We start from the raw sequence: 143,574 nt of genomic DNA on the forward strand, positions 1-143,574 counted from the left end.
ATGCACGCACGCAGGCCCAGCTCGACATGAGTGGCCGCGCGCGCTCACCAAGTCAGTATAACTATACTAAAGCGGCTCTGTCAGTAGCTTCAGAAGCTAGTTTCATAAGCACAGGAGACGAGCAAGCTGTGTGAGGCCGTGGAGCTCACGCGTGCCGAGCTACGCAGGCCTAAGGCCAAGTAAGCGTAGTAGCGAACGTTTGCGACAGCTGCTTAGACTTCAGAAACTAGTCCCGTAGCGTAGCGTAGGCAAACAACATTGAGAACTATACCCGTAAACCGATAGCAGAAAGCTAGGAAAAAGCTTTGACTTTAAATACGCTTTGCCAAAGTTACACCTGCTCACTAACGTCTAACGCGATAGTTAGTATGCGACGTGACTGCAACGGTACACTTAGATATTCGCGTTTATGACGTTGTCCCGTTTATTTGATTAGTCGCAAAATCGCAGTCGTCACGTTGGCTGTGTCGTGTCAACTTTGTCGTAACGTAGAAAGCGCGTAATTGTAACAACACACGCCAAAGACATACTTATAAGAATATTAGCACACACCTAAAATACACAAGAATGCTTTAAAAAAGTGTAACGACTCACCAAATGACCCTGGCTCCCTTGCAGGATGCTGTGCGCGGCTCGATCATGGCTGCGGCACCCGCTGTCGCTGCCCGAAGCGCTGCTGTGGGCGCTGGTGCCGGCGCGTCATGGCTGCTGAGTGCTGACTACACACCACGTCACATTCTGCACAACTGTCCTGCCAATAATTTTGCTTAACTTGCAACTCACCCCGTCACGTTCTGCACAACAGTCTTGGCAATAGTTTTTTGTTTTTTCGTAAGTTGGCTTGCGTGAGCCTGCCAGTGTTAAAATCACTTGCAAAACGCCGAAAATTTGTCTTCCACAGATCTTTATCCCCACTAAGTTCGCGGTAACAGATTATCGGCCGAAACTTTACCGATCACATATTGCAAAATCCATACACGCCGAATAACTGAAATACTTTGACAGTTACTTGTATTTAAATGACAACTACTACCCGCGATAATTATTCTTAGTGATATGCGTTTCGTTTCACGTAATTCAATGTTTTCACCTTTTATTATGAAAGTTGTGCTGTGCAGATGAATTTTTGGAGTTGCAAAAATTGATCATTTGACAATAGTGGGTCATCTTTATTGTTTATCTCACTCAACATTATTTTTTGTCGTAATAGAAAGAAAGTAATGTTTGGTGAGTTTCTATTAGTACTTTTTGAGGAGTTTGGTAAGTATTTTAATTACATTTTTACTTAGTTATTGTAGTTTTATAGATAAACATTACTTTTGTAAGGTAAGTCGTTTTAATTGTAAGTTGTTATTCTAATGTTATGTACACTTGTAATGAGAAAAATATATTTAATGTTATAAAATCTAATTCTTTTAATTTCCAAGACACAACCCATTTGTAAAAAAAAAAGTAGGTACCTATTTACATTTTAAACTCTTCCCACGAAAATATTTTGTCAAAATTCAGCTAACGGAAATTATGTTAAAAAGAAACGCCAAAATTGTATCGTATAATTTATTTCAGTCTTACATTTCTAATCAACGATTTAGCTACAAAATATAATCTACGTTTGGAATGTTCACTATAAAATGTAAAAAGAGAGAGTGGTGAACACTGAGTGAAGTGCAGAGCCGACGCGGCGCAAGCGGCGCTACACTATGAAACTATGAACTTGTATAACAATACTTAAGAAACCTCTTTATCACGATATACGACTAGTATGAATATTGCTCGATAAAAATATGTTCACATCCATTCTTAAGGTAACGATGTAACACATTACAGACAGTAATACCAAAAGAATAAAACTAATAAAATATTAATTATGAGATAGGCAGTAGGTAGGTAACATCGATAAAAAAGTGTTTCATTTCTATACAGATAAAATAAATAAATTAAAATAAAAAATATTTATGCAAAAAAATTAAGCTCAGCCAATTCTATCTTAATTTCCAGTGGTAAAAAAATTTAAGCTATAAAATACATAGTTGATTATACTAGTTAGAATTAATGGGCGTGTTGTTATTATGTTTTAAACGATGGCCTCACCATATTTCTACGAACATGTCGCGCCACCTTAGGTTTCCCCACGCTATCAGAAAACATAAAAACCATTGAAAATTGTAACCAATCTTTGTAAAACCCGATTCGAGGTCTTCAAGCAGTGCTGCTGAGAGGACCTCTATCGATTCTGTCAAACTTAGGCACGTGTCAAAAATACCTAAATGTTGACTAAACTGAATTCATTGAACTTGGATGATGATTCTTAAAAATCAAGATTGAATTCGGTGAAGTACCGAATATTTTGAGGAAATATTAGTCAACTATATTATTTATATACCGTTGTCTAATCTTACGAGGATGGCACGTGCCTTTTCCTCCCAAAACTACAAACGTCGTATTAATTTTTCATCAGATACATTAATTGGTCATCAAATAGTCCGATTGTTACATAATTATGGCGCGAACTGGTTTTGAAGGGAAATCGCAGGAATCCCCGAGTAGGCTACATCACCACTACATCAAGAATGCATATTTATTAATTAACATAATAATACGGATAGTACGGCTTTGTGAAACACGAGATGCTTTATTTGGTCTAAAAAGGGCGTAATCGCTAAAGAGAATGAAATAAATAGATACCTACTACTAAAGTCCAACAGTCTCCAGCCCTAAAATAAATCCTTTGACATTAGGCCAACATGGGTCAGGCGACCATTGACAAGCTAGTGACATATAGAGCAAGATCAAGTTGGCTATGTTAATAATGTTCTCTACACATTCAATATTTCTCATTGTATTACATAAATAAATAAATTAATTCAGACATTATGTCACTATTATGGTTGAAATGGTTCAACATATAATTTATAACGTAGCATTATCACTATTTACATACACAATCATAGAAATATCTGAACAATAATGTAGCTTTCCTTTTATCTAATACATAAACTATGCTTATACATATCTCACAAGAAAATATTTATAGGCTTTAAACTTACGATAGTTTTTATACATAAGTATAAATAAAATGTCATTTAAAAATAATTAATCTACAACTAAATACATAAATAAATACCTTTTTGCAATATGTCAACTTTAATCACTAATATAAAATATTCTAAAATAAATAATACTAACTCAAAAGTATTTTATGAAGTCTCTCATCTTGCTTGCGCTCTCACAACACACAAACACATGCATACATTTTATAGATGTCACACATCTAATACATTACAATTCCGACACTTGCTGACAGCGATTTATAATAGTAAATACAGAGAATATGCAAAAATAATATTATTCAAGAATCATAAATCTTGATTTCAATCTTGTCCCTCATTTCCATACTGAAAGGAAGGCAAAATCCTCGAAATCAGTGGCTAGTTTAGAAAAGTAAAAGTGACAGAAGACCTTTCTCTAGTAGGATTGTTTTGCCTACTGCGAAATTGCGTTAAAACTTAGGCCAAGTAGAGAGAAGAATCTGGGAGGGACGGTGCTCATTGAAGGCTTTGTCAAGATTCCCATAGTTTTCCCCACTAAAGCGAGTGACGAAGCACCTGGGTTATTTTAGTGGATATGCCTCAGCCTACCGATGAGGGGAGAGGTGGGGGGGGGCACACATTGGCCTTGTCCCCGGACTTCAATACGTAATTTCCCCGACAAAAAAAGAGAAGACAAAGATTTTTACACTTAACTCGATACAAATAAAAGGGCTCATGAAAGTCAGCAAATGTCAGAAGCGCACGCGCACCGGGCACGAGATTATTGTCGATGGTTCAATTCCGCGACTGACCGGCAGCTGGCAGGATCCTTTGTTACAACTACGAACACTACGCCCCGGCTTCAATAAAACAACTAAATTGGTTCATGCATGACATAAACCGTATTAACTGGTACTACGTCTGGCAATGGGTTCAATTTGATGATCAGAACTTTATCTTAAGATAAAGTTTTGGTAGTTAGTGTAAATCAATGATATTCCAATGATTATGACATGCATGTGCCTTTTTCGGAAGAGCTTGTATCATTAGTTAACTAACAAAAGTTGACCGAACAAATTCGGTTATAAAATACGAAAGAAAGTTACGCTTATGACTAGCAAGAGATCGATTTAATACTATCTAATAAATAAATAATTTAATCTTAAAGGCCGTTTCTAATAAATAAATATCGCCCTCACTTCGGCGGGGACATCTCTGACTAGAAGTCAAGTTTACATTAACTTTAGGCCTTGTTCAACATTTCTATTAAAATATTTAATTGAAAAATAATATTATACTAGTAATACACAGTGATCCCGTTTTCCGTTTGAACATTCACCACACAAGTAACGAGATGTTACCACGCACGCACATAACACAATCTCACACAACATGTCAACATAAAAACTAATAATGTCCAATATGTAATAGAATATAAATGCAAAACGAGCATAATTATTGTATATCGGTCGTAGAGTATTCTTTAGGCAATTTCTTCATTGGTCAACACTGCCTGGAGTTTTAAAATATTAGACCTTGTGCGAATTTCAAAGAAGTTTTAAGTTTAAGTGATAATAACCAAATTCACATTGTTCTTACGCCAAATAGAGTTTGGAGAATGACGTCCGCTTTTTTCAATTATTATTTTTATAAATAGGGAATATGCATGACTATATTTTTTAAGTACGTAATATATTCAATAATCTTGGTTAGTGCTTGAATATTAAAGCTTCACAATACAAAGATTAAATTCAGAAGTCTGGACAGAAATGCGACGAAAGACTTCGTGTCCGTCATAAAAAAGCTATTAGAGAGGGACGGAAATATTTTACTAACAATGTTGGATTACGTACCTTTTTCTTACATTTATATTCTGTTTAACCCGTTGTCAATTTTATTTAAGGGCATCATCATCATGCATATTCCCTATTAGTTCTTAGGCGGGTTTTAGAATCGCGCTGACCGCTCGCTGATCGTCGGCGCTGACAGATCAATATGTATGTAATTGAAGGGAACGTTCCTGAGTGAGGCTGATCGCTCGGCGCCGACGGTTCATACATTTCGGCTGTCAGCGCTGACGGTCAGGGTGCGTCAGCGTGACTCTAAAACCAGCCTTAGAGTCGTGGTAAAACATTGTATGTGTATACAAGTTAGATCATCCCGAACCCCTCGCCGCCCTCGTTGATCGCCCACAACAGCGCCTTGAAGAAGAAAAAACGTTTTACAAGCATTTGAGCAGATAATGTTCGCTTTGTGTAGTTGTTTTACCGATAAGAAGCGATTTTATATCAAACTAGCTGACCCTGCGAACTTTGTTCCGCCTTAATGGCAATAAATAAGCAGACTTTTTTTTTAATTTCGAACGGGATAAAAAGTATCCTATGTCCTTCTCCTGGCTCTAAACTACCTCCCTGACAATTTTCAGCTAAATCGGTTCAGCCGTTCTTGAGTTATAAGTGGAGTAACTAACACGACTTTCTTTTATATATAGGTATAGATATTCTCTCGTATGAGAAACGTAACGTAATGTCAAGTTGTTAAGATTGTCACGCATGCCAATAGGCCTAAGATGCGCGCCGCGATAAGCGGTTATCACGCCATTTTATCGATTTTGCCCATACATTTTGATGTCGATAAAAGTTATCACGGCGCGCATCTTAGGCCTACAAGTTCCGATACTTTGTCGGTAAGCGAGTGTGCGAGTGTAACGGGCGAGTATAACGACAGCTGTATATTTTCTTGGGCAATCGTTATTAAAATTTCTTAGCGATTAGAGTCGCTTCAAAGTCGTGGGTGCCATTCCCGCCTTAGGCAGTTCGATTTTTTCAAGTCGTTTATTGAGAATTTTATTGGCCAGTTTGGGGCCGTCCATATATTACGTCATTCTAAATTAGGGGGGGGGGGTTGGTCTGCGGATGACGGTAAATGATAGATAGGGGGGGGGGGGTGTTCCGAAATTGACGTCATTCTTATTTATTTATTTAGTTTATTGTTCACGTACAAAAAGATTATTTCTAAAAATAAATTTCTTCCAGCACACTGCAAATGTGAGGGGCGGCTAAGGCGCGTACAATACTAAAATAACTCATAATAAACATACATAATGCAACATAGATGTACACAAATACCACAGATATGGATTAGAGTAGATACAGCAAGTTGATCGTCAAAGCGTGCCATTCCGATATGTCCAAATGGACATACATGGTCGAGTGATGTTCAGTAATCCGATTACAACAATCGGTTACGATGATTTTACGAGGACAGTAGTACGAACACGGTAGAAAGAAGAAATTATTTACGGATTGAGAATTGTAATTAACAGCACAAGTAACATTAGTTAATTAGAATTAAGTAGCAGTAGAAGAAGTATAAAATAGCATTGTTTTTAATACATATCCTGCGATGTACTCTTAAGAGTTAAAACCATGGTCCCTGTATGTGGTGCACTCATACCGATCCCAAGGAACCGTACTTACTCATAACAATAAGACACACACTGATCCATGTATTCATGCACTTGACAAATTTTTGTCTTGAAACGCTGGTAGGGTAAAAAAAAATAACGAGATTTAACGATTTGTAAGAATTAATTTATTTGTGGCGACATCTACGATACGCCACTACAAACTAGTGACCAACAGATGGCGCTGTTACGACTACACTATGGCACACTCCGCCGCTCATACAAACCTGCATCGCGGTGACGGAGTTTTATATCCTGCCAAGTATATATAGACAAACCAAGATGGTGTAAATTGGACCTTGGTCCCCGAGCATAACACCCGCTCGGAAGGAAGCACTAACATCTAGCTTCCTTATTGTGGTTGAGCATCATATCCCACATTGGTGACCCCGACGTGATTGGAACGTGACCTTCCATCACCACCATCTTCGGCATCAGCCTCCGTCATCCTCACCCTCTCCGCCACTTCGTCATCAGCTCCAGTCTTCAACAAGCCAGCATCCTCCAGCCTTTAGGGACCATCGCAGATCGCAACCGACCTTCCTGGTTCCTCGGCAGCAAGCAACCGTCAATTCACTGGTTCATTGTGGTTGAGCATCATATCCCACATATTTAAAAAGGTAAATAAAGATGTTTTTGGTTTTGTATTTAACAAATTATCAGTTTTATCGGAATTAATTAATTTTCGAATCGAGTCACACGATATCTTTCGATGACTGCGAATGCAGTACGATGATACGATTATTTTTACGTTGCGGCAATCACTAAAATTCGCTAAAATGACACTAATGACGTTTAAAAAGTGACACGCTCCGCTTCATACAAATTTTTTCACATGCTGCATCTATCCATATCTGTGACAAATACAGTAATAACTACAGATAAAATACTCTAACAATAATATCTTTCGATGACTGCGAATGCAGTACGATGATACGATTATTTTTACGTTGCGGCAATCACTAAAATTCGCTAAAATGACACTAATGACGTTTAAAAAGTGACACGCTCCGCTTCATACAAATTTTTTCACATGCTGCATCTATCCATATCTGTGACAAATACAGTAATAACTACAGATAAAATACTCTAACAATAATATTACATATAATACTAGCTGCCCGCCCCGGCTTCGCCCGTGGTACTTACATGTATTATACATATAAACCTTCCTTAAGAATCACTCTATCTATTAAAAAAAAATGGTGATTCTATAACCAAGTGTTTTAATTTTGCCAAACTGGTAATGACGTCAATTTTGGGAGAAGGGGGGGAGGGGGGGGGGGGGTCATTAAGAAATGACGATAGGATGATTGTAGGGGGGGGGGTCTAAAATCTGAAAAAATCGATGACGTAATTTATGGACGGCCCCTTTTCAGACCGTAAATCGTCTAGCACTCAGCGAGTATCTAAGTGCCTGAGACCCGGTTTCCACCAAGACGGAGTGGAGTGGAGAAAATCAGCTCAACTCAGTTCTCTGTTGCTCTATTCCGCTAGGTATACCACAGAATAATAATAAGTACTACGTACAGAAGTTTTACTTCGCAAAGGTATTTAAAAAAATGTATGCTCAATGTCATTAACAATATGGTGTAATTTAGCCTGTCTCAAGAGTCAAGCACCATTTTGTTGACAAACGTCAGTGATCGGCACTGCGCCGAAGCTATAGGGCTGACTTCGGTAAAATGATGTGACGTGAGGTGCCAAACTGCGGAAAATGGCGGAGGAAATACATGATTTAGCATGAATTATCACGAATAATATTAACTACTTATTTACCTCTCAGTGTCTTGAGGCAACTTAAAAAAGTACATTCTGTGTTTTTATTATTATTTAGGCAGTTAAATACTGCACAGTATTTAGTACACCATTTTCTTTATTTTCTTCCATCATACACAAGAATACGCGTGCGTAAGTCAATGTTTGCTCGTATGTGAGGCCTTGTCGAATAGTATCCTGTAGGTGGGCCATCGTGCGTGTTTTGTTTTCGATGTAAACTCGCGGAGATGAACAGGCCTGGGTATACCTACTAACTTTATGGCTCCACCTTGGTGGAGGCCGGTCCTAAAGCCCAGCACAACGGCAGAAGAAGTACTCGTGGGTATGTTACCTTGACGAGCTGCTCGTAGCTGTCGTAGTCGGGCAGGCAGAGCTGGTTGAAGCACGTGTGCGCCGTGGGCAGCGCGCCGAAGTTGGGCGCCGGCGTGATCTGGAAGCGCGGGTTCAGCTCCTGGCCCAGACAATGGGGAATTAGTGGGCAGTCCGAAAATAAGCGGGCGGCAATGAGAGTGACAGTATCTACCTTAAGGCCTATTCAGACCTAAGCGGTATTCGCTACCGTCTGCGGCAGAGAAAACCCAGTGGGTATGCGGTGATAATACTGTTCAGACCTAAGCGGTATTCGCTAGTTTCGCTACCGTCTATGCGTACCGTATATACCTATGTACCTCTACCCACAGCGGCAGCGAATATCGCTCAGGTCGCTCTAGCCGCAATACTTGATACTAAACACCTGAGCGAAACCCGCGCGGTATGTACCTCTACCCACAGCGGCAGCGAATGTCGCTCAGGTTTGAATAGGCTTTTACTCAACAGTTGCGCCAACTGGTGAGGGCAAATAAATACGATAGTCCTCATTGATTAATATGAGGTTCGATGCGTCTCAGGCTCATCTACCTCCTTTTCTAATTTTGGTATAACTTGCAACCTCTATTGTCGGTAGCCGTGTGTTTCCAGCTGAATAAAATGTCACTCCTCTTCCCGTGGATGTCGTAAAAAGCGACTATAGGACAAAATATGCGTATATCAGGTCTCCTCATCCCGTTTAGCCAGCGTGGGGAGTGTAGGATTGAGAATGTGGGATGGTTGCAGCCACAGAACCAGGCGAGCACGCTCTCAGCTGGCAGGCACGCACCTGGAAGCCGCCGGGCGGCAGCTGGCTGCAGCCGGTGCTGAAGTGCAGCAGGCGGGCGCGCTCCCAGCTGGCAGGCACGCACCTGGAAGCCGCCGGGCGGCAGCTGGCTGCAGCCGGTGCTGAAGTGCAGCAGGCGGGCGCGCTCCCAGCTGGCAGGCACGCACCTGGAAGCCGCCGGGCGGCAGCTGGCTGCAGCCGGTGCTGAAGTGCAGCAGGCGGGCGCGCTCCCAGCTGGCAGGCACGCACCTGGAAGCCGCCGGGCGGCAGCTGGCTGCAGCCGGTGCTGAAGTGCAGCAGGCGGGCGCGCTCCCAGCTGGCAGGCACGCACCTGGAAGCCGCCGGGCGGCAGCTGGCTGCAGCCGGTGCTGAAGTGCAGCAGGCGGGCGCGCTCCCAGCTGGCAGGCACGCACCTGGAAGCCGCCGGGCGGCAGCTGGCTGCAGCCGGTGCTGAAGTGCAGCAGGCGGGCGCGCTCCCAGCTGGCAGGCACGCACCTGGAAGCCGCCGGGCGGCAGCTGGCTGCAGCCGGTGCTGAAGTGCAGCAGGCGGGCGCGCTCCCAGCTGGCAGGCACGCACCTGGAAGCCGCCGGGCGGCAGCTGGCTGCAGCCGGTGCTGAAGTGCAGCAGGCGGGCGCGCTCCCAGCTGGCAGGCACGCACCTGGAAGCCGCCGGGCGGCAGCTGGCTGCAGCCGGTGCTGAAGTGCAGCAGGCGGGCGCGCTCCCAGCTGGCAGGCACGCACCTGGAAGCCGCCGGGCGGCAGCTGGCTGCAGCCGGTGCTGAAGTGCAGCAGGCGGGCGCGCTCCCAGCTGGCAGGCACGCACCTGGAAGCCGCCGGGCGGCAGCTGGCTGCAGCCGGTGCTGAAGTGCAGCAGGCGGGCGCGCTCCCAGCTGGCAGGCACGCACCTGGAAGCCGCCGGGCGGCAGCTGGCTGCAGCCGGTGCTGAAGTGCAGCAGGCGGGCGCGCTCCCAGCTGGCAGGCACGCACCTGGAAGCCGCCGGGCGGCAGCTGGCTGCAGCCGGTGCTGAAGTGCAGCAGGCGGGCGCGCTCCCAGCTGGCAGGCACGCACCTGGAAGCCGCCGGGCGGCAGCTGGCTGCAGCCGGTGCTGAAGTGCAGCAGGCGGGCGCGCTCCCAGCTGGCAGGCACGCACCTGGAAGCCGCCGGGCGGCAGCTGGCTGCAGCCGGTGCTGAAGTGCAGCAGGCGGGCGCGCTCCCAGCTGGCAGGCACGCACCTGGAAGCCGCCGGGCGGCAGCTGGCTGCAGCCGGTGCTGAAGTGCAGCAGGCGGGCGCGCTCCCAGCTGGCAGGCACGCACCTGGAAGCCGCCGGGCGGCAGCTGGCTGCAGCCGGTGCTGAAGTGCAGCAGGCGGGCACGCACCTGGAAGCCGCCGGGCGGCAGCTGGCTGCAGCCGGTGCTGAAGTGCAGCAGGCGGGCGCGCTCCCAGCTGGCAGGCACGCACCTGGAAGCCGCCGGGCGGCAGCTGGCTGCAGCCGGTGCTGAAGTGCAGCAGGCGGGCGCGCTCCCAGCTGGCAGGCACGCACCTGGAAGCCGCCGGGCGGCAGCTGGCTGCAGCCGGTGCTGAAGTGCAGCAGGCGGGCGCGCTCCCAGCTGGCAGGCACGCACCTGGAAGCCGCCGGGCGGCAGCTGGCTGCAGCCGGTGCTGAAGTGCAGCAGGCGGGCGCGCTCCCAGCTGGCAGGCACGCACCTGGAAGCCGCCGGGCGGCAGCTGGCTGCAGCCGGTGCTGAAGTGCAGCAGGCGGGCGCGCTCCCAGCTGGCAGGCACGCACCTGGAAGCCGCCGGGCGGCAGCTGGCTGCAGCCGGTGCTGAAGTGCAGCAGGCGGGCGCGCTCCCAGCTGGCAGGCACGCACCTGGAAGCCGCCGGGCGGCAGCTGGCTGCAGCCGGTGCTGAAGTGCAGCAGGCGGGCGCGCTCCCAGCTGGCAGGCACGCACCTGGAAGCCGCCGGGCGGCAGCTGGCTGCAGCCGGTGCTGAAGTGCAGCAGGCGGGCACGCACCTGGAAGCCGCCGGGCGGCAGCTGGCTGCAGCCGGTGCTGAAGTGCAGCAGGCGGGCGCGCTCGGGCGGCGTGAGCGCGTGCAGGGCGGCCCAGAACCAGGCGAGCACGCGCTCCCAGTCGCGGCCGCCGCCGGCCGCGCGTGCGTGCGCGCGCCAGTCGGCCACGGACAGCTCGCCCGAGCCGCACACCAGCAGCTCCAGCTCCATCTCGTCGAACGCCGCTGCAACAACGCTCGCTTTGAGACGGTGGCAAATGACGATCGGGATCAAACATCAGCGCTCAGTCGCAGAACGTGTCGCGCCACGTCATGTAACGTCATCTTGTGTCGTTATGTCACGTAGCGTCGTATCGCGTTACGTAGTGTCGTGTCGCGTCACGTAGCGTCACATCGCGTCACCGTAGCCTCGTATCGCATCACGTAGCGTCGACGTGGCATATAACGTCATCTTGTGTCGTTATATGCCACGTCGCGTCGAACCGTGTCATGTCGAGCACGTTTCGTCATGTATTGTCTTTCGTGTCACACTGCGAGACGTAACATCATAGCGTCATGAAGGCACAGAGGCACTCACAGCGCCAGGCCGCGCAGGAAGCCGTCGGTCTCCACACTCACCCAGCAGGTTGTCGGGCACCAGCAGCGCCAGGCCGCGCAGGAAGGCGTCGGTCTCCACACTCACCCAGCAGGTTGTCGGGCACCAGCAGCGCCAGGCCGCGCAGGAAGGCGTCGGTCTCCACACTCACCCAGCAGGTTGTCGGGCACCAGCAGCGCCAGGCCGCGCAGGAAGGCGTCGGTCTCCACACTCACCCAGCAGGTTGTCGGGCACCAGCAGCGCCAGGCCGCGCAGGAAGGCGTCGGTCTCCACACTCACCCAGCAGGTTGTCGGGCACCAGCAGCGCCAGGCCGCGCAGGAAGGCGTCGGTCTCCACACTCACCCAGCAGGTTGTCGGGCACCAGCAGCGCCAGGCCGCGCAGGAAGGCGTCGGTCTCCACACTCACCCAGCAGGTTGTCGGGCACCAGCAGCGCCAGGCCGCGCAGGAAGGCGTCGGTCTCCACACTCACCCAGCAGGTTGTCGGGCACCAGCAGCGCCAGGCCGCGCAGGAAGGCGTCGGTCTCCACACTCACCCAGCAGGTTGTCGGGCACCAGCAGCGCCAGGCCGCGCAGGAAGGCGTCGGTCTCCACACTCACCCAGCAGGTTGTCGGGCACCAGCAGCGCCAGGCCGCGCAGGAAGGCGTCGGTCTCCACACTCACCCAGCAGGTTGTCGGGCACCAGCAGCGCCAGGCCGCGCAGGAAGGCGTCGGTCTCCACACTCACCCAGCAGGTTGTCGGGCACCAGCAGCGCCAGGCCGCGCAGGAAGGCGTCGGTCTCCACACTCACCCAGCAGGTTGTCGGGCACCAGCAGCGCCAGGCCGCGCAGGAAGGCGTCGGTCTCCACACTCACCCAGCAGGTTGTCGGGCACCAGCAGCGCCAGGCCGCGCAGGAAGGCGTCGGTCTCGGCGCGGCACCGCACGGCCAGCCGCCACTGCGCCAGCAGGTCCACGTACTGCAGCTTCGTACTGTTCCGAACCTGTTAACAGAGGACGCCCGTCACATCGCTATCACTTTATACAAAAATTCAAAATTCAAAATTTCTTTATTCAGTAAGACACATTTCGACGGTGTACAACAGTCAGTAGTGAAGACAATAAGGCCTCAGCCTCGAACTTAGCGGGCAGCGGGGCGGCGGCGGCGGCGGCGCGGGAGCGGCAGGATCTTATGCGTAAAATCAAATAGACCGGTTCTCGAAAACAGCGGCGCGGCAGCGGCGCCGGAGCGGGCAACGAGCGGGCAGCGCACTCCTTCTTTTGCCCACAATAAATCGAGCGTTAGGAATAAATTTGAATCGAAATAAAATTGTCGCCGTTGTTCAGACATTTCGTTTGCGAATAAAAACAAATATCTCGACAACACAACCCCGAACACAACACTTCGCCGCTAAAGCGCCGCGCGAGCTGCCCGCTTGTTTCGAGGCTGAGGCCTAAAGGACGCGAGGCGTGCAGGAATTCGCCGGCACCCATTCCCCACCCAGTGGGGCACGCATTCTTCTTCTTCCTTGGTCCCTCACTGATAAGGATCGCGACCACATATTATTATGTTCTTCCACAGGCTGCGGTCATAAGCTGTATGGACCCGTGCGGTCCGTATGAACGTATCTGAATACGTCCATGCGTACGGGTTTGAATCCATATCGACTATTTATTTATTTATTTATTTATTTATTTAATTAAAATGCAAGTGAGCTTACAGATTTATATCCAAAGCGCTCACATTGCCAATTTGAAATTACATTTAATGTTAGTAAGTACTTATATCTATTTATGGTTACTAGTTACGTTCTGTTGTGAGTTGTCACGGGTCGCGTGGTCCTCATCTATTTTATGGGCGTAAAGGTTGACCGGCAAAGAGAAGTTATGACGTCACAATCAGGGAAGTTTAAGAATTCACACCCGTTTATTTGCCGGCGGCGTCGTACTCGTCCAGGCCCGTCTTCTGTGACGTCACGCGAGCCTCATCCGTATGTAATGTGGGGACCGGGAGTTGTCAATGAAAGTAGTTTATACTGTACGATGCGAGTATATTGTGTCTCAGTTTACGCAGCAACACCAAATATAAAGCCTTAATTTATGTTAGTGTGAGGGTGGCGCGTACACATACTACACGTATGTTGGCAGCGTCGTGCTCGTCCAGGCCGTCTCCGGCGAGCAGCTGTGACGTCACGCGAGCCTCACCCGTATGTTGGCGCCGTTGGGCAGCAGCTCGCGCGTGGCCCGCAGGCGGCCGGCGGCGTCGTACTCGTCCAGGCCGTCTCCTGTGACGTCACGCGAGCCTCACCCGTATGTTGGCGCCGTTGGGCAGCAGCTCGCGCGTGGCCCGCAGGCGGCCGGCGGCGTCGTACTCGTCCAGGCCGTCTCCTGTGACGTCACGCGAGCCTCACCCGTACGTTGGCGCCGTTGGGCAGCAGCTCGCGCGTGGCCCGCAGGCGGCCGGCGGCGTCGTACTCGTCCAGGCCGTCTCCTGTGACGTCACGCGAGCCTCACCCGTATGTTGGCGCCGTTGGGCAGCAGCTCGCGCGTGGCCCGCAGGCGGCCGGCGGCGTCGTACTCGTCCAGGCCGTCTCCTGTGACGTCACGCGAGCCTCACCCGTATGTTGGCGCCGTTGGGCAGCAGCTCGCGCGTGGCCCGCAGGCGGCCGGCGGCGTCGTACTCGTCCAGGCCGTCTCCTGTGACGTCACGCGAGCCTCACCCGTATGTTGGCGCCGTTGGGCAGCAGCTCGCGCGTGGCCCGCAGGCGGCCGGCGGCGTCGTACTCGTCCAGGCCGTCTCCTGTGACGTCACGCGAGCCTCACCCGTATGTTGGCGCCGTTGGGCAGCAGCTCGCGCGTGGCCCGCAGGCGGCCGGCGGCGTCGTACTCGTCCAGGCCGTCTCCTGTGACGTCACGCGAGCCTCACCCGTACGTTGGCGCCGTTGGGCAGCAGCTCGCGCGTGGCCCGCAGGCGGCCGGCGGCGTCGTACTCGTCCAGGCCGTCTCCTGTGACGTCACGCGAGCCTCACCCGTATGTTGGCGCCGTTGGGCAGCAGCTCGCGCGTGGCCCGCAGGCGGCCGGCGGCGTCGTACTCGTCCAGGCCGTCTCCTGTGACGTCACGCGAGCCTCACCCGTATGTTGGCGCCGTTGGGCAGCAGCTCGCGCGTGGCCCGCAGGCGGCCGGCGGCGTCGTACTCGTCCAGGCCGTCTCCTGTGACGTCACGCGAGCCTCACCCGTACGTTGGCGCCGTTGGGCAGCAGCTCGCGCGTGGCCCGCAGGCGGCCGGCGGCGTCGTACTCGTCCAGGCCGTCTCCTGTGACGTCACGCGAGCCTCACCCGTATGTTGGCGCCGTTGGGCAGCAGCTCGCGCGTGGCCCGCAGGCGGCCGGCGGCGTCGTACTCGTCCAGGCCGTCTCCTGTGACGTCACGCGAGCCTCACCCGTACGTTGGCGCCGTTGGGCAGCAGCTCGCGCGTGGCCCGCAGGCGGCCGGCGGCGTCGTACTCGTCCAGGCCGTCTCCTGTGACGTCACGCGAGCCTCACCCGTATGTTGGCGCCGTTGGGCAGCAGCTCGCGCGTGGCCCGCAGGCGGCCGGCGGCGTCGTACTCGTCGTCAGCGAAGTACAGCTCGGGCACGCCGTCGGCCGCGTCCAGATCCGTCTCCAGAACGTACTTGATCTTCGATAGGTACAGCTCGGGGTCGTCCGACTCGAAGTACTGAAAGAGACAACAAAACAACAATCACCTTTTAATATCTTGACACGGTATCTGTAACCAAGGTGGACCGATGACCTCATAAAGGTAGCAAGAAGGCGCTGGCAGGTCGTTACCAACCGAGCAAAATGTAGATCAAGGATATTATGGATAATAACCGAAACTTTCGGATATCCAAAATAAAAAAATATCTGTAACCATAACCGAAACCGGCATAATATTATTCCTATATCCGTAAACGTATCCATAACCGAAACTACATATCCACAACATCCCTAGGAAATCATTGGGGGAGGCCTATGTTCAGCAGTGGACATCCTGTGAAATGATAATGATAACGTCACTGCCATCCAATCTATCCGCTGTAAAGTACTCACGCGGTAGTGCACGCGCAGGCCGATGATCTGCGCGTGAAATGCAAGCCGCTACCAACAGGGCAAATGAAAATCATTTGGGGAGGCCTATGTTCAGCAGTGGACGTCCTGTGGTTAAAATAAAGATGACGACGTCACTGCCATCCAAGCTAAAGCCCGGTCTGTGAGCACGTAGAATTTTGTCCAATGACCCCAAGCTATCGCTCGCGCGTAATTATATTGCTGTTGCGACTGTGCGACGGGCGCCCGCAGTGAGTGTGCGAGCGCGACAGCAATATAATTACGCGCGAGCGATAAGGATGGGTAGCTTGGGGTCATTGGACAACATTCTACGTGCTCACAGACCAGACTATACCCGCTGTTTAGTACTCACGCGGTAGTGCACGCGCAGGCCGATGATCTGCGCGAGGAAAGAGCGCGTGAGGCGCGCGCGCACGAACTGCCGGTACGAGCCGCCCAGCGCGCACTCGTACAGGCACTTGCCCACCACCTTGCCTGCTAGCTCGAAGTGCTTCAGCTGCAACCAAACACAGGACGCTACTGTAAAATAACGGCCTAATCCCAACTAATATTATAAATGCGAAAGTAACTCTGTCTGTCTGTCTGTCTGTCTGTCTGTCTGTCTGTCTGTTACGCTTTCCCGCTTAAACCTCGCAACCGATTTTGATGAAATTTGGCATAGAGATAGTTTGAGTCCCGGGAAAGAACATAGGATAGTTTTTATCCCGGTTTTTGAAACAGGGACGCGCGCGATAAAGTTTTTCTGTGACAGACAAAATTCCACGCGGGCGAAGCCGCGGGCGGAAAGCTAGTCTACTAAATAAAACCAACTACTTTGACTACTACTACTACGTCGTCGTCGACCCCTCCCCCCCTCCTATAAAAACTAAATTGTTGACTTGAAAATCTGGAAAAATTCGTAATATAACTGATTTTCATGAACTTTCAAGGAAAATTATAACGGTTAAAATACATCAGTTAGTTTAAGGCCCAGAACACTACCAGTTCAAACCGGTTTCAAACTGGTCGCGTCATGTGTGGTCTCTCAACGGACGCTATGGCAGAAACTTAGATGCAACTCAAAAGTAACTAGAAGTTGCAGTTTCATTGCGATTGCGTTTCACTGTGTGTTCTGGCCCTGGGCCTAAGAGTAATAGTCATTTGAATCATGTATTATAAAAGGACAGTGCCAATCCATGTATGGAAGTTGGACCAAGTGCTGCCCAGAATGAAACTATAGTGCATTTTGTTCCTCAGGCCAATACTAATTTGTAAACCGGAGCGCACTGAAATCTGTCCCTGGAGTTAAGAGAAAAAAAGAGTTTTGTTTTGAATTATTTACATACAAAATATCATCGATGTATACCTACTACGCAACCTCTTGCTTCATTTTGGAAATAATGATTTCTGTCAACTAACCAAACTATTGCAACAGCGGTTGATCGCTTATAAAATGTCGAAGTCGTACTAAAGTAAGGTGTACGGATGCAGTATGGTTAAGTTCATCATAGCGAGTGTTATTTAATGCCAAAATCACGAAATCTTATGCGTAGTACGTATATATCGATGATATTTTGTATGTAAATAATTCAAAACAAAACTCTTTTTTTCTCTTAACTCCAGGGATAGATTGCAGTGCGCTTCGGTTTACACATTAGTATTGGCCTGAGGAACAAAATGCACTATGGGTTGATTCTGGGCACTTGGTCCAGACCCTGGCACTATCCTTTCTTAACCAGTAAAAATTCCTTAGCAGAAAATATGAAAAGTGACTTTAGATGAAATAATTGCTTGTTTCTGAAATATATTGTGGTAACGACGGACAACTACGGAACCCTACAATGCGTGTGGCACGACACGCACTTAGCCAATTTTTTACTAAGTATGTGTTACCTTGAGGTGCGGCGGGCGGTTGGGGTTGGGGTGCACGAGCCCGCCGGGCGCGTCGTGGAAGGACACGAACAGCCCGAGCTTGGCGTCGAACAGCTGCCCGCACAGCAGAGAGAACCACTCGCGCCGCACGCCGCCCCAGTCCACGCCTAAGCAAAGGACACTTTTTGTACTGCATAATTTCACAACTGGGTTCAGGGAACGTAGTGTGAGTTTTCATCTGTACGAGCTATCGTACAAACGTATTCACTTTTCATATAGCTAATAAGTTATTGCTAAGTAAGCGTTTGCGCGGTTGACCCAAATTAGCGACGAACGCATTGAATACTTTATAGCAATAAATCAGTGTATTTTTAACAGTCACTCAAACTGGTCGTTTTCATTCCACCTCTCTCCCGACCCTTCAGCATCACTCACATCCTCATAGCATAGCATCCTTACCCTAGCATTCTTTAATGTAGGAGTTACGCCCCACATTAAATGGTCCTTCGATCCTACGGACTGGTTTGATCTCGCGTTTCCGGTACAGTCCAGTATAGTTCGCGTTGTCAACTGACACGTTAACACCACGTCACGGAACGTGTAACCAGTGAACTAGTGCTCTCTAAGTTATTGAAGTGCTATCATCAACGCAAGCCAGGAGGCTTGTACCCACAGCATCAGCATCAAAGTACCAGCCAGGAGGCTTGTACTCACAGCATCAGCATTATAGTACCGGCCAGGAGGCTTGTACTCACAGCATCAGCATCAAAGTACCAGCCAGGAGAGGCTTGTACTCACAGCATCAGCATTACGGTACCAGCCAGGAGGCTTGTACCCACAGCATCAGCATCAAAGTACCAGCCAGGAGGCTTGTACTCACAGCATCAGCATCAAAGTACCAGCCAGGAGAGGCTTGTACTCACAGCATCAGCATTACGGTACCAGCCAGGAGGCTTGTACCCACAGCATCAGCATCAAAGTACCAGCCAGGAGGCTTGTACTCACAGCATCAGCATCAAAGTACCGGCCAGGAGGCTTGTACTCACAGCATCAGCATCAAAGTACCGGCCAGGAGGCTTGTACTCACAGCATCAGCATCAAAGTACCGGCCAGGAGGCTTGTACTCACAGCATCAGCGTTCAGGCGTGGGCCAGGAGGCTCGCCTACACCGCGACAGCACGCAGCAAGGCGTCGCAGCGCAAGTCAGGAGACTTGAAATCACAGCAGCATCCTCAAAGTAAGATCGTTCTTTTTTATTTGCTCTTATTGCACTTTTATTCCTATAAAAATGGAAACCCTACTAAACTACCAGGAGGAAAACATCAAGAAAATACAAAAAATACAAATCAACTTTCACAAGGACTCGGAATCAAGGAAGACATTGGACTATGTCAAAATGAGACTGGACGCGTTGGAAAACCACTGGGCGGACTTTGAAAGGAATCACAAATTACTTCAGGACTATCCCGGTAAATCCGACGTAGTATACTTCACGGATGACATATACTCAAAAGCAACCGATATCTATAAATCAACTCGCAACCTACTATTAGCACAGAGATCCAAGCTACTAAAAATGGAGACACAACCCCGAGAATCCAGGAACACAAACGAGACAGCAACACAATGGACGGAGAAAATAGAGGAGTTAATGTCACAGCAGAAAACCAACTTCAGGGCTTTTAATAGGCTTATAACAGGAATCAACCTTGACAGAATTTCAGAAAAGTGGGAGTTGGAGGATGAACTTCGCAACGTACAATCAAAATGGAATGTTATCGATAATCTTCATCTAAAAATTGACAACTTTCTGCAAGGAGAGGACAGAAGTTACGAGGAACAGCTATCAAGTATGGAATCATCCTACAAAAACATCAAGCGAGCATTGAACAGGAAACTAGCATCTACAGCACATTTACAGCAAAGTACACCACAACTGGAAATACCAATTTTTACTGGGAAGTACACACAATGGCCTACCTTCCATGATTTATTTTGTGAAGCGATCCATAACAGCAACTTACTAACTAAAACACAAAAAATGCAGCATCTCAAAGGGAAAGTCAAAGGAGACGCAGAACGACTAATTCAGCATCTTCATATTACGGCGGAAAATTACGATATAGCATGGGAACTACTTATTCATCGCTATAATAACCCACAAGTGTTATTCTCTAAACAAATTGACATATTTTTGAACCAACCAACAATACAAAAACAAACAGCATTTGAACTCAGGAGATTGTATGACACATCTACAGAATGTATACACGCAATACATAATTTAGGGATCGATACTACAACATGGGACCCGTTGTTAGTTCATCTCATCTCTAAAAAACTGGATATAGAAACTTACAGCTTAATATACTTCAAAATTACGAAATTCACTGTTTCTGTGACGCATCAGAAAAGGCTTACGCCTGTGTTGTTTACATAGTAACAGTGAATCCTAAAGGCGTGCGCACATCGAACATCGTGGCCGCCAAAACAAAACTAGCACCACTGAAAAAGAAAATATCGCTACCGCGCTTAGAGCTGTGCGGAGCGCTGTTAGCATCCCAATTAGTCAGCAAAATTTTACAAGCCATTCCACATCAAAACGCAACTCTATACGCATGGACCGATTCTATGGTTGTTTTGGGTTGGCTTCAGGGAAACATAAACAGATGGAGCACATTTATAGCAAATCGTATACAACAGATAACTAACGTCATTCCAGCATCCCAGTGGCATCATGTAAAGTCAGAAGAAAATGCAGCTGACTGTGCCACCCGAGGTTTGACTAGCAAACAATTAGCATCCGATCCCATGTGGTGGAGAGGGCCACAATGGATGCTAAAAAACCTTAAGGACATCGAACCCATTCAATATCCGGAACCCGATATTGAAGTCAGAAAAACAAAAATTGTAGCAACAACTCAGTTAGGAGACGAACCGATAATAAAACAGCTCTTGTGTGCACACAGCTCAATATCTCGAGTAGCAAAAATCGTAGCATGGATCACGCGATTTATTGCACGGTGTCGTAATCCACAAACTCAGCAAAATGTAAACGTGTCGCATTGCAAGTCATTGACTTCGACAGAAAGAAGCAATGCATACGAATTAATAATAAAATACGATCAATCAATTGAATTCGCAGAGGAAATTCACGACCTTCAAAAAATAGGTCACGTCAAATCAAACAACAAATTAGCAAACTTACACCCTTTCGTGGATGAGAGAGGATTACTTAGAGTAGGAGGACGACTCAAACACTCCAGCATCAATAGCACAACTAAACATCCTTGCATTTTATCGAAACACAGTCGCCTCACTCAACTATTGATAGAACAAGCACACCAAAATTGTTTACATGGAGGAGCAAAATTAACATTGTCTTATTTGAGAGATAAATATTGGATATTAAGCGGAATGAATACCGTTAAAAAACAACTGAGGCGTTGTGTTACGTGTCGGCGCTTCAGCCAGCAAAACCTTGGTCAAGTTATGGCGGACCTGCCCAAACCAAGGGTCACACCTTCGCGGCCGTTCACACACTGTGGAGTCGATTTTACAGGTCACGTGGAGGTAAAAGCGAACAAGGGACGTGGCATAAAAACCTCAAAAGGTTACATTGCCATATTTGTGTGTCTGAGTACAAAGGCCGTACACTTAGAGCTAGTGTCGGACCTCAGCACACCAGCATTTCTAGCAGCTTTCAGGAGGATGTGCGCCAGGAGGGGCACACCGAAAGAAATGTATAGCGACAATGGAACAAACTTTATTGGAGCTTCGAAACTATTGAAAAAGGAATACGAGCAATCAGCACAGCTTATTAACACGGATTTTATCAGCAGCATCAGTGAACTTGGAATAAACTGGCACTTTAACGCACCAGCATGGCCCAGCGCTGGAGGACTCTGGGAAGCAGCGGTCCGTAGCATGAAGTACCACCTACGGCGGGTTCTTGGTACACAGAAATTAACCTACGAGGAGTTTAGCACACTACTAACTCAAATCGAAGCGTGCTTAAATTCGAGACCGTTGTGCTCGCTCAGTGAAAATCCAGAGGACATCAACAGTTTGACACCAGGACATTTCCTTATAGGTGGACCTATTTTGTCAAACTCACACCCAAATTCAAACTCAGAAGGCATCAATCTTCCAATACGATGGCAATTGGTTCAGACGATGACTAAAGGCTTTTGGAAGAAATGGTCACACGAGTACCTACAGTCATTGCAAAAACGTAGCAAGTGGCTAACAGACAAGGAGGACATCAAAGTCAATGACGTTGTCGTTGTCAAGGACGAAAACCTACCACCCACCAGGTGGGGTTTAGGTAGAGTAGTAGAGGTTCATCCAGGAAGTGATGGACACGTTCGTGTTGTCACATTGAAGACGAAATGTGGCATTATCAAACGTCCTATAACCAAATTATGTCTACTTCCAGTTCATGAGCAGGAAAACACGACAGATAACTGTCAAAACAGGAGCGATGTCGATGAAGTCGAACCTTCAAATCACACGTTACCTGATAGCAAAGCAACAAATAAGCGCACCAGGACAAAAACTAATAAATTTTCAGTCTCTACAGTACTATTTACGTTATTTTCTTTGTTGACATTAAGTACTCAACAAGAAGTGACGTCATCAGCAATATGCAACGTCACCTCATTAGAAAACAACAATCAAGGACTTTACTTTGATCAAGTGACAGGATTACAACATATAATAGACGAGTGGAAACTAATAGTCTATTATAACATGTCTACCTATTGGCAAGGATTATCAAACATGGATCAGTACATTTTACACCTAAAGGAATTAGTTGAACCAAATTCGCAGTTCAACAGTATAACTTATCAATTAGAACATGAAATGGAGGAAATTAGACACTATAACCGACTACTTAAAACTCATCATTCATTAAACAGACAGAAACGAGGCCTAGTTAACGGCGTTGGATACATAGCAAACTCATTGTTTGGCGTACTCGACGAGCGATTTGCCGAGCAATACGAAAAGGATATTCAAAAAATTACAAGGAATGAAAATCATCTGAGAAATCTAATACGCAACCAAACTGTTGTCATCGAAGCCGAATACAACATATTAAAACGCAATGAAGTTAATATGAACAAACAATTTTCATTCATCAAGGAAAGGTTAAACAACGTTTCACTGGAAGTAGGTCAAATAGCATTAGATAATAAAAATGGAGTTTATATCACATCGTCAGCGTTGGCAGCAAGCATCATCATATCCAACTTAAGGAGGATACAGCAAAGTCTACTGGACACTGTGACAGATATAAGTCAAGGTCAAATTGATATGCATCTACTATCACCAGAACAATTGGAGGATCAAATCAATCTCATATCAAGTCACTTACAAGGTGGCTTAGCTTTACCTGTTAACAATGACGAAATAAAGGATATTTACAAGTTATTAAAAGTCTCCGGCAGGGTTGTCAATAACTACTTAATAATCGAAATAAAACTACCGCTAGTAAGCACTGACATTTACGAAGTTAATAAAATCATCAGCATTCCACAGAGGAGATCGAATCATCTATCATATCAAATTACATCAAAACTACCTTATATTGCATATAACACCAGGAAGGATACAGTAATACTCCTCTCAGAAGATGAACTCAAATCATGCATAACGGTTTCAGTCAAAAGGATATTATGTTCCTTTGACAAACCTATATATGATTTATCATTGAAGCAATCATTTTGTACAATTAATATATCAAACAGCAACAATGAAAGTGGGTCGCCCTGTTTATCGTCGTTATCCACCTGTCGCGATCAATGGACTAAGCTACATCAGCAAAACGCTTGGCTGTTCTCCTGTTGCAACGAGTGTAATGTTCGTATTTTTTGTCCGTCAACAAATATGATAATGAAAACGCTCAAGAACAATGGCATCATAGATATCGGTCAAGGTTGCTCACTAAAAAGTGATTCATTTTCATTATATGCCCATAACAATTACATCAACTCCATCAACATAAATCAAAAGATGGAGGTTCCGCAAGTCTCAGTATTGAATAAACTACTTAACACGTCTATTCATTATGAGTTTCCACCCATTAAGGATAATGAACAGGAATATAACCAAATAAAAGAGCAAATAAACACACTAAAGCAAAGTCAGTCGGATCCACTGACAGTTCACGATGTACACCACTACACCCTGTCATACAGTCTCGTGGTCGTCATTTTAGTCGTCGGAAGTATCTTTGCGTATACAAAGATAAGAAGCAGACTTATCAACCGGGCCAGGAAGGCCCAGCCACAGCAGCCGGAGCAGCCGCCGCAGCCGCAGCAGCCGGGGCAGACGGGCGCGCCGGCGCCCGCCCCGAGACCTCATCTCAGTGCTAGTGTCAGTGACGTCAGTGCTAGTGTTGTTAGTGAAGTGGCGGACATAGTGCGGTCTCAAAGCTTGTTCAGTGTTAATAAAGGCACCTCGCCGATGGTGTCCCGATCAGTGAAGTTTAACATCCCTAGTGAAAGTGTAGATTTAGATAACGAATATTAAAGACTCTATCGTTAGTCTTTAAAACATTTAGCATAAGCATCTCGTAGCATAAAAATACTAACCCTTTATAATGGAATCACCTTATATCACCTAACAATCTTTTATATCATTTAGCATAAACTTCACAATCATCATTCAAGGAGTAACGATAGGCATCTTTTTCCCCAGCATCCACTAAACATTCTTGTTTCTCATTCTTATTTTATATTATTTTTCTGGTGGGAAAGATGTACGAGCTATCGTACAAACGTATTCACTTTTCATATAGCTAATAAGTTATTGCTAAGTAAGCGTTTGCGCGGTTGACCCAAATTAGCGACGAACGCATTGAATACTTTATAGCAATAAATCAGTGTATTTTTAACAGTCACTCAAACTGGTCGTTTTCATTCCACCTCTCTCCCGACCCTTCAGCATCACTCACATCCTCATAGCATAGCATCCTTACCCTAGCATTCTTTAATGTAGGAGTTACGCCCCACATTATCAAACGCATTCGATATCGAGTGCGTCAAAAAATATATGAAAATTTAAGTTCTTTAAAGTATCCGCTAGGGACGCTTATAAATAAATAAATAAAAAATGTATTTATTGCCTTCGAACCATTAGACAGGTACAGGTAGTTAGACTTACAACTATAATAATATGAAGTACACCGAAGGCAATTGGACCTGGCTCAGTCTACGTTGTAAGGAGAGATCCTTGCAACACTGGTTTTCAGCCATGCCCAATTCTCTAGGATGTTGATCATACGTTTAATGACATTTTTTTACGCAGTCGATAACGAATACGTTTGATGTAAGCTCACACTAAGCCCATAGTAGAATACGCGACCCTTGGCAAAGCCGGAATCGGCAGTCCGTCACCAACATCAATGGTTTGTTGTGGCCTCAAAACTTTGTTGAAGGTCTTCTTCACGTTGCCACTTAATGCGCAACATTCGTATAAGACCAAACTTTTTGTTATTAATAAGACCAAACTAAGGATCTGTGTTTGATGCCTGTTTACATACCAATAAAGATATTAACTATTGAGATGATTCCTGTGCAGGCTGCTGTGTCATACAAATGTTTTGCCAAAAGATGCCACAGCTGGACAAAGGCCTAGAAACTTCACAATGATCGACCCTATACTGGCCGCGACGAGCGCCTGGCCATAAAGTGGCGTAGTTCTGTTGTGGCTTCTATGCATTTGCACGCGAATTTGCGTGATATAGACAGCAAGTTAGTCTAAGCGTTAAAATATGTGGAGGGGCCACATATAGATCGTGCCATCCATGAAGACGCGCCCAACCATTCTTCTGCTAATGTTTGAGTGTTATAGGTACTCGCAAAATTATCCATGGGTACACGCACACTACAATCAATGACGCTCGGATTGCTCGGATCAAACTCCCTTCACCCCGCGCTTCCCTCGACCAAAAAAATGGTGGGGCGCGTCTTCATGGATGAAACGATCTACGACGCGCTATGTCATGTCCTATATCCAATAGAGCAGGGGTGGCCAACTTGATTAGACATAAGATCTACTGTTTCCTAACGAAACCCTGGGTGTTCTACCAATTACATACTTCTTGAAATCTTAAATGAAACAGCATAGTTTAGTACACAATCATGTAGTATTTTTTGCCTTGCCACGATCGACTGGACTAAGGCGGTTATCACACTGCGCCGCGCGTTGTCAGTGTGAAGTGCCGCGCGTGTTTTCTTTACAAACTGAGGTACTTGCATACAATGATTAAATCTGTCGCCCCGCGCTCCGCGGCGGAGCGCGGCGCAGTGTGATAACCGCCTAATAGTCGTGATCGACCGGTTGGCCACCCCTGCAATAGAGGGTGTATTCTCAACTTTTACGTTACCTTGCTCGCCTTGGAAGGTCACGTCGAAACTCTTGCACCAGTCGGCGCGCGTGAAGTGCTTGGTGGCTTTGAGGCTGGAGGCCAGCAGTTGCTCGCGCAGCACGCGCACGGCCAGCTTGTCGTGCGGGTGCCGCGCGTGCAGCTTGCGCAGCTCGCTGTAGAAGTAGTCCTGCTTGTTCTGCAAGGGGCCACTCATGTGAGGGTCTGTTAAGGAAGTGCTCGTGGCCTGAGGCTGGAGGCCAGCTGCTCGCGCAGCACGCGCACGGCCAGCTTGTCGTGCGGGTGCCGCGCGTGCAGCTTGCGCAGCTCGCTGTAGAAGTAGTCCTGCTTGTTCTGCAAGGGGCCACTCATGTGAGGGTCTGTTACGGAAGTGCTCGTGGCTTGGAGGCTGGAGGCCAGCAGAAGTAGTTCTGTACTAAAGCCTGGTCCGTGAGCACGTAGAATTTTGTCCAATGACCCCAAGCTACCCATCCTTATCGCTCGCGCGTAATTATGTTGCTGTCGCGCTCGCACACTCACTGCGGGCGCCCGTCGCACAGTCGCGACAGCAATATAATTACGCGCGAGCGATAAGGATGGGTAGCTTGGGGTCATTGGACAAAATTCTACGTGCTCACGGACCAGGCTTTATACAGAATAGGGTAAGGGAGCTCACAGACGAGCGACGGTATACCGGCGACTAATGTCGACGATAAATGCCGGTGCATCGCAACTCTCGAAGACAGGCAGTCACTAACGTGTAGTCAGAGTGTCAACATGTCATGACAGCGAAAGGCACGAGTCGGAGACTGTTGCAGATAGTCGCTTGAAGTCACTGACCGACGCCTACCACTATCACAAGCAGTCTCTGACATAATGTAGGTAGTCTGTGAGCTCTCTAAGATCTGTGTTCAATTACGGTCGACAACGGAATAAGTATCGACTATTTTTCGGGTGCAATCGCACATATTATTTCGTTTCCGACGCAAGATTTCGGTTGGTGCTGAAAAGAAGTGACGAAAGAAACTCACAAAACCATATCTTCTGCCATAATCCATCTCTGCCATATCTGCCACCTATTACATTTAAATCAGGGTTCGAAATTATCAAGATAATTACGCTTCATGATAATTATCAGCATTATAAGATACATTTGTCATATTGTTTCATAAGAAATTCTGATTGGGAATGTTGCTTGATGTTTTTGTTTGCTGATTGTTGTCAAGTTAACCACCGCTAGTCGCATAAAGCTTGGAAAATAGATAAATATTTTGACGCTAGATAACTGTGATCATTGTAGAGCTAAATAGATAGGTATCTATGTTGACTAAGGCCTCAGCCTCGAACTTAGCGGGTAGCGGGGCGGGAGCGGCGGCGGCGCGGGAGCGGGGCGGGCAACGCAGACCCGTTCTCGAAACAAGCGGGCAGCTCGCGCGGCGCTTTAGCGGCGAAGTGTTGTGTTCGGGGTTGTGTTGTCGAGATATTTGTTTTTATTCGCAAACGAAATGTCTGAACAACGGCGACAATTTTATTTCGATTCAAATTTATTCCTAACGCTCGATTTATTGTGGGCAAAAGAAGGAGTGCGCTGCCCGCTCGTTGCCCGCTCCCTCGCCGCTGCACGCTCGTTGCCCGCTCCGGCGCCGCTGCCGCGCCGCTGTTTTCGAGAACCGGTCTATTTGATTTTACGCATAAGATCCTGCCGCTCCCGCGCCGCCGCCGCCGCCGCCCCGCTGCCCGCTAAGTTCGAGGCTGAGGCCTAACGCCCACCACTAGACGCAAGTGCGGAAATACACGTTCGAAAACTTCGCATACAGTTCATTTTCATGAGCGCATTTTTTTATTATTATCAACTGATAATTATCCATCTGTTATCGTGATAATTATCATTGATAATTATCCTTTCGAACCCTGATTTAAAAAAATCTCACAGAACAGTTTCGCTGTCAATAAGACCGACCTTGAAGGTGTCCTCGCCGCCGCAGTTGGCCAGCAGTAGGTGGGTGAAGGTGGCAGCGAGCAGGTCGCGCTCGGGCGCTATCTTCTGCCATAATCCATATCTGTCCTATCTGCCAACTATAACATTTAAAAAAATCGCACGGAACGGTTTCACTGTCAATAAGACCGACCTTGAAGGTGTCCTCGCCGCCGCAGTTGGCCAGCAGCAGGTGCGTGAAGGTGGCGGCGAGCAGGTCGCGCTCGGGCGCCCACAGCTTCAGCGGCGCCTGCACGCCGTCCTCCACCGAGAACTCGCCGCCCGGGCCCGCGCCCAGCGGCCGCGGCGCCAGGATCAACTGTAACGGGCCCGATTAGGGGGCGTCCATTAATGAGGGCTATCGTTTTAAGGTTCGGCCAAACCAACGCGATCACACGCGATCAGCCGGCGTGCACCGATGGCGATCAATGCATTTTAGTTTGATCGCCATCGCTGCACACCGGCTGATCGCGTGTGATCGCGTTGGTTTGGCCGAACCTTTAGCGCTCACCAGTTAGCGCCACTGTAGAGTAAGGTCCTGTCACTTGCTAGTAGCGAAGACAGTGGCACCAACTGGTGAGCACGAAAGTGGTAGGAAGACTATCGCATTTGCACTCATCGAGATGGCGCCACTGTAGACTAAGGTCCTGTCAATCGCCAGGGGTGCCAACTGTTAAGTATAAAAACGATAGCCCTCATTACGCGAGACAATTTTGGCAATTTTTCAACCCCCCACCCCCCTTGGTAAGATTTGGTGAGATTTTCCCAGACCCCCTCCCCACAATCTCACGTGAGATTTCTTAAAATATATATTTCCAATGTAAATGGGTTATCTATGCTTCGATTAGGATTTAATATTAAAAAAACCATTTCTTCTAATATCTTTATTGTTTAACCAGGCCTTTATTGGTTTACATCGAAAACAAAACACGCACGATGGCCCGCGATGGTTGACTCACGCGTATTCTTGTGTATGATGGAAGAAAATAAAGAAAATGGTGTACTAAATACTGTGCAGTATTTAACTGCCTAAATAATAATAAAAACACAGAATTTACTTTTTTAAGTTGCCTCAAGATACTGAGAGGTAAATAAGTAGGTAGTTAATATTATAATAATAATAATAAATAATAATAAATACTCTTTATTGTACACCACATAAAAGAAATAGAAAGAAAAGGAACACATAAGGTACAATTAGGCGGTCTTATCGCTATGAAGCGATCTCTTCCAGACAACCTAATTCATTTAAATTCATGCTAAATCATGTATTTCCTCCGCCATTTTCTGCAGTTTGGCACCTCACGTCACATCATTTTACCGAAGTCAGCCCTATAGCTTCGGCACAGTGCCGATCACTGACGTTTGTCAACAAAATGGTGCTTGACTCTTGAGACAAGCTAAATTACACCATATTGTTAATGACATTGAGCATACATTTTTTTAAATACCTTCGCGAAGTAAAACTTCTGTACGTAGTACTTATTATTATTCTATGGTACAGTCGCGGAATGAAAAGGTTCGTCAGTTTTCAAATTGATTCCTTCAACGAATCGCGAGCACATATTACCTTTTGAAACTATGTTACAGAATAATCTCGAGTTAGAGAAAATAATCTTTAACTGTTCGTCAGTAAAGTTCAAAATTATTCAAATCAAAGTTGTTTGATGATTTATCTTGTCAAGAAGATTATGATTGATAAACTAAAACCTTCTTGTTGGTTCAACCTGCCATTATTATTTCTATTAAATAAAAAAAAACTATTGTCAATTGATCAATGTCATTATTGCATTGCACTGATGGGATAGAAAAATAAACAAGCAAAACCTTATTCGTTAGCAAACGTCATATTTATTTAAATGTTAGCAGCCCTGTTTCTTGCACTGTTATGTTGGCAGGTTTGACTCTTACAGTAAGTACCTAGTGCAAGCGAAAACCGACACTAAAGTGACGAACCTTTTCATTCCGCGACTGTACAACTCTTACCTTAGTGGACGGGCACAGGCGGAAAGATGTGATGCGCTTAGGGATGAACTTGAGGATGTAGTCCTTGACGATGAGCTGCTTAGGGCTGAGGCAGCACAGCACCCGCCGCGGCTTGGCGCCGGCCAGCCGCGCCTCGTAGCACACGCCGTGCCGCTTGGCGGACATGTTGCGGGAGACCGTGGCTGTGTCGCTCGCTGGAACAACGCCGCGAATTTTGTTAACCCCTAACCAGGCCTAAAAAAAGTCATTGGTTTTCAACCGTATCTTCACAGCATAAAGTTCAAATTGATGTGGACTCTGTGGATACCAAAGACTGGTTAAGCTTGAAACGCGCAATAGGTGCGAAATATACCTTTTTTGAACAGAAAAGTTTATTAATAGTTTTGATTTGATAATGGTTGTCAACTGAAATTGAACCAGACGTGCCTGATAATGTTTTTATCGATGTTACGTATGTAAAATTGGGAATACAGTTTATTACGATACAATAATACGGTATTTCACTGCATGAGTCATGCACCGCCAATTGTGGTCCTTCGAGCCAGATTTGAATCAGTGACCTATAGAATAATGCTTTAAACCAGCGACCTACCCAGAATATGTGCAGAAATTAATGTTATATTTAAACCAGCGACCTATGGACCCAGAATATGTGCAGAAATTAATGTTATGCTGGAATCAGAACTAAGCCACGTTTGTACACGGGGTCGAATCGAGAGTACACAGTCTGAAGTCCTGGAAGAACACGGAATGCCAAGTACGGTATAAACGGGTCATATTTCTACACGGACTCAAGTCGAGAGCACACAGCCTGAAGTCCTGGAAAGTACATGGTAAGTACTGAATAAACCCCGGATACTCTCGGCGCACTTATGGGCCTCTTAGGTATCTAGGTTTAAATAAGACGTCAATATATAGATGACAATTTAATGCTTGACAAAGGTTGTCAATGCTGTCAATGGTTCACAAAGGTTCATTATGTCAAAGCCGTCCAGGTATATAAAGCCGGGGAAAAAAATCTGGACACCGCGGTACAGCTTTACGCGTCTCAAAGAGCAGTGACATCTCTCGGCAAATAACACAAACAAGTTTCATGGAAGGTTTATACAAGTACCGTTCAGTACCTGTGAGCACGATGCAGTGGAACTGGCCGTGCAGCAGCAGCACGCCGGCGCACGACACGCGCGCCAGGTACACGCCGGGCTCTTGGAAGCACAGCGCCATGCTGACAGCTGGTCCAGTACCTGTGAGCACGATGCAGTGGAACTGGCCGTGCAGCAGCAGCACGCCGGCGCACGACACGCGCGCCAGGTACACGCCGGGCTCTTGGAAGCACAGCGCCATGCTGACAGCTGGTCCAGTACCTGTGAGCACGATGCAGTGGAACTGGCCGTGCAGCAGCAGCACGCCGGCGCACGACACGCGCGCCAGGTACACGCCGGGCTCTTGGAAGCACAGCGCCATGCTGACAGCTGGTCCAGTACCTGTGAGCACGATGCAGTGGAACTGGCCGTGCAGCAGCAGCACGCCGGCGCACGACACGCGCGCCAGGTACACGCCGGGCTCTTGGAAGCACAGCGCCATGCTGACAGCTGGTCCAGTACCTGTGAGCACGATGCAGTGGAACTGGCCGTGCAGCAGCAGCACGCCGGCGCACGACACGCGCGCCAGGTACACGCCGGGCTCTTGGAAGCACAGCGCCATGCTGACAGCTGGTCCAGTACCTGTGAGCACGATGCAGTGGAACTGGCCGTGCAGCAGCAGCACGCCGGCGCACGACACGCGCGCCAGGTACACGCCGGGCTCTTGGAAGCATAGCGCCATGCTGACACGCTGGTTCACCGAGTCGTATGCAAACGACACCATGGACGATAGCTTCTCATCTTCTTCTTCACCCAGGAGGTTTATCTTCGCTGTGAAGTCCTGAAAAAAAAAGCACTTTAGGCCCAGAACAGACGGTGAAACGCAACTGCAACGAAACTGCAACTTTGTGATGATTCTGATGAATGAAACTGAAAGTTTCAAACTGATCGCGTCATGTGTGGTCTCTCAACGGACGCTATGACAGAAACTTAGATGCAACTCAAAAGTAACTAGCAGTTGCGGTTTCGTTGCAGTTGCGTTTCACCGTCTTCTGGGCCTTAGAGCAAGGTTTCTCATTCCCAAACTTTATTTCGCCTTTATTCTCCTGGTTAGGAAGTCCTGCTTTATGACAGTCATATTTCTATAGGTTCAGCCGAACCAACGCCTGCAGCCTTCGTGGCTAAAGCCTTAGAGTCAGAAAATTAAGCTATTATTATTAGTGTCTGAGTTTCTTGCGCTGCTTCTTCTCAGCACTGGCCCATTTATTGTCCTGAAGCAGTGGTAGGGTTAATACTGGGACGTGTAAAAGTGCTTTTTTAAAGCCTACTTACAGAAATAAATGAGTTTTACTGAGTTTTCAACCGACTTCAAAAAAGGAGGAGGTTCTTAATTCGACCCGTATGTTTTTTTTTTCTATGTTTGTTACGCGATAACTCCGCCAATTATGAACAGATTTGAACAAATCTTTTTTCGGCGTATAGGTAATACCTCAAGGGTGGTCCCTTAAATTTAATAATAGAAAAAACAACCCCCAAGGGTGGAAAATTGGGGATGAACTTTTTATACGCAATATCTCCGCCGATTATAAATCAATTTGAACGATTATTTTTTTGTTGAATAGGTATTATCAAAAGGGTGATTTCATGCGAATTTGAAGAAAATATTTCACCCCCAAGGGTGGAAAATTGGGGATGAACTTTTTTATATGCAATATTTTTAATTTTTAAATTTTTTTGGTGTGCACGCATTTGAAGTCGGTTTTATTTTTTTAAAAAGCTAATTATTTACTGAGTTTTTATTGTTATCAATGCCCCCGCGCGTCCGATTCGGCCGTACTCACGCTGACGTCAGCGGTGGCTCGCGGCGCGGGGTTGTCGTACTGGTCGCGCGGGTGGATGTGCAGCGTCTTGTCGTGCGTGGCGGTGCACACGAGCGCGGCGTGGCGGCAGGCGCGTCAGTACTCACGCTGACGTCAGCGGTGGCCAGCGGCGCGGGGTTGTCGTACTGGTCGCGCGGGTGGATGTGCAGCGTCTTGTCGTGCGTGGCGGTGCACACGAGCGCGGCGTGGCGGCAGGCGCGTCAGTACTCACGCTGACGTCAGCGGTGGCCAGCGGCGCGGGGTTGTCGTACTGGTCGCGCGGGTGGATGTGCAGCGTCTTGTCGTGCGTGGCGGTGCACACGAGCGCGGCGTGGCGGCAGGCGCGTCAGTACTCACGCTGACGTCAGCGGTGGCCAGCGGCGCGGGGTTGTCGTACTGGTCGCGCGGGTGGATGTGCAGCGTCTTGTCGTGCGTGGCGGTGCACACGAGCGCGGCGTGGCGGCAGGCGCGTCAGTACTCACGCTGACGTCAGCGGTGGCCAGCGGCGCGGGGTTGTCGTACTGGTCGCGCGGGTGGATGTGCAGCGTCTTGTCGTGCGTGGCGGTGCACACGAGCGCGGCGTGGCGGCAGGCGCGTCAGTACTCACGCTGACGTCAGCGGTGGCCAGCGGCGCGGGGTTGTCGTACTGGTCGCGCGGGTGGATGTGCAGCGTCTTGTCGTGCGTGGCGGTGCACACGAGCGCGGCGTGGCGGCAGGCGCGTCAGTACTCACGCTGACGTCAGCGGTGGCCAGCGGCGCGGGGTTGTCGTACTGGTCGCGCGGGTGGATGTGCAGCGTCTTGTCGTGCGTGGCGGTGCACACGAGCGCGGCGTGGCGGCAGGCGCGTCAGTACTCACGCTGACGTCAGCGGTGGCTCGCGGCGCGGGGTTGTCGTACTGGTCGCGCGGGTGGATGTGCAGCGTCTTGTCGTGCGTGGCGGTGCACACGAGCGCGGCGTGGCGGCAGGCGCGTCAGTACTCACGCTGACGTCAGCGGTGGCCAGCGGCGCGGGGTTGTCGTACTGGTCGCGCGGGTGGATGTGCAGCGTCTTGTCGTGCGTGGCGGTGCACACGAGCGCGGCGTGGCGGCAGGCGCGTCAGTACTCACGCTGACGTCAGCGGTGGCCAGCGGCGCGGGGTTGTCGTACTGGTCGCGCGGGTGGATGTGCAGCGTCTTGTCGTGCGTGGCGGTGCACACGAGCGCGGCGTGGCGGCAGGCGCGTCAGTACTCACGCTGACGTCAGCGGTGGCCAGCGGCGCGGGGTTGTCGTACTGGTCGCGCGGGTGGATGTGCAGCGTCTTGTCGTGCGTGGCGGTGCACACGAGCGCGGCGTGGCGGCAGGCGCGTCAGTACTCACGCTGACGTCAGCGGTGGCCAGCGGCGCGGGGTTGTCGTACTGGTCGCGCGGGTGGATGTGCAGCGTCTTGTCGTGCGTGGCGGTGCACACGAGCGCGGCGTGGCGGCAGGCGCGTCAGTACTCACGCTGACGTCAGCGGTGGCCAGCGGCGCGGGGTTGTCGTACTGGTCGCGCGGGTGGATGTGCAGCGTCTTGTCGTGCGTGGCGGTGCACACGAGCGCGGCGTGGCGGCAGGCGCGTCAGTACTCACGCTGACGTCAGCGGTGGCTCGCGGCGCGGGGTTGTCGTACTGGTCGCGCGGGTGGATGTGCAGCGTCTTGTCGTGCGTGGCGGTGCACACGAGCGCGGCGTGGCGGCAGGCGCGTCAGTACTCACGCTGACGTCAGCGGTGGCCAGCGGCGCGGGGTTGTCGTACTGGTCGCGCGGGTGGATGTGCAGCGTCTTGTCGTGCGTGGCGGTGCACACGAGCGCGGCGTGGCGGCAGGCGCGTCAGTACTCACGCTGACGTCAGCGGTGGCCAGCGGCGCGGGGTTGTCGTACTGGTCGCGCGGGTGGATGTGCAGCGTCTTGTCGTGCGTGGCGGTGCACACGAGCGCGGCGTGCGCGCGGCCGACACGCGACAGGCGCGCGCACACCGCGCCCGCCAGGAAGCGCCGCCGGAACGGGCTGCCGCAGACGCCCGCGCCCCCTGCACAGAGAAAAACACGTAATGTGTTTTACTAAACCCGGTCGAGTTTTTAAAGGCAACTGCGCACCTAGCGGTCGTGACGTCACATCGACGCTCTAGCACGAACGGGGAGATAAGCGGGTGAGTGCGAAGGAAAGTTGCATTCCAACGAGGTGCGCATTTAACTCGACCGGGTTGTACCTATTTCCGTATAAGATCGCCAGCGCGTTTGTCGCACGGGAGCAGCGCGACTATGGCGCTGCGGTTGCACTGCTCTGTTTGTCCATATAAATAAAAACACGTAACTGTAGCGCTACATACAAGCTGCGTCAGAGTTCGTCGTGAAACTATGTAGGTACAACACTACAATTCTTGAACCTTGCGGCACTCATTCGCGCGAAACTTTTTAGCAAAACAAGGCGCATTAATAGTTCCGAAACTCTAGACTTTAAACACCAGAGATAGATCAGCAACTGACCGATGGTGACGGAGATGATGTAGAGGCCGGCGATGCGCACGGTGAACTTGACGCGCGCCGTGTATTTATTATATTTGAAATAACTTTGGAGCAAAACAAGGCACATTAACAGTTCCGAAACTAGTCTAAAGCCTGGTCCGTGAGCACGTAGAATCCCGTCCAATGACCCCAAGCTACCCATCCCTATCGCTCGCGCGTAATTATGTTGCTGTCGCGCTCGCACACTCACTGCGGGCGCCCGTCGCACAGTAGCGACAGCAACATAATTACGCGCGAGCGATAGGGATGGGTAGCTTGGGGTCATTGGACGGGATTCTACCAGGCCTGTTCATCTCCGCGAGTTTACATCGAAAACAAAACACGCACGATGGCCCACCTACAGGATACGATTCGACAAGGCCTCACATACGAGCGAACATTGACTCACGCACGCGTATTCTTGTGTATGATGGAAGAAAATGGTGTACTAAATACTGTGCAGTATTTAACTGCCTAAATAATAATAAAAACACAGAATGTACTTTTTTAAGTTGCCTCAAGACACTGAGAGGTAAATAAGTAGTTAATATTATTCATGATAATTCATGCTAAATCATGTATTTTCTCCGCCATTTTCCGCAGTTTGGCACCTCACGTCACATCATTTTACCGAAGTCAGCCCTATAGCTTCGGCGCAGTGCCGATCACTGACGTTTGTCAACAAAATGGTGCTTGACTCTTGAGACAGGCTAAATTACACCATATTGTTAATGACATTGAGCATACATTTTTTTAAATACCTTCGCGAAGTAAAACTTCTGTACGTAGTACTTATTATTATTCTGTGATTCTACGTGCTCACGGACCAGGCTTTAGCAGCGTTTAAAACACTAGAGATTGAGCAGCCACTGACCTATAGTGACGGAGATGATGTAGAGGCCGGCGATGCGCACGGTGAACTTGACGCGCGCCGTGTGCGCCCGCGCCGGGTCGCCCGAGCCCAGCTCCAGCACCGGCGTGATCTGCGAACGATCATGCACGCCCACAACCATATCATTAGGGCGTTTATATTAACGTGATACCTATAACACTTTTGTTAGTGTTTGTAGTACTTCAGGGATCGGCGACTTTTTGAGATGGAAGCGCCAAAAAAGTCAATATAAAAAACTTAAGAGATCGACACCTATAACACTTTTCTTACATCAGGGATCGGCAACTTTTTGAGGTGGAAGTTGCAAAAAAGTTAATTTAAAAGACAACAAACTTTATAGTTAGCCTCGGTTTCAAAAACATTTCCAACAAACGCGATAAATCAAAGATTTGGTTATTACCACATCATCTCTCCGCTCCGCTTTGGGTCGGAAATATGATTGGTTATTCAAATACATTTCTTCTCCGCTGAGGTGGAGAATTAGTCCAGTCATTTAAGCTTAAATTAGGTAAGAATCTCGGAATTCGAGATACCCAGCTGTAAGTCTGTAAATACTTGTATATTGACACCCTAAAAGTTGTCTCAAAACCTACATACGGTAGGGTGTAAGCAACTATTAAATTTTAAGGTCAAAGGTCACAAAAATCGGTTTTTTGCACTTTTTTTGGAAATATCTCATTTCCTATGGGTTTTTTGCTATTTGTATTTATTATCAATATTGTAGAATACTAAATTCTCTACAAATTTTGTTTAAAAATTTTTTTTATACTGTGAACCGTTTTCGAGATAGAGGGCGGAGAGCGCGCGGTCACTGCATCACTTCAGGTCAACTTAAGCGGTTTAGGTTTTTCATACAAAAGGATTTTCCCGCTAATTCCCGTGGGAATTTCGGGATTTCCTTGTTGTAACTAAGCTTTAAGTTTACTAAGGTACCTACATGCCAAATTTCAAGCGTCTAACTTCCGTTAAGCGTTTAGATTTTTCATACAAAAGGATTTTCCCGCTAATTCCTGTTCCCGTGGGAATTCCTAAGTAAACTATAACCTGCCCAGGTGTATGAAGAATAATTGTACCAAGTTTCGTTAAAATCCGTCGAGTAGTTTTTGTTTCTATAAGGAACATACAGACGGACAGACAGACAGACAAAAATTTTACTGATTGCATTTTTGGCATCAGTATCGATCACTAATCACCCCCTGATAGTTATTTTGAAAATATATTTCATGTATAGAATTCTGTCCGTCTGTATGTTCCTTATAGAAACAAAAACTACTCGACGGATTTTAACGAAACATGGTACAATTATTATATATGAAAAATCTAAACGCTTAACGGAAGTTAGACGCTTGAAATTTGGCATGTAGGTACCTAAGTAAACTCAAAGCTTAGTTACAACAAGGAATTCCCGAAATTCCCACAGGTATTAGCGGGAAAATCCTTTTGTATGAAAAATCTAAACCGCTTAAGTAGACCTGAAGTGATGCAGTGACCGCGCGCTCTCCGCCCTCTATCTCGAAAACGGTTCACCGTATAAAAAAAGTTTTTAAACAAAATTTGTAGAGAATTTAGTATTCTACAATATTGATAATAAATACAAATAGCAAAAAACCCTTAGGAAATGAGATATTTCTAAAAAAAGCGCAAAAAAACCGATTTTTGTGACCGTTGACCTTGAAATTTAATAGTTGCTTACACCCTACCATATGTAGGTTTTGAGACAACTTTTAGGGTGTCAATATACACGTATTTACAGACTTACAGCTGGGTATCTCGAATTCCGAGGTGAACTTACTATAATGACTGGACTAAATGGGTCACACTCAGGTCTGATGATTATAAAGTAAGAAATTGAAGAGCCTCTACTTTAAATCAATGATCTTTACAAGATGCTGATCGCTGTCCTAGACGATTTTCTCTGTCACTTCAATTTAGCATTTCAAGAAAATTGGAAAAAATTAAAGTGTCGTTATCCTATTTGATGGGTTGGGTTTTTATGGCGGTCAAGCTGTAGATCCTGGCTACACAGGAGTTGCAGCGGTGGGAACGAGAGGTGGGAATAGTCCCGTATCCTATTTGATAGCTACCTTCCTGGTGCCGTGGGAGACGATGACGGTGAGCTCGTCGGTGTCGCAGATGGGGTAGGGCTGGCCGTTGCGCTGGAAGCACAGCACCGTCAGGCACATGGTCTCGCCCACCACGTGCGGGTCCTGCCAGCCCCACTCCACCTGAAGGGGACCAATGCTGACTTTACCTACACGTCTATAACTACAGGGCTAAACCGAAACGCTGTTTACGTAGTTTCGGGTCTATCTGTTGTTACTGTCGCTCATGCTGGCATTTCACTTTGCGTGAGAGGGATGGCAACATTCGAACTTCTGATAACGTTTTTCGGAGTAAGACTCCGCTAGCCAACAAGTTCATAAGGTTATTGTCGTTAACTGCCTGTGTGCACGTAAAATGATGTCAATGTTATACCAGCACTGTACCTCTCTCTCTAACACACAGCATGAAGTGTGATTTTAGAAAAATAGGCCGGAAGAGTCAAACTTTTGAGGTTTTGAATTTAGATCGACTCCATCTATCATCTAGAGGAGCAACATCGAAATCAAAGAAGAATCACCGAGTATTTTACAAATAACGATATCGTTTTAGTTCTATACCAAGACAACGGGTTTTCGAGAGAGCTTTTCTTCCACAAATCCCCATCCAGACTATGAACAGAATGTGAAAAAAAGTTCACAATGGGGTGAGTCAATGGGAATGTAAGATTTTAATTCCGTTGTGCGTTCCATTTCAATTAAAATAGTAACACACGGGTCTTAACGCGACGTGCGCGACGCGCCAGTCTGCTTGTGATCACGGCTGCAGCATCGCAGCCGAAACGTCAAGCCGTGAGTACATAATGTAACTCATTAATAAACGTCGTGTTAAGACACGTGTCTTACTACACTGGTCATCACAAAAATCGACCCACCTGCGTTTTACAGGAAAACTGGTTTCTACTGACACAATCACGGTGCCCCAACAATATTGGTGTTATTTGAAAGCCCAATAAATATCATTAAAGAAAAACACATTTAATTTCCTAATAAACGATTTTAACATCTCTCTTTGGGACCTCACTTTGGGCTCACCTCTGGGATCAATTAGACCAATTTTTATGGTTATAAAACCAACTAATGATCTCACGTGTCCTCTTTAACAGATGGATAGCGATTAATCCCAACTTAACAGTTTTATAGTCATAAAAGTTGGCTCAAGCGTACCTATTTTTTGAAGAAGTGACTCTGGATTCTTCTACAGACAGATTTTTGGGGTAAAAACCTTTCCTTTAATGAAATGAAGTTTAGAACTAGGCTTTTAAATGGTAATATAGTATAGTAATATTGGTGGGAAGTGGGGATGCATACGTTTGAAAGTGTTTGTCGCGGGTGGGTCGATTTTTATGATGACCAGTGTATTTTAATCAATGGGAATGACTGGAGTAGCCCAAGACAAATGTATGAAGTCCTTACCCTGCAGCTGGGCGGGTGCAGGTACTTGCCGGTGACGTACTGCAGGAGCGAGTGCTTGGCCTCGGGCGCCAGCGACGGCTGCGTCATGGCCGCCAGCGTCACCAGCCCGCACACTGACACCGACACCACCAGCATCCCGCCTGCGACAAGCGCCACTGATACATCCTTACATCTAAATATACATAACTCAAAGGTGACTTCTTCTTCTTTTCGTGTCGACAACAAACCTACACAGTGTCAGCCCAAAACTCCGAGTGGCGTTGTCAGTAGCACTCATCAAATCCTCCTGAGTGCAGTTGCTTGGGCACTCAGGGCATGACATCAGGTGCTTCACCGACTGGGGAACAAAACCGCACCTGCACTCCATGTTTAAGCCATCCAAGAATCCCCACCTGACCAGATTGTCCTTACTACGGCCAACCTGCGTCCGAAGTCTATTTAATGGTGACTGACTGACTGACATAGTGATCTATCAACGCACAGCCCAAACCACTGGACGGATCGGGCTGAAATTTGGCATGCAGGTAGATGTTATGACGTAGGCATCTGCTAAGAAAGGATTTTACGAAACTCCATCCCTAAGGGGGTAAAACGGGATCCACGCGTACGAAGTCGCGGGCGGCCGCTAGTTCATGTATAAGAGGGACAAAGGATGATGGGCATATTGGGCGTTAAACCAACAGAAACAAAAAGTATACTAAATTAAAGCTTAATACTAGTACTTCATTTTATAGTATGACAACGATCCTGAAATACGCGGGGATACGGAGATAGAGGTCGTTGAATATGCAAAGTTTCCATAGTATTTCACATCACATTAGGGTAATAAAAATAGTATTAGGTCAAAAAAAAAGGGGGGAATGGGATTTAAAAGGTTGGCAGCGCACTTGTGACTTCACTGATGTTGCGGGTGTACATGGGCGACGGCAATTGCTTACCATCAGGTGATCCGTCTGCTCGTTTGCCTCCTATCACATAAAAAAAAAAAAAAAAAAAAAAAAAATTAGATTGCCTTTATCGATCATATTGAGAGTATTGTATCATATCTTACTATCGATTCTATCGATTTAGTAAATATGTATACCGAATAAATCATAATCGATTATTCGATTGCAATAATCGATTATATAGGGTCCTTCTGAATCAGCTACGTTCCGTTTAATGGGAGCATGTAGACGTCACACTGAATACGTTCCCAAAGTTTGAGCCAAAAATTCAGGCTAGTTTCCGAGATAATTAAGGAAACAACTTCATTTCTTATCAACCCAATACAACACCCTGTTCAGCTGATTCACTACTACACTGACAAAAATCCGCACGCACACGAGCTTACGTAATGGCCGCCATTGCGCTTGTGCTGCCGTTGGGCCACTGGCCGCGAACACAAGAGTGCCGCCGGACGACGGACCGAGCGCCACACAAGCTATTCTAGGGCTACTACTAGTTATTTAAGGAATTAAATTAAGCAGAAAATTAAAGTTTATTTATTTTTGGTAACATAAAAAAATCTTATGTGGTAAGTACTTATTTAGTGGCCTTAATGGAATGATGTTTATTCAAAAGTTCGTTAAAATACTTTTGCGCTTGTAAAAATCTTTTATTTCAAACGTAGCAACGAAACGAAGCAAAAAAGTTAGTTGCCGAAATCAATGACTTATTTTTATGCCATACACAAATGGGATAGTTACCATGACTATGAAATTTAGAATTACGGTTATTATTACGATAAAGCAGGCACATTTTTCATGTTAATTTTAATCGCTTAATATCCCCTTAGCAAATTAAAAATGTGATTCGTAATTGACTCGATCATAGCAGAAACTAAACGCTATCAAATTATCTACCTGTGATTATCGGCAGTCTTTAGTATTCCGAAGTAAATAAGTAAATAATTGTTCCCAACTATCAATTTTAAACTGAAATAATAATCATTAAAATCATCGTAGAAACAAAAAAAATTTATAAAAGTAAATAATGATAGTTTTATTATTGTTAAGATTAGAAAGAATTTTGGAGTTGACATCCTTATTTATGCGTGGCGGAGTCGGTGGTATCAAAGACAGCCGTCCCTCACAATAGCCGACCGCGCTAGTGTTGTAAGAACCTCGAGTCTTTAAAGTCTTAATTTTGAGACTTGAGTTTATTTTTAAGACTAGGACTCGTTAGTCACATGAATAAGGGAATAATTGAGTCTTCCGAGTCCTTTCGAGTATTTTAAGTTCTTTGAGCTAGACTGAATCATGACATGAACTTGAGTTGGTGTATACTAATAGGCAATAATGAGTGATTTCATATCATCATCCGTATGTTATATCCTAATTGAAAATAAAATAAATCGCACAATACAAATGTAATATCAATAAAATTGCATTAAACGCAAATAATCGAATCAGAAGTATCCATCTAAAGACTGACGATTTTCGTAATCAAAAAGTTAAAACGGTCCAATAAAATAATAAACACACAGTCTTAATTCATAGCTATTTTATTTTCTTCAAACTTTTAATAAGTAAGATTCCAAGACTCGAGTGTCGTATCGTACAACACTAGCCGGCGCGCAGCAAACGAACTTTTAGACACGTGCCGCCGCCTTTAGACACGTGCCGCCGGCCGCCGGCTAGCGCAATGTACACTCACCAAAATAAAATTAAGAAATGCAACAAACTTTTTTTTACTATTCAAATTAAAATTGTGTTTATTGTTAAATCACAGGTACATAAGATAGGTCATAAATAAATACCAAGTTGGAACGGAAATGATTCGGAAATTTTATTTAACTAATTAGGTACCTACCTACCTCATCTACTTTTCTATTGTAATAGAAATGATGACATTAACGATTAATTTAAGAATGGACTTTGATTTAGGATAAATGGAATATCAATACAAACAAATTGAAGAGTTTTATTTGCTTCAATAGTCTAATTTAATGTTTCTAAATAATTGACTAGGCCATTGAATTACCTTCACAAAACAATAAGTTCGATTAATTTTTAATTATTATCTGTTATAGGATATTTTACCATGAAATACTCAACACCATAATTTAGATTCGAATCAATTGAAATCGAAAGCAAGCAGATAAAATAATAAACAAACAAGTTTCTTTTTTGTCGACTGTACGCTTATGCCAACTTTTCGGCTCTTGCTTTGGCGGCGTCGGCGTCTTTGTGTCAACAAAAGGCGTGCGGCTTGTCGGCATTTGTCGGCGCGTGCGCTTTGATTTAATTCAGTTTTTGACTAGCTTTCTTGTGTGAAGGTGCGTTTTGTAGTGCTCGTGAAGTGAACTATGACGCACAGATGCACAAATGCAAATAAATTTACTAAGACGCGCCTTAAAAATCATGGCCTTTGCTGGTTGATTTTTCGATGATATCGTGAGTCCGTTTTACTGTGATTAACATAAGATAATAAGGATAGACAACGATATGAGAGTAGGCCTGCAACATTGAAGTGATAGCTCGCCCAATCAGTCGATCAGCTAAGTAATCGGCTATCAGCTGTGACGACTGCTGTGAGTTGTTATGACGTGAGTGTAAACAACAAAAAAGTGTGCAGTGGTAGTGAGCGTTGTGTGTGTTGTGTCTCGTGTTCCTGTGCAGAATGAATACACTACAGCTTTGTTGTGTGAGTAAAAAATACAGCATGTTCCATTATGTAAGACGAAATGAATTTTTATTTTTGTTAGAAAATGTAACTTTGTAAAATCATTATAAAACACATACTCAAATTTGGTGAACTTGTTCAGTGTACCGTATAGATGCCCCCATTAAAAGGAATGTAGCTAGTTTAGAAGGACCCTGTATTGCTGAAAATAAGGAATTAAATTAACAATCAAATGGTAGTAATGATGGTAATCAATAAAATCGATTAATCGAATTGTTAATCGATAAATCGTTATTTGGCAATATCGATTAATATAATCGATCCGTGATAGTGTTGTCACTACAGCTTAACTGATAGAATTCCCATTGAAACATGACTGTGTTCATGTCACTTCTCTAAATGGTACCTAGGTATGGTCCTACGCTTATAATGTAGAACATGGTTTAAATATACCATTTGTTGGCCCCACTCCTGAACTGTTGGACATAATAATGGATGAATAACTTAATGTATTTAAAATGTAAGTAAATAAGTATATTAATTAATAATATTTTTTGTTTGCGCAATATAGCACCTATTACTATTACACATTATGTCAATTTCCAAGCAAACCCGGGAGTTTTTGGTAGTTATTTATATGAAAATACATTTCTGGTATTAAGTCCTAACAAATAATAGTAGTTACATTTCTGTTGGTTTTACGCCCAAATTCCATAGAAAAGTGCCCATCATCCTTTTAATATCTGTCAAAAGGTAAATGTAAAGTACGAATTCGTGGTTCTTATGCTACGTCCAGTAATTGAGTATGGAGATGTACCTACACATAATAATAAATAATAATAATAATAAGTCGTCGGTCCGCCTTGTGAGTGGACGTCCCACGCTGCGTTTTCCGGTACATGGCCTCCACTCCAGAACCTTGCTGCCCCATCGGCCGTCAGTTCTGCGTACTATGTGCCCTGCCCATTACCACTTCAGCTTGCTAATCCGTCGGGCTATGTCAGTGACTTTAGTTCGTTTACTTGTACCTACACGACCTTACCGAATCAACATCAATAGCGAACATAGAGAAGTAGAGGGAAGTTCTGGAGTGGAGGCCACGTACTGGAAAACGCAGCGGGGACGTCTACCCACAAGGTGGACCGACGACCTGATAAAGGTAGCAGGAAGGCGCTGGATGCAGGCCGCTACCAAACGTGCGATGTGAAAGTCATTGGCCTATGTTCATCAGTGGACGTCCTGTGGCTGAAATGATGATGATGATGAGGAAGTTACCCCACGTCCAAGCATCCTGGTGCTTTCAGTTCTTGACGACGGCGCTCCACAGCTCGCCTTTAAGAGTCTGTAGCGCCTCTTTGCCGGTGGGCAGGCTGTGGCACGCCGCCGACCACGCGCCGAAGTCAGTTCTAGTGATCTAGTAAGATGGAAGCAGTAGCAGTACTGGTGCTTACTATTCTTGACAACAGCTCGCCCTTGAGCGTCTGCAGCGCCTCCTTGCCGGTGGGTATTTTCTGAACGCAACCGACCGCGCGCCGAAATCCTGCGCGTAGTCTAATATAGAAGAAGGAAATAGTATTACCCCACGTCCAAGCGTCCTGGTGCTTGCTGTTCTTGACGACGGCGCTCCACAGCTCGCCTTTAAGAGTCTGTAGCGCCTCTTTGCCGGTGGGCAGGCTGTGGCACGCCGCCGAACACGCGCCGAAGTCAGTTCTAGTGATCTAGTAAGATGGAAGCAGTAGCAGTATTGGTGCTTACTATTCTTGACAACAACTCGCCCTTGAGCGTCTGCAGCGCCTCCTTGCCGGTGGGCATTTTCTGAACGCAACCGACCGCGCGCCGAAATCCTGCGCGTAGTCTAATATAGAAGAAGGAAATAGTATTACCCCACGTCCAAGCGTCCTGGTGCTTGCTGTTCTTGACGACGGCTCGCCCTTGAGCGTCTGCAGCGCCTCCTTGCCGGTGGGCAGGCTCTGGCGCGGCGCCGACCACACGCCGACTTCCTACGGGTAGTCTAATCTAGAAGAAGGAAACAGTATTACCCCACGTCCAAGCGTCTTGGTGCTTGCTGTTCTTGACGACGGCGCTCCACAGCTCGCCTTTAAGAGTCTGTAGCGCCTCTTTGCCGGTGGGCAGGCTGTGGCACGCCGCCGACCACGCGCCGAAGTCAGTTCTAGTGATCTAGTAAGATGGAAGCAGTAGCAGTACTGGTGCTTACTATTCTTGACAACAGCTCGCCCTTGAGCGTCTGCAGCGCCTCCTTGCCGGTGGGTATTTTCTGAACGCAACCGACCGCGCGCCGAAATCCTGCGCGTAGTCTAATATAGAAGAAGGAAATAGTATTACCCCACGTCCAAGCGTCCTGGTGCTTGCTGTTCTTGACGACGGCGCTCCACAGCTCGCCTTTAAGAGTCTGTAGCGCCTCTTTGCCGGTGGGCAGGCTGTGGCACGCCGCCGAACACGCGCCGAAGTCAGTTCTAGTGATCTAGTAAGATGGAAGCAGTAGCAGTATTGGTGCTTACTATTCTTGACAACAACTCGCCCTTGAGCGTCTGCAGCGCCTCCTTGCCGGTGGGCATTTTCTGAACGCAACCGACCGCGCGCCGAAATCCTGCGCGTAGTCTAATATAGAAGAAGGAAATAGTATTACCCCACGTCCAAGCGTCCTGGTGCTTGCTGTTCTTGACGACGGCTCGCCCTTGAGCGTCTGCAGCGCCTCCTTGCCGGTGGGCAGGCTCTGGCGCGGCGCCGACCACACGCCGACTTCCTACGGGTAGTCTAATCTAGAAGAAGGAAACAGTATTACCCCACGTCCAAGCGTCTTGGTGCTTGCTGTTCTTGACGACGGCTCGCCCTTGAGCGTCTACAGCGCCTCCTTGCCGGTGGGCAGGCTCTGGCGCGGCGCCGACCACACGCTGACTTCCTACGGGTAGTCTAATATAGAAGAAGGAAACAGTATTACCCCACGTCCAAGCGTCCTGGTGCTTGCTGTTCTTGACGACGGCGCTCCACAGCTCGCCCTTAAGCGTCTGCAGCGCCTCCTTGCCGGTGGGTAGGCTCTGGCGCGCCGCCGACCACGCGCCGAAGTCCTTGGGGTCAAGCACATGCTGCGCCGTCCGGTCTTCCAGCCAGTACACATCTTCCAGTGATGACACGTCCAGGCTCAGGAGTCTGGAAAAAACGGAACTTGTAAAAGGTCAGGCAGAAGTACCGGTTTTGTCAATATTTCAAGAACTTTTTTTAACTTCAGTCTAAGCCATGTTACCTATTTACGAACGGGGTCTCTACCCTATATCAAGACTGCCTACGCGTCAGCTTCATTGCCTGTGAACGCCACTAGTTTCTCTGAAGACGAGTAGGTAACATCTTCGAAAACTGAATGACCAGACCTTATTAAGCTGAAAGCAGGCTGCATACAGGACTCTCCGCTGAGCAATGACGACTTAATTAACTCAATACGTCATATTTTCTAATTTTATTACACTCTAAGGGATTCATAGAATATTTACCAGCATTATGGACCACGTGTTTCGACGACCAAGATACATTTACCCGGAAATCAACATTCCAAGAATAAAGACTTATTTTCCCTAATCCATTCTGACCCACCGTGTATAAAACGAGGAGGAAAGAAGGACTGCGAAAAGGAAAAGAATTTAACGTACGACGAACATTCCAAGAATCTGAACAAGAGAATTTAACAATCTAATTTGCGTAACCGAGTAATACTGAGGGGCACGATTATCTTCAAAAACAAAAAGGCAAATCTCACACCACGAACTGTAATTAAATTCTCAAGTGACAGATAGACAAATTAAATAATACGCGGGATAATTTGGTGGTTACGTCACTCTTTCAGATTAACTGAAAAACCATTTGGGTTAATCAGATACAAATGCATTGCAAAAAGGGCCCTATTTATGCCAAACTCGTAAAAAACGAAAAATACCATAAAGCTCTCCATAAGATAGATCTTCCTGTGTAAAACGATAGTCCTCCTTCAAGTTACTTAGGCTAACATTTACTTCAATATTGTATTTATTTAGTTCGAAATAAAAAAAACGTTATTTCTTACCCTTGGGGTCTACTTATTATATCTAAAACATATTATGGTAGTAAAAGAAGTTATAACCCAGAACTGTTACTGAAGATGGAAATTACACCCACTAACATTAAGGATTAAGTTGAAACTTCCGTTGCGTGCGGCGTGCAACTAATCATAAGTTTACAAATTACCTGGAACTTAAATTGGTCACGCTTCAGACTGTATTTGGTACCGTTTGCACTTGGATAGGTACAGTCAGCGTCAAATAGTTCATGACACTCAAAGTAGCCAAAGAGTTCGCAACGCGTCTTTGTTACAATTTGAATAAGGTTAATTATGTTGTCAACTTTTTGGGCACTTTCGGTGTCACGAATTATTTGACGCTGACTGTACTTATGCAAAGGCGGATTCGGGATTTCTGATGGCTTTAAATTGAATTGAGATTGAGATTGATATTGATCCCGGGAGGACTAAGTGTCGACCCGTCGTCACCGCAATGTTCGCGATAAGAGCTAATTCCACCTGAACGACTCAATTACAAACTCCGAAGGAACACTGAACTTCAGCGTCTGGTTCGATATGAATTTATAATAAGTAACTATCAAAGTAATACACCCTTATAACGGGTGTTTACCCGGGTCAATAATCTGTATTTAACCAGGGAAAGTTCAGTTGTATACAACTTATACATAAGTTCTATTCATATTTACCTCCGAGTATGTTTATTGGCACATAAATGTAGTACATTTTCACAATGTTGAAAAATATTGGAACATTATTCCTACTATTACCTACTTTCACGGCGCATCGAACGAAAATAAAAACAGATCTACGAAGATATGATCGAAGTAAAAAATCCTAAAGCTCAATCAGTGTAAGCGTCCGCTTGCGTTCCGCGACCCAACTCAACATTTCCTCGGTTTGTCCCGCGCTGCCCGTCAGGCGAAGAACCCTAGCGGGCGTGATAAGTATGCACGTCACGTTACGGAAAGTTATGACGCCATGACGTGATATCTGGTTAAAGGGATTCATGCCGTTCATTTTATGAAACTCGCTCAAAGCTAAGTGCAAGTGCTTTAGATAGCAAATTAGTAGATTCAATTCATGATCGCACTTATTTGGCCCTTTGTAAGTTGTAATTTAACACTTATATTGTTTTGTATTTGTTATGTACGGGTAAAGTGTAGGTAAAGATTTGATTACATTCCATTATGTTAAATAACTTTAACTCCTGTATCATTTACTGACTACAGGAAGTTTAACTAACTGTAAAGAACATCAAGAAATCGATGATTGTCAAGGCCACATTTATTTGGTCAAGTCATCGGAGTTTGGGGAAATTAGTTATCTGACCTTGTCAAATACGAAAATGTGTGTGTGTGATAGGGGTGAAAGATAAATTCAAGAACGAGAGACTTATAATTGGAAATCCGCCAGTGGCTGGTCTAATGTGCACTGAATGCGGTGATTCAGTGCTGGAAGTCGATCGATAGCATGGTCGAGATAACAATGAAAGTCCAAGGTTCTTTCCAACAAACCTTGTTTAAAATTATTTTAAAGGCTAGCTTAACGGCAGTCAATACTTAATTTTATCTATCGCCTTCTTTATACACATACTAGCTGACCCGGCGAACTTCGTACCGCCTTAGCGTAGAGATTTTCTTTATATTTTTTTCCGTAAAAACCTTGTACAGAGTATTAGATAACTACAAAAAAAAAATCAGCCAAATCGGTCAAGCCGTTTTCATGTTATGTCGTGACAACGGAAAACGGGTTTCATTTTTATATATATAGATTAATGATCGTAAAGCTTAGTAAACCGGATCAAATGTATGAAGCTCTACGTTTCATCGTCGCGTCGACTAGTAAAATTTCCTGTCATCTGAGTTCCCTTTTTCATAAAAGCGTTGGGTCTATCGGCTCTCTTAACGATTTACAGATTTTTAGTTCTTCCCATATCTCCCGTTCGACAGATGCCGTCATAAACAATCATCCGATAGAGCCAAAATACGAAAAGCGCTTTGCAGACCCACTGGGTTGGGTTAAGTGCGAGAACCCGCCGCTTGATGGACGGCCGCATCGGGGTAATCGCTTCAGCGCTAATGGCCCGATGTCGAACGCTGATTTTCACTCAGAGAGCTGGTATTTTGACGCCTTAGAATCCCAACTTAGATTCTAAATCGCACAGATCGTATACGAATATAGTACACATTCGTATAAGTACCTATACTACATCTAACATTTTATTTTAAGTGCGATCTTAGTTTCGAAGAGAGTGAAGATTTGATAAAAAATTGACATAAATACTTATAGTCTTAATTAGGGTTCGCTATAATCTAAAAAAAATAAGCGATGAACGGATTACAACTGTACATAGCATATTGCTTCAAAAACAAATAATGTTTGAGCCACAATGCAAGGGCCCTTGCAAACGCATTAAAACCTGACTTGGCACCGTTTTCAGCGTCCGCGCCAAGCTTTCAGTCCGAAACGTTATGCCAAACGACAAAAGCTTCGAATTTTACTACTTTCACAACAGTCAAACCCCCTAAAAAATCTTTTGTTGGAAACCCGTTCACGAAAGTATTTTTGTTGAGTTTACTCTTTGGACTCCGCTTGAAAATTTTCAATTTTTTTGGGCCAAAAATAAATTAAAACTTTTTACGATCCGCCCACCGTGTCACCGCCCGCCCAGCGCAGACAGGAACGTCGGCCAGCTAATTGAGCTGTGTTCCAAAGCCTCACTCAATTTATAACTTTCAGACACACAGCAAAAAAACTCTACTACTTATTCTGTCTGACGAATGACGGGCGAAGGTGGGCGTTGAAGATTTCTAAACTTGGATAGTTAGGAGTTATGAAATTTTACCTCAAACTTTTTTATTATTTTTAAGAAAACTTTTGCTAACTACGACCTCATTTTATTTAATTGAATAAGTTTATTAGTATAAAGCAAACGTTAAACTAAAATCTCCGAAAGATTTTTCTGACATTTAAAGATATACCGGTAAAAATTAAGCGTTTCATGAAATAGGTAGGTACGTATTTCACAATACACACACAACATTTTGGTGTTTTGAATGCAGCACGAGCATAACGACCGGGTGGTGCATTCTCAACCCTTAACGTCACATCAAGACGAACTGCATTCTATCGTCCATTCATTCATACATAATGGAAAAAAATATCATTACTAAGACTAAATGAAAACACCGTTTTTATTGCTATTTAAATGACCCCATTCGGCCTAATGGCGGAGCTGCTTTGTCGTTAGCGAGAATAACCATTTCCATTACAGCCTCGGCCGATTTACTGCCCGCTGGAACAAATATTGGCCGTCCCTTTATGAATTTTATTTTCAGATCTTTATTTATAGTCATTTGAATATCATTATGAAATAAAAGCTACAAATAATTAGGTTTTTAGTTCCGTAACCAAGTTCGCGTCTCAAATAAATCAAGTTATTGAGTGATGAAAACTGTAGTATTTATTATATGTAAATGAATCTCGATTCATTTACTCGTACGTAATAAACATCTAAAGGCGGCCGTTATCACAGCCTTCAACCCTATAAATACCGCATTGAAACTGTTCGTCGACACGAATGCTGGGGGCAGGTAATTTGTGGCGGGCCCGAGCATGCTCCATTAAGTTCGGCAGATTACGGGTACTGCGTGCTTGGCCTGCATAACTCGCAGGAGACGTCACGCTCTCCAGCCTAAGGTGAACGAAGGTTTGCCCTTTCAACTTTAAGGTCCCACATTCTGATTTTGTAACGCTCTACTGTGGTCTCTGTGGTCTAGTGGTTAGACCACCTGCTTCAGATGCAGATGCCCCGGGTTAGATTCCCAGTGGGGGCAGAGTTTTCTGTTCGGTTTAGTTGGTGGTAGGGCTTGTTCCAAATCCGCCTGGCTAGCTACCACCAACTTACCTAAGTCTGTCGCCATAACAACAATGTTAACGGTATTGTTGCGTTCCGACAGTTAGAGGTAAGATAGCCAGTTCATCTGTGGTTGAGGATTCCGGGTGACCTTCGGCCTGATCATCACTTACCATCAGGTGAGATACAGGCCAAGAGCTTCCTCATTGTGGATAAAAAAAAAACGGTGTATTAAAACTGAGAAGAAATACTAATTGCCTAGCTCTACATACAGCTTTATTACAAATTCAATGCAAATGCTATGAAATAAACAAACGTTATATTATATTAAAAAAACAAACGTAACACCTATTAGACACTGTTACAAGGCAGTTAATATGCTGATATCAGATCTCATGAGTATTCATGACATCTGACATAGCGCTGGTGGTTATGGAACCGTGCCAAAGGCAACAAGCGACCACCTCGCGGAACGAAAAGTGATCAAGATAGAGATTGTTTTATAGGCAACGTTTGACAGTTGCTTCCTTCGTGCGTGATATGAATATTAGGTTTGAATAATACAAGAAAAAGCAGACTTCTTTAGAGGCATTTTACTAATCATCCTCTACATAAACTCTATTTCATAGCCTAATGTGCTGATTATTGCACAGATAAATTCTTGTGCTTTTCGAAGCTGAAGTAATGTACAAATAAGTAGTAGAAATGAATCAGGCCTGCGCAATCCATTACCGGCATCATACATCATGTCCGTGACTGCGCTGAACTGTCGTTTCGGGAACGTTTCATATTGCGCCCCAAAGCGGCCGTGACATTGAAGTATTATCACATCCGATGGAATTGTATTGAACACAAACTTTTCATGAACAAATATAACCTCCAATGTGCACTAGGTTTCGTTATTCGCAATTAAAACAATTTAACAAATCAACCAAGTATCTTGCCATTTGAATAAGATATCTTGGTTAACCTGTGGAGCTATCTTCGCATGAAATCTTCAGATACACCCTGGTGATGCTCTACCTCTGGGCTTCGGCTTGACACTACTTTTTGGGACACCCTGTATAACAGCAATCACCAAGAGCAAAGCTACAGATGGATGCCAGATCTAGTCATCGTCCTTAAATGAGCAGCAGCAGGAAAACGATGGCTTCGTGAATAATTTTTGTTAACGGCTTTCAAAGGCCGAGCCTACGGCGCTGTGCACGCTGCGAAGTGCCGGCATTATGCATGCACCGCACTGTGTCGAAACACAGGATAACGATCTCAGTAAAAGTGCCGCAGAGTACCGCAGCGCCATTGTGTATCGACAGGAATTAACATCGTCCTCTAATGACAAACAATGTGCACAAAAAAATTTTGGCACCGTCCAGTTTTGTTTCAAAATTCATCTGTACCTTGTCTGTACAATTCTGATGCTTTGTTTTATTTTGCACACCCCTGGGAACTATGTTTTATCACGATGAACTAATTCGTTCCAACTACGACTCTACGTACATTAGTAAGTGTACAACACTTCAGCGATGTCACCAAAAGAGGGCACGGTCTGATGTACCTAGTGTAAATAAGTACCATCCATATACGGGCTGTAAGCAACTGAGGAACTATGTGTGATAAGCTCAAACAGTGTGGTTTCTAACATTTGTAAACCAAGTGCGAGTGTCGAGTACTCACGGAAGCAAACAAACAGCTTGCTAGCACAGAACTAGCACTCACTTGTGTGTTCTAAGCAAACTTTAATATCAAAGACCAATATTTGAATGTTACAAAACAGCTAAAATATCTTCTTGAGGAATATGCTAGTTCAAACTCTATGATGTAAAACCGTAAAAAATATAGCAACGTGTATTCCTATGCTACATTATTCACCAGAATCGCACGCGAGCATGCAACAGCGAACAATACGTAATCACTGTCAGTGAAAGAAGGATTTGCTTTCATGTCAATCAAGTTGAAATTCGTTCGCGCTGGTGGATTATTGCCGCCCGAGTTACTCCAAATTGAATGCTCAACGCGCGCGAACCTCGCAGCGAACATTTATTACGGCACAACACTAGCGGCGTCTGCATCGACGTTGATAGAAGACAGGCACTACAATTCAGAGTGACAGAAATAATCTCGCAGCGAAAAAGAACTAGGTACTTCTAAGAAATAACACACGATGTAATAAAATTGCTGAAACAAAAACGGGAAAATGCGGTATGTTAGATAGATTAGATAGAAGTACTCGTACATACCATTTTCTCCACCTGGCATTTTGAGGGGACCTATAGTACCTTGAAACTTCGCTGACTCTAAAACTCTAATCTAATTTAGCACAGTTTTAAATAAATACAGTTCCACAATTTTATTGCATTATGGTCCATTTACATGCAACTATGTTGATCTTTATCCTCAGTGAAAGAGCTCAAACGGAACTGTTCAAACAGAGTGAAGCAAACAGCTCTCCAATACGGCGTGTTTGCGGACGGTCGACAATTTGCACAGCGCGATTAGCCCCATGTACTTAAACGGGATTCGGTAAACGCAATCTGCTTTTACCGTTTAAAAATTAAAGCTGGAATCTGATCAAACCAGCAGATTTCAACATTGCCTTTTGATTACTTTCTTGCAAGCATTTCCACCTGACTGAAAAAGTAGAGCAAAACGACGGTGGCGGCCAGCTCGGACTAAAAAGTCAAACTCTGAATCATTATGAAAAAGTAGCCTTTTCAAAAGTACTTACTCGTAAATTATGGACAATCTTTACTTCCAAAATATTCTTACGCAGCAAAAAAATCTGGCTAGTAGATAAGAACTAGAAAAGAGTTTTGCTATGCAGCTCTTGTTAGCAAAATACTTTTCTCTTTCTCTACAAAACGTAATTTTGTATATATCTTCACTCTTTGAAGCTAAGTCGCTACGTTCGGATTACTTGGATTATTGAAATAAAGAGCATAATATTTACTCGTATTATAAGTCAGGAAAACCTCTAAATGCCAAGTTCCATGAGCACTCAAGAGCGCTTTCACTGTGAACAGTTTCTACTTAGTACAAGTTCGAGTGGCTAAACTCATTCTACTATAATGTTGGAGTGCACAAAGCGACGAACTCATGCTGGTCTGGTATCTATAAGACTATGTCGGGGCACTGCACAAGAAACTAAAGCTTCAAATATGCGAAGATTCTTTGAATTGAAGTAGTGGGCACTGGTAGTGGGAACCAAACTGAGACAAACGCTAAGACGATAAGATGTTATGCTACGACGATCCGGTTGAATTTTTGCTGACAAAATTCGAAGAATTCCAACTTCCAAGACTCGCCGGTATCTGCCAAGTACCACACGTATCGACGATAGCATCTGGAGAAGTTTTGAATTTATTCCATGTGTTACAAGTTCCAAACAACAAATATTGAACCCCGACGTCCAGCCAAACTTTCTACACAGCACGCAAACATTATACAACCCTATTTCAAGAAACTTATTGCGAAGCCTGCGAAAAATCTAGAACTACAGAATAAGTAAATCAGGAAAAATAGTAACCAGTGATAAAACATTTTACGGAACCATTTTCCGGTTTATTCATACCAAAAAAGGGAAAATTTTTAGTAGAGAATTAAATTAAAAATTTCATAAATTTCCCGGGACATAACTTTTCGTGCAGTTGCCAATCCAATGAAGCGCGCAGCATTTATGTCTACTAGGGGCGACGTGAAACTGCGCTTTCAGCTCGGAAATCAAACGCTGCCTATCGCGCCGATTATGACAGTTTCATTTATAGGCCATAAATAAAACTGCCATAAACGGCGCAACTGGGACTTAATGTGCTCTGAAAATGCACCTGGATTACAGAACCTGACACTATTTTCAAGTGGACCCGGCATTTATCGGATAGGTTGAGAAATAACTTGAATGATTACGATAGGTATCAGTCGGTGCTTGCTTGCTAAGCTAGTATCTAGCTAGCTAGTACCTACATAATACATCGTGGTGAATAAAATACAATCCTTGCAGGCCCAAACAAAAGTAATACAAGTTATTTCGCTTGATGTAGGAAAGTTAATACATTATTGCAAATGAGAGTAACGGCTATTGATAAGTGACAATAGCGTAGCGCTACTTTTTCCCTAAACAAGGAAAACCCAAAGTACAGTGCAACACAGTGTAAATAAACACAAAGTTGCAATCACATCATCATAAAGTAAGTCATTTAATTCCCGATTTGAAGGTAAGTATCAAACGAACCGCTTTCATTAGCATTTTATCACTAAATTAAAAGCGTTTTATATTATTATTAAGTAGCTGCAGCACGGCATCCCGCAGATAATGACCGAGCGTTTTAATCAAAATAGCATCGAAAGGGGAGCCGCAGCGACCCGATGACCTAGTTGCCGACGTATGGCCAGGTGAGCCGTTATTGATGGAGCCTTTGTTCCTAGCCCGGCAGATAAGTGCTTGTTAGCACCAGAATGTACCTAAAAATAACACAAAGAACCCACCCCCGTATCGGGTCCATAAGATAAAGATTTCAATGCTGCTGTTATGAAGCGGGAGAAGCAATGAATACCAAAACGGTTGAGCTCGTTAAACTGTGAGTGAAACGTGATTGTATTTCTTTCGTAAATTTTTTACTGGCCGGCTGGGTTGGGATTAATATCTGCAAATATTCTTGTAATTTCATTTTGAAAATTCAACCCTCGTTAAGATCGTATGTATATGCTTACAACTGAAAAAACCTAAGAATGGCCATATCAAGCTTCAGTGTGATTGCGTTTTTAGTGTGTTCTTGCGAACTTGTGGTACATATGAACAACTAGATATTGCTCACAAAGTGTAGACTTTATTAAACCTGCCTGATCTAGTTGCAGCTGGCGGTCGGAATATTGAAAGTTCCGCGGTGAAACTGAACGTCATTTCAAAATCAATAACCGAGATTAAATCTGCTTTAAACCACGACCATCAGGATATGGTTTGGCTTATACCTACGGCCGTAAAGTGGTTTAGGTAGACGGATCTCCGGCTCTAAATAGATTCCGACTGTAATCTAGTATGACAGCAATGAACGCTCTCAGACATGATCCGATTCCCAACTGAAATGCCAGCGCTCAGATTCATACATAAGTAATATTTACTGCTACGATCGTGTACTCACGAATAGAAACGACGCCTGACAACACAATAGACATCGATAACAACACCATGTTGGGCGCCATATTTCCAATTCTCGCACATTCGCTTTACTTTTCGGATTGAACGAATAATGTTAAAGTAACGCACACTCGCGGCAGCCGGCGTCAATATTTTCAGATTCATTTGAGGCGAGGGAAACATATTGTAGGTTCCTCAATTTTGGGTGCTCATTTCATCAGAGGTTTTCAGCCCCTCTGTGAATATTTGACACAGATAGGACGAGTGTTGATATGCGTGAGACTTTTATTACTTCAGCTTAAATGCAAATCTGTTAAGCTCCAGTTACTTCAATGTTAGGATTATTCACTTACTAGTATACCATTACTATTACTCCACAGATATTTGATAATACCCAGCTTTAATCCTCCCGTAGTGGGCAATCAAATCCAGTTTAGTTTGGCAACAAATTAGAAAGTAGACTACAACCCTTGATTCGTTTTTCATAGATTGTAATTTATAAAATGATAGAAGCGAGATCTGCCTTTAACAGTAGACGACGAAAGATCGTTATTTTATTATTTGCAGTAGGTAGTCATCAAAACCTGTTAGTTATAGGTCCTCCTAGAAGCCAAAGTCTGATGCGTTAGTCGGACACAGCCTTTGGGTATCCCAGTTATTAGCTTCCATGCCAACGTTCCTGAATCTGTAAATACCTATAAAAACACGAGGCTCTGTCACAGGGCTTTACTGGGGCAGGTTTTCTGTAATATTAAGTACAACTCACTTTGTGTAGGCGTGCTGCAGGCGGTGCGTGGCGAGCCACTGGCGCAGCACGAGGCGCTGCTGCAGCACCAGCGCGGCGCGCTTGAGGCGGCGCTCCTCCGCCGGCGGCAGCTCCGGCAGTCCTTCCAGCTGCTCAGGCGATCCGCAGCCCGACAGCGTCGAGATGCCTGCAACAATGCATATCGTCAGCATTTGGCCATTTTCACCCAACATCCAACTCTTATAAGAGTCATAATAGCGTGAAGAGAAAATAGTTTGAAGCATTAGATTAGACACGCAGCTCAGAAGCGTTCAGATGCCTGCAACAATACATACCGTCAGTATTTGGCCTCTTTCACCCAACACCCAACTGTTTCAAGAGTCAAAATCGCATGAAGATAAAATCCTTCAAAGTGTTAAATTAGACCCGCAGGTCAAAAGCTTTCATATGCCTGCAACAATGCATCACGCACGTCAGCATTCAAACACTTTCATCCAACATCTAATGCTTTCAAGAATCATGATCTTCCAAAAAAAATCGTCTGAAGCATTAGATTAGACCCGCAGGCCGAGAGCGTCGAGGATACCTATAACAAAGCACTTTATCAGCATTTGGCCATTTTCACCTAACACCTAACTCTCTCAAGATTAGATTCCTTAAGATTCCCAATGTATTGATTGCAGGGAGACAAAGCGTTTCCAATGTATGTAATGTTGCCCTGAAAAGGTTTCTGTAAGTAACAAACCTTTCGCTCTTCGTTAAGTCCCAAATAAATAAGATTGTCTCAGGTGACAAATCACATTCTATATACAAAGTTTATATTCAGCATTTCAAATTCAAAATGCTTAACAATTATCACTCAGACGATATTAAGTGAGACTGAAAACATTTAACCACTCCTATAACTGACACGCACAACCTTGAAATGTGTGTAGTTATTTTAAAGGTTGTGGATTGTTTTTAACAATAGAAAAAAATAGTATAATGCCAAAACATTACTCATAGAGTAGGATATTTTGAATCGAAGTTTTCCTAGCGTTATTGTGCGGTAGTTAGCTTCCGATTCGCATTAATTTTCCTTTCAACCAAAAGTCCTTTTGTATTGAAAGTGAAAGAAATACTAAGTTTAAAAACACAATTTGGCGCCCAACGTGGTGTTTGTAACTAAGTGGTGTTAATGGTGTTAGAGGTTTCGTCATGCTTTATTCAGAAAGTTCAGAATATTCACCGTGGGCATGACAGACGGTTTGTTGATTACTTGTCGCCTGGCAACCCTCGACCTTGACCTTGCCAGCTGTAGACTTGTCTAGAATCTTACGTACATACAAGAGGTAAAAAGTTGTTTTAGTTTTTCTGAGATACCTACAATATTAAATTAGATAAAACCGTATAAGTTTTGTCGAGGCTCTCCATACCTTCAACAAACAAAATTAAACAGAAGCTTGTTTAAAATATTCATCGCCTTTAAATCTAACTTCTTAATGATTCTAAGAAATCGACAAAAAGTCTCGTCAAGTCACTTGAAAGTATGAGACACTTTACAATCGATTGTCGTGAACAGTGGGCGTAGAGCTTTCGGCGATTTAAGAAAAACTCTATCTTTGCTCCTATTTATTTCAATTCATTTCTTTGCGGCTCCAATCACAGACAGATCGAATAGTACAGACTCCATGGAGTACGCCGAAGTGGAAAATTTTGAAGCCTTTCAAATCGATTTCAACACACAGTAGCAAATCAAGCAATCTGAACAAAGAAGCTCGTTAAGTCGAAATAAATTACGCCGGGAATATGCCAATCTGAAGCACGCGACGGCTTATAATCTGATGAAGGCACGGTTTGACGCTCATTGGTGGAGAAACACGCGAATTTGCCAGACCATATAACGATATGACGTCACGGACAAGGATATACAGCGAATAAATACTCGTACATCTGTCTGTAAAAATACATTAACTTTGAAATCAGCTAAACTTTGATTCAACTCGGCCCCATAATGCACATTTTTTCTTACACGACTTGTCGTGTGTCATCATCTTGATGATGGTCTGGAAACTTGAAGAGATCGTTTTCTGTAGGAGGTACAGTAAGAAAAATGTATGTAAAGTGTCTTCATTTCAATTGGAATCATAAAGATTTTTCAAGTTTTTGTGAAAACTTAAATAAGTATTTGTTTTATTAAAAAGGTTAAAATAAATTATACTTAATATGATGTACGTAATTAAGATTAAGTGCCTTTTTACTGTCAAATCATAATATCTATTATTTTTACAGCTTACAACAATGCTTGGACAATATAAATCCAGATTACGCCCACCATTCCGTTGGATTACATTATGCAAATCGAAGGTTTGCTCTAAGGTCAACGGGAAATGAGGTTCAGAGAATCTTTGGGAACCACCAAAATATTTACAGTCATTTTCAGCCTGAGCTGACAGAAATGCGACATCTCTACAACACACAACCGAATTGAGAACCTCCTTGTTTTTGAAGTCGGTTAGAAAGTATTTTTATACCAACCTAGCTATTTTTAAAAGCTTTATTTTTTGTCAGCTGATCCCTTATTTGCCTAAGTACCCTAATATAAAAACGATTAGCTGAAGGTATTATGTAGGGTAGGACCCATGTTACATATTAAACAGTTTTATTTACATTTAGAGACATATAAAAAGGTCAAGTCATAAAAAGGATCAATATAATGATATCGTATGTATAGAATACTTTATAGGTCGGGGTAATGTTATTCCATCATGCATGTCAAATGTCAAGAAGAGGGTAGGTCAGTATGAGATATAATTCGTCAATTTGAGCAGTGTGCAGCAACTCTGTGACATTTTATGTACTTGTATTAAGTGTCATTTTATAACATCTACATCAGATATCACTACTACAAGTCGGCAACAAAGTTTTAATAATCCAAAATTGTTTAATTTCCCCTCATTTTTAATTAACAAAGTTTTAAGTGGTGTCTAAACTAAAAGTGATCTGTTTCAAAGCTCAAAGAAGGTCTGCGAGGATTAGGATAGGACGGTAAACAACTTTAGTCATTTAATTAAGTTTTTGGGGATTGTTACTGTATTATTATTACAGGTTTTTAAGTTTAAAAACAAACATCTTTCTCCTAATGAAACTCCCCACTACGATTCCTAATTAAATGTATTATTTTATACAAGGAATGTCTAAATCTTGTTATCTGAGTACCTGGCACGGATCTTCCAAAGTCTACCGACAGACAGCGAAAAGAAACTTGTAATTTCAAGCTTTCCTATGTTGTTTTTAGGCCAAACCGAAATCAATCATCAGGCAACTTGTATACGCCTACCGAAAGAAGTTCCAAAGTCGAATTTCCCTTTTAAAAGGAAATTAATTAAGAACATTAGGGAGCTCGCCAAAAGTTTTAAAAAGCAAAGATTTTTAGCTTAAACGTGAAAAAGTCCGTTCAACATTGCTTTTTATTACTGAGCCTCTAATTATATCAGGAAACGCGAAAACTTTCACGGTCATTATAAATATGAAGACTCATTTCACTCAAAGAAGATTAATAACAGAAATGGCTCTACAAGACTTTCTTTTGGTATTCAAATTGAGTGGCGTTATTAGCCGTAATTTAAAAAACTTTTAGTAAGTAACTTGCCTTGCGTTAAGTTTTGTGACTGAAAAATCGACCGAGGTACGTGAAAAGGAAACGAAATCAAACATACATAGCCTGTCTATGCCATTTAACAAACGAAATTGATACCTAACTTCAACTTAAGTCCTCAACTTCCAATGATACAGACAGACTGATTGCTCGCGCCTACGCTTTACATCTACATCTCACAATATCTCAAGCACCGGCGTGGGGGTACATCAGGGTAGCATTGTAGGGTTTACATTTTTACGCCTACAAATACGCTTTCGCGAAAGCAATTTCCCGTGCCAATATTGAATTAGCTGTTTGACTACATTTAAAATTTCGTTACGCTGGATGTAAGAATAATTGTATTGTTGATCTGAAAAGCTGAACGGATGTTCCAATAACGAGATCTTCGAAACACAAATATTGATTTAAATACAGTCGGATCGAGATTCACGAATACAAACCCCTTTAAAATAACTTTGTGATGGTTATTTTAAAGGGGTTTGTATTCAAGAAATATTCAACTCTCGTCAAAATAATTGAATTACGCAATATTTCTTTGAACTAGTCGTAAATTCAAGGAAAGCAGTCGATGTAGCACATGATGTCGTGACCTGCGCGCCCAAACAACTGCACGCAGGAAGATGTAATGAATGCTACTGACAACGCCACTCTTGTAGCAGTTTTGGGCTGACGACACGACAAGAAGAAGAAGAAGTAGGAAAGCCTCAAAGATCCTTGTAATCTATCAGTTGCTGTTCTTTGTTTTGCAGCACCTGATACCTCAATTCCCGAATGTCCCTGGCGGATATATCTGGCTTACCGGCTTCAGCGCCTGGCAATATTTTGTGGCCAAGACCTCCTGCTAACTTATGATCACAGCCAGGACCCAGGAGCGCCCACGTCCCGGTTACGTAACGCGCACATACGTCACTTGTTGCTCGGAAGTAGGGCGGCGAAGTGGGCCGGTGACCCTCGGGACCGCTACAGGTGACCGCACCCGGTTCGAAGGGTTGTATGCCTTTTAAGTGTTCTTTAAATCATTTTGTTCCCGATTTCTTAGCATTGAAACCAAAGGAGCTACAGCCAGATACAAAGGGATATGCGATAAATTTTCCAAAGCTTTCTAAATTGCATGAGGGCTATACGAAATATCGTTGTGGTAATCCTTGGGGAGACCTTTGTCCAGCAGTGAACGTAATTTGGCTGAAACAAACGATGCGAATTTGAATCCTGGATTATTATCTTACAAGAAAAATAGAAATCTGTCCTCTTTCTTCTAAGTTAATACAAAAATATTGATTACAGTTTCGACACATTGTTAGGAAGTCGTGGTCGAGACTCGAGGTAACAAGGAGAAGAAAACCTTAAGTTCAGCTTACAAATGATAACCCATGATAAAAGATCTATTTTATGTTACCTAATCAAAAAACAATGGACATAAATGATGTTTTTATTATATCCTAAATCAACATTGAATTCGCTGCCACACATTTACAGTACAGGTACCTAGTTAATCAATCAATAAAATATATTTGGATGGATGCTGTAAAGCAAATAAACAGATTTTGCATAGAACCAAAACAACCAACCAGTTGCAGCGCTAGGAAAATAGGGCGCGGGCCTTGAAAGTAGGGCGCGCGGGCGTTGCACCTGGGAAGGGCTGACGGCTGCATGCGCATCCGTCATTGATTTCCATCTCCACGCACGACCCGTGATTAGGAACAGCCGGGAACTAGGCCGATGCCCGACCTCACAGGTTTTCAGAGTTCTCATTCGAAAGGAAGCTACTGGCCCGGTAAATTACCTGAGGTATCGTTAAGCCCGATTTCTATCCATTCTCAAAAGAAACTCACAATAAAATTATAGAGCCTAATCTATCATCCAGTCAGTTTAGTCCAATTTAGATTCAGAATCAACTGATTCAAATGACACGGAATAAAAGCCATAAGAAACTAGAATGCTTGAACTATACATTTCATGGAATAATTTGTATTTAAGAGTGAGTAAAACTGGTCAAACTTTGATAAAACCAAGTTAATATATCACTTGTATGTATTAGAAATTCTTATTTAAGGTGGCATTAAAGTTATGTAGCATCTTTGGTTCGTATCGTAGGTAAATGGCACTTCATTTCTGATCTTCGTTGCATACGTAATGAAGTTAAAACTTAACGGCTGTAGCCGTTAGGAGCCCTTTGATGGCGACGTAAAAGACATCCCTTGAGATCCTGACGGAGCTATTTTCAAACAGATTTTATCCTTACAATGCCTACCTCAAGGAAACAGTGAGGCGTGATATCTTACAGGGACGAGTTTTAATTCCTGGTCAAATGAAGTTAAAATTTGGACTGTTCTTAATTGCCGCCTGGCAATATTAGGCAAGGGAAGGGAGGAAAGAATCACCTGCATATTGAGTGCCTATTCACTATGCAGGTGAATCTAGCTAGAGTCTGTAGTTTTAAGACGCAGAAAATCAGTTAAATATTTAGGTCCAAGTTTCGGAAAGGAGGTTATCCGTTTATCAGGAAAACGAGCCTATCCATTCTTAAACAGGACGAAGAAACTCGGAGGTGCCGAGAAGATGAAAATTGACAGCAAACCGTCCGTCCGCGCCGAAAGAATCTTCACTCTCATTTTCTTTAGATTTAAAGCAAAGTTGCAAGAACTTTACGTACAATTAAATGCTGTTGAAACATTGTTAAACAAATAAAATAAATAAATAAACTTGCGTATCGTTCTAGCTACATGCTCAATTAATCATTACAATGAAAATACTGAGGCGGTGCCTGTTCCATTTTGGAGCTAAGAGCTAAATTGTAAATGTGTGTTATGATGTTACTACACAGCAGACAGTGACGAATTAAATATTCACCCGCTGGTAAGCATAAGCGCATCTATTCGTAAAATAAGCAGTAGAATATAGCAAGTACCTATACAAAATATGACATGCAACCAGACTGAGTACAAGTACAGGGTATAAATCATCTAAAAAGGAGCTTAAAGATATCATGAATCATTTTCCCACAGCAGTCATTCAACCAGTTCATGCATTCTTAACAAGGGGGTTGAGGAACTGAGCTCTCGGTGTACTCAGTACTTCCTAGTCATAAAGGCTATCTGTTTCCGGCACTGGCAGACATTCTGCCAATTAAACATTCATCGGCAAAGGAGCATGAACCTCGAGTCCGGTCATAGCTTTAAGCTTCTATAGACAAAGCACAATAGGGATCAGGATAGGGATGAACGGAGCGTGCATTGAGGTGTGTTATATCCTCATAACGTATAGGAAGGAATATTGAGTTAACGAAGCGAAAAAGGTGGTATAAGATGACCTGTCCTGTGAGTCTGTGAATAGTGGTCGACTTAATATGCATTAAGTAGAAGATTGAAGTACTTGGATGCCATGGCAAATTAAAATTCTCCATAAAGCACAAGGACAGAAATTAGTAATGGCGCCAGTTCTATAGTACGAAGGCCAAAAAATATGTTAATCATTGTAATTAGCACTTTAGCAGCTCTAACAACTGTTATGGCTCCATTAAGGCCTCTCGAGGCAGCTTCATTTAATATAAATGAGAGTAAATAAAATGTAAATTTCCGATCGTGAAAGTGTCCCGCGCGGCGCGGGTGAGCGAGAGCTTGGCCCGCGGCCAGCGCCCTATTGCAGATGGACAATGGACTCGCTGACTACCCGCCACTTTTCACCTCTATGGTGGTGGTGAGTGACAATGGAAAGTAGTATAGAGAACTAGAAGTAAGCGTGACTTTCATATTCGGTTCTATGGTGAATAGTCACAGAAATAAACTACGCAATGCTTTTGGCAATATCAAAGAATCAAAGTCATGGCAATAATATGATAGTGACTGCGACGAATCTTTGATCCCCGATTTTTTTTTTGTATTTTTTCACTCGCTAAGCCAGTAACGGGCATTGACAACATTTCAGTAGTTTCCCTTGGGTTTGCCTGAACAAGGAAGACTGAAAGCCACTTGGCTGCATTCGAGAACAATTCACCGTGGTGGCTCTTGAAAATGACAATTTATACGACAGCACTTCTGAGAAATAAAATAAGTAGAAATGCAAGACGATTTTAAGCCATTATTAATTTACGAGTAGCACATGCAAATGAAAAAAATGTGATGTGTCTCTTTTTCTCTAGCCGTTACAGTAGGTAGAAGATGGTTCTGTTTGAAAATCAATTTAGCGCATGTTATTATTTTCATCATACTGTATTTATCGTATTGTAATTTAAAGTCTACTAATGGCAAGGTAACAACAATTCCTATTTCTAAGCTATTATTATGTACGAATTTATGTGTAATCTTACATCAAATGTAAACTAATGTGACTAATGTAAAAAACAGCACATTACGAAAACTATTTGCCCCGTCATTCCTTTGGCGGGTGGTCGTTAATTTGCTAAAAGCGCGGGCTGAGAGCGCAGAGCACATACGGTGGACGCCCGCAAATACAATTACTCCGAAACTAGCAAGAGAAACCAAAGAGGGAATCTTTTCGGAGTTTGATGCTGTGGCAAAATATTTACCTAATTAGAATCAGTTGCCTTTCAAATGCAGAAGAACTAAAAATTTTACTACACCGAACAAAGCATTGGCACTATTATACAGTCATTTGCCCATAGATTTGAATACCTGAGATTTTGAGCTAAATTTGAAAAAGTAACACCCGGGATGAATACTGGATTAAAATGACAAATTAAACCAGAGTTCAACTAGGGTGTTTCTTTTTTTTATAAGGGGGTTGAAGTGTAAGATTTTACCTGCAAGTAGATTTTGTCAAAATGACTCTTATGAAGAACGAAAATTATGAAGACGGAAGCAATATGAATAGGCGACAGGCAGTGAACTGGATTTACACGATTTCTGAGCAAAGTTTTACAATACAAGCACTAAAGGAGTAAGTTAGGGGCCGTTTTTACTACCGAATGCATTTAAGAACCTCAGTGTGATGTGTGTCAGGGCTCGACCCGCCTTAGGCTCATCAATTAGTTGCATGCAAGCCACTACTATACAGTTAACCATTACTCTCAGGGGTAATCCGGGTATTTGCAACCATTACCAACGTCTAACTCATAAACCCGCCACAAATCTGAAGATTATAGGATCTGCGACGAAAATTAATTGCATAGATGACTATACTGTAGTAGAGATAGTTTAATGACGTTTCACTAGGCAAAGCAAACAAAGAGCAATAAGTATTACTGGCTCTATCTAAAGAAAACATCGTGAAATTCTATCTGTATCTCTAGCTAGACAAAACATTGATAGAAATTCGATTAGTCATAAACATCTAATGCTTTATTTGTGACATTTTCAATTTTCCCAATGTGCGTCCCTTACAAAATACTCGTTACAATGAAACCTAAGTACCTACCTAAGAATGATATAAAACAGTTACAAAACAGTGATAGATCATTGTTATCCATAATTGAAATAGTTGTCCTATACGACCGGTGCTTTGTTTGTCGGGCAGTTGCGCTATTAATATTATTTATTAGACAATACTAACAAGCTCCTATACATCATTGTTCGGCCTTTGACCTGTCTAAAGCTAACAAAGGACCGCGTAAACAAGCAATATTAGTAAATCAAGTCATAATCAAATAATTATAAAATGCTTTAACAAATAAACATAACTTTTGGTGGCCTTAACAAACTTGAAAGAAAGTTATCTGTTACCTACGTTACGTGCTACGTTTTAAAGTGATACTAAAAAGATCATAACTTCTGAAAGGTAAATTATAATACCTGAGAACTGCGAGACACTGGACAGCATGGAGAGTCCCGAGTGCCTGCTGTGGGACGGGTGGATCATCCCGATGGAGCATATCTCCGCGGTCTCGTCGAACTGCCACATGCCGGGCTCGAAACTTATGCTCAGCTTTTGTACTTGCAAGCCAAGAAACATCAATGTCCAAACGGCTTAGCACATCGGATCGTCCTTTTGTGATGTTATTTACAACGAATACAAAGGATGCTCACTTGATTGAGAGAAGATTTTATTTATTTAGTATAGAATCACGTTTTACGTAAGTTTATGCTGAAGTTATGGTTACTTTAATTGGTTGTTATCACATAGAGGATTAAAGCGATCATATTTAGTGATGCGTGAGGATATGCATGGGTTGTAGCGGCGTGCACACGGCGCGGCGGCTGCGGCGCGACTGCCCGCCCCACTACCCACTACCACCCTCTCGGTGGAAGGGGTGGGACTCGGGTGGGGGTGGGTAGCGCGTGGGGTAACAACGTCAGGGGATGCCTCGCCAATGTTGGCAGCGAGATATCAGTCGCTATTCATTAATTATTTGTTTGAATAAAGTTAAAAACAAAATTATGGCATGATGGGAACAGTTTTGAAAACCAGAGGTCATAGAAACGGTATATTGATGTGCTAGATGCAGGGCGCGCCCCTTGTTTTGCTGCGTGGTCCCGCGCGCGGGAATGACCCAATGGAAAATAGGTTACAGATTTATAATATGCTCACTATCAGATGTTAAACTGGGGGTGGCTAGCACAAGTAGGTCAGAAGTTCATGCTGCTCTAATGCAAGCAAGTAATTAGTTATTAGAACACTAATAAAATGGTATTCCAGCCTTTCCAGGTAGACAAAGCCATTGCAAAACAAAGAAAAACATCTTACCTAAACCTAACATTAGAATACAATATTTTATTTCAAAGAAAATTATGTAAATTGTGTGTTTGTTGTTACATTCCACATGGCCAAAATTTAATTTTGCATAGATTTTGAGATTAGCTAGATTTATGTCCATAAAATACTATGGATACCAAGTATGTACATGCTGGCAGCATTGGTTATTGTTGAAATCCTTCTGGGCGGACGTTGTCCAACAATGAACATCTTTTGGATGAAAAGGGAAGGTAAGATGTAGTACATGAGCAATTCAGGTAAATAAGTTGTCACCAAAACAGACTCAGGCATATAGGCAGGCATTTTAGATATGTGGATAAATAATGATACAAAATTTATTAATTTATTTTTTAGTAAATTCTTTTTTAAAAAGGATATTGTCTCATTTATGTACGCTCCCCTATTGTTGGCACAGATATCAATATCTCAATCAAAGTTACATTCTGAATCGTCAATCCCTTATTAAACTAGACATTCTTTATAAGATAAGATATAATAAGATAAGGTAGATGTTGATTGTGTTAACGCTATAAATTAAAAACAAGAAACATTACTTACCTGAACAGTTTTGCTTACTTTGTAATGAACCCGTTGGGTCCAATAAGAACCAAGACGCAATCGTTTTTGATTAAGTCTAATTAGGTAGGCACTTATCTGAGGATTCATATAATAACTTGATGATGTATAATCTAATTTTAATCATGATTGGAAACTACACTTAGTAAAAGATATGATTGGAAAAGAACTGTTTAGACTTTGATAATTTTCACAAACATACAATTCATTAATAATGACAATAATTTGATCTTTTTAGTGGCAAGGAAGGATATACATAGATATGATAGAGCCAAACTTATGTTTTTGCAGACACAAATTACCTTAATGCAGGATCCTTTTTTGATATTCATAGGTTATATAAACTTATCGAAGCTATTATTAATTTCATGGTGCTTCTTTGAAAATTACGATTGCAATTTAAGTAATAAACACTACACAAAATACAATGCCTTAGTCCAACTAACAGAAAGAGGAGTTACACAATCAGGATTTTATAAATGAAAAATCCAACCTTTGCCACCTTCCAAGTCACTAAGGATGAATACACGTTATTAACTTTCTTATTAAAATAATTAAATGACTTACCATATTCTCTGAAAAGCTTCTTGTACTCTCCAAGATCATTTTGATCCAACCACTCGTCTACCAAAGCACTTTCATCTTCAAATATGTCAGTTAAAACTAGTTGACTTAAATAAATAATTGTAAATATTATTAACGAGATGCCAAAGAAGTTTACGTGCTGAAACATTATTTTACTGCTAAAGTTACATTATTATTTTTGAATTTTGAAAAAGTCGGACGGGCGAGGGGTTTGTTTTGTTTGATGACATTTTGTTTGTTGACATATTTTTATTGACGTTTCTGAACGTTTCGTTCTACGTACGAACGTATATGAATGATTTCACGAAATACCTAAAAAAGTTTGTAAAAGCAATTTTGGACCATGACCATAGAGTGGACCAGGAGAACGAGTAGGTGGGTATTCAGATTTTTTGTAAACAGACAGAGATTCACGCTAAATTAATTCGTCGACCATAGTGACCATAGCTGTTAGGATTTCATGAGATTGAGAAGGCTTGTAATTTGAATACAGTGTTTGGTCTCACAATACAGATCAAGCAATGGAGAGAAGTTTTTCTTTCCAAGGAAAGAGAAGAATGAAAGTTTTCGAAGACCAATACCTACAATATTGAAGAGCTAGGTTTTTCAAATAATAAAAAAATATCTTTTTTCATTTACTCGCTACAGACGATCTTCTCAAGGTCGTTGGTCCATAGATCAGAGCCCCGATTACGGTAATTTTTAACGTCAACAATCCAGACACGCTTCTCGATTCTGCGATACGATTGGTCGTTCAACAGCGTACGTCAGCTGTTTTGACCAATCGTATCGCAGAATCAGAAACGTGTCTGGATTGTAGACGTTATAAAAGTTACCGTAATCGGGGCTCAGGGACTACTATGTTTGCTGAGCCATAGATCACAATATCTTTAACTTCTACCAGGATAATAAAACAACAGTTCTTTGAGAATCATAAAATTCTATTAATTAATTGATTAATTTTCATCATATCACAAGGAGTGCTTTAACAGTCTATGATCTGTGAAAGCTGTACATACAAATCACATAGCAGGGGAGCTTATATGCTAACTTTGGAGATAAAATATGTTGCGTGCGTTTATTTCTTGACCTTGATTTTGTCGGCCAGAGAGCACGAGAGGCCGGTGCCGTCGGGCTCCACGTTCAGCTCCTCGATCTTGCTGTCGTTGACCACCATGGAGAAGCGCTTCGACCGGAATCCGCCGAGGGGGGGCAGGTCGGTGCCCAAGTCGAGGGCCTTGATGAAGGCGCCTTTGGGGTCCGCTAGCATGCGAACCTGTAACAAAAAATACTCAGTCACAAACGTGTCAGCGATTAGAGAACAGTATGGATGTAAGTGTGATATTGTGATTAACGTTAGTTAGTCACCAGAAACGTCGTAGGAAGGCAAAAGTAGCAATTTTTGTAACCGACACGAGCAGTACATGACAGGGAGCCGAAGTTACCGTATTATTGATTTCAGGTTGAGTTCATATTCACTGTATGAAAAAATGCCTATACGTGTCTACATTTGCGCAACGATGTGCAAATTTCTATGCGAATTGGCATTCTGTACTCTAAAAATAGACCTCCAGACACGGAATAATCGATTTTTAGCCCTTAGGTGGATCGTGCTTTGCGGGAATGATGACATATCACTTCTTGGATATGTCGCCAATCCTGCCTGCTGCAATTAAATTACGTGAATAACACTTTAATAGAAGAACTGACTGATAACAATTGATAACTTATTTATCTTTACCTACTTATACGTTAGGTACCTATAACATTTGATTTTTAATTGCCTGATAGCATAAGTACTATCATCCTCGATTGATACAAATTAGATTTAGATAGACAAAGAGCAGGCACTATGTGGAAGACCTTCGGAAAATACCGAACAATCACTTCCTAAAATCACAATCGTTTTCGCACAAAAAAACAAAATGATTTTATGATCTTGAAAACTATTCCGCCAGCTCCGAACCGGTGACTGAATGGCGAAACGAAAGTTATTAAATGTATGCCTAATAATGACATTGAGTATACCTTATGAAATTAAATGTGAAAAGATAATATTTTCGCGAATACAAAAGGACAAATAATACTTCCCGCGACCGACATTCGAATCTAATAATAGTTGTCTTGCCCTTGAATGTTTACTTTAATTAAGTAATCGATAGGTATACAATAAATAAAACTCAGGAAAAAAACAGTATGGACTTCGAATAACAATCTATTGCATAAAGTGATTAAAGACACAACAACACACCACAACAGTGGAAGGAGCAGTAGGCTTGGTTTCCGGCCTGTATAATAAGTCAGGGACTAGTTCAAACACTGAAATCAAATCAATAAAATCAATCTTTTTAATGTATTCACAGGCCTGAATCATAGCTTGAGTTTAAATCGAGCTCATATGCCGTCAAAACGCTGCAAAGCTATCGAAAAGCGCAATGTTGGTTGTGGTTATCAAATTGTCTTTGAAGCAAGCTGGAGTCGAATCTCAGTTTAGACAAATTAGACGTACAAAAACCTTCGCTATTTGTGGCAAACCACTGGCGGCTTATGCATTTGGTGCAAAATTTTCCTTGTACATGACGTAATATGTCTTATTTTAGTAACATACAACTGGTTTTAGGCAAGGGCCTTAATGAAATTCAAGATTAAAAGAAAATATAGCCCAGTAAGATTTCAATAATAATAATTTAGGAAGTTCCGCCTGTTTCTGATCATCTTGTGTCAGCAGTGGCGTAACTATACCATCCGAGGCCCGTGGCAAATTCTGTGCATGGGGCCCTTGGCTTATATAGAGTTATTTTACAGGGGGCCCCAGGACCATCGCCTTGAAGTAGCGCGAGTGCAGGGGGATTGCGCGGTACCCAGAGAAGTTGCGCGGTAATTCCAGACTAACTTTTAGTCCAATCCTTTAGGAAAAGTCATTCTAACAAAAGCAAAGCATTTTTGAAAAATATTTGGTAAACAATTTTGTATTTTAATTGTATCTTGGTAGTCTTGGTACTAATTTGGAAATAATAGGTAGGGATTAAACTCACTTTTTGTAAACTGTGATTGTTTGAGCAAGAATATTATGTTGTGTCTAAAAATTGAGCATAAATAAACAACTTGAGAGACCCTACTGTATTGCACCTCAATCATATCAATTATTATCAAAGAGGGTGAAGGTCAGACTCATTGCCTACTGTATAATAAAATAACTGTTACTTAATGTTGTTTGCGATGAGTCTGTTGCTGTGGAGAGGTCACCTCAGTCAATACTTGTAGATTATTCATGTGATTAACTACAAGTCTTGAACAAAATATTTAAAAAAATGCTTCTACCCAGTAATTACTCTATGAAATGTGGACTTCTTATGATTTATGGGAAATTTAAAACCTAAAGGACTGTAATTTAAAGCAATCCTGAATCCTGTGGAAATGTCATACTTTATAGCTTTACTTTTTGTATATGTTGAATAGATTAAAAACTGGAATTCATTTTCTATGGAAATCTGGAATCATCTTACTCGATATTGTGGGAGTAAGTCAAGCGTAACATTATTTCTTTCAACCTTCATTTAAGTAATAAAAAAATTACCTTGCAAGAACATCATGCACATCAAATCAAATTTATGCTCTTAGATTAGTAGGTAATTAAATAAATAAATTTTGTAAGGTGTATGCAAATAAATGATTTATCTATCTATTAGTAAAGAGTGAGATTCGGTTTTCATTTATCTCAAACTTGAAAAAGGGTAGGAGTCAAAATTTTAAAACTCATTCGTTACATCACTTAACAATAAAACAAAAAATCATTAGTCAAACATTTTAGTGGTTGAATGAGATCATGAGTTTGTAACTTTACTAATTGATTTCTTTTGCGTCTCATGTTCTTGATCAATTTAGAAGTATTTATTAAAGAAAATAGTAGGTATGTAAAAAATTGTAAGTAAATGATTACCTTTCCCTTAGTATTGTGTTGTGCGCCCCACGCAGACATGACGTAGGGGTCGTTGACGGACACGCACACGATCTCCGAGACGCCCTCGGCCTTGAGCTTGTCGGCGCTCTGCACGTAGCCCGGCAGGTGCGTCTTGGAGCACCCCGGCGTGAAGGCGCCCGGCACCCCAAACACGATCACCTTCTTGCCCGCCGTCAGCTCGCAAGTGTTCACTTTGTTCGCCGGCGAGTCCTCGAACAAGTCCGCAGCGGGGAGCTGGTCTCCAACCTTCAAAACAATCCCGACGTCAGCCTCCAGTGCTTCCAGAAATTCCAGTTACATAATTTTAACAAAAAACAAGCACTCACCTTCACGGGTGCCATGGCTAGCGGAGTGGTGTGTACTGTGCGGCTTGTCGCTTGCTTAGCGAATGCTGAAATACCTCGAAGCGGTAGATACATTTGTAGATTTGCTTAATTTTTATTCTTTGACAACTCCACCCTCCACTTCGCGGTATCGATCCGATGAAATTGACAGGTCAAATGACAGGTGTCATAAATAGCACAGGTGAAGAAAAATGGTATTAGTAATTATTGAGCTTTATTAAATTATTTTATAACAATAGCAAATCCTTATCAAAAAAATAATTAACAAATTACTAAATTATTAAATAAATTTTTGGACACATGAGCCCAGCAGGTGCCACTGCCACCATTGTCTAATAATGTCTATCAGTGGGTAGACACTTCTCATACAAAAACTAGTCTCTATATGTAGCAATTGATATACAACCTTATCCCTTAAGTAATAAAGTGCATTTTGGATTGATTTCACTATAGCAGGGGAACCCGCGGATCAATACCACCATACTAAAAATAATTGTTAGTGTCCTTATGTTGGTAGTATTGTTAGTTTGACAAATGAAAAAAATGTCTGTCAATTGAGTTTGAGTTTTAAACCGGCGAATTGATTCGTGTGAAGTTATTTTCTCAGATTTGGTGCAATATTACTGTAAATAAACTTTTCTGTCGTTTACGTTGAGTTGATTAAGTTCCTCCGCCGTTCTATCACGCCCGATAGCGTGATAAAGTTTGCTGTTCAGTGTTATGTTTTTTGTGAGATAGAGACTCTTTTAAATAAGCTGTGTTTCAACTTCTACAGAAGTTTAAACTCTTATTTACTTTTCTGTTTAATGGGTATGTTATCTACTTACTTGAAATATTAGATCTATTACAAATCTATTTTTCATTAAAAACAACCCTATGTGATGAAAATGTAAATGTACTTTCAAAACTGGTAAATGCATGAACCAGGGCATTGACACTGGTTGGAGAGAAATTATAGGCTTTGTTTAATTAATACCTATTTCATTTTAGGCTTCTACTGATAATGGAGAGTAGAAACAACAAGAAGTGCGTTATTTGTAATAAGAGGCGAAGTCGTGGTGGATCACCCTTACTTTTGAGTAGGTTTCCTCTGGATTCTGACCGGTAAGTTTCTAATAACACTCATTTATTACAAGATAATTTTACTGATTGTGTAAACTTAAAGGCTGGGATTAATATTTTTAATCATACAGTAAATAACCATAACCAATTTTTAATTTCAGTATTTTGTTTCGTACTCTGTAAATGAATTGCATAACAATACTAAAAGAAATTAGTTGATGAATAAATTTCAGTTTGTTATTCTTTTTCTTTTCTAATAGGTATTTCTTATTTCAGTTGTCGAATGTGGGTTAAAAATGCTGGCATAGAAGACTTAGCATATGTACCTATTGAAAAGTTACACCAACTGAAGTTTGTTTGTGGTGGGCACTTCACTCCTGAATCCTTCAATGCCAAAGGAACTCGGCTGAAGAACTCAGCTATTCCAACACTGGAATTGAGCAATCCCATCTTGCCAGATGAAGTTTTGACAGAGTTTCCTCTTCATGTAAAAGACTCCAATAAAGAAAACCTCAAGACAGGTATGATGATGACTTCAATTATTTTTTTTAAATTTAATTTACTATCTATCAATTTTTCTGAATTATTTAGATGTCTTAATTAATTTTCTTTGGTTTCCAAAACAAACCAACCGAATGCAATTTAACAAGGTTCTTTCTTTGTAACCACAAACATGTGTTGTATGCTTATCAATAAATAATATATAATTTCAATTATTAATTATATCTATACTTTGTTACAGTTCTTTATGATCATTCATATTGCATTCCAAAGAAGTCAAATCCAGTTGAACGAGGTATGTTTATCTAAAATTATACTAATAATATAAAAAGGAAATATTTAATTGTTTGTTTGTATTTGATCGGCTCCGTAACTCGAAGCCAAGATAGCCTAAAGTGCGGGTTAGAACCCCACAGCTTGAATATTGTAGTAAACCCACTCGTAACACAATTTAGCTTAGAATGTGTGTTGAGTTAGAGGGACTTTAGTAATTTGTGTAATACAAATTCTTCAAAAAAAGTACCGGACCAATTTAAAAAATTTTAGGCAATCTACATTAATTAGCCAGGTCAGCTAGTTTAATAATATTTATAAGCTAGTAATTTTTAATGTGAGCAAGACATGTACTAGACTGATTGTACCCTAAAGTTGGGTAAGAACATGACATTTTATTACCCAATTCACATTTCATTATCTGCTTTCAGTTCCCCTTACAACTACAACCAAACAACTAAATTCAACATGTTTGGGAGCTGTGGATATACCAGATTCTGGTATTTCTGCGAAAACAACTTTTGAACCTCTTCCTTCTACTTCCAATGCACCAGAACATATGACCTATAAACCCATTACTCATGGTAAGTGTACAAACTAATTATTTACCTTCTAAAATATGCCTTCCCTCAAACTAAAGAATGCCACCCTGGATGCGTTCTGCAGTCTGCAGTCAGGTCAAAATGAACTTATATGTACAACATTCTAGGTTTCTGTACATTTTATATTAATGCGATTTGACCGTGCGGATACGAACAAAGAACGCAAAGCACACGTGACTGATTGCCTTATCACGACCACTTACAGATTGTCTTGACATACCCGCAGACCGCATCCAGAATGCAGAACATTAAAACCTCTAAATGCCTTTAATTTAATATTATGTCATTGTTATTGAAGGTGGGCCCACGCTTCATATTTTATGAGAAGAGCTATCATTATCCTGTCTTTGCATTTTTTTAAAACTTGATAATGATTGATTGATTTGGAAATAATATGTTTCATAAAACAACAAAATAAATTTTAAACTTATTTGCATATTTATAATATTTCAGATGATAAAAACATTTGCCATCAAGATGCACAGGCAGAAATATTAGTCCACAGTTATAAAAGACCTAAGAAAAACATTGAAATGAAAGGTAAGATAAAACATACCTAATTTAAAAAACTAAGTAAAATTGCTGATTAATTAACCAATATTCATAGCTGGGCACCGTTAATCAAATAGTTAACTTCGTTAATCGTTAAACCGTTAATAAAAAAATTAACTTCGTTAAACGTTAAAACGTTACATTTAGCAAGATTTAACGCAAGTTAACGTTAATCGTTAATCCGTTAACACATTATAATAAAACGAAAAAAATAATTGTAAGCAAGGTTCAAATAATTTCGAAAGCTTGTATCGCGCATGGAATTTATTCCTCTTTTTAGCCAGACAGTTTTGACAGTTCCAACTCCTTGCCAGACAGTTTTTTTAGGATAGCTGCCAAAGCCACGATGACCCAAACTTCATAATCCACCAACATTCTAACCTATATTTATTGGGAGCATACTCTGACAAACTTTCAACTTTTATAAAATGACGTTGATATGGCGTTCACCAGCTCTTAGTCTATAGTATCTCAATCTCAGAGCCTTGGTTCAATTACCTACAATACAATTTAGCACCAATGTGCTCGAAAAGACAAATCCAACTAACCCAAATTCGATGCGATTCCGCCGTTTCATTTAGGAGTTCCTATGGCCGCCTCCTGACTCCATCATTAGACCAGCTCAATGGTACCACAACATTGATACTTTAATTTGTAATCTGCCTGTTTTGTTATTCTTTAGCATCAAAGTATGCATATGTTACATCTCATATTATGTATAATGTATACAGGGTGTTAGGTAAATGGGTATATGAGCCGACACTAGCCCATGTTAACATGTTCATATAAATGGTATGGTGAAGTCAGAAAATTGATATCTTCATTTTAATTATTTTATTTTTCATACAAATCGTATTTCATAAAATTTATTTTGTATGAAAATTAAAAAAATTAAAATGACGATATCAAATTTCTGACTTCACCATACCATTTATATGCCCATGTTAACATGGGCTAGTGTCGGCTCATATACCCATTTACCTAACACCCTGTATAGCCACCTACTCTGTTGCACTAAGACCTAGGTCACTAAGTCTTAAGCCCATGTGTATGTAATTTCCACCATTACAATAATTGTCACTTAGTACGCAATAAAGATTTGAATTGAATTTGAAAGTATACCAAATTGCAGCTCAATCGGTTGAGGTGAACTGGTCTAAAAAATTCAGTTGCAAGATTTGTCCCACACATACTAACAAGTGAAGTCAATATACAGTCAGGGTGGAATTTTTTAATGTCACCTGGAGGGAAAGTACTCTTAATATTGTAGATATAGAAAAAAAGTCTCAAAGAAAACATTCCTGTATTATTGAAAAGAAAGAGAACTGCATTCGTAGATTTGTGTAGTGGCAAATATTTTTTGGAAATCTTTGAATGCAGTTCTTCAAAGATTTCCAAAAAAATATTTGCCACACCCGGGAATTGAACCAACTAAAATCTGTTAAAAATTACACCCTGTATTTTTATTGCATCGATCGTTAGGGTCAAGTATGGATGAAATCTCTCTAACAAACCTGATAAATCAAATGAAAGGAAATCCATAAAATCTTAAATTATTTTAATTATGTACAGAAATTGTATGGTATGGTAGCGAATTTTCGAAAAAAATTCGAAAATCTATGAATGCAGTTCTCTTTCTTTTCAAAAATACAGGAATGTTTTCTTTCAGTAAAATTTTCTATTTGTAGTATTAAGAGTACTTTCCCTCCAGGTGGCATTACAAAATTCCACCCTGTTGCTTGCTCAAGCTTGTAAATAAATAAGAAAATAGCATTTTATAAATCATTTCTTTCTGGTTACAAAAACTGTTGTTTTGGGTTCTGGAAGTTCTGGAAGCCCGAACGTACTTGTCAGAACGCGTTTTTCTAGTGTTTTTCAGCGTGCCTGCTGTATCTTTTTGGTAAATAGTAGGTACTGGATTAACGATTAACGGACTTAGGATAATTTAACGGAAGTTAACGAGTCCGTTAACATTTTTTAAAGTTAACTTAAAAGTTAATCCGTTAATAGAAATGTTAACTTCGTTAATTAACGATTAACGGATTAACGAGTTAATGCCCAGCTATGCCAATATTCAATTCAATTTGCTTTAATGTTGTTTTTTTTTACTAATGGAAATGTTTTTATTACAGACACTTCATCAACATTTACAATTAAAGAGAAGAGGCTTTGGCGACAGTTACAAAATGCAAAAAAAACAATAAGGAATATAGCGAAGTCAAGAGTGAATTTAGACAAGTTAGATTCGGAAGTGCTGACATCGTTAGTAAAGGATGTAGTGCAGAATAACAAAAAAAAGTCACAAGGAAAAAGGTGGACTTTAGCCAACAAAATATATGCTTTGTCTATATTTAAACGGTCCCCTAAAGCATACCGCTATATGCAAAAGCTGTTTACGCTACCAAGCACTAAAACGCTCCAAAGGATTTTAAAAAATATACCAATGGAGCCTGGTATAAATAAAAATATAATTGATATGTTAGAGGCAAAAGCATCAAGTATGCCAAAGGAAAATAAATATTGCTCGTTAATATTTGACGAGATGGCGTTAAAGAAACGGATAATTTATAACGAAATTGCTGATAAAGTGGATGGCTACGTGGATTATGGAGAGGGCGAGAACATGGGACGAGAAAAGAAAATTGCAGACCATGCGTTAGTGTTTATGATACAGGGTGCTAAACATAAATACAAACAATATATTGCGCACTATTTTGTGGAAGGCACAATATCAACAGCAAAACTGGCAAAAATTATATCGGACATCATCAAAAAATTAAAAGAAATCGGATTTATGGTTCTAACAACAGTTTGTGATCAGGGATCTACAAATATAGGAGCTCTTAACATGTTAAAAAGAAACTGTGGACAAGGCATAGATAGCAACTTTTTCTCTGTAAATAATGACAAAATTTTTATAATCTATGACATCCCTCACTTGTTCAAATCATTACGAAACAATTTCTTTAAAAGTGGAAATATGTCTTTCGATGGAAAAATTGCACAATGGAGGCATTTGGTAGTTGCAGAAGAACACAACAGAAATTTTTTAAATTTTAAAAAACTGAATAGTACCATTGTAAATCCAACATTCAAAACTAAGATGAGGGTGAAGTATGCTGCGCATGCTCTGAGTAATACCGTGGCAGCTATTTTAAAAATGATGGCATGGAAAGAAGTTTCTGATTGCAATGATACAGCATTTGTGATTGAACAGTTAGATAAACTATTTGATTGTACAAATGGTCCATCATCTTTAAATGACGTAAAGAAAGGGATCCGGGAAAATGTTTCCACATCAAGTAATCACATTGAGTCTTGGACCTTTTATACTGATAAGTTAAAAACCATAAAATTTATAACAGCAGAAAACACGATACTAAAAAATGTTAAATGCGTAAAGGGATATCAAATATCTATCAAATCCTTAAACGATATTTGGGAAAAGTTAAAGAATGAAGGGTTTAAATATATGAACCTTAGACAGTTTAACCAAGACTCTCTGGAAAACTTATTTGGAATCATTAGGCAACACAGTGTAACCAATAGAAATCCCACTATCACGCACTTTACTGCAGCGCTTAAAACAAGCATGGTTACTGGGCTGAAAGTGCCTCATAGCAGAAGTGCTAATTGTGAAGCAGACAACAATAAACATATGCTGGAATATAAAGACATTTTAAAAACTAATTTAAAAACAACAGAAATAAAAATTAATGTTCAAGATTCCACAGACACTGAATTTTATCCTGTGTTGTCTATCCCGGACCCTGAAAACTTAGAACAGCCCATTGAAAATTTGTGTAGCCTTGAAAACCAACCAGTAGTATATGTAAGCGGGTATTTAGCTGCCAAACTATTACAAAACAGTTCTTGTTTAATTTGTGAAGAGTGTTTGAGCGTGAAAACTCCTGTTGACAATGATTTGTATGCATATATCTCTTCGCGAATGGTGGCATGATAAAAAAAGTCTCGTTTATCCAACAATTCAATTATGTACCACCGTAAATGAAGCTAAACAATTTTATCATGACCATATTGCCGACCAGATATATATGGAAAATGTTGGAAAATTCATTTTCTTAATGTTGAGTACAAATTGTAATTTTAGTTGGTTTAAATGTCAACAACATAATAAAGAAATTTATGATAAGATGTTTAAAATATTAAGTTACCTTTTTCTAAGAAAAAGTTGTAAAATCATTAATGACAGCTTCATAAAAAGTGAAAACAATTTTGCTGACAAAAGTAAAAAAGCACAGCAACAAAGCATTGAAAAGTAATCTTGAGGCTGAGGTTCGATCAGCTGATAAGAAAATTAAAGATGTTTATCTTTATAAATAAAAATCCTATTTTTTCTTAGAAAAAGTTGTGAAAATAAAAGTTTACAAAATTATCATTTCTGTACTTTGTTATAATTTTCAATAATTCCTCATGCCTACAACTGCTATGTCATGTTCAATACTTATTGTAATATACCTATTTTATTTCGAAATAAATAATTTACGTTACAAAACTTCGTTTTACTTAGACATAGTATAAAATAAAAATAGTAATCATTAAAATATTGAAGGTTCCTATACTAGATATCGATATGCAATTACAACCCTAGCAAAGTATCGATAATCGATAAGTTATTACGAACGTCACTAATACTGTCAGAAAATAAGGCATTATGTTGGTAGCTCCGCCTGTAGTTTGTGCGGTTGGTAAAGATTTGCGGGTCGTTCTCTAAAATGCATATGTGTGCGTGAGCTCAAAAAATATCTATGGAGTGCCGTCTCTTACTCTTTTATGCTCTTTGATGTCTATGGTTGGTTGGTTGGGTGTTGGGTGATATAAAATTAATGTTGCCATCTTTCCAAAATGTCCAATGGACATGGTAATATTAACACAAACAAACACCTTTTATCGGATTTTGAGTATCTGTCAGTCATCTCAAAATGAGACCCTATAATTTTTTTGATCTAACTAAAGTATCAACTCAGTTAATATGCAACTCTTTATGAGAACTTGCGCATTTATTCACAAGTCAGTATAAAGGTGTGAATTGAGAATTTTTTTTCATCATCATCATCATTTCAGCCATAGGTAGGAAGGATGTCCACTGCTGAATTTTTTTAAAGAAAAATATTTTAAAAGTTCATTCAGTTTTTCGTTCGTTCGTTTGTTCGTTTTAGCCGAAAGACGTCCACTGCTGGACAAAGGCCTCCCCCAAGGATTTCCACAAAGACCGGTCCTGCGCCGCTTGCATCCAGGTACCTCCCGTTCAGTTTTTATTCCTTCTTAATGGGATGCATAAGTTTTCTTGTATTTATAAATGATAAACAACATTTACCCGTGGTGGCCTTTGAAAATTTTGTGTGTCAGAGATGTCCCGCCCGGATGTCCCTGTTGCACAAACCGGGATAAAAACTATCTTATGTCCATTCCTGGGACTCAAACTCTATCACTGCCAAATTTTATCAAAATCGGTTCATTGGTGCGTGAATGCTTAACAGACAAACCTTAGCCCCGATTACGGTAACTTTTAACGTCTACAATCCAGACACGCTTCATCGATTCTGCAATACGATTGGTCAAAACAGCTGACGTACGCCAGCGTAAACAGCGTACGTCAGCTGTTTTGACCAATCGGCTCTTATTTTCATGATAGACAAAATGGAAAGTAAAGTAAATTATAGCAACACTTATTGTTTATGGTATAACATTAATGACAGCACAGATTAAAAATGTATGTTCACCTGTCACCAGTTGTCACAGATTTCCTTTCGTCAAGCATTTCATACGTTTCGTATGCGGTTAGTTGTATTTAATTTGTATTTTTACTTAAAATCTATGTTTTAGATATGAAAGTGCATGGTGTTTGTGTTATGAAAAAAGGGCGTTAAGTGACTTTGGTGTTGTGTTCACGTTTAAAATATGGAGGCCCCCCCAATGGACACAGTTTATCAGGCCATCAGTGCCTTGTACGACAACCCAGATGCAAGTGAAAAGGAAAAGGCATCTCTTTGGCTTGGAGATGTTCAAAAATCTGTAAGTATCATAGTTTCTTCCAGAATAGTATTAAATATAACTGCCCAATAGATATGCCATAACATGTAAATTATGAAGTTTTAGTCACAATTTGTGCCTAATACGTTTAAATAACCCCACGTCATGCGTTAAATTTCAGATTCACTCATGGAAGATAGCAGACGATTTGCTGCATCAGAAAAAAGATATCCAATCGACTTATTTTGCTGCCCAAACAATGAGATCCAAAGTACAGAACAACCTCTCAGAATTGCCACCAGAGGCCATCATATCGCTCCGAGACTCCTTGGTGTCTCACCTGGAGGGAATGCCGCCCGACACTAGTTCAGCCATCCTCACACAGCTTTGCCTGGCTCTAGCAGACTTGGCTCTACAATTACCTTCATGGGAAAACTGCATAAGTGAACTAATAAAAACATTTTCTAACAAAAATGACTATGCCCTATTAGAAATACTGACTGTGCTTCCTCAAGAAATCGATTCATCAAAACTGAAACTGGGAGAAAACAGACGGGAAGACATAAAACAAGAGTTAAGGTCTAACAGTCAAAATGTAAACTTATTTTTAAAAGAAAGTATTGTTAATTCTCCAAATACACATGTAGGACTAAGAATTATTAAATGTCTAACTTCTTGGATACAAGTTGGAGCTATTGATATGCAAGAAATACCTCAGAATGCAGTTATTGGGTTTTGTTTACAAGTTTTAAGGGATCACAATTCAATAAATATATTGCACGATGCCGCTTGTGACTGTGTTTGTTCATTACTGCACTGGTTAGAGGATAGTAGTCATGATGAAGTGGAGAAGCTTATGTTTGACAGTTTGTCAGCGCTCGAAGACAGTTACCACTTGGCCGTGGCTCATGAGGAGGAGGAGAAGGCATCAAATTATGCTAAAGTGTTTACAGAGCTGGGTGAAACATTCTTAACAAAAATTATTGATGCTGTGTCTAATGGGAATACACACTTTGCTATGAGGTCACTTGAGTTGGCTCTTGTATGTGTGGGACACCATGATTATGAGGTAATCAGATTTTGTATATTTTTGTTCTTTAGTTTGCCAATGAACCAAGCTAACCTGATAGTGATAGTATAGCTATAGTTATTTTTTATTATGTTTTATATGTCACATAAAGATTTACTTATATCCTAGGATATCTTAAACTAAATACATTTGTATATTTATACTTTCTTATCATTATAAAAAGATTTAAACAATCACATTTATATTATCTTAGTCATACTGTTAATTTTATGTTGTTTAATTTAATGAAAATAACTGTCTTACTGTTCCAGGTGGCAGAAGTAACTTTCAACCTATGGTACAAGCTCTCTGATGATGTTTATCAAAGGGACTATCAGCCATTGACAGATGCGTTCAAGCCTCACATAGAAAGGCTAATCGAAGGCCTCGCCAGGCATTGCCAATGTGAGCCAGACCAGAGTACACTTCCAGATGAAGGTGATGATTTCTTTGTAAGTATATTACTTCCTTGTAAGTATATTTTGGAATCCCCCAATCCCCTTAATTTATAAATTGTAATTTGTAAACTTGTGGAAATAAAAGCTTTTTATTTATTTTATTAAAGTATATTTTGGTTACACAGCTGTGCGATTGCCATTAAAAACTTGTTCAAACTGTCACTGTTGTTATTTTTTAGAGATTTCTTAAAAATCTGTGTTTATTTCTTTCTTGTGTATCCTTTGTGCATAATTTACATTATAATTTGTATGATTATAATAAAAAAAGGTAGGTACTGTCTTTACCTAAATTAGCAGCCTTACTAATAGCGGGCGTTATTGTGGTCTTTTTTTTGTTAATGACCCTACAAATATAGGGCGTTATTGTGGTCTTTTTTTCGTTCACAGCCTCACAAATATTGGTAGTTATTGTGGTAATTTTTCAGTTAAAAACCCCACAAATATCGGGCGTTATTGTGGTCCTTTTTTCGTTAACAACCCACAAATATAGGGCGTTATTGTGGTCTTTTTCTGGTTAGCAGCCTTACAAATAGCGGGCGTTATTGTGTTTTTTTTTATTCACAGCGTCACAAATATCGGGCGTTATTGTGATCCTTTTTTCGTTCAAAACCCTACAAATATAGGCCGTTATTGTGGTCTTTTTCTGGTTAGCAGCCTTACAAATATCGGGCGTTCTATCCTTTTTTCGTTAACAGCCTCAAATAGCGGGCATGTTTATTCTTGCAGGAATTCCGCATCAAGGTGATGGGTCTGATCAAGGATGTGGTGTTCATCGTGGGCTCCAGCGCCGTGTTCCGGCAGATGTTCGCGGCGCTCCACGCAGACATCTCCTGGGAGCAGACCGAGGCGGCGCTCTTCATCATGCAGTCGGTCGCCAAGAATATACTGCCGTGAGTTCTAATTCTTACCCCCTTTTGGTATGAATTAATGGTGATGTAGACATTGGTGTATATCCACTCACTATTGTCTTCTGCCAATGTCAGTGTTCCTCTTTTTATAAAGTCCTAAGGTCGCAAATTTAGAACAGCGGCACGTGTACGCACGTAACTAGTTTTCGCTAGAACGCGCGTAAGGCCCTTTTCACACGTCCCGGTTGCCGGCTAACCGGCGCCGGGTATCCGGTGGTGAAGTGTATGGGCATGGTACGTAGCTTTCACATGTTCCGGCGTAATTAATCCGGCATGCCCATACACTTCAACCGGGACATGTGAAAAGGGCCTAAGTAACGCGTGCGAACGGGGCGTCTGTGTGTAACGCCCTTATTCACAAACATTACTATGAGGTCTGAGTGCGCGTGGACGCACAGGGTGACACACGAACCAATCACAGAGCTCTATTCAACGCTGTGCGTTCGATTCAAGCATTGTTTGTGAATACGGGCGTAACTTACGATCAGTAGTCGATCGTCCACGCACAAAATACGGCGCGTGAAATGGAGCGTCCATTTCACGCGCCGCCGTTCCGAATTTACCGTCTCAGTTCTTAACAACCTATCCCTTTCCAGCGAGGAGTACGAATACGTGCCGAAGGTGGTGGAAGCAATTCTATCGATGCCTGACGACACGCACCCGGGCGTTCGCAAGACTTGCATCCTGCTGCTGGGCGAGCTGTGCGAGTGGATCGAGCAGCACCCCGAGGCGTTGGAGCCCAGCCTGCGCGTGCTGGTGCGCGCCGTGCACGACGACCAGCTGGCCTACGCCGCGGCGCTGGCCTTGCAGGTGAGACGCGTGCTGCGGCCGAGCGGTGCGGTGGATCGAGCGGTGCGGTGGATCGAGCAGCACGACGACAAGCTGGCCTACGCCGCGGCGCTGGCCTTGCAGGTGAGACGCGTGCTGCGGCCGAGCGGTGCGGTGGATCGAGCGGTGCGGTGGATCGAGCAGCACGACGACAAGCTGGCCTACGCCGCGGCGCTGGCCTTGCAGGTGAGACGCGTGCTGCGGCCGAGCGGTGCGGTGGATCGAGCGGTGCGGTGGATCGAGCAGCACGACGACAAGCTGGCCTACGCCGCGGCGCTGGCCTTGCAGGTGAGACGCGTGCTGCGGCCGAGCGGTGCGGTGGATCGAGCGGTGCGGTGGATCGAGCAGCACGACGACCAGCTGGCCTACGCCGCGGCGCTGGCCTTGCAGGTGAGACGCGTGCTGCGGCCGAGCGGTGCGGTGGATCGAGCGGTGCGGTGGATCGAGCGGTGCGGTGGATCGAGCAGCACGACGACCAGCTGGCCTACGCCGCGGCGCTGGCCTTGCAGGTGAGACGCGTGCTGCGGCCGAGCGGTGCGGTGGATCGAGCAGCACGACGACCAGCTGGCCTACGCCGCGGCGCTGGCCTTGCAGGTGAGACGCGTGCTGCGGCCGAGCGGTGCGGTGGATCGAGCGGTGCGGTGGATCGGCGGTGCGGTGGATCGAGCAGCACGACGACCAGCTGGCCTACGCCGCGGCGCTGGCCTTGCAGGTGCGAGTGGGTCGGCAGTGACAGATGGCCCACCATTCTTCATTCTTCTTCCTGTCTGCCTGCTACTGTCAAGTTTGGTCTGTATAGATGACCCACGCTGAACTGTCCCACCAAACTTAATGACAGGGGGGCGCTACCATCGTTCAACTATACAGGGTGTTAGGTAAATGGATATATGAGCCGACACTAGCCCATGTTAACATGGGCATATAAATGGTATGGTGAAGTCAGAAATTTGGTATCATCATTTTATTTTTTTAAATTTTCATACAAAATAAATTTTATAAAATCCGATTTGTATGAAAATTAAAATAATTAAAATGAAGATATCAATTTTCTGATTTCACTATACCATTTATATACCCATGTTAACATGGGCTAGTGTCGGCTCATATACCCATTTACCTAACATCCTGTATAGTTTCCAACATGGCAAAAATCGGAACCAGCGATCCGGTATTGACGGTGGCGCCCCACTGTCAATGTCATGCACAGGACAGTTCAGTATTTTGGAACTATATGGTTCAGAACTTGCATTTTCACTGCACGCACTTAGTCATTTCGTTTTAGATGACACTACCAAAAATGCTTTTCGAGTACCCATGACAGGCCTAAAATCACACAGGTTCTCTCCCGACTGGCTCAGGAACAACGGAATCACGTCTGCCCCGAATCGTGTCTTCCAAAGAAACAATATCACAACTTTGTTCTTGTTGCAGAACATCTGCAAGGCGTGCCGCGTGCAGGCAGCATCTCACGCGATGTCGCTGCTAGAAGCCACGCGCGACTCAGAGAAGCTGAACCTGCCGCTGCCGGCCGCCGCGGCGCTCGCGCGAGCCCTCGCCTCCGCGCTCGGCGGCCTGCCGCCCGACCAGGTCAGTCGCTCATGACGTCACATAACACTGCCGCCCGACCAGGTCAGTGACCGGCACTCCTGCAGGCGGCGTCGCACGCGATGTCGCTACTAGAAGCCACGCGCGACTCGGAGAAGCTGAACCTGCCGCTGCCGGCCGCCGCGGCGCTCGCGCGAGCCCTCGCCTCCGCGCTCGGCGGCCTGCCGCCCGACCAGGTCAGTCGCTGCTGACGTCACATAACACTGCCGCCCGACCAGGTCAGTGACCGGCACTCCTGCAGGCGGCGTCGCACGCGATGTCGCTGCTAGAAGCCACGCGCGACTCGGAGAAGCTGAACCTGCCGCTGCCGGCCGCCGCGGCGCTCGCGCGAGCCCTCGCCTCCGCGCTCGGCGGCCTGCCGCCCGACCAGGTCAGTCGCTGCTGACGTCACATAACACTGCCGCCCGACCAGGTCAGTGACCGGCACTCCTGCAGGCGGCGTCGCACGCGATGTCGCTGCTAGAAGCCACGCGCGACTCAGAGAAGCTGAACCTGCCGCTGCCGGCCGCCGCGGCGCTCGCGCGCGCGCTCGCCTCCGCGCTCGGCGGCCTGCCGCCCGACCAGGTGAGTCGCTGATGACGTCACATAACACTGATGCCCGCGGGATCTGCCCGGCTTTTACCCGTGGTCCCCCCAACATGTCCCCAATTTATTTTAACCATGTTCCCACCGCACTAAGTGTGTGATGTGAAGATATTATAAAGATATTATGGTGCCGTACCTACCTATAATTATTTTCTATATTAATTATAGATTTTTTTATAATATTATAGATACCTAGGTGACAAGCAATGTTTGCCACTTAGTGCGGTGGGACCATGGTTATAATAAATTACGGGGACATGTTGGGGGGACCACGGGTAAAAGCCGGATCTGCCGCCCGACCAGGTCAGTGGCCGCACTCCTGGACTCCTGCAGATGACGTCACTCATAGCACTGCTCGCAGGATAGAGCAGCTATTGTCGCACCCAATGAACAGCCTTGCGACAATTTCGACACACATACTTCAGTTTATATTGGCGCGTAAAGCTATGTCTTATGCAACTTTAAACTGTGTGACAGTGACATAACGGTGGTCATGCAAGCAAACATAGTCAGAGTCACTGTATTTATATTTTTTTTCGAACTCCTCCTATGTTCTTCTGATTAATTTCGTTGCGGGTCCAATGACAGTTTAACTTTCCCCCGGAACAAACTTGACCTTCATTGGTTGGGTTTTTGTGGCGGTCAAGCTGTAGATCCTGGCTACACAGGAGTTGCAGTGGTGGGAACGAGTGGTGGGAATAGTCCCGTATATAAAAATCAATGATATGCTAGACGTTCTGGCGCCGCATCGCAGGCACACCGCACTTCGGTTGAGCGAGAAAGTCCCGTATTGCGACGCCGCATACCACATGTGTACAGTGATGCGGCAAAATGTTTGCGGTGCGACGCCGCACCGCACCGTGTGGCATCTCCCTAAGAATACTGGTCCGTCGGATTTTAGTGGATAGACCCCATTCTATTGGGAAGACGCCCACATAACCTACAGGCCGTCCACATTGCCCAATGGGTATGCTCAAAGAATTTCCAGACGTTGTTCGCTGTTCATCTCCGCGAGTTTACATCGAAAACAAAATACGCACGATGGCCCACCTACAGGATACTATTCGACAAGGCCTCACATACGAGCGAACATTGACTCACGCACGCGTATTCTTATGTATGATGGAAGAAAATAAAGAAAATGGTGTACTAAATACTGTGCAGTATTTAACTGCCTAAATAATAATAAAAACACAGAATGTACTTTTTTAAGTTGCCTCAAGACACTGAGAGGTAAATAAGTAGTTAATATTATTCATGATAATTCATGCTAAATCATGTATTTCCTCCGCCATTTTCCGCAGTTTGGCACCTCACGTCACATCATTTTACCGAAGTCAGCCCTATAGCTTCGGCGCAGTGCCGATCACTGACGTTAGGCTAAATTACACCATATTGTTAATGACATTGAGCATTTTTTTTTTTAAATACCTTCGCGAAGTAAAACTACTGTACATAGTACTTATTATTATTCTGTGCTAGGGCGAACTAATTAATTTTCAACCCACAGCTCAGCGTGGCCATGCGGGAAGCGGTGAGCATGCAGCTGGCACCGCTACAGGCGACATTGAAGTCGGACGCGGCGCTGCAGAAGGGCACGAGCTCGGACCCGGTCACCAGCCTGGACAAGATCGCGGCGCTGTTCCGCGACATCAAGGCGCCGGCGCCGCGACACGACGACGTCGCGCTCGCCTGCCTGCCCGCGCTCGCCGACGCCTGGCCCGTCATACGCGACGTCATGCAGAAGTGAGAGCAGGGAATACTATAGAGCAGTGGTTCTTAACCTTTAAGTCATGAGGGACCGTTTTACTAAATTTCTGTCTTGTCAGGGACCACCTCATAATCAAAAAGTAAACCAGTTTGACTGCAAAAATCAGTTAAAAGTGGACCACTTGGAATGCCTCCAGGGACCTTAGTGCTTGCTTTGCCTCCAACATGAAATCTGCGCGCACGCATTTTATTTTAATTTTTGATACAACTCGCCGCACCTGCGCGGGTAGCCTAGCCAAGCGCTTAGACACCATGACTATACTGGTAGGGAGAAGATGGATGGAGCGTTCTGGACATAAGTCTCGACTCGTGTGTAATATAAGCGTCAACATAAGTCGGACTCGAAGACGCTAACTCTACTAAGCCTAATTTTAATAAAAAAAAAAAACCAAGCAAAGAACCCTCGGCTGCAACGGAATCAACAGTTGCCATCAGGCAATAATGAGGATCATTACTGTTGTACAAAATAATGTAACCCATCCATCAGCAATTTTTAAAAATAGAAATTGTGAAAAATATAAATTTGTATTTTTTTAAATTACCTATAGTTAACTTAACGGATTTCTTAGCCCTATAAATCTGCATTAACAACTAAAAATCGAAATGAACCTCATTGCCCTGTATTAAATAGTTCGTTTTCCCCTCAGATACAACACCGACGGCCGCATAATGGAGCGGTCAACCCGAGCGCTGCGCTTCGCCGTCCGCTGCGTGGGACGGAACGCTGCGGCCTTACTTCCACCGCTCGCAGTACACATGGCATCTTTATACATGACGGCGGCACACAGCTGCCTGTTGTACCTGGCTTCGGTGCTACTTGACGAGCTGGCAGCGGCACCGGGATGTGCGCCCGCGCTCGTGCAACTGCTGCAAGACCTCATGCCGCGCGCCTTCAACCTGCTACAGGTGCCCAACGGAATGCAAGACAACCCAGACACTATTGATGACCTGTTCCGGCTTTGTATCAGGTTAGTCAGCTCGGTGTCTTCACTACAGGACGACTGTCTCTAATTTTTTTTTTCAAGTTTTTTTTTATTCTTCTACTTTATCCTGGATAGATATAGGGTTGGGGAGGCCTAAATTTCTCCTCTAATCACCTTTTACGAGATTCTCAGTAAGTATGCAGAGCATATAACTAACATTCTAGTTTCTTGGACGATCCTTTCTATCCGGCCCATGAGGACAGCGCATCCCGCTGGAGTTCCTTGCAACTGTTCGTTCTTTTATTTATTATATTTGGTGCACAAAACAGGGATACAACCATAACATACAAAGCGTTTAAAGCAGGTTATACAGTATAACTTGTTGCAGCTCCAATAACAAGTGCACTTTCTGTTTTATATGTGTTTTCTAATCCTCTGTTTATTTTTGTCTTTAGAGATAGGGCATTATGCCAGACGTCTTTCAGCGACGGATCATAAAGATGGTATTCCCTCGCAGGTTCTTGCAGCGTATCCCACTGGAATTCCTATCGTGTGGCGCGGCGGGCGCGGTGGTGCAGTGCGCCAACCTGGCCTGCAAGCTGGACCACCGCGAGGCCAACTCCTCCGTCATGAAGTTCCTCTACGACTTCGTGTCTGCCGCCAATAGGGGCAAGGACCAGGTCAAAGGTAAGGCGGATCTTGAATTGGTTGCAGGTTTTGCGACTTGGGCGGCGTGTGTTTTTATGATAACTTTAAATGAATATCTTTATTTATCTTGTATAAGACTTGACGCCGCTAGCATCGTCATCATCTCAACCATAGGACGTCCACTGCTGAACATAGGTCTCCCCCAATGCTTTCCATGTTGCCCGGTTGGCAGCGGCCTGCGTCCAGCGCCTTCCTGCTACCTTTATGATGTAATCCGTCCACCTTGTGGGTGGACGTCCCACGTACGTGGGAAAATGCAGACGCCGCTATAGTTTTCTTGAATAACGAATTTTTTTTCGTATCCATAGGTCGCTGGCTCATATCTGGCTCAAAGGACCAAAAGTAATGTAGCGGTTATAGATCACACATTTAGGATTCGCGAGGTGGTGAATCGCTTTTTCTTTAATTCTAGAGGAATTGGTCTCTTTCCGATAGCTCCATCCTAGCTTCTCCAAGATTAACGACTCCCTTCCTTCACGATACTTCTGACTTTGAGTGTCTCCGCACTGCTGGCCAACGAGCTGCTTGACCTGTATGGTACAGAGATGACGTATGCGCAGGAATCGGTCTCTTCCCGGTAGCTCAATCTTAGTTTTTCTAGGATCAACGACTCTCCCTGTTTCACGGTACTTTTAACTGACTATGAGCGTCCCCGCAGTGCTGGCCAACGAGCTCCTAGACCTGTATGGGGCAGAGATGATGACGTACTTCCAGTAGCTTTGTCCTAGTTTTTCTAGGATCAAGGACTGTCCCTCCTTCACGATACATCTAACTGACTGTCTCCGCAGTGCTGGCCAACGAGCTGCTAGACCTGTATGGTACAGAAATGACGTACGCGCAGGAATTGGTCTCTTCCCGGTAGCTCCATCGTAGTTTTTCTAGGATCAACGAACGAAATTCAACTCTTCCCTCTTTCACGATACATCTAATTGATTTTGACCGTCTCCGCAGTGCTGGCCAACGAGCTGCTAGACCTGTATGGGGCAGAGATGATGACGTACTCCCAGTAGCTCCATGAGCTCTATCCTAGTTTTTCTAGGATCAAGGACTGTCCCTCTTTCACGATACATCTGACTGACTTTGAGCGTCTCCGCAGTGCTAGCCCACGAACTGCTAGACCTGTATGGAGCAGATGATGACGTACTCCCAGTAGCTCCGTCCTAGTTTTTCTAGGATCAAGGACTGTCCCTCCTTCACGATACATCTAACTGACTGTCTCCGCAGTGCTGGCCAACGAGCTCTTGGACCTGTATGGAGCAGAGATGACGTACGCGCGGGAATTGGTCCCTTCCCGGTAGCTCCATCTTAGTTTTTCTAGGATCAACGAACGAAATTCAACTCTCCCTTCTTTCACGATACATCTAACTGATCCCGGTAGCCCCATCCTAGCTTCTCCAGGATCAACGACTTTCACTTCCTTCACGATACTTATGACTTTGAGTGTGTCTGCAGTGCTGGCCAACGAGCTCCTAGACCTGTATAGGGCAGAGATGATGACGTACTTCCAGTAGCTCCGTCCTAGTTTTTCTAGGTTCGACGACTCTCCCTGTTTCACGGTACTTTTAACTGACTATGAGCGTCTCCGCAGTGCTGGCCAACGAACTGCTAGACCTGTATGGGGCAGATGATGACGTACTCCCAGTAGCTCCATGAGCTCTATCCTAGTTTTTCTAGGATCAAGGACTGTCCCTCTTTCACGATACATCTGACTGACTTTGAGCGTCTCCGCAGTGCTAGCCCACGAACTGCTAGACCTGTATGGAGCAGATGATGACGTACTCCCAGTAGCTCCGTCCTAGTTTTTCTAGGATCAAGGACTGTCTCTCCTTCACGATACATTTAACTGACTGTCTCCGCAGTGCTGGCCAACGAGCTCCTAGACCTGTATGGGGCAGATGATGACGTACTCCCAGTAGCTCCATGAGCTCCATCCTAGTTTTTCTAGGATCAAGGCCTGTCCCTCCTTCACGATACATCTGACTGTCTCCGCAGTGCTGGCCAACTAGCTGCTAGACCTGTACGGCGCGGAGATGACGTACGCGCAAGAATTGGTCTATTCCCGGTAGCTCCACCCTAGCTTCTCCAAGATTAACGACTCCCTTCCTTCACGATACTTCTGACTTTGAGCGTCTCCGCAGTGCTGGCCAACGAGCTCCTAGACCTGAATGGGGCAGAGATGATGACGTACTCCCAGTAGCTCCATGAGCTCCATCTTAGTTTTTCTAGGATCAAGTACTGTCCGTCTTTCACGATACATCTAACTGAATTTGACTGTTTCCGCAGTGCTGGCCAACGAGCTGCTAGACCTGTATGGGGCAGAGATGATGACGTACTTCCAGTAGCTCCGTCCTAGTTTTTCTAGGATCAAGGACTGTCCTTCTTTCACGATACATCTAACTGACTGTCTCCGCAGTGCTGGCCAACGAGCTCCTGGACCTGTATGGGGCAGAGATGATGACGTACTTCCAGTAGCTTTGTCCCAGTTTTTCTAGGATCAAGGACTGTCCCTCCTTCACGATACATCTAACTGACTGTCTCCGCAGTGCTGGCCAACGAGCTGCTGGACCTGTATGGGGCAGAGATGATGACGTACTCCCAGTAGCTCCATGAGCTCCATCTTAGTTTTTCTAGGATCAAGTACTGTCCGTCTTTCATGATACATCTAACTGAATTTGACTGTTTCCGCAGTGCTGGCCAACGAGCTGCTAGACCTGTATGGGGCAGAGATGATGACGTACTTCCAGTAGCTCCGTCCTAGTTTTTCTAGGATCAAGGACTGTCCTTCTTTCACGATACATCTAACTGACTGTCTCCGCAGTGCTGGCCAACGAGCTCCTGGACCTGTATGGGGCAGAGATGATGACGTACTTCCAGTAGCTTTGTCCCAGTTTTTCTAGGATCAAGGACTGTCCCTCCTTCACGATACATCTAACTGACTGTCTCCGCAGTGCTGGCCAACGAGCTCCTAGACCTGAATGGTACAGAGATGACGTACGCAGGAATTGGTCTCTTCCCGGTAGCTCCATCCGAGCCGAATGAAGTGCGGGGAGCACGGGCGGGGCGGGGCGGGAAGCACGGGCGCGGCGGGGTGGGCCGCAACTCGTTCACATTACTCCGGTCCGGTGATTTTGCCGGCATTTTGTAGCGACAAAACGCTCGGTAAAAATGCCGGGCTCGGCGAAAAAGCCGGATCCGGGATAATGTGAACAGCTTCATACAATTTGTACCGCCGCTAGGCCTTCCGGCGATTTTACCGGACCGGGAGATCTGCCGGTCCGGCATAGTGGGAACCCGGCCTAACTGACTTTGACCGTGTCCGCAGTGCTGGCCAACGAGCTGCTAGACCTGTACGGAGCAGAGATGACGTACGCGCTGCTGGAAGCGGCCGTGCTGCACCTGCACGCCTACATGCTGGCCGAGGTGGCCGAGGTGCTGCTGGAGCTGACGAGCGCGCGCGGCGGCGCCTGGCTGCAGGCCGCGCTCGGCCGCCTGCCCGCGCGCCCGGCCGCCGCCACGCCGCAGCAGTGCTGGCAGTTCCACCAGTACGCCGTCAGGTATAATACCTCCTATGTTCTTCTGATTAATGGCAATGCCAGATTTTGTATGGAAAGTGGCGTCTTTTTTTTTTCGCGCGGCCATCGATCAAACTTTGTTTTTTGATTACAAAATAGTGTAATAAACCAAACTTACTATGGCATGTATACCTCTAAACTCAGTCTGAACTGAGTTACGAGCATTAGAAGTTTGATGATTTTCATACTAGATTTGCTTTTTGTGCGCAAGTTTTGTAAGAAATTGCAACAAAATATTGCGCTATTTTTTTATTGCGCTGATTCTGCTTCATACTGATGTCTGGAGCCTATAATAGATATTTTTGTTTGTTTACACATACAATCTCACTAGTTTGTTGCAATTTCTTACAAAACTTTGCGCGCAAAAAGCAAATCTAGTATGAAAATCATCAAACTTCTAATGCTCGTAACTCAGTTCAGACTGAGTTTAGAGGTAGGTATACATGTCATAGTAAATTTGATTTATTACACTATTTTGTAATCAAAAAACAAAGTTTGGTCGATAGCCGCGCGAAAAAAAAAAGACGCCAATTTCCGGCATTGTCTTTTCGTTGCGGGTCCAATGACAGCTTAACTTTCCCCCGGGACAAACTTGACCTTCATTGAATGGGTTTTTATGGCGGTCAAGCTGTAGATCCTGGCTACACAGAAGTTGCAGTGGTGAGAACGAGAGGTGGGAATAGTCCCGTTGTCAGGTACGTGACCAACTGTGCTGACAGTTCCACCAGTATGCTGTCAGGTACGTGACCAACTGTGCTGACAGTTCCACTAATACGCTGTCAGGTACGTGACCAACTATGCTGACAGTTCCACAAGTATGCTGTCAGGTACGTGACCAACTGTGCTGACAGTTCCACCAGTATGCTGTCAGGTACGTGACCAACTGTGCTGACAGTTCCACCAGTACGCCGTTCGGTACGTCACTACACTGCTGCTAGTTCCACCACTACGCCGTCAAGCACGTGACCACCTGCTGCCAAGATCCACCAGTCCGCTGTTAGATACGTGACCAACTGTGTTGACAGCTCCACCAGTATGCTGTCAGGTATGTGACCAACTGTGCTGACAGTTCCACCAGTATGCTGTCAGGTACGTGACTAACTGTGCTGACAGTTCCACCAGTACGCTGTCAGGTACGTGACCAACTGTGCTGACAGTTCCACCAGTATGCTGTCAGGTGCGTGACCAACTGTGCTGACAGTTCCACCAGTATGCTGTCAGGTACGTGACCAACTGTGCTGACAGTTCCACCAGTATGCTGTCGGGTACGTGACCAACTGTGCCGACAGTTCCACCAGTATGCTGTCGGGTACGTGACCAACTGTGCTGACAGTTCCACCAGTCCGCTGTTAGATACGTGACCAACTGTGCCGACAGGTCCACCAGTATGCTGTCGGGTTCGTGACCAACTGTGCTGACAGTTCCACCAGTATGCTGTCAGGTATGTGACCAACTGTGCTGACAGTTCCACCAGTATGCTGTCAGGTACGTGACCACCTGCTGCCAAGATCCACCAGTATGCTGTCAGGTACGTGACCAACTGGGCTGACAGTTCCACCAATACGCTGTCAGGTACGTGACCAACTGTGCTGGCAGTTCCACCAGTATGCTTTTAGATACGTGACTAGCAGTGTTGGCAGATATAAACCCGTACGCTGTTAACGCCACGAGTGCCACGACCCATCCCACCAGTGAACTAGCCCGCAATATACGGTGAGCTAGCGCGCAGTATGCAGTGAGCTAGTGCGCAATATGCAGTGAGCTAACTCGGAGTCAGGGTGTCCACTGCAAATGTTCGAAAAAATTCCCTGACTTTTCCCTGACTTTCCCTGACAATTTTTTCAAAATTCCCCAAAATTCAAGGATAAGCCGACGCCACAGGATGGACATAGTCATGACTACTTTAGGAAAAATAAGGAAAAAAATCTATCTCAATTATTTTTTAACTTACACAATAAATTATGAAATTCGATGAAAATTGACACCCCTTATGATATTTTACATTACCACGACCACAATTTTTCAATTATTCCTGGTTTTCTGTTTATATCGGCAACTTAAGTAGTGCTGCTGTTCACCCCAACTCTTAAAACCCCCAGAATCCTTGCAGTTTTTACACAAAAGTTAATCAAAATATTATGTTATTTCCTTAAAATTTTGAACGATTTTTACTTTCACTGCACTTTGACTCATCGTTTTGTAAAAAAAAAAGTATGAACACTACTGCGGCAAGTTTTTTATAAAGTTGACGCAACTATCCAAGATTCCAAAATGGTATAATACTCTAAGAAACCTAGTCGCAAAAAAGATATGCGTACCATTTTTACAAGCACTTCGCTTGTTAGTTAGTATGGGATAAATCTTGCAACTGAATTTAAAACCAGTTCTCCTCATCCGATTGAGCTGAAATTTGGTATACTTGTGTAAGTACGATGACAATGCAATATTATGGTACCATTAAGCTGGATGGAGTCAGAGTCAGAGAGACATTGAGATAGGAACTCTTAACGAAACGGCGGAATTGCATCTAGTTTGGGTTCGTTGGACTTGTCTTTTCGAGCACTTTAGTGCTAGATGATGTCCAGGGTCCTGATGATGAAGTCAAGAGGTGGCAGGAGCTGGCCATAGGAAGTCCTAAACGAAATGGCGGAAGCTTATCGAGTTTGGGTTCGTTGGATTTGTCTTCCCGAGCACTTAGGCCATGAGATTGAGAAACAACTAAAAAGTTTAAAATAAAGTTGTAATAAAAAAAAAACTTTTTTAAAAACAAGCTTGACTTCGTTTGAAAATTATAATTGACTTCATCATCAGGACCCTGGACATCATCTAGCACTAAAGTGCTCTAAAAGACAAATCCAACGAACCCAAACTAGATGCAATTCCGCCGTTTCGTTTAGAAGTTCCTGTGGCCACCTCCAGTCTCCATTCCACCTCCAGTCTCCATTCAGCTCAATGGTACCATAATATTGCATTTTCATCGTATTTACATAAGTGTACCAAATTTCAGCTCAATCGGATGAGGAGAACTGGTTTTAAATTCAGTTGCAAGATTTATCTCATACTAACTAACAAGCGAAGTGCTTGTAAAAATGGTACGCATATCTTTTTTGCGACTAGACTTCTTAGAGTACTATACCATTTTGGAATATTGGATAGTTGCGTCAACTTTATAAAAAAACTTGCCGCAGTAGTGTTCATACTTTTTTTTTACAAAACGATGAGTCAAAGTGGAGTGAAAGTAAAAATCGTTCAAAATTTTAAGGAAATAAAATATTTTGATTAACTTTTGTGTAAAAACTGCAAGGATTCTGGGGGTTTTAAGAGTTGGGGTGGACAGCAACACTACCTACCTACTTAAGTTGCCAATACAAACAAAAAAACAGAAATATTTAAAAAATGGTGGTCGTGGTAATGTAAAATATCATAAAGGGTGTCAATATTCGAAGAATTTCGTAATTTATTGTGTAACTTAAAAAATAATTGAGATAGATTTTTTTCCTTATTTTTCCTAAAGTAGTCATAACTATGTCCATCCTGCGGCGCCGGCTTATCCTTGAATTTTGGGACACGTTGACTTTTCGGATAGATCCAGTTAATTCTGTAACCTATTACTGATATCGTTTGAAAGAGCTCGTGAAGCACTTTCAAGATCAATAATCAGTTTTTCGATATCTTGTGTAGTTTAGAAATAATCGAATGAGATCACTTATCGTTTCCACCCTGTATTAATAGCACTCACAGTGAACTGCTCACTAGTCTGCACTCAATAAACAAATCAATAAATAATTATAAAAAAAATATAAATAAACATAAGTTATAAGTTGCACTTTCACATCGACAATAGAAAATATATCATTTTACTGAAACAAAAAAGTACAACTATTAAAACAAAAAGGAGTAATCTAGTTATGACAAAAAAAAATCATAACATAGATCACTCTAATCCTGAAAAAAAAAACTATATGAATAATCTAATTAAGAACAAAATTATGTCATAATTTAGATCAATCCACTTCATTAGATAAAAAACTAAAAAGGAGTAATATAATTATGACTAAAAACAAAGTCATAATGTAGATCACTCCAAAGCTGAAAAAAAAATGCTTCGATAGTCAAGACCAAAGGTCTTTCTAGAGCATAAATTAATTAAATCCCTCATTTTACAAACACTGGGAAATTTCGGGAGACAAACAGTGTTTTGGTAGACAAAATCTCAATGTTTCCCTGACTTTCCAGGTGACCCCTCTATTTCACTGACTTTCCCTGACTGCTATGAGCTTCCCTGACTTTTCCCTGATTTTCCCTGACTTTCCAGAATGTGGACACCCTGTCGGAGTACACATTGAGTTAGCACGCAGTACCCAGTGAGCTAGCGCGCAATATGTAGTGAGTATACAGTGAGCTAGCACGCAGTATGCTGTGAGCTAGCGCGCAGTATGCTGTCAGCTAGCGCACAGTATGCTGTGAGCTAGCGCGCAGGATGCAGTGAGCTAGCGCGCAGAACACATTGCGTGTGTTTTAAATTCATAAATTAAATTCAATAATTTATTTTCTAGGAATGACCTAAAAACTATTGCTAAGTACTTGTTAAGTCCGGTAATGATTATGAGCTACTATTCACTAATACTGAAAATATACTGCTCTACTTCTACTGCCTCTACATTTGACTACTTAAATAAATACAAAAACTAGAACTAAGTTATGATTCCAAATATTAAATACATATTTATCTTATTCCAGGGCAGAGAAGTGCAAAGAGATGACCCGGCTGCTTCGCGACTTCGCGCGGCTGTACCGATAGCCGCCAGGCGCCCGACTGAACCTCAGCCGCTACTGAACAATAAGACAAACTAATTATATCCGAACTAGACTCTTACTCTTAGACTTCTTACTTCTTCCATATTATCCTACCTAAGTGTAGCCGAGTGAAACAAAAAATCTCATATCAAATGCGAAGTGTTTCGCATAATTAAAAGTTGATTCATTTCTTCCCATCTCAAAATTCAATTAAAAGAGTTATTTTAAGATTTGTATAGATTTATTTTTAATAAATAAACCGAACGAGTCAACCCTTAATAAGTTAGGTAAGTATGACACTTTCTATCGATGAAATATATTTTGTTATTATTATACCTTCTTTTATTTGATTGTGATACTTGCTTGTAAATATTTATTATAAATGTTTACTCATACACTTGACTTTCTTTTATTGTTCCAGTAGTAATTTGTTAAAAAAAATAAGCTTAAATTAAATGTATATTATAATTGTTATGTATCAAATCTTTTGTGACCAGTTCTGCATCTCTGTCGGCGTTATTGGAATCAAAATGGGCAATATAATCACTTCACTTTTTCTTACTATTTTTAGGGCTCGATAGGGTGACAAAACTCACTCGTCTAGGGGCTTTGGGACTCGGCGCAGCCTTCGACGCGGGTGACTTCACGTCCGTCACTTTGGCTTGCTTAAAGAAATTGTTACTGCTAGAACTTTTCGGCGTCTCCGCTTTAGGCGACTCTTTCTTTTGCTCGGGAGAAGTCTTCATTTGTTCGGGTGACGTCTTTTTCTGGTCTTTCGGCGACTCAGCTGACTTCGTCTCAGTTTCGTCGTATACTAACTTCATATCTTCGCTGTCCTCTATTTCAATGACCGCCGAAGGCTTCTCAGAATCCACTTCCATCGCGTCTTGCTTAGGCTTGCCCATTCCACTGTTGGAGTTGTCATTCCACGACGGCATAGCGACTTCTTCTAATACATCAATTTTTATGGGAGTTTTCTGCTGATTGGCCTCGATCTTCTGCTTTTTAGGAGACTTCTGTGAGGGTGTTTTGAATTTGATAAAAGAGTCTATTTTTTGGACGTTGCTGGTTTGCTTTTCTTCAGGAGCTTTCTCTTTTATTTCGGTTTTCTGAGATTCTTTCGGTTCTTGTTCTTCAACTTCCATTTGGTCTGTAATAAATGATAAATAGTTTACTATCAATAAAGTAAAATAGGATTACAAATCGTTGGAAAAATGCTTCATGACCAAGTAGGTAAATATTATGCAATTCACACAAGTTATACCAATCAAAAAAAAAACATTTGTAAATCCCACATAAAGCATCTAGGAACTGGATCCGATGATAGGGGTGGATCCGCCTCGAAGGACCATTTAATATAGGGCGTGTGGAATGAACATAAGCAGTTTGAGTGACTGTTAGAAATACACTGATCTATTTCTTTATTATATTTATCTGTATAATTTATGACTACGCTCGTACATACCATTCCCAACCGATATGATATTTTACTAAAGTTTATTTATTTATTTTGGGAAACATACAGTTACAATATAATTTAACTTAGGTGCAGTAAAAAAACACATAAACCAATTAAGTTTCCACATTTAAGTTAAAGTTGGGATTTATTAAGTTTCACTTTAGATATTTGTCTCACGGCGATACCTTCAGTGGTCTGAGGAAGCGCTGGTGTTTCTTCCGGCAGCACGTTGCCCAGCTCGCCGTCGTCGAAGCTGATGACGGAGCAGTAGCCGTCCGTGCTGCTGGCCACCAGCCGCCGCGCGTCCGGAGACCACGACAGGTCCGTCAGCCTGGAAGAAACAGGCGATATAAGCACACAGGAGTGTCATGCTATTCACCTACAAGATGGATCGACATCACAAAGGTAGCAGGAAGGCGCTGGACGCATGCCGCTACCATTCGTTCAACATGGAAATCATTGGGGGAGGCCTATGTTTAGCAGTAGATATCATATGGCTGAAATGATATGATTCAATATCAATATGGACAGTTGTGTCTCAAGACAAGTCTTCGAGCAGTGTGTGTTGCCAGTATTGATATATGGATCTGAAACGTGGTCACTTACTAGGTCTTATTAGGTCACCCAAAGGGCGATGGAGCGGGCCATGCTTAGTTTCCCTGCGTGATCGAATCAGAAATGAGGAGATCCGCAGGAGAACCAAAGTGACCGACATAGCTCGCAGAATTGCTAAAATCAAGTGGCAGTGGGCGGGGCACATAGCTCGTAAAGACGATGGCCGTTGGGGCAGAAAAGTTCTCGAGTGGCGACCACGGCCTGGAAGACGTAGCGTGGGCAAGCCTCCTACTAGGTGGACTGACGATCGGGCAGCGCAAGACCGTTCATTGTGGAAAACCTTGGGGGAGACCTTTGTCAAGCAGTGGACGTCATTTGGCTAAAACGAACGAACGATTCTTTTTTTATAAAATTCCATAAAATATGAGTAGAGGCCGCAGGCATGCAATATTCATTGGTTGTCAACTTCTCATGTGAAGAAAATAAGATGCTTTTTCATGTGCTAAGTAATTTCTATTTTTACTGCTTCTTTATTTTCAAAAAGTCAGGGTCTCACCTGGTGTAATGTATGTTAGATATGAGCGCGACAGGCGTCTTCTGCTGCGTGTCATACAGCAGCACGCTTCGTTTAGTAGCCACGGCGAGCAGCATTCGCGGCGCCGGCAACGCGGGCGCGGGCCCTTCGCGGCGCGCGCTGAACCGCAGCGGCGCCCACCGCACCGCCAGCGCCGGCTCCCCGCACGGCAGGATGCAGGCTGGCCTGGAGAATAGAATAAGCTTGATAAGATGAACTAAGATAAAAAAAAATCTAAATCAAAAATATTTATTCAGTTTAGACCACAAGTGGCACTTATGAACGTCAATAGAAAATAATAAAAAAAGAAAAGGTAGCCCTTATGGGGCACTTTACATGTCTCCTTATCTTTTGGGCCCTACCAGCGCTTCGAGACAAACATATGGCAAGTGCTGAGAAGAAACGCCGGAACAAACTCAGTCACCACTTATTGCCAGGAATTATCTAACGGTAATGCCGTTTGTAGACATCCGCTTTAGCTTTAGGTTGGCAGAAGTACAAAGGCACGACAGAAACTGCGCCGCACAGTAGTTTGATTTTAAAAATAGGTGGACATACGATCGAAAGTCATAATTTCACCGAAACAAAAATTGTTTTGGATAGCATTTTGAATGCTGAGCAACATTTGTCATAATGCATTTTTCGATAAAACGAGCCTTTCATGCTTAAAAAAAATATGACAAGAAAATTTGTATGGAGAAAAATCTTTTTTAATTTTTTTCTGGCTACTGTTGCAAACTGTAGCGGTCAAACCTTATGTAGTCGTAAGTACCTATGGTGCCTAACATTACTACATAAATACTTTTTGCGGGCACGCGCGGCGAAGCGAGTAATGGACATGACAAATTTTAAATATTTTTATTTATTCATTATTGATTTTAATGCACTTAAAGTAATTATTAATAGATAAATATACTTAGTCTAACTTACTACAGCCCTCTATTACCTCATTTCACGCTAAAACCTTTCAAACTAGAACCTACGTTTGTAGGTACTAGGTAGTCTAAGTTGTTTTTATTGTCATTATAATATTCACTACTGGTCTACTGGTTATCGTTTAAGATAGATTAGGTAGATATCAACCCTTTACCTAGGTATATAGGTATATACCTAGAAGTAGGTACTTCTTGGCACTTATAATACCGACATACATGATTAAAAAAAGTCTTCAAGCAAGAACCCTTGACTTCAATGGTTATGAAAGTTTTTTAACTTTCTAGAGTAGTCCTGAATAGAACCTTAAATCATTTTGAATTTCATAATCGATTACAGTAGGTAGCGGGATAGTTTCAATTTTGATAGAACTGTAATTTCCAGTTCTTCTGTTGAATAGTCTTATACTTTCGCAAAAATATTTTTTTTTTGGCTCCTTTAAAGAGGTGTAAGTTTCTTTCCCTTCGTCTTAAAAGATAACGTACATAACACTTTTATAAGTAGCCTCAAACATAAAGCATACCTTTACCCAATCATCGAACTGAGAAAAATCTGAACTCCGACATTATTTTATCACCTTCTTCCATTCATGTCTTCAATTATTATCTTCGTTCGAAAAACAATCAAAAAAAGATATTTTAGCCTATTCACTTATCTTGATCAGAGTGTTCAAAATAATCAAAGTCACTCATATACTTACTTTTTCCGAAAGAATCCAATAGGCAGGTTTGCAGTACACCAAAATGTTATCACATTATCTGCACCATGTATCAGCAGTTTTTGTGTACGTTAGCTGGCATATAAAACTATAGGTAGAGGTGTACATAATGGATCTGCAATATTGTGTGGCATTACGGCTCGGAAACGTGGCCTCTCAATATAGGCCTTATAAATAAGCTCAAAATTGCACAACGTGCTATGGAGAGGGCTATGCTCGGTGTTTCTTTACAAGATCTAATCAGAAATGAGGAGGAGATCCGTAAACGAACCAAAGTCGTTGACATAGCCCAACGGATTAGCAAGCTAAAGTGACAATGGGCAGGGCACAGTACGCAGAACTAATGGCCGATGGGGCAGCAAGGTTCTGGAGTGGAGGCCACGTACCGGAAAGCGCAGCGTAGGATGTTCACCCACAAGGTGGACCGACGACCTCATAAAGGTAGCAGGAAGGCGCTGGATGCAGGGCACCACCAAGCGGCCATTGTGGAAATCATTGGGTGAGGCCTATGTTCAGCAGTGGACGTTCTATGGTTGAAATGATGATGGATGATGAATAATGTGTAGAAGAGGGTTACGGATATTTCCATTTATGATGGAATTATTTGACTAACTGAATGGAGAGCCATAAAAATGTATTGTTTACTATATGGGTTGAAACCCTTACTGAACCCACTACCTACTGTAATCGATTATGACAGTCAAAATGATTTAAGGATCTATTCAGGACTACTCTAGAAAGTTTAAAAATCTTTCATAACCATTGAAGTCAAGGGTTCTTGCTTGAAGATTTTTTTAATCATGTATGTCGGTATTATAAGTGCCAAGAAGTAGGTATATACCTAGGTAAAGGGTTGATATCTACCTAATCTATCTTAAACGATAACCAGTAGACCAGTAGTGAATATTATAATGACAATAAAAACAACTTAGACTACCTAGTACCTACAAACTTAGGTTCTAGTTTGAAAGGTTTTAGCGTGAAATGAGGTAATAGGGGGCTGTAGTAAGTTAGATTAAGTATATTTATCTATTAATAATTACTTTAAGTGCATTAAAATCAATAATGAATAAATAAAAATATTTAAAATTTTGCATGTCCATTACTCGCTTCGCCGCGCGTGCCCGCAAAAAGTATTTATGTAGTAATGTTAGGCACCATAGGTACTTACGACTACATAAGGTTTGACCGCTACAGTTTGCAACAGTAGCCAGAAAAAAAATACAAAAGATTTTTCTCCATACAAATTTTCTTGTCATATTTTTTTTAAGCATGAAAGGATCGTTTTATCGAAAAATGCATAATGACAAATGTTGATCAGCATTCAAAATGCTATCCAAAACAATTTTTATTTCGGTGAAATTATGACTTTCGATCGTATGTCCACCTATTTTTAAAATCAAACTACTGTGCGCCGTGGTAAATCCGGAACCCCAATACATTTTACGCATATTGATATGGCTGCCAGTTAGTAAAGGATGTGCTGCAGTGTAAGTTTTTATATGGAACTACCGCCTAGTTCGCCTAGGACCAAACCCAACTCATATGTATTTCATTTCAAAGTCAATTTAGGAAATTTCAAACATTTTTTTACAAAATTCTAAACAATTCACTTCTGTAATAAATGAGCTGAATAAATACACATTTTTTATGAATAGAAAAATTAGAAAGCATACTCACACTTTCAATGAATATCTAGTGTAAATGTACACAGCATTGATTGGTTTTACATCCACCTTGGCCTGGTCAGGTTCCACCCGACCCGCTGGCACTGCCAGCAGCAAACCATCAGGGCTGAAATGCAGTCTTCGGAAGTATGTCTGCAGCGTGTCATCGTGGTAGAGACGCACTTTAACTTCGTGCAGAGGGTGGTCAGGTGGAAAAGGAAGAGTGGCTTTGCTGCTTCGTGATACAACTTTCTTTGTGTTCACATCAATGGTACGGAATACTCTGGAATGATGAAGATTGTTTAGTCATTGGAAATCAGTTAGGCAAGCTGGATGTTAATTTTTTTTTCTAAAAAGAACAAGCATTATTCTTGGTAATTTAATTATCTATCTAGCTTTTGTATACCTATCTGTGCTAGCAGTGGCAATGATACTGCCTTGAGGATCCCATGACACACCCTGGATGAACCCCTTGTGATCTGTGATAATGGATGTGTACCGGCCTCGAGTAACATCCCACACTAGCAGCTTGTTGTCCACAGAGCCTGACGCCAGGTGCAGGGAATCAGGACTCCAGCTGAGATCTAGGACATCTTCCATGTGGCCTCTGAGTGTCTGATGGATAGTAAAAGTATTGACTGAAGAAGTAATGACAGTATTTTAAATGTTAAATTTTTTACAACTAAAATGATGTGAATGCTCTCAAATACCTGCCTTGTTTTGCATTAATAACACCCCTCATTTAGCGTGGGGAATTAAAAAATGGAAGCTTACACAGATTCACCACTCACCTTGTGAATTACCCACGTTTCTTTGTACTGCTCCTCTCCTTGGTCAAGAGTCTGAACAGTTTCCTTCTCAGTCTTTTGTTGCCAGACAAAAATAATTGATTCGTCATCTCCAGATGCCAGAAGTTGTCCGTTAGGGGACCACCGTACTACATTCACTGCCTTTTGGTGACGGGTTAGATCAGCAACTACCTCAATGTTTACAGATCCTGAGTCACTGGAGTTTATGTACCAAATCTATAAAAAAAAGTAACTTCAGATAATGCCTATAAACGTACAAAGGACTGACTGATTACTGACACAGAACAGATATACTCCAAAAGGACTTATTTAGTATGGTTTAAAGCAATGTAGAACAAGAAAAAGGATTTACCAAAACATGAGAATCCGTGCCACCAGTAGCGAGCCGTAATGGCCCATTAGGCTCTGTATTTGGCTGAAAATCTACACTAAGGACTGGGTCACGATTATGCCAAGATATTTCGGGAATGGCGAATTTCATTTTATCACAGTTTTTCTAACAAACAGGCAAGTAAACTTTTCAGCTGATTAATTTCTTAAATCTGTCAGATTTTAGGCGCCAAAACTCTCCGATTGTGACATTTGTTTTCTTAAAGTATTTATTTTTAATTATTTCTACTAATAGTGTTACTATAGTTTAAAAAAATTTTAAATAACTAAAAGCAAAAATAAACTTCTAACTTTTTTATATAGCGATTGCCCTAATAAATATAAAAATAGAGGTAAAAAAAGCGAGAAAACTATCTAAGAATATGAATTCTTAAGGCAGGTGGGGCGGGGGTGGGGCAAATAAAATATTTTCAACCATCTTTCAGCAACGGATTATAAACATTAAAAAAATAGTGCAAGTTAGACAAATGAAATGGTCGAACTCACAAGAAATACTATTCTTAATCATAATAAGAAACAAAATTTTTCTACTACCTACTAATATAACTTGAAAAGTGGCAACATTTAAAGTGTCACTGTCAGTAGTTTTTAATCTGCTGTCTCTTTCTCTCTCGCCTTTTTGACGTTCTTTCAGATCGTGTTGAGCAAAAATCAAAATGGTTTGTGTTTTTTCCGTAAAAATATCCATGTTAATCATGAATTGTGTTGATTTAATTCGAATCAAAACCAAAAATATATGTTCAGTGTTTATTCAAGTGCCTCTTGGAAAAGATATTTTAGTTAAACCCGTTACCAATTTCAGGTGAACGTACCAAAACAGCGCAGGACCTACTGCAAAAAGTGCAAATGCCACAAGACCCACAAGGTGTCCCAGTACAAAAAGTCAAAGGAAAGGCATGCTGCCCAGGGTAGAAGGCGTTATGACCGCAAACAACAGGGTTATGGTGGTCAGTCCAAGCCTATCTTCAAGAAGAAGGTAAACATCTAACATAACCTTTAACAACCGGTAGTATTATTGATTCTCTTGCTCAGACAAATCCTTCTTCTAATTGAAAAGATGAAATAGCTACAGTATTATTGTTACCCAAAAAAAACTGTTCATCAGACAGGCTATTCAAGACTATAATAACTCAGTTGCTCAATAATATCCGACTGATTGTAATTAAATGTTAAATGAACCTGTTTCTGACATAGAAACTTCTTTCTGAACAGGAACTTATTGTACACAGTAATTCAGTGTTCACTACAATCATGCCAGGTTGATGATCTTAGAAATAGTCTCATTAGTAATATGCAGTAGGCATCTTAATTTGTAAATAGTGTAAAACTGGAAGAAAATTAATTCAGTATCCCAATTGTTTTAGGCGAAAACTACCAAGAAAATTGTGCTGCGTCTTGAGTGTGCCGACTGCAAGGTGCGATCACAGGTTGCGCTGAAGCGATGCAAGCACTTCGAGCTGGGTGGAGACAAGAAGAGGAAGGGACAGATGATCCAGTTCTAGGCTGGCTAATAAATAAGTTCAACTATTTGCTGGTTTCATTTTACATCTATTAGTTTTAAATTGCACAAATGGGTAGTAAATAGCTAAATGCTTTTGACCATAGATAGGATGTGTTAGTGATTTTCTAGAATTTGCATTTTAATGGCAGAGATGTTGAAATATTCTTGATGTGTTACCCAAGTGCTTATCTACCTATTTAGAAATAGTTTTTAATTTTGCTCTAATACAAAATTGAGTCCCATTGAAGAGAGGACAACTAACTTTTTGTAGTTATCTCTTCTCATGGCCTAGGTTAGGTAATAGGCTATTGAACTATTAGTAATACCACAGGTTCTAAAAATTCTAGTGCTCATTTTTTTAGGGTTTATATTGGGTGTTAAAAATCTAGTGCCCAAAATTTTGAATAGGTGTTTTGTAAGAAAACAAACAACTTGTAAATATTCATTTATTTATAATCTGCTCAAAAATATCAGGGTCTAACCCTTCCATGGATACTTTCAGCTTCACAGCCTGCAAAGGCACACCGACCTGGACCATCTTTATAAACCTGTCGTATTCGGGCCTAGTCTGTGGTGGGCTCTGTTCAGTCTCTTGAGTTTCTGGTGAAGGCTCTGGTTTGGAATCTGAAGAAGAGTCTTCTGGTGGTTTTTCAACCTCCTTTACACTGTTAACTTCGGGTATTGAGGATAACTGCAAAGTTAAAGAAAATAAAATTGACTTGTTTTACTTACAGTTATGTGGAAAATATGTTCACAATAAAAACAATAACTTACTCTTGCTTCTAACAGCACCATAGCTGCTTCAACTTTCTCCAATTTCCTTTCAAAATGCATTAGTTTTTGTTCGCAGTTTTTCATAAAATTATTTAGGAACTGGACTGTAGTGATAGCAAAATGGTTTACAAAAGCTAATGTTCTTTTCTGTTGAAGTGCGGCGACCTACAATTTAAATAAGTAGATAATTGAATATGATTTATATGGGTTGGGTAGAGTTTAGATGGCTATAAATTAAAACGTTAAATATATTGAAAAATACCTTTGATAGATCCAACTTGGTCAAGTCTTTTTGTATCATAGTTTCTTGCATATTGATACACTGGAGGCAGTTCTCTTTTAAAGAAAAAAAACAGTATTTTTTAATTTTATGTCTAGATACCTATTTTAATAAAAAAATATTATACAAAACTTTGTTTTGTTGGAGAAGATAAAAACTCAATAGTTTCCAGTTTCACAACATTGACAAATTTGACAGACAAAAATAAAAATGTCAGAAAGCAGCTGTTCTGCGTTTTGTTCGCAGAACCGTTGAACATTTTTTTTAATGGCTCGCGCGGTTTGCTAATTTGCCAATTATTTTTAACTTTGTTGCTGTATTAAACGAGATTTAAAAAAAACAGAAAACCATAGTGATGATGAAAAAGAATGGGATTTTTTATGGAACCTAGGTGCGTACCTATTACCTAGTATTGTGTATCAGTGATTTATCAGTCGTCCGATTACATCTCTATGAACGATGTCACTGATGTCATTCTGCGAGTCTGTCAATTGTCATTAATGTCAGAATTGTGTCATTGATTGAGTTGTTTGTTGTGTTGTGAACTGTTGTGGTCCGCTAGATTTTAGAAATATTATCCCCAAAAGTTATACAATTCAGTGAAAATGGCTGGAGAAGTGGTTGTTGATGCATTACCGTACATTGACCAAGGATACGATGACCCAGGAGTCCGAGAAGCGGTAAGTGAATAGATAACCTTAAAGCACCATCAAAATTTTCTAGAAACGGCTCAAATAGATGTAATTTTTGACGTTCAGGCTCTCGCTATGGTGGAGGAAGAGTGCAGACGATACAGGCCTACAAAAAATTATTTAGAAAATGCGGGTCCAGAACCAAGTACAGCGTTTGAAACTACTGCCCTTCAGAGGGAAATGGAACGCGTTCAACAGCGCCTGCCCATGGAGCCGCTATCTATGAAGAGGTAACCAAATTATTTGAACCGGGTTGATTCGTAATAAATAATTTTTAGTTGCAAACTGTTCATCAAACTTTTTTCATCCCTGGGAACTTAACAGTCAAATTCAAATTTACTCTTTATTGCACATTAACATAAATCTTGATGTCTTCGTAATTATTATGAGAATATTTATGTAAAATATGTATGTAAACCCCTCTGCCTGTACTTGTGTCTGTCTTGTTGGTTGTCCTAAATAAATAAATAAAATAAAATTTCTAATAAAATTATTGTAGTTTATAATAAACCATTGTAATTTTCAGATATGAGTTACCACCACCGCCCGCTGGACGTTTAGGTGAGCCAGCAGCTTGGGCTGAGTCCGTAGAGAACTCACATGCACAACTCTCACATCAAGCAATCAGAGTGTTAAACTTGGAACTGCAGTTAGGCTATGGGTCAGAAGCATGGAGATCATACCTTAACACTCTGCAAGCTTTGGTCACGAGATCCCAGAATGTTCATACACAACTCAGGTAAGGTTATTGGAACAAAGAAACAGATTTCAGCATTTCGAACCTGATTTTATCTCTTCTGTATTTGGGTCTCATAATAGTAACCAATACTTTTATGAAACTAAATTTATTATAATTTGAAACAACTCAAAATAAGGTTGTTGGTTATCTGTACTAAAATCTTTTACTGTAGTAAAATGTATTCAAACCTTTATTGCTCCAATTTTTCCCATTTTATGTTTCAGTAATTTTAAGGTACACCTCTAAATTCTTATGGTGATTTATTGAAATAATTTAGAACTCAGTACCTATCTCGTTTTGGGGATTAATCTCATCTTAGTCCAAAAAACAAATTCTTTTCTTTATTTTATGCAATATTTCTGTGCAAATACATGTGAAGTGTGCAGCAAAATAAACATTTTGCCTAGTTACAGACCACCGATTTTTCGTCGGCCGATTGTTTAGTCGGGCAGTTGATCAGTATGGGCATGTATGTATGTTACAATCGGGCACAACTATCAGCCAACTAAAAATCGGTGGTCTGCGCCTAGTCTTTACTAATACACTTTCCTTGTTACATTTCAGGAAACAGATAGCAGGCGTGAACTGGGAGCGCAAGCGTTCGCAGACGGCGAGCGGCGCGCGGCTGCGGGCGCTGCGCCGGCGCTGGGCGCACCTCGTGTCCGACAACTACCGCCTCGAGCGCGCGCTCATGCAGCTCGAGATACAGCTGCAAAAGGTACGCTATGACCACTCCAACCGATCTACCGTCCTCGCCGGCGAGGACTCGCGCCGCGGTCCCCTTCGACCCGTCCCTTTTTCTCGCGGTATCGGCACGTGCCGGGCCGCTTCTCTCCCCAAACCTACGTTAGGCTACCGTCCCCCAGCAACGCCCTAGGCCGAGGTCTGAGCCCCACTCGGGGGCGCCCTTAGGCTCGTTGCTTAAATTTTGAGGTTGAGAGCCATCTGCGCTCACCTATTGTCCGGCGAAGCTGAAAAAGCCGCTCACGGCTATCAGCATAGTCCGATGTGAAAGGTGATGAATTTTCTTGCGCTGCTTCTTCTCAACATGGGCCCATTTATTGTCCTGAAGCAGTGGTGGGGTTAAAGTAATACTCAAACAATACATGTAAAAGCGCTTTTTAAAATCCTATTTGAAGATAATAAAATGGTTTTATGACTAAAAAGTCATAAAACTATAATGCATTACAGGCCCTGAAGTTTTAATAATTAATCTTGATTTTCAGGCCCAAGGACAAGCCCCCATTGACGACAATGAACCTGCAGATTTGGAGGCGGTCAAGATGTTACCAGACAAACTCAACTCTGAGTCTGAGAAGGAAGTGCAGAAAAAGATTGAAGATATGTTTGCTGATTAGATTTAAGACATTGTAGAATAAGTTATGAGAATATAATTTATAATAATTAATTTTATTGTTATTTTACTATTTCTCTATCCTTAAACCCGATTACGTGAATAGAGAATAACAGAAAATGCATAGATATACAGTAACATCCAACAGATGTTACTGTATATCTATGCATTTTCTGTCTGTTTTCTGTTTATGATGTTCGAGGCTGCAAAAACATAAACAGACGACGACAACAACTTCCAGCCACATTTGAGGGTTATACGGAAGGAAAATAAAGATTTATTGCACCCTAATGGATGAAAGCTGCACAACCTAGTCTTGAGGACCACAGATATGGATTAGAGTTGAGGACAGTCATAAAAAAAAGTATAAATCAATGCAGAAACTAAACGCATCAGTTTTGGTTCGATTGTCATTTGTCGTCATCTGTCAATTTTTATTTGAAAATGGCGGACGATGCATCAAGCAGTAGCGGCTGTGCCGGTAATTTAGTGGATAACTCAATAAATCAGGATGAATTGATTATGAAACAGCAACGGGAGATAGAAAAAGAGGTAATCTTTGAAATACACTTGGTATCAAAGTCAGCCGAGGGCTGTAATTTTTAGAAAAAATAAAATCATACATGACGTGATGTTTGTGTTTGTTTTTCAGATATCAGAGTCGATACCGCTTGTTGGGGAACTCGAAGCCTTATCATCATTAGAAAAAGAATACAATGAGGACCCCGTGTATCTTCTAAAAGTAAAAGATCTGGCTTCTAAGTATAAGTATATGAGGAGAACGCGGCCTGACGGTAACTGCTTTTTCCGGGCATTTTCGTACGCATACTTAGAGTATCTTCTCACAGATAAGGCCGAGTATGAAAAGTTTTTTGAAATAGCAAAGAACTCCAAAGAAATCCTCCTAGCGTTAGGCTTCTCTCAATTCACAGTGGAAGACTTTTACGAGACAGTAAGTTTATTTTTTAGGTTATGTTTTTTGTTTCACTTGCATGATTTGAATTGCTAATTGAGTTGTGATGGTTATTTTGAGAGAATAAATCTTTGTTTTATTACATTTTTGTTCGTGCAGATGTTCAGCTCTGATAGGACAATGTCAATAGTTGATACATTACAGGATAGCAATGTTGATAATGTATTATTCTGTTGTGTAATATTAATTAGTTAGATATTTAGTTCTTTGAATAAAAGTAATCCTACTATTGTAACTCAATACAAAAACTACATTGGGCTTAATCTTGTAGTTTATGGAAGTTGTCCAACGGGTCGGAGAGCAGGCCGGGGGCTCCCCGGACGGCATGGAGCCGATCCGCGCCGAGCTCCACGACAAGTTCAACAAGCAGGGCTATTCCGACTACATTGTGGTGTACCTGCGCCTCGTCACTTCCGGCCAGCTGCAAACCCAACATGACTTCTACCAGAACTTTATAGAGGGACCCCGGACTGTGACTGAATTTTGTAGGCAGGTGAGAAATTATCTAATATGTTTGGAAATAACCTACTTATTTTGTTTTATGCATTGCTGTATACAAGTTTCTCTTGAATATTTTTGTCCTCCATGATTAGATAGCTATAATTCTTCCCTCATTTTATTAATAACTTAAAAAACTAGGATTTTTATAGAATAGAAATCAATTAAGTGATTGCATACTTACCAGGCTGCTACCAACCGGGCAAAAGGAAAGCATTGGGGGAGGCCTATGTTCAGCAGTGGACGTCCTATGGTTGAGATGATGATGATGATACTTACCAGATGTTTTGATCTACGAATTTTGTTACTTTTCAGGAAGTGGAGCCAATGTACAAGGAGTCGGACCACATCCACATAATAGCCCTCAGCAACGCGCTTAATGTCGGCGTGAGGGTGGAGTACATGGACCGTGGAGACGGCAGCCAGGTAAACCAACAATCCCTATTTATCCTACTTCCTATTCCTATACTTATTATAAATGCGAAAGTTTGTGTGGATGTCTGGATCTTTCTTACTCTTTCACGCAAAAACTACTGAACGGATTTTGATGAAACTTTACAGTATTTTTGTTTTAGCCCAGCAAAAGCTAGTATTTGTTATATTTTTATCACACAAATGATCAGATAATAATATTTATAATGAAAATTGAATAAAGATCATGCCTTCATGATCATTACTAATGATAAGTTACTTTATGTGCTATATCTATGTGCAGCAAATTAATGTTTGCTTACTTGGTTTGCCTATGTAAATGTAGGTAGCAGCATTATATCAGACTCCTGCTCTGAGACAACAGTTTCTTGTAAGAAGTGGTAGGGTTAGTTAGTTACATTGGAATGTGGAAAAATGCTTTATAAAAGCCTCATTGCAGAAATTAAATTACTTTCATGACTGCAGATCCCATACAGGAGTTGCAGCAGTAGTGGGAACATAGGAAGTCTTATAACAGTTGTGTGCGACTGTAGATCTCTATACAGGAGTTGCAGCAGTGGGAACATAGGAAGTCTTGTAACAGTTATTGTCTGTGCGCAGGTGATCGCGCACGTGTTCCCCGAAGGCGCCAAGCCGCTGGTGCAGCTTCTGTACCGGCCCGGCCACTACGACATCCTGTACGCGTGAAGCCTGACCAACGTTACAACTACAATAAACTTATTACCACTCCGCATGAGTTTTATTTGAACATTTAGGCTGTTGCACCATCTTACTTTAACTTTGACAAACGTCAAAAATCTGTCAAACTCCTTACAAAAAACACCGGTTATTGTTAATGTTACGGTTAAAATATGGTGGTGCAACTCAGCTTTACAATTGATTTGAATTTTTGAAATATGGGGTTTAAGTTTTTAAACTAGCTTTTGCCCATCCTAGCTGTTGTTAAATGACCAAGGAAATGTAAATAACAAGGTACTGCTGACATATAGGAGTGACTATGTTGTAGCAAAATACACAATATTCATAATAATTACTTTTTTTTTTTTTTTTTTTTTTTTTTTTTATCCACAACGAGGAAGCTCTTGGCCTGTATCTCACCTGATGGTAAGTGATGATCAGGCCGAAGGTGGAAGCGAGCTTCACCCGGAATCCTCAACCACGGAGGAACTGGCTATCTTACCTCTAACTGCCGGAACACAATAATGCTGTTAACATTGTTGTTATGGCGACAGACTTAGGTAAGATGGTGGTAGCTAGCCAGGCGGACTTAGAACAAGCCCTACCACCAACCAAACCGAACAGAAAAATCTGCCCCCACTGGGAATCGAACCCGGGACCTCTGCGTCTGAAGCAGGTGGTCTTACCACTAGACCACAGAGGCGGTTAAACTTAATTACATTGATCTGCATAATAAGAATCTATCTCATGCAGATCAATGTGAAACTGAACAAATAAAATCCATAATAAGGTACCAAAGAATATATTTAGTCAGTGTTAAACGTCATGAACTTCTATGAGAAGGTCTACATACATTAAAATTCAACACTAAGCAAAGGAATGCAATAATCAACTGAATAATAAAAAAAGTAGTTCTTAAACTAAAATCTCATCTGCAGAAGTAGACGCCGTCGGGCTCGCGCTTCGGCTTCATGCCCGCAAAGAAAGCCTTGATGTCCTCTTCTTTCACTACTTCCTTTCGGTCTTTGAAACTCTTCAGGAAGTCCAACAGTTTGTCCCTCATTTTATTGTATTCAGTCAAAGCATTTATTTGCTGGATTCTGTCCAAAGATGATAAGGCTTCTAGACCTCTCTCATACTGTGATGAGGCAGACCCATCAGTCCTCTGTTTGCCTAATGCTTCATACTCTGTCACAGTATCTTCCAGATCAGTCAGGAACATGACCGAAAGATCTTTGTACATTGAGATGCACTCGCCGCAAGTGCAAAGCTTTTGGCGGAAATTCGATGGCCAGAATGTGGCACCTTTGAATATTCGTTTCACTCCCTTTGGTCTCAGACAGCTGCTCTCTTCTTCTAATTTAGGTTTCTTTATAGCTACCTCTTCAGATTCTTCTGTTGAGTACTTTCTTTTACTGTCCTTTGTAGTGTCTGTTGTGCCATCAATTTCATTGCTTACCTCATCAGTAAGTCGAGAAACATCATTTTCCGTAGTACCATTTTGAATATTATCAGTTGTTTCTGACTTTAAGTCATTATTGGTGGTAGTATTGGCATCCTTTTCTTCATTCATGTCTACATCACTGGTTTTAATCTCAGCATTGTCTTCTTTGCTTGCTTCTTCTACATTCAATTCAGATTCTACTTTATCTGGTGTTGCATCAGTAGTAATACTGTCTTCATTCTTAGATTCAGTCTTATTTTCATCATTTTTAGTGCTATCATTTAATGGAGTTTGCTCATCAAACTTATCTGTTTGTTCTACATTACCAAGTTCACTTTCAAGTTTCTCTATGCTTTCTATGATAGAATTTTCATTACTTTCTCTTTTTTCTTCAGAATCCTGTGCTAAATTTGTTTCCAATTTTTCTTCTGCCTGAGGTGCTTCTTCCATGTTTTCTTCATTCTTTGTTTCATCATCCTTTTCAGGAATGTCATTAGTAATACTATCAATGTTTGGTTCATTGTTTTCTGATGCATTAGGAGCAGTCTCTGCTATATCATCATTTTCAGATTGCTTTTGTTCTTGTGGTTCATATTGCTTTTCATTAGACTCTTCTTTATTATCTTTTTCTGTGTCTTCCTTAATACTATTGGCTGCATCAGGCACTGGCATATCCATTTTATTTTCATCATTTCCATCCAAAGCTGTAGATTCTTTACTATCTTCAGCCTCTTTACTTTCACTATCTGTGGTGGACTCGACAATATTTTTATCTTTTTCTGTCATCTCAATATCATTCACTGTATTATTTTCCTTTTCATTAGAAAACTCAGTAGATTCTAGTGCTCCATTAATTTTTGGTATATTATTTTCAGCAGACTCGTCAGCTGTAGGTGCTTCAGATTTACTGACTGATGTTATGTCTACTTCTGCAGTTTCGTTATTAACTGCTATGTCACTGTAATCATGCAAAAATTCATTTTTCTCCATACAATCCTTGCAAATCATTTCAGCATATTGCTCGGAAGGAAGAGTTGCTTCCAGATGAGCTGCATGGAGCCAATCTTCGCAGATGATGCATTGTATCATTTCATCTTCAAAAGCAGCCTCAGGATCAGGGTATGGCCTGTGACAGGTGCAATAGAGACCACTGAAGTTCTGATTGTAGCAGTTATCTTCATTTAGATCCAGCTTGTTTGTTGTGTATTGACAGGGATGACCATTGAATTTTGGGTTGCCACAATCACAGCGGAAATTACGTTTTGTATACAATTCAATAAGTTCATGGTTTTCATGGCAGTTGAGGCTGCATGCGAGGCAGACACCGGCTCGCTTTGTTGGGTCAGTTTTGGCATCAGAGCAGCAGGTGAGGCAGGCATACAGAGCTTGTCTTTTAATGTAACCCTGAAACAAGTAAATAGATTTATGACAAACAAATAGCTTAAAACAATGCAATTACCAGAGACTGTTAAGATTTAACCTCGTAAGTCCTGTGTTTTTTCAACAGCAGTATTCATATCTGCCGGATGTACTATACCAAGTACAAACTAAGAAATGTGCTTCAGACCGAGATAAAGTATTGACGGTTTTACATAGTTTTTTAAGCGTTACCTTATGTTTTGTATTTTTTACTGTAAGTTTAGCATCTTTAGCACCTGTTTTAAAAGAAAAATATTGAAAATAGTTTGTACTCCTGTAAGTACGTTAGGCTTTTTATACAGTGTAAAAAAATAATCTTATTAAGATAGTTTTATTTAAATATTTAAAATAAATCATATTTTTCTTCTAAACGTCACTTAAGTAAGCAATAATTATAAAATTCAGTCTTTAAGACAAAATTATTTGGCTTTAGCGTTTTATATGGAGAATTTCACCAAAATTAATTTTTCCATACTAATTTTTTGTGATTTTTTATAAAAGCATAAATTTAAATTTTATGAAATTTTGTAGATAGATTGAAACAACATTAAGCTATAAAAAAAATTAAGACATTTAAAAAAAATTGGTATCTGTATAAAAATATATTTATTTTTGTTTAATGGAAACGGACGACAATTAGGACGAGCTGTCTTTGAAGATTAAATTCTAATTTAAAAAATTAAATTAAGTTTAACATTTTATACGCAAAAGTAAGCCCTTGAAGTCAAATTTCAAATAAAAAAAGAATGATGGACATAGCTATACTATGAAAGAAATTACATAGTAATGAACATTGAAGAAAAAAAAATCGCTAATTTCATACCTAATACAACTTTCATACAATTATTTGTGTAACCAACGCCTAACGTACTATATCAAGTACAAATTATTTTGACCGTTCATGAACCTCCTAAAATACTAAGTTTCTTTTTAAATTTTGTTTAATTTATAGAAACTATAATTTATATTTACTGATACATTTAAAAAACAAGACAAAAAACAAAAGATTACTTTGATATAAACAGATAAACTATCCTCGTGCCGGCCGGCAATCCGACCGCGTGACCATTTTGCGAAAAAAATACACTGACACTGACAGTTGACGTTACCTGTCTACCGTGGCAGAATTGACCATAGAGTATTGAATGAGTATGGTCGTATCATTTTTGCCATTGTAAAAAAACTACCCGGTAAATGGGGAAAGAAAAATTTGTACTTGGGTAAGTACATTAGGCAGTTACTCTTGCTATGTAGTTTAAATGTCAGGTCTGAACTACTATGCTTAGTTTGTACTTGTACAAGTACGCGGGGACTTACGAGGTTAACTTTCCAATAGTGTCCATTAACTTAAATTTTTGTAAGACCTCATCCCCTAATCTTTCTTTTAATTTTAAGCTTTTGAAAGTCATGCAAAAGTTTTAAAGTAATTTTGTATAATATTTCATTTAGTAAATATTAAAAATTCTGTTTCTTTCAATTAGTTATTTGCTATTGACATAGCCAAATCAATACATTATAAAATCTTACAGTATTTAATGGAGATAATTGATATTTGAGACAATTTTTAAGGAGATCCATTGTACAACGTAATAGGATGATAACCCCAAAATACGTACGTAATTTTGCAAAGAAAATCAACGTTGACTCAGTTTCATAGACGGCATTTTAGAAGGAAATGATCGGGAAACATGTAGGAGATAAAATAACTTCAAAATGATTGCATTTAGTATATTTTTTTCGACATTAATGCAAATTATCCAATACTACGTTTCGCCAGCCATTTTGGACAAGATTCTGTTACGAAAGATAAAGTAATTGCTTGAAATACCTTAAGGAAAGTGCAATTTTTTTCGTCCGATGCTCCGAGGACCGCGTTAGCGTCTTCTTCGAACTCTTGCTGTTCCTGAAGAACGTCCATCATCGTCACAACTTTTTCACCATCACACTCTGCCATGTCGGCGTCCTCTGTTACGCCGTTTGACGACATGTTAATACTTTCAGTAGTAAAAATATTGTGATAAAAGGCTAATCTTTAAACAAAGAATGAATGAATTTACAGGCTTTATGGACAAAAGCCGGTTACAAATGGGCGCGATTTTCGCTTCGCGACCATCCCACAAAAACGAAACGACAGCTGTGAAGAAGAGAGACAAGAAATGCAAGTTAGAGTGAAAAAGCGATATGTGATCATTGATAATACAAGTTTCTATAGATAGAGCACTTTTGACTTGTTGTACAAATTTAAAAGGTTGCAATGGAATTAAAAAAAAAAAAATGGAATTATTGTGACTAGGTATTTGCAAAAAAATATTGTTCGGCTTGTAGCGAAATATCATCGTGTGGTTTGCAACACTGCTTTCGATATCCAACAAGAAAAACTCTCGGGAAACCGCGGGAAACGAGCGTGTCGGGCTGCGGGCACGTTTTTAGGGTACCGTAGCCAAATGGCAAAAAACGGAACCCTTATAAATTCGTCATGTCTGTCTGTCTGTCCGTCCCTCCGTATGTCACTCAGCCACTTTTTTCCGAAACTATAAGAGCTATACTGTTGAAAACCCATACGTATAGGTCTTCAAAAACGATATTGAGGTTTCTATAATTTTTTTCTAAACTGAATAGTTTACGTGAGAGACGCTTCCAAAGTGGTAAAATGTGTGTGCCCTCTGTAACATCTAAAATAAGGTACCTTGGCTGTATCAAGCAACCCCCGCTCAAACTCCAATTAGTGATTCTACTAAAAATAATACAAACCCTGTAATTGCTTCTGCTGTACCGACCTCAACTCACACTCCTATTTGATCGCCAAATGTATAAAAATACTGATTCTGCACCATTATGGTAGTCCATGTACAAAAGACTTACCTAACTCATCAGAAGATACTGATTCTGCACCTTAAGGTAGTCCATGTACAAAAGACTTAACTCACCAGAAGTTGCTGGCTGGTGGATAGACGACGCGCTACATCAACATTCGCGCTACCTACTTAGCAAGTTAAGCAAGCATGTTCAGTGTGCATTTCTATTGTTTTGAAAATTAATTATAGTGTTTGAATTTGATTTTGCATTGCTTTTTTTTATTTTTTTTTCTCACTATTTCATAACGGGATGTATAATGGGTATGCCTTTGCCTTCTCATGTAAACGGAACGGAAAAACTATGACAAAAAACTTGCTTCAGGCTACCTTCAGAAAAATAATTTCTTGATCGGTGAAAATGGAGGAGCGCATACGCAACTACAACTACATTGGTTTTCAAATTACGATAGTCTTATAACGCGTAATCGCTAACCGCTGCGGTAGATCTAGACGGTTTTAATTGTATTTAGGTAACACGAGAAACGAAGAATAGAGCAATGGTGCAAGGTAAGTAACTAGACTTATGGAATTTTAAAATAACTGATCTCATTCCTTTCATGTTGCGTGCACTGGAATTTTCGATTAAGTCCAATTATTTTGTTGCAGATTTCAACCAAGCAGTTGATGGTGCGTTAGTGACTTGCAATGGCTGATTGGCGACATTAACAAGGTATACTTAATTTAATATGTAGTGGAAATCGTCCTACCTACTTACTTATTTTTGTCTTCTTTGCGTTGCTTTTGTATACCTAATGTGTGTGTATGTTGAGGTTAACTTTTGAAAATAAGCTTGGGGTCAACATTTATTGATTGAAACTAAAATATTCACGTTAGAAAAATAAATTTACAGTAGGAAAGGGACGTCTAATCCAAAATTTTAAGTGATCTAATTCCTTTCAGGTTATATGCTATGGCTTCTTGACTGAGTCTAATTATTTTGTTGCAGCTTGAAAGCTGCACCATCAACAGCTTGGTTTCAATCTTGATGGTGCGTTGGTGGTGACCATGGCTGATCTTGGCTGATTGGCGAGAATAACAAGGTAAGTACCTACAAATTGTCCTGCTTACTTCTTTGTGTCTACTTTGCGTTGCTTTTATATTGTAGAATCTGTGTGTGTTATGCTTGAATTTAGCAGCTTTTGTGAAGAAGCTTGAGTAGCTTCGTATAACGAAACATTTGTTGAATCTAATATACCTATTAGCGTTAGGAAAGGGACATCCACATTCTTAACTGATCTAATTACTTGCACGTTGCATTATATTGGAGCTTTCAACCAAAGTTGTTGATAATGTGTTGGTGACAATGGCTGATTGGTGAGAGTAAAAAGGTAAGCCAATAATCCCCACTTCTTTAAATCTACAGTAGGAAAGGAACTTCCAAATTTTTAACCGATCTAATTTCTTTCATGTTACATACATGCTATAGCTTCTTCTTGTCTAATTCTAATTAATTTGTTGCAGATTTCAACGAAGCTGTTGATGGTGCGTTGGTGACGTGGCTGATTGGCGAGAAATACAAGGTAAGTACTTAATTATTTTCGTCTTTTTTGTGTTGCTTTTGTATAAATCTGTGTGTTGTGGTTAAGCTTAGATTTAGCAGCTTTTGAAAATGAGCTTGAGGCCTATTTTCGTATAACGAAACATTTTTTGAAACTAAAATATTCACGTTTGAATAATAAATCTACAGTAAGAAAGGAAGTTCCAAACCAATGTTTGTTTAATCCTTTCACGTTGCATGCATTGTATATTCTCGACTAAGTCTAATTATTTTGTTGCAGACTTCACCAAGTTGATGGTGCGTTGGTGACTGGCTGATTGGCGAGATTATCAAGGTAAGTGCCAATTATTGTCCTGCTTAGTTACTTCTGTTTGTCGTCTTTGCGTTGCTTTTATATAATGTGTGTGTGTTGTGGTTATGCTTGGATTTAGCAGCTTTTGAAAAAAGTTTGAGGCCTATTTTAGAATAACGAAACATTTATTAAAACTAAAATATTCACGTTAGAATAGAATAATAAATCTATAGTAGGAAAGGGACGTCCAAATTTTTTCTGCCATTACCAACGTACAGAAAGCCACCGTCTGGGCTCTTAACTTTGTGAAAGTACGTCATTCCTGGCCAGTACAGGCTGCGCAGGTAGGCCACACTTCCCGATTTCTCCAGGGACAGGCTCCAGCACCCGCTAGGGATGTCTTGGTCGATAGAGTCAAGGAAATCCATGCTGTAGTTGTAGTCTTGCCTCGTCAGAAGGTTGGTATTCCAACGCTGCTGTGGCTGTCTGATGTGCAAGTACGACTTCAATTGTTTGGCCTCGGCTCCTGTGAGGCCATAGAAGTTAGGGTTGATGATCACTTGGCCGTCGGGCTGCTTGATGAGCTGCCCCCGCGCGCATATCTCGGCCTCGTCACAAATGTTGCTGATGGTGGCAGCGATGCGGCTCTCCTCCTTCATTAAGCGGCATCTTTCTGGATGATTCTCCTCCAGAGATTCGTCGAGTACCTTGATTTTGAGGGAAGGGTCGCCGCGTAAGGGGAAAGTTGTTAGAAGGGACAAGATCTTGTACTTCTTCTTAGGCTTAGGGAGGAGGCCCCAGAACTTAAAGTCAGTGGTGTAGAAGTACTTGCGGTCGGCGAGGGCGTCGTTATTGATGCCGACGGCGATGTGGTAGTCGGCGTCTACCGCATACAACTGCCCCCAGTACTGGATGTGGCTGAAGTGGTTCTCAACTTGGAGCAGGGTCAAAGAGTTCTGGAGCAGCGATATCAGCTCGCTGGTCAGCATCATGCCGTTTACGTTCACGTACTCTCTGTATTCCCACAATTTGTGCACATTCATTATTAGGAAGAAAATTACGTAATCTTTTTTCAGTAAAATAAACACGGTTGTTTTCAAAATTGACAAGTGACAATTTACTTTTATTGAGGTCCTTGCATTTCAAACGTGCAAAGAGATATTTTATAATCATTAATTTTGTCTATGTAGGTATGTATTATCAATTAATTATTATTTTAATTATAAAGGCACTGGGCCTCTATCAGAAGGAACTCTAGGGGTGGAATCTCCATTGGCGTGGGTTAACGGGCAAGGAGATAATATCTTGGATGGTTGACAATCACTTTTCCTACAATTTAACGTTCCACCAAACTCAACACGCTTTTCAAAGATAACCTCGCAGCCGCCTGCTCACACTTGACATGACACAACTGATTGACAGTTATCTTTTTCTGCGCATCAGTCGGGTGTTACGTTTAGGAATCACAAACCTTCCGCTCTACAGATTTACAGATAACATAATATTAAGATTGGTACTATTAATCATCAATAATAATTTGCAGCATCTGTGTCCGGCGCCGACAAATAAATATCCTTACACACAATATCTTTACCAAATTTCATCAAAAATAAGGCGTGAAAGCGTAACATACAGACAGTGCAGGTATTACTTTCGCATTTTTAATATCATTATACCCGCAAAAAATCAAAATTGTGTAGATTTTACGAGACGTATTCATGATTTACAGGCAACCAATTTGCCCAAGGATATTCCTCATGTGCAAAAAATCCGCAGGGGCTCTCGGTAAACGGAGCTTCGGTCTCGTGTGACAATTACCGACATCAAATATTTGCTGGCCCTCTGTCGGTCGTAATTCGTAACTTGACCGCTGACATATCCAGCGTAAGTTGACCTCTACTATCTAAGGCTTCATACGACGCTTTGGCTTGGGCTACGCTGGTTATTTCGCCTACAACTAGACACGCAATTTGCTTATTTTCCCAGATTACGACTGATCGGGTTGCTTGTTTGCAGACTCGTGGGTGATATTTGGAAGAAAATATTGCGGGTTCAGATGTGTAAAAATAGGGTATCGGATGCCTAGGTGTGGTGAGCGAATGAGGGTATTTTATGGGCCATTATTGACGTACTGGATGAGACGAACGAAGGAATAAGTACCTACATACGAAGGACTAACATTTTGTTGTCTGTATTTTTTTTTTGTATATTTTTATTGAAAATTAATAAGTAGGCAAAGTTACTAACTTTCTAACTTTAAGTTAGACCAAGTTTTAGAAAAATCTTTATTGAAATGTTCTTACTACTCGACACAAGATGTCGCTTGACAAAAAAGCACACTTACTATTTTGTTTTTTTTTTTAATTGCGCCCTATTTGATTATTAAATAAGTTATAAAATTTTACACATAATATAAATTTTAAAATTGTGTATTTACACGTTGTATTTTTAATAAAATTTAGACTTAAATTCAGTAGTTTGATCAAGCCGCTCACCGCTAGATGGCGTTAGCTGTTCCAAAATTACACAAATTGCAATAATCATCATCAGTATGCTATTCTTTTTATGTAAAATCTCAATTAAAATTAATTAGATTGTATTAAGCAATGTTTCTTTATATTTGTGGTTGCAGTTAATAACCCGTTAGACCAATTACAATATGTCTCTTAGAGTCGTTTTAAAATTTTAGTTTGCAGTAGATTTACAGCATTTCATTTCATCTAACATTTAAGCAACACATCATTACATTTATTTGCTTTTTCTTATTTTTTATCATCATACCTACTTTATTTATATTATTCTTTATGTAGCCAACATTGATTTTGCCCACACACCAATAGACACGCACGAATGTTTTATAATCGCGATTATATGCAAATCTATTGAGTTTTTATCATATTTTGAGGGTAGGTGCGTGATTCTAAACAATGAAGTGTGTGATCGAGTGTCGGCGATCTATAGACAAAACATGTCCGTTAGACAAAGCGCGAACACGTGCGACAATTAGCCACTTGTCTTTAATGCAGGGGTGTGTAACTATCGGCTTTAGATTAGAATAAAAATATACTCTTTTAATTTAAAAAGATATGAAAGTTCTCAAAGTAAAGAAACTTAGTTTTTCTTTGTTTCATAGTGGTCTTGCGCTGCTTTTTCTCAGCACTGGCCCATTTATTATCCCGAAGCAGTGGTAGGGTTACTTAATACTGTGTAAAAGTTTTTTAAAAGCCTACTTGCAAAAATAAAGTGAGTTTTATGAGTTTTTATGAGTTATTAGCACACCGGTTCACTTATTTGTAAAAACGGAATTCGAATCCGCGACCTCGTACTTTACTTACTTTGGACACCGTCTATGCTTTTTGGTGGGTACATACGAAATCCTCTAATAGAATTAATTTCTTTATGCCATGAAACTAGCAATGTGTACTGAAATATCCAGGTGGTGATCGGCTGGTATGGGGAAATTCGGGAATAAAATAATACCTACCTTGTTATGGGAACTTACGTGAATTTATAGTCTTAAATTTTGGTTAAAAACTATATTTTCTAAAAGCCATTAAAATTCATTCATATGATTGACACAAGAGCTTTTTAAAAACAATTATTAAGCTACTGTTGCCAACGTATTCTTCGAAAATGTTGTTAACCCCTAAGTGCGCGACGGAGCGCGATTCGGCACGCGCTGGGGAGGCACACGTCAAACCTCTCGTCCTCCCTCCAGGTACGAGAGGCGGATGACGAACCGTCCAGATTGCACCGATAAGGATTTCACTCTGATTGAGAGGGTAATGATGCAAGTAAGGGGAAAGGTTAAGACGACTCGTTTCGTTGAGAGCTCTCATCTGTATTAGGCACCGTTTTGAAATCTTTCTTTTTCAAGTTAAACCAATTACAGATTCTGATCTTGTTCTTCATATCCAAGAGTTAGTGATATTCAAGTAAACACTTCGTTCTGAGAAATAGCTACGATTCCTTCTTAGATCAATTGCCGGCATAAGGGATTATGTTGGTATCACAGATACATGCAAAATATCATACTTATCTGTATGGCAATTGTGTCCTTCAATTTATGGTAGAGATGACAAGAAGTTTAATTATTATAAAGATACCTATCTAATCATCAGATTACATTACAAATCTGTCATAGTAAGGTAGGAGGTACCTAAAGTAAGCAAATTTTCTCATTATCATAAGCATTGTGAAAATCTTTCAATAGGATCATCATCAACAGGACATCTCAGTTACTGAATTCTTTGAACTTTTTGCAATAAATTTCGCCTTTTGTTGGATGTTTGTCCCTTTCCATGCATTTCAATCAAAATTCGCACCCAATATTGACTGAGCACTGAGCACAATGATATTGCGTTCAATCTTTTGTTTAGACTTCAAACTATTATTTGACGACAAATGAAAGCAATTCCCAACAAACCGCTGATTCGTGTCCACCGGCCGTAAGGGATGACTTTGAAACTGCGCAGGAGTCGAGTGAGCAACCACAATGCGCGCACTGGAAGACAATGCCGCGTTCGTTTAGCCCGCCTCGGGCGCACCCCACCACACCCCATGAGATCTTTTTAGTTCCAACCCTCTAATTGTTTTTGAAAGTCGGACCTCGAGGCGAAACGATATCAGAGAAAACAGATTTGATAATGTTTTCTTTGCTATAATGCTGGGATTATCGACTGTGAAAATATCTAACAATAGATCTACCCTTTTGATTCTCATAATAGCTACGTTGTTAACGATTTCGCGCATATTAAAGTTAGGTTTGTAACTGTTTTGCATTGTTTAATATTTTGATAAAACTAAAAATATTATCAGAAGAGACCCCTTCTAATGCTTGACTAACCAAGGGTTTCTATTTGAAGGCAAACATTGTAACTAATCCTTGTAACGATAACGTTACAATGCAGGTAGCTTTTAAAACTACTTTGTAATGGTTTTTAATTGAGTTTTATGCAACGCTGGTGTAATTGAATGAAAAGCAAAGTTTTAATGAATTCCAAAAACAATAAGACAGATTTCTAATTGCAACACGAACGAACAATTGATTTACATGTTCCGTTAACAATCAAACTTTTTGAATCGCGTTTCGAAAGTCATTGTCGAATCAAGAAACTATTCCCACAAGGGAATTGCAATATTCGAGTGTTTCCCACAATTAAGATGAATAAAAATTAGCGAAGTGAGTGGGCATCGGTACAAAGGATCGCGCCAAATCGCGAGGAAACGCGACAAACAAGGGGAGGGCGAGCGCTGTTTGCGCCAAACATCGCGCTTTATCCCTGCTCGCTCGCTCAGCTCACTGGCCGGTCTAATTGCTCGCTCTTTGTGCTTCAATCGCTCTCGTCAACGGAATCGGCGATCAGTAATGAGCCTGAGAAACGCCCAATCTTCGAGTTCTGACTGATTGATATTCACTTGTAAGTTAATCCACTTTGTTTGGCTTGGTATTTCTGCTAAAGTAGGTATTTCGCGCTGTCAAAATCTGCGCGCGCAATACTTCGCCGAAGACAGCGCGCCAAAGAGCTCTCGCGGCTACACAGTATAGAAATACGCAGTTGGTTAGGTTAGGTTGACTTCCTTCCGTTCAAGCGTCACACTCACAGCACTTTCTAATACAAATCATATCCAAGTGATACAAATTAAAACAACTTTCTAAATTTTTGGGAATATATTTTAGAATCGAATAAACATAGAATATAACTGCCAAAGTAAACACGGTTCAAAGAGGCGTGGCGTCACCCGACCTTCCGGAAGTTCCGCGCCGGCTAAAAGAATTTCAAGATTACGTCATCCGACCTATCGGTAGATCCTCGCGAGCTTGAGCGATTGGAAAAACATTTTATGATCAGTTACTCGTAGTAACGATTATTTAGAGCTTGGATAATAAATTATAGTTGTTGCAATTCACAAAGCTTTGCATGTGGTTAATTACATTAATCAGTACACGCATCAATTTTGTTCAGTCTCTTTGTTTATTAATAAATAAAAATATCATACTAAAATTGCATACATATTTGTTTGTATTGGTCTGGGTGTTTTCTTTCCATAATTTATGTATAACGTATGTACGGGGCTCTGTATCGAAAATCACTATGAGCAATAAGCATCACACACGGTTACCTGGAGTGCATTACCGCTGCAAAAAGCTTGCCATCTTAAATGAACGGTATAATATCGAGGTTTCGTCAGTACAGTTGCGAACAAAGGTGTTTGTGTAGTGTAGTTGAGTTGAGAGGTCAGATTATTGAAATAATAAAACGAACATTTTATTTTTAAATACATTTTAAAAATAATTTACATTACAGATAACAATGAGAGGATGACATTGCAAGGTGGTGCCAGTCCAGTCTTAAATCCGTTGATATATGCTGCATCTGCCATATTTTTGGCTAAAAGATTCTTCTATCTTGCAGTTTAGACTTTTATTACAGACCTCAGACAGTATTTTTGGAAAACTTTTACGCATGGTGGAGGAAGGGACGCTCTAGAGACTCAAGTCTAGAAGGAGTCACATGAACTCCAAGTTTTAAATCCGTTGACATCTGCTGCATCTGCCATCTTTTTGGTTAGAAGATTCTTCCATCTTGCAGCGTAGACCTTTAGCTACAGACCTTAGACAGTATTTTTGTGAAAATTATTACGCATGGTGGAGGAAGGGACGCTCTAGAGACTCAAGTCTACAAGGAGTCATATGAACTCCAGTTTTAAATCCGTTGACATCTGCTGCATCTGCCATCTTTTTGGCTAGAAGATTCTTCTATCTTACATCTGGGGCATTTCACGCGAAGCGGACAGCGAAAATCAAGTCAGGTATTGGATTTTGTTCATATTTGGATTAAATGTACTGCTATATGACCTGAATGGATGTGCATCATTATAATTTTTTTATGAAGCTTAGTTTATTTTTTATGAGCATTCAAAAAATTGGTAAAATTTTAGGAACAGATTTTTCAGAAGCTATTACTGCTATTATTACATTTGATTAAAAATAAACTAACTATTGGACTTTTGAGAATAAATAACTGTGTTTCTTACTATTTACTACAAATTTGAAATTTCTTTTTTGTTCACATAGAAAACCGGAAATAAAGTTTTAAAATCAAATTTTACAAAACTTCGGTATTTTTAAAAATTTTAATTTTTATTTTAAATTATACCTAGTAGTCTATAAATAACGTGTGTAAAGTTGTAGAATGGAGTCTGTATTGGTTTTTGATTTAGACGCAGTACAGTGCGAGCGCGCCGCAGTGAGCGTCATACTGGCTATCGACATTTGGCTACTGTATAAAAATTATTTGTTCGAAAATAACTGAAACGTTAATATTGTTACATGCATACTCTTAAACAATTATAATTTTGACTCGGCGAACTTTGTACCGCCTAAAACAATGATTGTTGGCATTGAGATGGTATTACGTCGCAGACCACCCACAACTTATTGGATAATACTCTTAAAACATTACCCTTCTTTTTGGGTAGTCAGGATATGTTAGTCGAGGGTGCCAGCTATCTCCATGCCAAATTTCATTAAAATCTGTTCAGCCGTTCTTTGTTTTATACATAAAACAAAGTCGTGTTAGTTACACGATTTATAAGTCAAGAACGGCTGGACAGATTTTGATGAAATTTGATATGGAGGTAGCTAACCAACTACCTAAAAAAGAAGAATAATGTTTTTAGTGTATTATTCAATAAGATGTGGGTAGTCCGCGACGTAATACGCACCATCTCAATGCCAACAATCATTGTCTGTTACACGGTACGAAGTTCGCCGAGTCAAAATTATAATTGTTTAAGAGTATGCATGCAACAATATTAACGTTTCAGTTATTTTCGAAAAAATATTTTTTATACAGTAGCCAAATGTCGATAGCCAGTATGACGCTAACTGCGGCGCGCTCGCACTGTACTGCGTCTAAATCAAAAACCAATACAGACTCCATTCTACAACTTTACACACGTTATTTATAGACTACTAGGTATAATTTAAAATAAAAATTAAAATTTTTAAAAATACCGAAGTTTTGTAAAATTTGATTTTAAAACTTTACTTCCGGTTATCTATGTGAACAAAAAAGAAATTTCAAATTTGTAGTAAATAGTAAGAAACACAGTTATTTATTCTCAAAAGTCCAATAGTTAGTTTATTTTTAATCAAATGTAATAATAGCAGTAATAGCTTCTGAAAAATCTGTTCCTAAAATTTTACCAATTTTTTGAACGCTCATAAAAAATAAACTAAGCTTCATAAAAAAATTATAATGATGCACATCCATTCAGGTCATATAGCAGTACATTTAATCCAAATATGAACAAAATCCAATACCTGACTTGATTTTCGCTGTCCGCTTCGCGTGAAATGCCCCATCTTAGACCTTTAGCTACAGACCTTAGACAGTATTTTTTTATTATTTATTTGTGTCAGTGTGCTCTTCTAAAGAGTGTAAGACGATTGTATGTAGGTACTATTAAAATGTAATTTTAACTCATTGGTTTTGTCTCATATTTGAGGAATGTACTATGTATCATGAGTAGAGTCTTCGTTTAAAAGGATGCGAACGATTTAAATTTCAATAGGTAGACAAAATTGAATTGAATTTAAGCTTTCTCCAGTAACACTGATATTATTATACTGTGACTCATCAAAGTCATCATTGTCAAAAATATTGACAAATCGCGAACTGTCACGGCCAAAAAACTGACACGCGTCCGTCCTCCGTAAGCGCCACCGCGCGACTGATTGAGATTGTCCAAGCCGTCATGGACGATTTTTTCCACATTTTTTAACATAGTAACTAAATAAGACGCAATATAAAAATTTCATCCGTTAAAAGCCCTCAAGTTATTTCTGAACTTTAGTTTAGTAAAAGATTTAGAATCTCAAATCGCTTATTTTAAAAATAAAACCATAAATAGAAAACGAATAGAGGTAACTTTGGGAATTTATTCTATCGAGTCAACTTCATCAAATCGTGTTTCCATCCGTTAATAGCCCTAGAAAATATCCTCAACTATGCCCAATAAAAATCTTAGCCTTTAATTTTACTGTTTAGTACCTCAAAAATGAAAAATGAAAACCTCATTTTCGCCATTTTCTCTGCTACCCGGCCTTGCGAGCACATCCATCCGGCTGCACACTTACCTTTGTGAAATGTAGCGTTAATAACTTATTTTTTAAGTGGTTTTCTTTGTTATTCCGATTAGTTTTCTTTTAAGTTGAAATAGCGTATGTTCAAGGAGACATTATTAAATTCCTATAAAAATAACAGAAATTGCTTGCTGAGTTTTATTAATGCAGTTCGAGGATTGTAACTATGCAAATTAAATTAACAAGCCCATTCGTTCGTTCGTTCGTTTCAGCCAAATGACGTCCACTGCTGGACAAAGGCCTCCCCCAAGGTTTTCCACAAACAAGCCCATAGGAAATTCAAATACATATTAAGCCCAAGTAAGTAGAATAGGAGTTAGGTACCTATCTACCTAATGAAGAATTAATTCCCTCCTAAGTATTACAATTTTATTGTTTCAATTTCAAGTCTCGGCAGTAAAAAGAAAGCACGCCCACATACTACATTACATCTCAATTTTGTTTACACAAACACATCATTCTCACAGTTATAATTGCAACATCCAAAACTATGGCGTCGCGTGCGGCGCACGAGTCGCTAACGAGCAACAGTGTTGCCAGTGATGGGGTTGCCATAATTGGCGCCCCGCGGTCCCGGCGGCAATGTTTTGATAATGACGGCCTTTGTCCACGCGTGGGCCTGTGATTCTGCCCATGTTTTTGTTGCCAGATTTGCGAGTGAGGGTGTACCGAATAAGTAAAAGAAAAACAAGTGGAGTGCGCGGTTGTTTTCAAAATAAATCTTTGTTTTTGAAGTGTGCGTGTTTAGAGTTTGTGAAGAGTACCACAAATAGAGATAAGTCCTCTTTATTTAGTAAATAGAGCTTGCACGCGGTTTCCGTGTAGTTTTATAACAAAAAGATACTTAATCACGAACCTCTCATAAAGCATTTCTTTATCAGTCTTAAAAACACACGAGAAGTATGAGTACAAATCTTTTAAAATAAAGAGTAGAAGTCATAAAAATAATGCCTATCATAATAAAATATGAACGAGCGAGAATTATTGCTATGATTCAGGCCTCATGACTTTAATATCTTTTAAATTCGTTCAAACTCTACATTAGGGCAATTAGGGCGTAAATTGAGTAATAAAAATAATTTATCAAAAGATTAAGTTAGTAATGTACTTTATTCAGAAGCAGTAAGTTTGGAAACTGGACTGATTTTTAACGAACAACATTCTGATTTTGATAATAAAACACCGTTTGCTACTTGTAGGCACTAGATAATTGCTGCACGCTCTTAATTTATAGGATTGTAGTACTGGGACTGGTTATTGAAACTATACAATTACTTATTTCTATCTTGTTTTTCTTGTCCCAAAAGTAATCAATACCGTTCTCTGGCCAGTGGTCGTCAGGCACGAATGCCTCACAGCGCATAAACACGCCATTCAAATGCTCGCGCACGCGTGCTCTGAATATGCGCGGGCGCACGGGACAGTCCACGGATGTAAACTGTAAGAATGGACTAGACTAGATAGATTGTATTAAAGTGGTGTTAGGGTTCCGATCTAAATTTTTGAAGATAGGATCTTTCCGGAGTTATGAACGTAGGTGAATTCTTCTTCTTCTGAACTCCTTTCAACCAATTATGTTGTTATGTTACCCTTAACGGTTTTGGTCAGCTACGATCTATTTCACTCCTCAGTGGGCTGAGTGCGAATTTTTAAAAAATGTATGAAAATTTTAGTTTTTGAACGTTTCCCACTAGGGGCGCTGTACAATCCGTCATACATTTAATGTCACTAATGAACTCGTTTGATGTAAACTCAACTCACACTAGGCCCTCTGTTCTCTGCGCATCTGCGGTTTTCCTTTGTAGCACCTAGTTAGAATCTTGTAATGTATTTAAAATTTATTTAACTATATTTTCGTTACTAAGTTGATAGCAAATGGTAGTCTTGTTGATTGAGATGTTATAGTTTTTAAAAAGGTAGTGTTTTTTGGATACTAATATGGTTATTTTTTAAATAAAACACATAGAGCGCATCTAAGAGTTTAAATCCTTGGTCTTACCTACCGCACGCCGCGCACAATACGAGAGGCTGGCGACCAAATTCAAACTGTAATTAGTCATGAAGAATTCCGTTTGGTTGTACACAAAACAAACGCGACTCAACGGCAGGCATTAGAGCGCGACGCTGGTCACTAAAACACGCAACGGTGAGGCTTTCCATGGCTTCTATGACGCGTGACGGTATTTGAATAATGTTGAATATACTCGTACCTTCGAAGATGTAGAGTTCAGTACGCTTCCAGCTTCTATGATTTCCTTAAACAACAATGCACAGAAGTTTGGATCGCGCGTGGTACTAGGAAAAGCAATTGCGTCAAAAATATTATTTGTGAAAATTATTGAAATTATTGAGAGTAGATTCACCACAATGCTCCAGAAATCAAATGCAGTTGAGCTATTGCCATCTTGTAATAGTGAGTTGCAATATTATTGTCTTGAAAAAGCTTAAATTGACTTGACTTTACCTAAGTAATATTCGTCGAACTTTAATAGGTTTCGTGCTTCCAAGAACAAATTAAGCCATCCGATTGAGCCATAGCAGATTCAATAAAGTTAAGTTTTTGATTTTTCAAAAAGTGCCGTTGCTGTGTCGTTAATCGATTGAGTCCCAGACGGCATTAATTAATGTCATAACAATTGATTATCTATTCAATAGATTCTATTGTGTCTAGATTCGCGGAGCTTGAAGGATTAATAAACTACAATATCATTGAATAATGTCTCTACCAATTTGCCGGCCGTTTGGTGTAGTAGTTCGAAACGGACTACTATTCCGGAGGTAGCGGGTTCGATTCCCGCACAGTACAAACATTTGTGTGCATGAACATATTTGTTTGTATTGGACTGGGTGTTTTCTATGTATAATAAGTATGTATTTACAAAAAAAAAGTATTTAAGTATGTTTATATCCGTTGTCTAGTACCCATAGTACAAGTTTTGCTTAGTTTGGGACTAGAAGCGCAGTGTAAAATGTCTAAGGATATTTATTTATTATTATTAATTCAATTATGAAGGGAATTTGATCGCCGTATTTGTCTCAGTCACATTTTTTATTAAAGTAGATAGGTAAATATTATTATTGTGAATATGTGTCAAGATGTGGGCCAACTAAATACGTTTCAATTCTTATCTCCCTTGAAATGTTAATATAACGGTGCAGCAGTCGGCCATCCGTCTTGCGGGTCGTCCGTCTATCATCACCACAATACGTTATCAGTCGATCGCTCGCATTTTTTCTACCGACTCGGGAATAAAGACCTTGGTTTTCATAATAGCATTTGGTTCTTATTTATGTATTTGTAATAGGTGTTATACTGCTACAAATGTAGAGCCTCTTGTGTTTGTTGCTGTACACACATATTAAGTGACGTAGAAATACAATTTTGTAAGAATCATTATTTCGTTTCATAACTTTTATCCATAAAATTCATCTAATTATTATCTACCGACAAAAATGCGTGGTTAACTGAACCTACTTCTCTAAATCAATGAATCAATTTATGCTATTACTTCTTAAGTATCAGAATCTTGAATCGTAATCATGCCCGCAAAATTGCCTTATTGACTATAAACAGGATATAAAAGTAAAATAAAAAAGGACTACCTTACGAACAATCCTAGTCCAATTCCTATGGCGCCAATAACTTGTCTTTGTCAAAGAACAAGTCTCTTTTCAAAAACCAGCTGCATATTTATTGTGTATTGTCTGAGCCTACACCGCCGACACTATACATATAACAATCATTTGCCTTACGATCACGCCTCGTAAATGGAGCAGATGACTGATCTTGGTGACTTTCGGAAACAATTTAACAAATAACGAATAGCTGTTAACAATTTAACAAGAGTGCGACAATGTTGCGTGCGACGTCGGCCTACACACTACGACATAAAGGGTGCCGCGAGGCATCTGCGACTTGGATGGGGTGGCCAAGCTATTGGAGTAGCTTGAGGACTTTTCCATGGTCATTTTTGATGTCCATACGTCTACGTCGTCATATAGTCTAAGTGAATTATTAATCAGCTCGGTAATCTTGGCATTTGGCAATGATTCTTTTCCTTCTTCACTTTTCCAACCGTGTTTTAACAAACCATTAGAATCTAATGGTGCAAACTTGAATCTACCTGATTGTCAGTCAGTGAAAACGATCATCAACAATTAGGTTATTTTGGACTCATTAGAGTCGAGGAGCTCTATCTTGTCCTTGTGGTTATTAGCTATGAGATAAGTAGTATGAGAGATAGCAAATCAGGGAAACACTGAGGCATCTTTTAGATGTAATATTACTTAGTACATGCTATATTGTAATTAACATTTATGGAAGGTTGGTTTGTAAATTTATAATCAAATTGCTAAAACTACTGCTCAAACATTTAATTCTCGCATCGCTCTAAAATCTTCAGAATACTTGCATCTGGTCTCCCTAACGGAACGCGATCAATTATTAGCATTGTCAGCTTCGACAATGACTTCTTGACACGTCGCGCGCTGAGGTGCTGTCTTCGCAACACACCCACACCCTCACTTTTAATTTCCACTCTAATCACATGATTGTAGAGTCTATTTTTATTTTAACACCAAGGGCTGAAGTTTGTATTCAATTTTCGACTTTAGTTTTGAGTTAGTAAAGTAGATTTTAAGTTGAGGTTTAACCGCGACAGGTGCTCGAAAGGAGATCAAATTCACAACCTCCCACTGGGCGCAACAAAGCGAAGATGAAGACATCCAAATCGCGTGGTTGTGAGTCAATTAAACTGTGGGCAGATGATGCGGCTGTCATGCACTTTGTTTGTATGTAGTGTCTATGGATGATGCCAATTTCTCGGGAACGGTTCTCGTGTGAAAGTGGAGAAATGGTTGACTAGTTAGAGTAGAATGACATGACAGTTTTCTCCAAAACATAATCGGCTTAATTATTTTATTTGAAAGAAAGAAAGGAATTATTTTAATTTGAAGGCTCTATGTTATGTTTTGTTTTAATGGTGATGCCATGTCTGCTAATGTTTGATAAAATAACCGGTCTGGAATTAGGTATTTTCTTTATCGCTTCGCTTATTCCACGAGTATAACTATTGTCTAAGACTATAGTATCTTTAGAACTAAATTAATTTACTACTTTTAGTCTCACTATTCTATCATTTAATTTTATTGATTAAGTGGCTAGTAGTGCTAGTACCTCATTACCACAAACTATCTTTAACAAAAAACGACCAAACGTAAAAATCGCATTCCAAACCCAAACTAAGCCGATCAGTTGCCCGTTTCCGAGTGTTTAATCCGCTTTCGTCCAAATGGCCTTTCCTCGCATTCGGACAATCAAAGGGCATTACAATTTACAACACTATTGCAAGCAATAGTCGGTCACACACAATCGCCTTGCAATAGCGAGCTGTAGCAATAGGTGGCCACAATGCCCCCCCGCGGCAAAGCCGATCGACTTGAAGCTGCGAAAAAAAACGCGGGCAAGCGTGAGGAAGTGTGTGTAGGGTTCCGAATGCTTTTAAATTACATGCGTTAGTTAATACACTTTTTAACTTCATATTAAATTGAAAAACTTTAAGTATATTTCAAGTCACATTGAAAGAAGTTGACCTACCCACTACAGTACAACAATTTGAAAATTTTATTACCGTAAATTCTTAATGACCGCTTTAAAACATTAGTCCGCCTAAAATTCAGGAGTGTCATGCAACAGATTGTAACTGTAAAAACCATCAAAGGACTTATTCAGTTTTTTATTAATAAGGGACCCTAAAACACTGGCAATACGGACACGAGTCTCCGGCAGATGTGTTGAAAAAAGTTTGTCGACAGAATCTCGTTTGCGCGGGTCAAACGGAGGGTGGAAGGATTACGACAATTATTTCGCTTTTTATCGCGCGTGAAAACTGTTTGATGCCATTAATAAGTTGTTAGTTGGTTTTGGAAAGGGCTCTGATCCTTTATTGAAGTTTAGACATCTGTGACGTAAATATACGTAATGTATGATTTAACGATCTCTATTTTATTACGAATACGTGCACGGTTGTTGTCAAAAAACATTGAAGTAACTTAGGTTTTCTTATAATACCTAAGTAATTATTTTCAGTTGTATGTTCTACATAATTATTGAATTTCAGTGCTGAAATGTTTATGAAAATATTTTTCTATATTATTGAAATCTTTTATATCACCTGTCAGTTTTTGCAAACGTTACACAAAGCAAAGTTAACAGCCTATGCAAACGTCAAAACCTTGTTTCACTTACAAGTAAGTAGCTTATTTTATTATACTTCGCAGAATAAAGATTTATGTAAACAGCACGACGCCGTCAGCTGCCCACAGATTACAACAAAACGGAGGTAGATTCAAACGAACAATTGCTACTAATAGTTTTCCAATGGCTCTCTTCAGTTGCCAGAAGTGTCAGCACGTACTTTCCACACCTGATGTGCGCCACAGCATAAAAACTCTACCAAAACTATTCACAGTCATGCCCTCACTAAACAAAAATAATTGTTTCTTTGGACTGCAGTACCACCACATGTACCACTGGCCAGCTGCACTCCAAATTCAAAAACTATTCGAACCTTTCAACAGCCACTTCGATTTAATTTTGGAATACCAATCGTTTTGTATTTTAAAATAGTTGTACAAATGGCCAGTAATAATAAAATAAAACCCAATTTATTCTAAAGTGTTATAAAACGATCGTTGTTCAATGCGAGTAAAGTTTAACGATATTCGATTGAAAGCCATTCGCATTGTTTTCAAAACCGTTGCTCAATTGGCGTGAACAAGCATTTTTTTGTTAATACTCGGGTGCTTTAGGGGGGGAATATTAAAAACCATTTTCCGAGAGCCCTTGAGTAAGGCGACAATGGAGACAAAAAGTATCTAAACCGGAACACAGGGCGGGCTCTCGTGGCTTCCGGGCTAAGAGGTCGTTGAAGATGGCGACAATATTAATCAATATTTCAACAACATTACGAGAGCGCGTCCTCAAGACGAGACAGCTACTCGCGCCTCTTTGGACCGCCTCCGACAATGGCGGGCTTAAGATTTAGCTCTGTAATATTTTGGTCCTTTGGATATTGTTTTATTAGGGCAGGCCGTGGGTTCAGACTGAAAAAGAAAATTTGGTTGATTAGCTTGCTGAATTTTGTTTGCTTACGTAAATAATTTCTATAAAATAACATGTTGTACGTTAACTGGCTTCCCCAATCAATCAGAATGTTTTGTTTCCTCCCAAGCCAGATTGTTTATGAACTCTGATTGTGTCGCGTACGGCTTCAAGCTGTTTGTATCGTGTTGACATTCATTAGAACGATGGAAGCCCAACAAATGATAAGAAAACAATTTTGTTATAGTGATAGAGCTACTGCAAATACGTTAGTCACTACGGAATGACGAAAGTACCTACTGTGTATAGCAGTGCCACCCATATTTGAAAGTATAACTTTTTCAATATTTTTAACTTTTTATCTGTAGGATATATCACTTTGAAGTTATCAAATACTTACTGTACTACGTTTTTTTAACCTAAAATGACATAAAGGTCGTCAGTATTTGCAATATCCTGTAGCTTGCAGTCAAAATTATATTCTTTACGCGTTATATCACAGAAAACTCCGAAATTTCGTGCTTGAAATACAGCCAAAAATTCCGATAGCACCGAAAACAAATGAAAGAGATTTTGACAGCGCGGCCGGCGCGCGAGCAGCGCCCGGTAATTGCTTCAATCGTCCCGAAACACGTTCGCTCGTATTTATTTATTTACCTACTATTTACTGGGCAACAGACTAACGAGGGCCAAAATGGAGTTTTCCCGTAGTTTTTCTGTTCTTTTGTGTTCGCCGTTTGGCGGGACGTGATTATGTCTAAGTATCGCGACTGTATAAGTCGGTTTTGTCAAAGCGGTAGGCGTTGGCAGCAAACTTGGGTTTGTTAGAGCTGAAATAATTATCGTAGTTGTTTGGCGGATATATTTCCAGATGGTGCTCTTAATTATAATTGTAAGTCAAAGATCTTTTAGGTTTTTAAAACTTACTCTAATTTCGATGTGGGACCTAATCTCATTCTCTAACATACATCTTGATTCTCTAATTCTTTGGATAAGCTTTTCCGAATTATTCTTTTGTTGGGCTCTGAAATGTATGTGACAATATTTTTCTCGTGGATGCAAATGATGGGGCAGGCCTCCCACTAGGTGGACCGACGATCATCTGGTGAAGGTCGCGGGAAGGATCTGGATGCGGGTAGCGTAGAACCAGTCGTTATGGAAATTCTTGGGGGAGTTTTTGTCCAGCTGTGGACGTCATTTGGCTGAAACGAACGAATTTTGCATGGATATAGGCGTCGCGTTCTTTGGTTTCAATACCATACTCGTATTCAAAATCGGATGCAATTCACTTGAGTTTAGACCCGAAGCATAAACCAAAGAGTGTAAAAATAATATTTTTTTACAATAATAACGTAGATTCTCCGTTATATCACGGATACGGCTGCAACACGGAACGTGCCGGGCGGCGCGGGAGTGTCGTTAAATATTTGCGCGCGAGGACTAAACACGAACGCAGCCGCGGGCGCGTGCTTACGCTGATGCCACCATGATTTAGGTTTATTTTGGGATTTTACACTTTTGTAAAGTGTGTTATTTGCTTTGGTTTCGTTAGGATATTTCGACACTTTATTAGTCTTTACCTTTTGTTCTCTTCGTGCAAAAAAAGGTATTTAGTTTCATGTTAAGAACTTCCAAGTTTTCAATATTTTAAAACCAATTCTTAATTTTAAAATAAAACAAAATGGTTATTCCTAGCACACATATAATGAAGTGACTCAAAATGGACCCGAAGTTTGAGCTCAGTAGCTTGCAACGCTTGCATTGGTCTTCTCTTCATCTATGAAGTACGATTAGTAGGCTCTCGTGCACATACCTACTTAATTATGTTACTGTTAAGGTTAGTACCTATAGAAAATACCTGCACAACGCAATTTTTTCGTACCAGTACGACGATAGACTGTCTCCCTCACCCCATAGAGCATGGTGGCAGTACACCGGACTCCATCAATTGGCTCAATCGTGCGGTAAACACGCGCGCGGTCACCCCGCCGACGCCGCGACATTCTGCCATATAATTATGTGTTTATGTACTCTGTAGATATGTGTTCAGATATGCCATAAGTGCTTCAGGTTATATGCTGCCGGTTCATCTTAACTCTAGCTAGGGCCTAGGGCATAAGAGTTCACAGTACATAGTATCTTCTATCGATATTAAAGGAGTGACAATGTTGTGACACTGTGCTCAGTCAGTATAGAGGTGCCGTAAGTGCTTAGTGTTATATGCTGCCAGTTTATCTTGACTATAGGGCATGATAGTTAAAAATATAACCCTCCTTATGGCGCAGTCGGGTAAATATAAGAATTGTTATAATTACTAACGCATGCAATATCTACCTATCTCATGTTAATAATAATAAATAGCGATACCACTTTAAGTTCTTTCGAAGTGTTTTCGTTGATAGAGCAGATTGAAGCTTTTAAGCGTTGATAATAATTTGGTCACGCTAAGGGATTTTTGTAGTTTAAACATTAACTTTTATAGCTGACTCTACATTTAGCTACCACAATTAATTAATTTGTTCGTAATCCTGTGAGTTTTCCAAAGTCACTTATTAACTTATTACATTTATGAACTGGTACGAGTATGTACAATTGTACATATTTGACTTTGGAAAATTAGTAATAACTGTCAAGGGTTATAATCGTCAATTGAATAATGAAACCGGATTCAATAATAGTGACGTACTTTTCAAATGATTGGTACTTATTTAGGGTGGAACTTTTTTGTATTTGTATCTTAGGGCAAAATCTTTTCACTAAATCTTTTCATATTCGTAGAAATCCTACACCTTTTTGCATGATTACAGCTTCTACCCTTCCTAACAGAACTTTAATTACTTATCATAAAAAAAATCGTAGGTGTTACGAATCTATAAAACTACGAAGGTCGAATCCAAACCTACGCTACGTGTTTTGTTGTTTGCAAATTACTTGTAGCTACGTCCACAATGTAGTTCGTAGTCCGTAGCATTGTCTATGTGTGCGTGGGAGGGGCGTGCCGCGGGGGCGGGGCGTAGGGCTCGTAGGTCTAGGTCGGTGGACTGGGCTTGTTTCATTTTGTTGTATGCACCATCAATGTATAAGTTTATTAAGTCTTGCATAAGAGAATGAAGCGCGAAATATGGTTTGCCCATTCGTAGTTAAAAAAAACAAATATTACCGAATATATTGGAAGAAAATACAGGATGTTATTGCGCATTTAATATAATAATTTAATACCTACTATTACCTACATATATGATTAAAATAGCTGCCGTGTTAAAAAAACTCTCCTTACTAAAAATATTTCTTTATCACATATTTAAATCCAACGATTTTTATCGGATTTCGTGCTCTACCAGACTAATTGACAGTGGGTTATTAAGTTATCTGCATAAATTAGAACAAAGACTTTTTTAAAATGAAATGAGTGCGATGTTGACTGAGACACACATCCTACCCAAAATAAGTTTACGTTAAAACACTTTAAGAAGAATGTTCGGAGACGTTGAGCAGAGTGTACCAGCAGCGAACAAACTTGTAATACTTTCTGAGTTCATTGTTTTCTTTAGATTGTAAAGAACTTTATATCAAATAAAACCATATTAAAAATAGGTCCTGAAAATAATTACGTATGACAACAATAGATACCGTTGTGCACGGTGACAAGAAAAATGGTTATTGCCGAGGATGAAAGAGAGAACCGCGACGTACGAAATAATTTGTCAACACCCATTGTGTCATTAGTTACGACGCCAGCTGCTCAATGTTTAGAAACACGATTAATAATTACAGGTTCAGCCCATAAAGAACCGTTCATTACGGTCACAGTAAATACGGCTCTAAACAACGCGTGAAAAATTACAATCGCTGTTTACCCGCCGTGACAGATCGGGTTAATACAATCATAACGCAACCCCATCGCAAGCTGCTGTCGCTAGAGTGACGCGGCAGCTTTCTGAAGCGGCGTGCTGAAATGAGCTTTCACTCAAGTGGCATAGAGCGCATATAGAGACGGGGAGAGAGAGTGCAGGCAGGTGGGAGGGGCCACGGCGCTGGGCGGGGCGTCGGGCGGGGCGTCGCGGCGCGCGCGCTGGCTCGTTAGTTGGAAGCGAGCGGCTCGCGATGCCGCACCACTATGACTCCTCCGCACAGTTTCGCGATACGGGACCTGCTTCCGGAGGCCTCCTCGCGCTCGCCGTCGCCCTCCGACACCGAGCTCGACGTCACCGGCACCGAGACCCCGCCGCCCGGGTGCTCCTCTCAAGCCGGCGACGACAAGAAAAAAAACGAAAAACCAGCTTACAGCTACAACGCGCTGATCATGATGGCGATCCGCAGCAGCCCCGAGAAGCGGCTCACGCTCAACGGCATCTACGAGTACATCATGAGGAACTTCCCGTACTACAAGGAGAATAAGCAGGGCTGGCAGAACTCGATCCGGCACAACCTGAGCCTGAACAAGTGCTTCGTGAAGGTGCCGCGGCACTACGACGACCCGGGCAAGGGCAACTACTGGATGCTGGACCCGTCGTCGGACGACGTGTTCATCGGGGGCACGACGGGCAAGCTGCGGCGGCGGTCGACGGCGGCGTCGCGCTCGCGGCTGGCGGCGTTCAAGCGCGGCGCGGCGCTGCACCCGATGTTCGGCGGGCCCTACGCGTCGCTGGTGGGGCTGTACCCGCCGCTGCTGTCGGTGTACGGGCGGTACGCGCTGCCGGCGCCGCTGCTGCGCCTGCCGCCGCCGCCGCACGCCTACCACCAGCTCTACCGGCGCCTGCACGCGTTGGCGCCGCCGAGCCCGCCGCCGGACCCCGACCCGGTCCAGCACAGCTAGGGCCCCGCGTGCGTGTATACAGACTGTGATAGTGCGAGCCGCGAGGACGCCGAGTGTATTATAATCGAATTCGAATCTGTAAAAAGTGGTATCGCTATTTATTATTATTAACTTAAGATTCTATTTAATGAATTTAATTTAATGTTAAGATAACTAATATGAGATTATTGGGCGCAATAAATGTTTCTAAGCTGAAGCTTGAACTAAACGTATTTTGTGGTTTTAATTACGAGTAGTTGCGTTATTTTTCATTCAACTGTATCTGCTAATTGAATTACATGATAGTAGATATCTCCTGATTTAATTAATTTTGAATACTAATATAGGAAACAAGAAACACTTAATCTAAAAGAAATGTCTTCTGCATGCAAATACCACCGTGGAACCAATAAGGTAGAGAAAGCAACTTTGTTTTGTTTACTTCCAATTCCAATATTATTCCTACTTTTTTTCTT

At 41.8% G+C, this 143,574-nt stretch overlaps 11 protein-coding genes across 11 annotated transcripts; 5 read left to right on the forward strand and 6 right to left on the reverse strand.

Annotated features, from left to right (window-relative positions):
- Positions 1–1,543: 1,543 nt before the first annotated feature.
- On the reverse strand, positions 1,544–67,314 carry LOC135072738 (apoptosis-resistant E3 ubiquitin protein ligase 1). Its single transcript, XM_063966767.1, has 18 exons — positions 66,943–67,314; positions 57,577–57,742; positions 46,720–46,928; positions 40,155–40,294; positions 38,724–38,864; positions 36,622–36,730; positions 35,085–35,272; positions 32,011–32,209; positions 30,287–30,480; positions 28,455–28,619; positions 26,347–26,524; positions 17,973–18,118; positions 16,453–16,596; positions 15,535–15,708; positions 12,868–12,994; positions 11,422–11,642; positions 8,606–8,725; positions 1,544–5,230 (listed from the first exon to the last, which is right to left on the reverse strand). Exons 1-18 carry the CDS (start codon positions 67,100–67,102, stop codon positions 5,180–5,182), a joined length of 2,832 nt encoding a protein of 943 aa, XP_063822837.1. The 5' UTR covers positions 67,103–67,314; the 3' UTR covers positions 1,544–5,179.
- Positions 67,315–69,924: 2,610 nt separating this feature from the next.
- On the reverse strand, positions 69,925–73,638 carry LOC135072731 (peroxiredoxin-5, mitochondrial). The gene is made up of 3 exons (XM_063966759.1): positions 73,292–73,638; positions 72,945–73,211; positions 69,925–70,280 (listed from the first exon to the last, which is right to left on the reverse strand). The coding sequence occupies exons 1-3, from the start codon at positions 73,382–73,384 to the stop codon at positions 70,083–70,085; spliced, it is 558 nt and encodes a 185-aa protein (XP_063822829.1). The 5' UTR covers positions 73,385–73,638; the 3' UTR covers positions 69,925–70,082.
- An 8,426-nt stretch (positions 73,639–82,064) lies between these two features.
- Positions 82,065–99,849, forward strand: LOC135072735 (transportin-3). Its single transcript, XM_063966764.1, has 11 exons — positions 82,065–82,335; positions 82,475–83,362; positions 83,635–83,814; positions 84,547–84,710; positions 85,325–85,538; positions 86,988–87,143; positions 89,257–89,492; positions 90,164–90,484; positions 90,957–91,126; positions 94,470–94,701; positions 99,460–99,849. Exons 1-11 carry the CDS (start codon positions 82,222–82,224, stop codon positions 99,518–99,520), a joined length of 2,736 nt encoding a protein of 911 aa, XP_063822834.1. The 5' UTR covers positions 82,065–82,221; the 3' UTR covers positions 99,521–99,849.
- A 161-nt stretch (positions 99,850–100,010) lies between these two features.
- Positions 100,011–106,797, reverse strand: LOC135072733 (chromatin assembly factor 1 subunit B). The gene is made up of 7 exons (XM_063966761.1): positions 106,584–106,797; positions 106,214–106,447; positions 105,829–106,037; positions 105,436–105,705; positions 102,087–102,290; positions 101,161–101,306; positions 100,011–100,666 (listed from the first exon to the last, which is right to left on the reverse strand). Exons 1-7 carry the CDS (start codon positions 106,710–106,712, stop codon positions 100,065–100,067), a joined length of 1,794 nt encoding a protein of 597 aa, XP_063822831.1. The 5' UTR covers positions 106,713–106,797; the 3' UTR covers positions 100,011–100,064.
- A 393-nt stretch (positions 106,798–107,190) lies between these two features.
- On the forward strand, positions 107,191–108,148 carry LOC135073006 (large ribosomal subunit protein eL42). Its single transcript, XM_063967004.1, has 3 exons — positions 107,191–107,280; positions 107,424–107,597; positions 107,986–108,148. The coding sequence occupies exons 1-3, from the start codon at positions 107,278–107,280 to the stop codon at positions 108,121–108,123; spliced, it is 315 nt and encodes a 104-aa protein (XP_063823074.1). The 5' UTR covers positions 107,191–107,277; the 3' UTR covers positions 108,124–108,148.
- A 406-nt stretch (positions 108,149–108,554) lies between these two features.
- Positions 108,555–109,348, reverse strand: LOC135073007 (WASH complex subunit 3). The gene is made up of 3 exons (XM_063967005.1): positions 109,159–109,348; positions 108,897–109,061; positions 108,555–108,813 (listed from the first exon to the last, which is right to left on the reverse strand). The coding sequence occupies exons 1-3, from the start codon at positions 109,207–109,209 to the stop codon at positions 108,565–108,567; spliced, it is 465 nt and encodes a 154-aa protein (XP_063823075.1). The 5' UTR covers positions 109,210–109,348; the 3' UTR covers positions 108,555–108,564.
- A 316-nt stretch (positions 109,349–109,664) lies between these two features.
- Positions 109,665–112,015, forward strand: LOC135073008 (pre-mRNA-splicing factor SPF27). The gene is made up of 5 exons (XM_063967006.1): positions 109,665–109,856; positions 109,935–110,098; positions 110,395–110,607; positions 111,172–111,325; positions 111,834–112,015. The coding sequence occupies exons 1-5, from the start codon at positions 109,782–109,784 to the stop codon at positions 111,963–111,965; spliced, it is 738 nt and encodes a 245-aa protein (XP_063823076.1). The 5' UTR covers positions 109,665–109,781; the 3' UTR covers positions 111,966–112,015.
- Positions 112,016–112,375: 360 nt separating this feature from the next.
- Positions 112,376–114,593, forward strand: LOC135073009 (ubiquitin thioesterase otubain-like). The gene is made up of 5 exons (XM_063967007.1): positions 112,376–112,513; positions 112,614–112,913; positions 113,206–113,427; positions 113,748–113,858; positions 114,465–114,593. The coding sequence occupies exons 1-5, from the start codon at positions 112,406–112,408 to the stop codon at positions 114,549–114,551; spliced, it is 828 nt and encodes a 275-aa protein (XP_063823077.1). The 5' UTR covers positions 112,376–112,405; the 3' UTR covers positions 114,552–114,593.
- Positions 114,594–115,328: 735 nt separating this feature from the next.
- LOC135072732 (putative E3 ubiquitin-protein ligase UBR7) lies at positions 115,329–119,556 on the reverse strand. Its single transcript, XM_063966760.1, has 2 exons — positions 119,234–119,556; positions 115,329–117,390 (listed from the first exon to the last, which is right to left on the reverse strand). The coding sequence occupies exons 1-2, from the start codon at positions 119,390–119,392 to the stop codon at positions 115,471–115,473; spliced, it is 2,079 nt and encodes a 692-aa protein (XP_063822830.1). The 5' UTR covers positions 119,393–119,556; the 3' UTR covers positions 115,329–115,470.
- Positions 119,557–122,264: 2,708 nt separating this feature from the next.
- Positions 122,265–123,140, reverse strand: LOC135072734 (radial spoke head protein 9 homolog). The gene has a single exon (XM_063966762.1). The coding sequence runs from the start codon at positions 123,091–123,093 to the stop codon at positions 122,278–122,280; it is 816 nt and encodes a 271-aa protein (XP_063822832.1). The 5' UTR covers positions 123,094–123,140; the 3' UTR covers positions 122,265–122,277.
- A 19,260-nt stretch (positions 123,141–142,400) lies between these two features.
- On the forward strand, positions 142,401–143,320 carry LOC135073010 (fork head domain transcription factor slp2-like). Its single transcript, XM_063967008.1, has one exon. The coding sequence runs from the start codon at positions 142,421–142,423 to the stop codon at positions 143,117–143,119; it is 699 nt and encodes a 232-aa protein (XP_063823078.1). The 5' UTR covers positions 142,401–142,420; the 3' UTR covers positions 143,120–143,320.
- The last annotated feature ends 254 nt before the right edge of the window (positions 143,321–143,574 follow it).

Source organism: Ostrinia nubilalis, chromosome 6 (assembly GCF_963855985.1).
Source record: "Ostrinia nubilalis chromosome 6, ilOstNubi1.1, whole genome shotgun sequence".
Classification (NCBI taxonomy): domain Eukaryota; kingdom Metazoa; phylum Arthropoda; class Insecta; order Lepidoptera; family Crambidae; genus Ostrinia; species Ostrinia nubilalis.

Coding starts and splice junctions, on each gene's coding strand:
- LOC135072738 (XM_063966767.1), bottom strand. CDS start 67,102: ATGTTTCTTGGCTTGCAAGTACAAAAGCTGAGCATAAGTTTCGAGCCC. Junction 36,731..38,723: donor TCTCCCACGGCACCAGGAAG/GTAGCTATCAAA, acceptor GATCGTTCGCAG/ATCACGCCGGTGCTGGAGCT. Junction 32,210..35,084: donor TGGCCACCGCTGACGTCAGC/GTGAGTACTGAC, acceptor TTTTTTTTTCAG/GACTTCACAGCGAAGATAAA.
- LOC135072731 (XM_063966759.1), bottom strand. CDS start 73,384: ATGTATCTACCGCTTCGAGGTATTTCAGCATTCGCTAAGCAAGCGACA. Junction 73,212..73,291: donor TAGCCATGGCACCCGTGAAG/GTGAGTGCTTGT, acceptor ATTGTTTTGAAG/GTTGGAGACCAGCTCCCCGC. Junction 70,281..72,944: donor AACACAATACTAAGGGAAAG/GTAATCATTTAC, acceptor TTTTTGTTACAG/GTTCGCATGCTAGCGGACCC.
- LOC135072735 (XM_063966764.1), top strand. CDS start 82,222: ATGGAGGCCCCCCCAATGGACACAGTTTATCAGGCCATCAGTGCCTTG. Junction 83,363..83,634: donor TGGGACACCATGATTATGAG/GTAATCAGATTT, acceptor TTACTGTTCCAG/GTGGCAGAAGTAACTTTCAA. Junction 87,144..89,256: donor GCGGCCTGCCGCCCGACCAG/GTCAGTCGCTCA, acceptor TTCAACCCACAG/CTCAGCGTGGCCATGCGGGA.
- LOC135072733 (XM_063966761.1), bottom strand. CDS start 106,712: ATGAAATTCGCCATTCCCGAAATATCTTGGCATAATCGTGACCCAGTC. Junction 105,706..105,828: donor GCCACTGCTAGCACAGATAG/GTATACAAAAGC, acceptor TCATCATTCCAG/AGTATTCCGTACCATTGATG. Junction 101,307..102,086: donor TCTAACATACATTACACCAG/GTGAGACCCTGA, acceptor TGTTTCTTCCAG/GCTGACGGACCTGTCGTGGT.
- LOC135073006 (XM_063967004.1), top strand. Junction 107,598..107,985: donor AGCCTATCTTCAAGAAGAAG/GTAAACATCTAA, acceptor CAATTGTTTTAG/GCGAAAACTACCAAGAAAAT.
- LOC135073007 (XM_063967005.1), bottom strand. CDS start 109,209: ATGCAAGAAACTATGATACAAAAAGACTTGACCAAGTTGGATCTATCA. Junction 109,062..109,158: donor CCAAGTTGGATCTATCAAAG/GTATTTTTCAAT, acceptor TTTAAATTGTAG/GTCGCCGCACTTCAACAGAA. Junction 108,814..108,896: donor TGGTGCTGTTAGAAGCAAGA/GTAAGTTATTGT, acceptor TTAACTTTGCAG/TTATCCTCAATACCCGAAGT.
- LOC135073008 (XM_063967006.1), top strand. CDS start 109,782: ATGGCTGGAGAAGTGGTTGTTGATGCATTACCGTACATTGACCAAGGA. Junction 109,857..109,934: donor ACCCAGGAGTCCGAGAAGCG/GTAAGTGAATAG, acceptor TTTGACGTTCAG/GCTCTCGCTATGGTGGAGGA. Junction 110,099..110,394: donor GAGCCGCTATCTATGAAGAG/GTAACCAAATTA, acceptor TGTAATTTTCAG/ATATGAGTTACCACCACCGC.
- LOC135073009 (XM_063967007.1), top strand. CDS start 112,406: ATGGCGGACGATGCATCAAGCAGTAGCGGCTGTGCCGGTAATTTAGTG. Junction 112,914..113,205: donor TGGAAGACTTTTACGAGACA/GTAAGTTTATTT, acceptor TTAATCTTGTAG/TTTATGGAAGTTGTCCAACG. Junction 113,859..114,464: donor ACCGTGGAGACGGCAGCCAG/GTAAACCAACAA, acceptor GTCTGTGCGCAG/GTGATCGCGCACGTGTTCCC.
- LOC135072732 (XM_063966760.1), bottom strand. CDS start 119,392: ATGTCGTCAAACGGCGTAACAGAGGACGCCGACATGGCAGAGTGTGAT. Junction 117,391..119,233: donor AAAATTGCACTTTCCTTAAG/GTATTTCAAGCA, acceptor TACTTGTTTCAG/GGTTACATTAAAAGACAAGC.
- LOC135072734 (XM_063966762.1), bottom strand. CDS start 123,093: ATGAATGTGCACAAATTGTGGGAATACAGAGAGTACGTGAACGTAAAC.
- LOC135073010 (XM_063967008.1), top strand. CDS start 142,421: ATGACTCCTCCGCACAGTTTCGCGATACGGGACCTGCTTCCGGAGGCC.